We start from the raw sequence: 144,179 nt of genomic DNA, 5'->3' as shown, positions 1-144,179 counted from the left end.
CATTTTCTTTAAACTTTGAAATAGGAAATAAGGAAAATTAGTAAACAGTGAAGCGATGGCATAAGGAGAAGCTGAGGATCACGCGCAGCCCTAGCTGCTACTGCAGCTTACAGCGTGAAGCAGCATTCGCTGTGCCTCAATGGCCCTTGCTGGTGAGGTCAAAATGGCGGGAATAGGAAGGCGAGATTGCAGCTTCAGCATTCGGCAGGCATCTACTGTCCCAGATCATATTGGCCCTCAGTGGTCATCTGCTGTTGAGGTTTGAGCATTATGGATCCAACGGAAGATGAAGATCATCATCACACAGATCTCCATCAAGAATCAGAATAATAGAAAAAGCTTTTGCTTCCCTCATATCTACAATGGGTCCAGAAAAGAACAGACCATCAGTTTCAAAGTTCATTAAGAGAATGGAAGAAATACCATAAATATCTCTCCCTCCAGCACTCCCAAGAAAAGCAGCACTCTCCCTGGCAGAACGAGGATTAGTAGGGCAGTTTACTGGGTTGTGGCCATCACCCAAGACTGTGCAAAAGTGGGTAGAAAGAAACTGGGCTGCATTAATTTATGGGAAGATCTCAATCAAATTTGTGGTAGAGGTTACTATACCTTCCACTTCGAAACCAAAGAGGACCGTGATCTGATATTCAGGAATGGTCCATATTTTATGGATACAAGGGGACTGTATCTGAATAGATGGACACCGGACTTTGATCTAGAAATGGATGTCCCAAATGTTGTCCCAGTATGGGTAAGATTGTCGCATCTTCCCCTCCACTGCTGGGGAGATGATTCAGTTAAAGCTATAGGAAACACAGTCGGGAAATACATAGACAGATGTGAGCCTAAAGAAAACATGCATGCATGCGCTTGAATCTTCATGGAAGTGGATCTAGGGAAAGGTCTACTAGAAGCTATCAAAATAAAAGTAGATCAGTGGATGCATATACAACAGTTGGACTATGAGCAAATCCCCTTCAAATGCAAGGTATGTCATGAATATGGTCATTTTGCAAATAGATGTACAAAAAATAAAGAAAATAAAAGTGAAAAGATTGAGGATCCGGAAAATAAATGGGAACAGGTCAAAGGAAAGAAGATAGCCAACAAACAACCAGTCCAGCACTCCTCTCAACCCACACAATCTGTTGAAGCTTAGATAAAAGTAAACTTAGCTAGTCATAACCCCTTTGATCCACTGCTCCCATCAAATCCCCCATCCCCTGGATCCAAATCTAGATCTAGATCTAGATCTAGAACCCTGTGCTCCCCAACCCCCCAGCGGTCCCCCCTCTTCCCCAGAGATTCAACTCACCTCTCTCCCCCTCCCTCAGTAGGCAGGATATTAACTAGAAAACAAGCTAAAGAAGCATTCCCAAATGCAGAAAACCAAAAAAAGTTGGAAGAAAGACAAATAAAGAAATAAGGGATGAAGTAGCAGCAAAAGAAATGGCCCTAGGAACACAACAACCTATGGATACTTATCTAGGGAAAGTTACAGGAAATATGGAGAAAAGCCAGCATAAGGGGAAAGGATCCATGCACCACCCAACAAGTAAATAATGATAATAGTCTCCTGGAACTACAGAGGAATGGGGACACCTTTTAAGGAAAATGCAACAAGAGACATTTTGACAAAAGAGAACCCAGATATCCTTATGATCCAGGAGACAAAAGTAAACAACCAAGAATCAACAAAACTTAAAAAAAAGTTCAGGCAGTATGAAGGGGATGCAATCCAAGCAACAGGAGCATCAAGAGGCATATGCACAATCTGGAAAAAAGGAATATGGGAATTAATGGGGAAAAAACAGGGCAGTACTAGTATTTAACGGATCTTAGGAGGATCAACACAAAAGAGAAATACAGGGTGATAAATATATATGCCCCCAACCACTATAAGGAGAAAGAACATTGCTAGGCAACAATAAAGGAAGTATTACAAGAAACTCAAGCTGGAAAAATAATTTTAGGAGGAGATTTAAATCTGGTAAGAAGCATAGAGGAAAAGTTTGGAGGAAACTATCAAGAGGATCCATCCAGGAACTCTTTAGAAGAAATGATGGAACAGTATAGCCTTCTTGATATTCCTCCAAATAATGGAAAGTATACCTGGAATAACAAGAGAGTGGGTAAAAGTAACATAAAAGAAAGATTGGGCAGAATCTTGATCCAAGAAAACATAATAGCAATGTACAACTCTATCAAATCCAAAATCATTCACACCACAACTTCTGATCATAAACCGGTTGTAATAGCAATGGGCAAAATGGAAAACTAAGGCCCGCTCTCGTTTAGGTACAGCTCAATCTGGTACAGCAGCACAGAAATCAGCGAATTAGTTAAAGTAGCATGGGCACCAAGAATATCAGGCTCACCACAGTACATATGGGAGACAAAATTAAAAAATGTAAGAACCAAGCTAAATGAATGGGCAAGGTTAAATGAAATAAAAAAAGAAAAGAAAAAAGAGCTACAATAGAAAATGGACAGCATGCAGGTGAAAAAGAATGTAAAGAAGAAAGTAAGCAAGACTACCTAAAAGAGAAAGAAATATTCTAGGAGATATACAGGGAAAACAGGAAAGAGGAGGAAGAGGCCATACTGAAATCTAGAAGCCTCTGGCTCAAGGCAGGGGACAAGAATACATCTTTTTTTCACAACAGTATGAAAATCAGAAGAGCTAGAAACCAGATAGAAAAAATACAAGTGGAAAATCAAGAAATCAAAGGAGCGGAAGAAATAAAAAATGCAGCCCACAAGCACTTCAAAAACTTACTGTCAGCAACGGAGGAAATAGCTGAATATGAAGAAATTTTGCTGCATACAAAGAAGAAAATAAAAAAATAACAAAACAAAGACATGTGCAAGGATCTCACAGAAGAAGAAATTGTGGAGGCCATTTGAGGCCTGCATTCGGACAAAGCGCCTGGGCCAGACGAATTCACAATAGCTTTCTACAAAAATCATTGGCATACAATCAGAAAGGATTTCTTAAGAATGGCAAATAATGTTTAAAAAAAAAATGGGAAGCCACACAAGATCTTCCTATCTTGCTTTGGTTCCAAAGGAAGCAAACCCCTCCACCTTCAATAGGTTCCGACCCATTTCTCTGTGCAATTCCTCGTACAAGATAATAACAAAAATAGTGGAAAATAGAATAAAGAAAGTGTTGCACCTAATTATCTCAGAAAACCAAGGAGGGTTTGTCCCAAACAGACAAATCATTAACAATGTCATAATAGTTCAGGAAGTTGTCCACTCTAGTATCTTAAAGCAAGAAAAAGGTATGATAATCAAACTAAATATGGCAAACGCTTTCGATAGAGTCAGCCGCCCATATCTAATGGTTGTACTTCAGAAACTGGGATTCTCAAAAGAAATAATAGAAGTGATACAAGTATGCATATCCACTCCGTGGATCGCTCCCCTCATCAATGGAAGACCTAGTGAATTTTTTCAAAGCATAAGAGGCCTCAGGCAAGGCTACCCTCTATCACCATTTCTCTATATAATAATGGTAGAAACTCTTAGTAGAGCATTGGAAACTCAGAGGAAAGAAAGAACTATTACAGGACTGAGAATAGCAAAAGGAATAAAAACCATAAATCATTCCTTGTTTGCAGATGATACATTGTTGATGGGAGGAGCATCAACAATAATAGCAAGAAGATTCAAAAAAATAATGGATGCATTTCTACAGGTGTCAGGTGGACTTTTGAACAATACAAAATGCAAGATATATGGGTGGAACATTCCACTGAGAACTATGCAAAGAATTTCCCAAATCATGGAAATCCCAGCACAGGAAAATTGGAATCACTTCCTCTATCTGGGATTACCAATATCAAAAGAGAGCATGAAGGTAGAAATATGGACAAAACAAATTGGGAAAATGCAAGACAGGATAAAGAACTGGGGAATGATGTGGTTAAATATGGCTGGAAGGGTGATATTAATTAAGGCTCTCCTTGTTGCATTACCAATATATCAATATGCTCTAATCATGGCACCAGCAAGTGCCCATAAGCAAAGGGAATTAATACTAAGAAGTTTTCTCTGGCTGGGTGGAAAGCAGGAAAACAAAAAGTTTAGTTTGGTAAGGTGGGAACAAGTAGTGCTACCATATGAACAAGGAGGTCTGTCCATTCGGTTTCCTGGGCTCATGAATGCAGCCCTGGGAATGGAAATTGTTTGGAGACTCATAACAAGTAAAGAGAGCTGGTGGAAAAAAGCCCTCATAAATAAATATCTAAATGGTTCCAAGGAGAAACTGCTGAGTGGAAACATCCCAATAAGACAAAGCACCCAAGTATGGAAGCTAGTCAAAAGAGTCATTCCAATAATGAGAAGTCACATTTCCAAAACTCCAGGTAATGGACAAAAAATATTGATTTGGGAAGACAAAATCATGGGAAAATACCCATTACAGGATCAACCAGAAATGGATGGCATTCAAGAGTGGATGAGAGGGAAAGGCTTTAATACCTTAAATTCAATCTCCTTGTGGAATCAGAAGGAATGGAAAAGGCTAGCAATCCCAGCAAACATGGAAGGACAATGGAACAAAATCAAGTAGCATCTAAAGGGGGTATCACGAATTCATCGTGATGAGGAAGATAATTACCTTTGGGACCCAAGTAATGGGCAATATACAGTCAAAACTGGATATAAAATTCTCCGAGATCAAACCAATCAGCAAGATTGGGAACCATGGAAAATAGCTGCCTAAGATAAAAATCTTCATTTGGACGCTATTAAAAGGAAAGATCCTGATTGGCAAAAACCTTAAAAAAGAGGATTCCAAGGGCCATCAAGATGCCCATTATGCCAACAGGTAGAATAAACCATTCAACACTTATTTCAGGACTGTAAATTCTCAAGAGAATGCTGGGAGCAGCTCTTGAGCCCATTGGAAGTAAATATAGACTATGGTAAACCATTGCTGGAATTTCTCAAAATTATAGAGAAAGCCTACCCATATGCAACAAAGAAGAAATTCACAATTATGAGAATCTGGAAATGCATTCCAATAGTCTTATGCTGGCAAATTTGGCTGACTCGAAACAAGTTCATCTTTAAAAAACAAAATCCTAGAATTGGAAAAACATTATCAAAAACATGGGGATTAACTTCAGAAATATTCAGTGAAAAAGGAACTGCTCCATTGGATTATAGTATCCTTCAACAAGAAGAAAGAGAATGGCTCGGCAAAGCCATAATAGACAACAAAGGTAAAAAGGGACAGAGAAAATAAAGTTCAGGGAAAAACTGGAAACTGGGAATGACTGAAGAAGAAATTGAAAGTTGGAAAAGACTACAAAATAGATATTGTTTGCAATTTGATGGAGCCTCCAAGAATAATCCTGGAAAGGTAGGAGCAGGTAGGATAATTTTTTATCCAAGTGGGAAAAAAATTGTCACATATGAATGGGGATTGGGACAAATTTCAAATAATAATGCCGAAGCTTATAGCTTTCTCATGGGGACAAAAATAATTAGAAAAAGAGGAATCCAAAATCCAATAATCCTGGGAGATTCAACCATCATAATTGAGGCAATGATCCGAACCAAAAGTCCAAGCAACGAGTTTATGAGTAGAATTATCAAAAGAATAAGAAGAAATTTAGAAGACTCTGGTAATGTCACTTTCAAACATATACTGAGGCTTCACAATCAGTAGGCAGATCTCCATGCAAATCAAGCAGTGGAGATGAATGAAGGAAGAGTCCGGGAGAACAATGAAGAATACCACCACTCTGTGCCATAAGATCAAAATGAATTTGAAAAGATTAAAGTATGGGAAAAAAAGGGACAAAGCAAGATAAATCATGGAGAAAATACAAAAAAAAAAACAAAAATAAAGCAAATCAAAAAACACACAGCCCAAAGAAATCTCAGAAAATCATGGACAGGCAGAGGAAAAAGCAAGGAAAAAAGGAAATGCAAATGATCACTGTCAGAAAATGTAATCCAAGTCACAAGGTTCATGAGCAAGCAAAGCACAGCTCAGAAGAAAATCGAGCCAGAGAGGGAAAAAGCACGCAAGTGACAATTCTCAAGTTCAATGCATGGGGGGGTCGTTTCAATTATAAGTATGGAGGCAAGCCTACAGCGTATGAGCATCATAGTTCTAAAAGAGAGCGGATAGGAGAGTGATTTGAGATCTGCTTTGAAGTTTTTATTTTCCTGAGCCCCGTGACTGGCCCTCGACTCTTCATAGCTCTTCTAGCCCAGCTCTCTTGAAGCTCAGTCAATCTCTGGTCAGCAAGAGCAGCTGCTCTCTGCGCATTCCATATTCCCTTCCTCTCGCAGGCATCCACGCAGTCTATAAGGCGCGCTCAGCTACCATCGCTCCCTCTAACCTGCTTAACAGGCTCTCCGCCCTCTGTACCTCGTCCACATGCATATGCACTTCATCTGGCAGCCTATTTATCTCCCAACCCTTTGTTGTTGTTTGACCAGCCTCGGCCTATAAATTCTTGGCTCATCCGCATCTTGTTTCTCTTTGATCAGCCTTTGCCAACCATCATTCAGCTCCCATCGCAGAGTGGTTCAACATCTGCTGCATATTACCTTCCTTTCCAAAATCGCAGGCCCTTTATCATATTATCTCCCTCAGCAGCAATCTCCACAGCTACACAAAAAGTTCAGAACAGAGGCCATCAAATCAGAGAAACGAAGGATCAAGGGAGCGCAGGTAGCTACAACAAAGCAAGGGGAAACAACAGTCAGATTGATGCAGGAGGTAGGATTTTTGTTTTTTTATCTTAATCTCTGTATTAGTCAAAGGTAGTTTGGTCGGTTAGGGTTATTTACTTGTCTATCTTTAATAAACCAGGGATTAATAATTGTCCTGTTATTTTAAGAGGAAAGGAAAAATGTGTCTAAAAGGAAAATCTTGTCATAAAGACAGAACCGAATGCTTAATAGCTATGTAACTGTAAGGTCTACAACTAAAAAGTAACTGTACAGTTTCATTAACTGTAAACAAAAACATATAAATGTAACAGCGAAATCCATGTAGGGGGTTCAGCGCTTCTTGCATTCTAGTAATAATAAGAACAGAGAAAACAATTCCATCCATCTGTGTGTCCTACTTTACTTTCGTTGTGCTTCCTAATTAACGAACATCTGGATAGATAGCATACTGTTCACAGACCATTGCATTTAATTCTTTTTGTCTTTCCTGAGAAGACAGTCTTAACAGTGAGACAAAAGAGCAAATGCCAGAACGAGGGCTTAAATTTCTATTGAAGAAAACAACGTTGAATGAATAGGAGCAACACAAACAAGTTCCAGTACAGGTCAAGCATCCACAGGCCCAACGATAATTTCTATTTTTGAAATTGATTGTCAAACAAATTACCAAAGCAACCACAACATTCTTTCCTGTTCGTGAACATTACAAGCATAGCCGTAAAGCAACAATTGCATTTCCAGGCGTAAAATTCATATTAAGAAGAACAACGGCCTAAGCATATAAATAACATTAAGGTAAATCGAACCCAACGTTCTTTCCTGTAGTTTTTCTTCAAATTACAAAAGCAAATGAATGAAAATATACAGTAGCATTGCAAGACAAAATACGGACAGACATATAAGCCAGTGGACGACAAACCCTAGGTGAGGGTTTTGAACATTGTTTTTATACATAGCAAGTTACAGCCAATAATCACCAGACAGTGGAAGCACAAGACAACAAGACGACCAGAACGCCACCTACGGTCAAGAGTCACATTTGACAAGCATCGAGGGGAGACAAACCCTCATACCCAAAGGCCTATTCTAAAAACAAAACAAAGACTGAAGATAATTCATGTTGGCGGAGCCTACCAGACAAAGACCGAAGTGTTCATTTCCAATACATCCAACCGCAAACCCTAACACCTACAGAGAAGCCAACACATAGGTGTTAGCGCCACATTAATAGAGAAGATGAAACTACAGTGCATGGAAAACAAATAACAGAGGTCACATCTATCTTACCTGAGGGATTTGTAGTGAGAACAGAGGACGAGCCTTCCACCCACGGGTTCCAACCAACTGCTGAGACGAAGGAGCAAACACGTTAGAAACTGAGGAATGAAAACGACAAATTGAATCACGGAGAGAGGAGGCTACCTGCAGTGAACCCGAGGACCGAAGGACGCCATCGTTTCGAGCCCTGAACGCATGCCAACCACTGAGTTGCAAACCAGACCATAACATACCAAACCACAACTCGAAACACGAAGACTTGTTGAGCCAACAACAAAAAAGGCATAGAGAACCACTTACCCAAGTGACGACAGGAACATTCACAACTGCCCAACGAACCAGGGCCAGAGACTACCCACATAGGCATAAAGAAACAAGCACAGAAGTTACACTGTCGGACCAGCAAGCATACCAAGAGGTGCGCCCAGAAATTGCAGCGCAGCTGCATACCCCAATCAGCAGAACCATAACCGAACAAACCCTCGGCAAGCACAAGGAAAATGACTGTATGAGCGACAGAGGAGGAGTTTTGGCAAAGCAAGGAGTGGGAAACGCGACCCGAGGTGAGTACACAGCTTTGATTGCGGAATTAATTGCCACCTATCACTTTCCAGAAATATCCGAGGGTTGGTACTCACACATGAAACCACAGTTGTAATACCTTTACAATCATATAATCACTTATACAATCATTTAATTGTCAATAGTCCGAACAGTGTTGGGCTAGTCCCATCATAGTGGTATCAGAGCAGGTGAAATTGACTGAAGAGATGGAGGTAGGAAGGAGAGGTCATGGAAGAGGTGTTCGGAGGATAGCAGAGGAAGGATTGAGAGAGGAGATCAGGATTCTTACTGCCCGTTTGGAGGCAGTCGAAGCAGGGAGAAGAAGAGACCCTGAGGTAGGCGATGACAGTGAAGAGGAAGCTGAAGCGGCAACAGATGGATCGGATGGCGAGACCCCAGAAGTGAGACTGTTGAGGTCTGTTTTAGTGGCAAGCAGTAAACCCAAACCAGAACTCCCAACCTATGACGGCAGCCTGTCCATAGAGGTTCTATTGGATTGGATCAGTGAGCTGGATAAGTATTTCGAGTGCGAGGAGGTCAGTGAAGACCGCAGAGTTAAGTTCGCTGCGACGAAGTTGAAGGGACACGCAGCCCTGTGGTGGGACAGTGTCCAAACAAAGAGAAGGAGATTGAACAAGTTGCCGATCAAAACCTGGTCAAGGATGGTGGCCAAGTTGAAGGGCAGATTTCTGCCGAAAGATTATCAGATTGCACTACACAGACAAGTGCAGAATCTGAAACAGAAAGGAATGACGGTGAGGGAGTACACTGAGGAGTTCTATCGAGTGAACCTAAGAGCCGGATATACAGAGGATACCTCAGAAAAGATAGCCAGGTACGTAAATGGTTTAAGACTAGAAATTTTAGATGAAATTAGTATTCTGTCTCCAAAGAACATTGAAGAAGCATATCAGAGTGCGATGAAAGCTGAAGAGAAAATTACTAGAAGGCAGAATGCCCGAAGAGGATGAGGAACCGGTAGGGGAAAAGGCTAGTCATATGGCATAGGATGGACTACTAGTAGTAATGAGGAAGGCAGTAGTTCCAGAGCTTCCCGAATAGCGGACAAAGGTGATAATGCAAGAGGTAGTAGGTCACACCAGCGAGGTAGGGGAAATGGCTGAGGTAGAGGAGTTGGTTATCAATGTTACAGGTGTCATAAATGGGGACACAGATCATTTGAGTGTCTAGAGGCAGATCAGGCTGGACAGAGGGGTGTGTATTTTGCACAACCAAAGGAAGCAAAGGCACCTCCCCAAGAAGCAGAGAATGCTCCAGAAACAGGGGAAGCCCTGGTGCTGAACAAGGTGTTGTTAAAACCAGCCAAGGAAGCCACCAAACAAACACAGTGGAAGGCTTTGTTTAGAACAGTTTGTAAGTCACATGGTAAGTGTTGTAAGTTAATTATTGACAGCAGTAGTACAGATAACTTGGTGTCCACAGAGATGGTGGAAAAGTTGGAATTGAGGCGATTGAAACATCCCACCCCTTACAAAGTTTCATGGCTACAGAAAGGCCATCAGTTGCTGGTGGATGAACAGTGCGAGGTGGAGTTTCAAATAGGCAGATATAAGGATAAAGTCATTTGTGACATCATGCCGATGGATGTATGTCACATACTGCTAGGCAGGCCTTGGCAGTATGACAGAAAGGTGGTGCATGATGGATTGACGAACTGTTATAAGTTTGTTAAGGATGGAGTCAAGCATATGCTTGTGCCCATCAAAGAGGAAGGGACAGCATGAACCAGTGAGCCAAGAGCATTGTTGGTTAGTGGAAAACAATTTCTGAGACAAGTTGAGGACAGTGAGCTAGGTTATGCAGTTGTAAAAAGAGAAAAAACAGTGTTGTTGCCTACAGAGGTATCGGATTTACCTCCAAAAATCCAGCAAATGTTACAGGAATTTACAGACATAGCGGTGGATGACTTGCCAGACAAATTACCCCCCAAAAGAAGCATAAGTCACCATATTGACTTCATACTCGGAGCCAGTTTTCCGAACAAGGCGGCATACCAAATGAGCCCCAAGGACAATGAAGAGATTAGGAAGCAGGTGCAGGAACTGCTAGACAAAGGATTGATAAGGAAGAGTTTGAGCCCTTGCGCAATTCCAACGGTTCTCACTCCCAAGAAAGGAGGAGAGTGGCAGATGTGCACAGACTCGAGAGCCATTAACAAAATCACCATCCGATACAGGTTTCCACTTCCACGATGGATGATATGATGGATTGTTTAAGCGGGGCAGCATATTTTTCTAAGATAGACTTGAAGAGCGTGTATCATCAAATCCGGATACGAGAGGGAGACGAGTGGAAGACAGCCTTTAAGACGAATGAGGGACTGTATGAATGGTTGGTCATGCCATTTGGACTGAGCAATGTGCCTAGTACATTTATGCGGTTAATGAATGAGATGTTGAAGGAGTATATCGGCAAATTTGTGATAGTGTACCTGGAAGACATACTATTTTTCAGCAGGACAAGGGAGGAGCACCTTTGACATGTTTGGAAAGTGATGGAAAAATTACAGTAGAACAAACTGTTGATAAATCTGAAGAAGTGTACTTTTCTACAGAAGGAATTGATTTATTTGGGCTTTGTAATAGCAGAAAATGAACTGAAGATGGATCCGGAGAAGATTGCGGTGATAGTTAATTCGCCATCTCCGAAAAAGTTTATTTGAGGTACGTAGCTTTCATGGACTAGTGAGTTTTTACCAGAAATTCATAAGAAATTTTAGAGAAATTCGTGCACCTATGTTGGACACCATTAAAAAGGCCAGTCAGCCTTTTCGATGGATGGATGCAGCGGAGAGAAGTTTCCAGCTACTAAAGAAAAAGATCACAGAGAGGCCGGTCCTGAGACTGCCAGACTTTAGGAAGCTTTTTCAGGTTCGTTGTGATGCTAGCGGTACGGCTATTGGAGCTGTACTTAGCCAGGAGGATAAGCCTGTTGCATTTTTCAGCGAGAAGCTAAATGAAAGAAGACAGAAATATTCGTCTTATGACAAGGAGTTCTATGCTGTTATACAGGCATTAAAACACTAGAGGCATTATTTGCTGGGAAATGAATTTGTGTTGTTTTCAGATAATTCTGCACTACAGTATGTAATGCAACAGCACAAGCTGAACCACAAACATGCCAAATGGGTGGAATATTTGCAGAGTTTCACCTTCATTTTGAAACACATCAGTGGGCAGGCCAAAAAGGTGGCAAATGCGTTGAGTAGGAGGGCCTTACTTCTGCAAGAGAATACTGTGCAAGTGCTGGGTTTTGAGCACTTAAAAGATTTATACCAGACTGATATAGATTTTAAGGAAGCCTATGAGGCATGTCAAAATACGTTGGTGAGAGATAACAGTCCATGGTTGGACTACAACTTGCAAGAGAAACTGTTGTTTAAAGGAGGACAACTATGCATTCCTGACTGCTCGATGAGGGAGAACATTATTCGGGAGAAGCACAGTGGAGGTCTAGCCGGACATTTCGGCATAGACAAGACACTTGAGCAGCTCAGTCATTTCTACTTTTGGCCAAAGATGCGAAGGGATGTACAACGATTTGTGACCAGATGTAAAGTGTGCCAGTTGGCAAAGGGTCACAGTCAAAACACGGGACTGTACACACCGTTACCTGTTCCAGGCAAGCCGTGGGACTCAGTCAGCTTGGACTTTGTCTTGGGTCTACCTAGGACACAGCGATGTTACGACTTGGTGATGGTAGTAGTGGACTCACGTGGCCCACTTGTTTTTCACAGAGATTGTCAGGCTACATGGGTTGCCTAAGTCTATTCTTTCGGACAGGGATGTGAAGTTTACAGGGCACTTTTGGTGTACCTTGTGGAAGAAAATGGATACACAGCTGAGTTACAGCTCTGCTTATCACCCACAAACCGACGGACAAACAGAGGTGGTAAACAGGAGTCTGGGAAACCTGCTACGAAGCTTGATTGGTGAGAATTCACGGATGTGGGATCGAGTGCTTGCACAGGTAGAGTTCGCTTATAACGACTCACCTAATCGCAGCACAGGCTACAATCCATTTCAGATCCTGTACGACATGCATCCTCATGGAGTGCATGAGTTGCGGGATCTTGGACTACAAGAAAGGCGAAGTGCGGATGGAGAATATTTCGCTAACGCGATGAGGGATTTGCATGAGTAGGTGAAAATTAAATTGCAGGACAACAGCCAAAAGTATAAACAGCAAGCAGATTTGAAGAGAAGGGAAGTACAGTTCGACGTAGGAGATGAAGTCCTCGCACATTTGCACAAGGAACGCTTTCCTAAAGGCGCGTACAATAAGCTGAAATATAAGAAGATAGGTCCTTGCAAAGTCCTTCGGAAATTTTCAGTGAATGCCTATGAGATATAGTTGCCACCCGGAATAGGCATTTCGCCTATCTTTAATGTAGCAGACCTGTTCCCTTACACTGCTGACCCAGAAGAAAAAGAAGAAGACAGAACCACGCAACCTACACGGAATACCCAGGAAGGAGGAGAAGCTTGGATGAGACAGATGCCTTACGTTTCACCTCCCGAGATCGAGAGCATTCTCGACACTCAGGTGGCCAAACGAGCTCGGGGGAAGGAGTATCCACAATACCTGGTCAAGTGGAAGAACTGTCCTATTGAGGACAGTTCGTGGCTTGATGCCAGGCAGATTGAGCAGATAGGTTCTTCAGTCGAGGAGCTCATGGACCGGAGTCATGATTTTCTTTTTTCCCGGGAGCCTGATGCAGGAGCATCTAGCTAAGGCACCATGACCGGGTGTTGGTCTCTACCAGGTTGGAAAGTTGAGTTAACATCTTGTTTGTCTTTTATGTTTAGTTTGTCAGAGTAGGAGGTAGGATTTTTGTTTATTATCTTAATCTCTGTATTAGTCAAAGGTAGTTTGGTCGATTAGGGTTATTTACTTGTATGTATTTAATAAACCATGGATTAATAATTGTCTTGTTATTTTAAAAGGAAAGGAAAAATGTGTCGAAAAGGAAAATATTGTCATAAAGGCGGAACCGAATGCTTAATAGCTATGTAATTGTAAGGTCTACAACTGAAAAGTAACTGTACAGTTTCATTAACTGTAAACAAAAACATATAAATGTAACAATGAAAGTCATGTAGGGGGTTCAGCACTTCTTGCATTCTAGTAATAATAATAACAGAGAAAACAATTCAATCCATCTGTGTGTCCTACTTTACTTTCGTTGTGCTTCCTAATTAACGAACATCTAAATAGACAACATACTGTTCACAGACCATTGCATTTAATTCTTTTTGTCTTTCCTGAGAAGACAGTCTTAACAGCGAGACAGAAGAGCAAATGCCAGAATGAGGGCTTAAATTTCTATTGAAGAAAACAACGTTGACTGAATAGGAGAAACACAAACAAGTTCCAGTACGGGTCAAGCATCCACAGCCCAACGATAATTTCTATTTTTGAAATTGACTGTCAAACAAATTACCAAAGCAACCACAGCGTTCTTTCCTGTTCGTGGAAAACATTACAAGCATAGTCGTAAAGCAACAATTGCATTTCCAGGTGTAAAATCCAAATTAAAAAGAACGACGGCCTAAGCATATAAATAACATTCAGGTAAATCGAACCCAACGTTCTTTCCTGTAGTTTTTCTTCAAATTACAAAATAAAATGTATGAAAATATACAGTAGCATTGCAAGACAAAATACGGACAAACATATAAGCCAGTGGACGACAAACTCTAGGTGAGGGTTTTGAAAATTGTTTCTATACATAGCAAGTTACAGCCAATAATCACCAGACATTGGAAGCCCAAGACAACAAGACGACCAGAACGCCACCTACGGCCGAGAGTCACATTTGACAAGCATCGAGGGGAGACAAACCCTCATACCCAGAGGCCTATTCTAAAAACAAAACAAAGACTGAAGATAATTCATGTTGGCGGAGCCTACCGGACAAAGACCGAAGTGTTCATTTCCAATACATCCAACCGCAAACCCTAACACCTACAGAGAAGCCAACACACAGGTGTTAGCGCCACATTAATAGAGAAGACGAAACTACAGTGCATGGAAAACAAATAACAAAGGTCACATCTATCTTACCTGAGGGATTTACAGTGAGAACAGAGGACGAGCCTTCCACCCACGGGTTCCAACCAACTGCTAAAATGAAGGAGCAAACACGTTAGAAACTGAGGAATGAAAACGGCAAATTGAATCATGGAGAGAGGAGGCTACTTGCAGTGAACTCGAGGACCGAAGGACGCCATCATTTTGAGCCCTGAATGCATGCCAACCACTGAGTTGCAAATCGTACCATAACATACCAAACCACAACTCGAAACACGAAGACTTGTTGAGCCAACAACAGAAAAGGCACAGAGAACCACTTACCGAGGCAACAGTAGGAACATTCACAACTGCCCAACAAACCAGGGCTAGAGAATACCCACACAGGCATAAAGAAACAAGCACAGAAGTTACACTGTCGCACCAGCAAGCATACCAAGAGGCGCGCCCAGAAATTGCAGCGCAGCTACATACCCCAATCAGTAGAACCATAACCAAACGAACCCTTGGCAGGCACAAGGAAAATGACTGTATGAGCGACAGAGGAGGAGTTTTGGCAAAGCAAGGAGTAGGAAACGCAATCTGAGGCGAGTACATAGCTTTGATTACGAAATTAATTGCCACCTATCACTTTCCAGAAATATCCGAGGGTTGGTACTCATACATGAAACCACAGTTGTAATACCTTTACAATCATATAATCACTTATACAATCATTTAATTGTCAACAGTCCGAACAATGTTGGGCTGGTCCCATCACAGATGGAGTTTAACCCCATTAAGAAGGCAGCTAGGAACGACTCATGCCCAACATGCAAAGGAAACAAGGCCATGATACATTGGCTGGAGCAGTCCCTCAAAGATTTAAGAAGTGAAATGAGAATGGAGTATAGCTTTCAGAAGCAAAATATGGCAGTGCAACAACATGAGATAAAGGATCTGAAAACCAAGTGCAAGCATCTGGAGGAAGCAATAGAATACTACAAGAGAAACACTATGAGCAGTGAAGGAGAAAACTCAGTCAACAACAACAACAAGATTGAAACAGCCCAAGAATGCTCAGTCAACAAGCCATAAACCCAATGAGAATTTATGTTATGTAAATTTGTTTTCTTAGTAGGTCAATACGTCCAGAAGTATCCCAGAATAGTTAAAAGAATCTATGAAGTTCGGAAATTAAGCACAGGAGAAGGGACTGCGCTCTCGTCTCGTTGCTTAGTATACTATCGCAATATAGCTGAATGTAATAGGAGCTTGCTCCACACACTTTTTTGGTAATATATCATCTAACCGATCTTGTTAAAAAAAAAAAAATATTGTGCATAATTCAAATTTACAGGGTTGTTCTGGTTCTTCCAAGAATACCTGCAAATTGGCAGTTTGGTGCGTAGATGGGGTTTTGTGGTGGCAGCAGAGGCTTCTGAGGTTTTAATTGTCAATTTGGTGTCTGCAGTGTCTTCGAGTGGTAAAAGGTGGTCAAATTGGTTGCACAGAGGTTTGGGGTGTCTGAATCGGTTAATAGAGGTTTGCAGTGAAAATGAGCGAAAAGAGCAAATTGGGGCTTTTTCAGCCTTTTAACCAATAACGGTTAGATTTTGGCGCGAGATTTATTGAATGAACAGTGGGCAGTTTTGGTTTAGGCGGGGAGGTGGTTTTAGGCAATATCGCACCGCTTTTGGATGGAGGGCGATATTTTTTGCGAGCACACGATGTAACCTAGTGCCGCGACGTAGCCAAACAGCGCTCGGCCAAAACCACGAATCTCGCGTGCTCTCGGGCCATTAACTATCGGACAATGAATCCGCATGATATGGTGGTGCGCCGTTGGATTTGGGGATGGGATATCGGAGGGATATCGAGCAGTGAAGTTGCACATACAGAGTCGGGATGTGATTTGGCAAGGGTCGGGATTTAATTACAATGAATTGTAATTATTTAACAGATAATGATGGTTTTTTAAGATAAGCAGCGGGTAAATAAAGGTGGGACCATGTGTTATATAGCGGGGGTTTTTAACTATACACCAAGGCTTGGTGGGTTAAAAGGGTGTTAAGAAATAATAACCTGGGGGGTTTTATAAACCGAGATATTAGGAAAGAACTTAGGATAAAGGGTTTTGTGGGTTTTTAAGGGGAAAATGGAAATTAAGGGGTGGGGGGGAGAGTATTATTGATGGGAATGTGTTTCACACTAGGGAAAAGGGGTTTTGGGAAGGGGGAATAGTTTTTTGAAGGGTAGGGAAATGTGTGAATCATAGGGATCAAAGGTCAAAATGAAGGGAAAGGGTTTTTACAAGTAATGAAAGGATAAGGAGGGGCAATTAATAAAGTAAGTATGTGGGGGATAATGAAATGAGGGGAAATTAGTAAATAAGATTTAGTGAATGTCATTTCTCTTTCACAATTCCTCTTGCACATGAAACATAGGATTAAGCATGATGAATGTGTTTTTGACTTAGCAACCTTGTGCACTTGCAAAACTTCTTCCACCTACCCTTTATTTAACCTAACATTTTCTCTTCATTCATTGGGTAGATTTGAGCTTGCTGACCCTTTATTTCTTTTTCTTTTGATAAGCAAACTAACTAATTCTAACCTTATAACTTCCAATGGCTCAGATTAAACTGTTGAAATCATTTTTATTCTCTACTTAACTATTGATCTGTCAAGATTAAACAGTTTGGCTAGATCTTTATTCTCTATCTATCAATCATGAACTTTAAAGCATGAATGAATCAAGATTAAACTATTTGACCATCATGGATTGTGGCATTTTTGACAAGCTGCACACAATCTTATTTTGCAAGGTAAAGTAAAAAGTAGTTCCATTTGAATTTGCACACTTTCATAATCTATTTTTATCTCTTTTTTGGGGTTCAGATTTTCTACTTTTTTTATCTTTTCTTTCTTTTTGTCCTTTGATTATTCTTTTAGGACATACCCTCTTTACATTTTTTAATTTTAATATGGGAAATCCTTTTGCAGAAAGAAAAAGTATGTACAATATTACAATACTAATCATAGGCAATTCAAAGTTATGAATCCTATTATTATAGGACCCTAACAGGATCGATGATGTGAGAAAACCACTTTTTTATATTTTTCGGTTAATAGGAAATACAGTTTGCAACAATATTATGTTTTCACCTGAGATTCAATTTAAGTTTCAGTTCCATCCTATCATGCTCCTATGTTCTTATCAATTTTCATAGCTTATTTGATTACTTGGAATTCAATGTTATATTGCTCCAACTTCCTTCAATTTTGTTGTGATTACTGTAAATGTCCATATTCACATTAGTAAACCAAAAATGCCTCAGCTTCCACAAACAATGTTGTTTTTAATTGATTTTTATAATTGACTTCATGCCCAATGGTTATTGTCCTCACACTCTTTCACCTGAAAAATCACACGAAACACAGAGTTAACCATTTGTGTTTTTTATCTTATCACAGGAAAAATTTTATGTATATTGAAAGAGCCCTCTCAGATTGGAAGGGCTAACTTCGAATCAAAAGTTGGTTTGAAATAGTTACACTGGGTTGAAGGTTGACATAGCCCAACCTACTCTAGCCTAGTGATCACATTTTGGTGCGTCTGCCGGGAGCTGAAAAGCTCCTTTTCCCGGATTCTTTTTGAGTCTCTTCATTCTGATTCCTGAGGGTAATAGGAGGTTGTGATATTACCCTAGCGACTCCAATCTCAAAAGATCCAGAAGATCAAAGCTTCATGGTGACTCCACTTCTTATAGATCAGTAGCTTGAAGAATTTCCAAGATGAGTTCTATTGTAAGAAGAAATGTGAGGTATGCTCCTATGGATCAATCTCATATCTATGGTTTTCCAAATCCTATGCCTTGTGTTGATTGGTCAACCTATCTTCCCATGTTCAAAGATGAAAATAAAGATGATGCTAGTCTACATTTGGTTAAATTCCATTTACTTGTATGTAGACTGAGGGTTGATTTTCCTGAGGATTATCTGATGAAGATCTTTATGGCTACCCTTAAAGAGAAAGCTAGAATATGGTATGAAGGGTTTCCATCAGGAAGCTTATGTTATCTTAAAGATTTTCATAGAATATCTTTTGGACATTATGGGAAGTCTCATCCTTCATCATCACTATTTCAAGATTGTTGTAATTTTTGGAAAGGTTTCATTCAATATCTCAAAAGTATTAATGACGATGTAGAATGTATGAACGATTAGGAGATGTTAGAGGCACTTTATGAATTTTCTTCCCAAGCTAGTTGTCATGATGATCAAGAAGTTTTCCAACAAGCATATGTCTCTTCTTTAGTTGAAGATGAAATGGATCGGCAATTTGACAATCAAGTCATATTACATGAAATCCATGAAGATTTGTAGCCTTGTCAATCTATATGCAGTCAAAGGTATGAGTCCTTTTCTGAGATTTTATGTCAAGAAGAAACTCCTCAAGATCGGGTTGTTGAAAATATATGCATGAAGATTCTGAACAAAGAGGTAACATGTGATGAAAGTTGTCTACCTAGACAAGAACTTTTTTCTGTTGAAGATCATAATGATGTTGTCTCGGTTAAAGTGCATGAAAGTCCACTTTTAGGTAAACCTTAGTTACATGAAGTGTTGAATATACATGTTTTACCTATTCAATTTGAGGATCATAAAAATAACATGGATGAATTGCATAAAGTTGTTTGTATAGAAGTTGTTAGTGTTCAGACTCAAGATGACATTCCTCAAGCAAAACTACCAAAGATTATATATGATTTGTTTGATAAGCAAAAGATTAGTTTTGATACACACAATATGGATGTCATGTTTGAAGATATTCAAGGATGCATGGATGGTTTTGTTGATTTACATGGAAGGGAAGACAAATATATTATTGTCTTTTTATTTGATGATGTTTTTGGAATTAAAGACATAGGACATCAAAGACTATCAATTATGAACGAATCCAGTCCTTATGGTGTTACTCATCAAGAAAAGGTGATTTTTCATGATTATCAAGATCGTTTGGTAAATCTATTCCAGTCATCAGTGAAGGTGGATTTTTTTTCATTTTATAAGCTCAGGTGATGGATTTAGTTTTTATTCTGAGTTGCCCATAGATGATCCACTATTGATTTTGTTCAGGCACAATCAAGAAGCCCTAGTGTTGAATCAACTCTTTGACTGATTATACTGGAGGTTTCATATTGCTTGAATTAAGCATGTGGATTTACAGATGTTAGAGTAGGGTTATTAGTACATAAATAAGATTGTTGAGCAAGCATTTCCTTTAGATTTAGGTTATATTTTACAGTGGTTAGTTTCAATTTGTACAATAATTTAATATCATATTGCAGTAGTAGTAGTTGATTTCCAGTTGGGTAGCAGTGCACTTTTCAGTTTTCAAATCGGGATTAGCTCAATGGTTAGGGAACTAGTCTGTTGGTTCTTTGCTGCACCACAGGGGTGCAACATCCCCATTAGATCCATTGTTATCCACAATAACTCCTAGAAATAATTTTTAGTTTGATAGTAATTTTAGATAAGGTTTTTCACCATTGCTCTTTGCATCTATTTGCTACTTTTCTGAAAGAGGTTGTTGTGCTTTGCATTTTGAGATTTAAGGAGGAAGAACAAATCCAGTTTAAATTGATTTGGAGAAATTCTCTAAAACCCATTTCTTTCACTCATCATTTTTGTTTAAACTCTAACCATTTCCATTCATTATTAATATTCCAACTCTAGCCGCAGTTACCCATATCCCAACTCTAGCCTCATTTATCCATTTAATATTCCAAATCTAGCCATGTTTTCCCATTCCCCTTTGAAATACTTTATTAAAAACATGTCGCAACCCTTTTTAAAGGGTTGGGACCCGCAAAACATATCGCTATCGGCCCTTCCCTTTTGCAATAAATAGCCACCTGTGTCCCTCCTTTGCTTGTGATTGCAGTATCGCAAGTCCTCCCCGCCAATTGCAATATCACATAAACCCCACACCACTCCCACTGAAATAAACTGGGCTCGCAAGCCACATGTTGGCATTTTGCATAAATCAATATAACAGACGTCTGTATCCCTCCTCCACTTGCAATTGCGATATCGCATATCTTCCCCTCTGATTGCGATATCACAAAGTCCTGTCACCACTCCTCCGCCGATATCGCACGTCCTCCCCGCCGATTACGATATCACATAAAGTTCCATCCCGCTAAACGATTGTGATATGTCTCCCCTCACCTATTGCGATAATTCCTCCCCTACCGATTGTGATATCACAATCAGGGATCGCACAAACATAACTCCATCCTCCGCCGAACTCCCTTTCGACTTGCGATTGTGATGAACTCAAATAGTTATGTTTTATGGTTGTGTGAAATTTCAAGTCCGACATATTGGGAAATGACCACAAATCAGTGTTAACACTCCTTCTTCCTTCCTAATGGTGATATGTGAAGTCTTGGTTTCGGATGCAATATTCTATGTGTCATAATTTATTAAAGTTTCACGTTTGAATAGTCGGTGAAAACTATGGAATTTGGTAATAGGCTCCCCTCCTGTAATGTGATTGCGATAACAACAAGCCCGAATCAACAACCCAGATCAACGAAAATTAAAATATCCATTTTGCTTCTGCTCAGTGGGACAACGAAGGTGTTTTTCGGCATATATCCAGCAGCATGGTCATCAAACAGAATACAGAGAAAAGAGGACAACGAGACACAAAGGACAATGAAGGCACTTTCAAACATGTTTCAAACAAAAAACAACACGCCTACCAGCACGATAAACAATATTGCTTATTTAAAGGCCCAAAAACAACACATCAAAATTCAAAAGGCCGGATGCTCTGAATTTCCACAAATACAGTGCCAACATTACAAACAGTTGCAATTTTTTCCTGAATTATTGTAACAGTTGGATGAATTATGTTTAGATGTGACTCCTATTTGTATTCAAACTCTGTTAAAATAGAAAATTCCTATGAAAACTTTGTTTGTTAGAAGAAAATGAGGAACATGTCTCTAGAACAATGAATCGAATTTGTCCCAGGTAGCAAGATCTGTAAAGAGATATTTTTTTCTATAAATAGATACATTTTTTACTCTGTGAAAGGATGGATCGATGATGTGAGAACACCACTTTTGTATATTTTTCAGTTAATAGGAAATACAGTTTGCAGCAATACTATGTTTTCACCTGGGATTCATTTTTGGTTTCAGTTCCATCCTATCGTGCTCCTATGTTTTAATGAGCTTTCATAGCTTGTTTGATTACTTGGAATTCAATGTTATATTGCTCCAACTTCCTTCAATTTTGTTGTGATTACTGTAAATGTCCATATTCACATTAGTAAACCAAAAATGCCTCGGCTTCCACAAACAGTGTTGTTTGTAATTGATTTTTTTAATTGACTCCATGCCTAATGGTGGTTTTCCTCACACTCTTTCACCTGCAAAATCACACGAAACACAGACTTAGCCATCTGTATTTTTGAGCTTATCATAGGCAAAAATTTAAGTATATTGAGAGAGCCCTCTCATATTGGGAGGTCTAACTTCCAGTCAAAATTTGGTTTGAAATAGTTACACTGGGTTGAAGGTTGACACATCCCAACCTGCTCCAACCCAGTGATAACAATAGCGCTGGACATTGGATGCAGGTTGACTTTGGCAGTGGATTTTAGACTTTCTAGGAAGGAGATGAATCCTGATACTACTTTTGAGGGTGGAGGTGTGAGCCTCTGGATTGCCTTATTGCTGATGCAAGAAGCATATCATTTTATTTTTTGGGTAGAGAAAATTTAGATATGTATGTATGTGTATATTATTGTAAATACTGTATCGAATTGGATTTATAAAGCTCCATAAATAGTGTGATTATTTTCTTGTTGAAGAAAATGTGCATAAGTATGTGTGGTTGTTATTGTAAATACTATAATGAGCTATATTATAAAGCTCCAATACACGGTATGATTTTCATGTTTTCAGTACTGGTCATTGTAAATACTACAATGAATTTTGTTATAAATCTCCATGGGTAGTATGTTTTGTTTTCAACGATTTGTTGGTCGTAAGTGTCATTGAACACTGAGGACGGTGTTCCCCCAAGTGGGAGGGTTTTGTAATAATCCTTGGTTGATTTTCCATGGAAAAGTTATAATACCAAGGTCATGGGACATGTATTCTAAGTTGAATGGTGGGCAAAACATCCTAATGAGTCTCACTTCTGGTTTATTTATGCCTAAGGAAATTGGCAAAGGCTTGGCGAAGGAAAAGAGGTATTAATTGTCATTTCATTTATGAAATAAAATAAAATAGGAGAAATTGAAGGTAAAGAGACACAAATTTCCATGAGAGGGAAATTGAAGGAAAAATGAAGGAAAATGAAGAAATAGAGACCTCAATGATAAAAAGGCTTCTGAGGAACAACTCATGGATTTTGACAGCTTTTGAGTGGAGCTCTCTTTCATTCTCTCATTATCTCATACTCTTGCACACTTAGAGTATTCTTGGAACACTTTGGCATACAGTGGACTTGGAGAAAGAAGGCAAAGGAAATTAGGAAAGCACAAGGGAACAAGTGGATTGCTTTGCAGGTAATAGGTTGCATGTATGATTTATTTGTTGGTTTATGGATGCATGGTATATGCATGCAATTTTTTGGTTATGTGCTATCATTGGCATGTACATTTTCCTAGATTGATAGTGGTTTTAGCCTTGCCTTGCCATTTCCTGGATAACCATGGTGTTGTAGGTTTTTCTCCACTTGATTTTTTTCTAATTGGTGCTTATAATTCCTTATGGTTGTGGGTTGGAACAAACACTTTGGAAGCCCTGAAACAAATTGGGTTGAGCTACTGGTCCTGGAGCCTAGGTTGGGACAAATGTTCTCGAGCCCTTGGTGGGTTGAGTTACTAGTCTTGGGAGCCGGGTTGGACAAATGCTCTAGAGCCCTGGAAGGCTGTGGGTTGAGTAACTAGTTCCCGAAGCCTTGGAAAACATGGGTAGAGATTGATCTAGTTGGTGTTAGTGATGTTTGATCGTGAGGTGAAATCGTTGGTTGAGGGTCGAGGCAGTTGGCCTCTGGAAGCCCTAGTTTGGTTTTGTCTTGGTTCATTCCATGAGATCTCACATTCATGCTTGGAATATGGCGCGAGGGTGTTGGGCTGAAAGAGATATTTAGTTCAACCCAATATATGGTGGGGTGGTACGTGGAAGTCCCTGACTTGGTTGGTATTTTCATATATTAATAAAAGCTATTCTTCTATTGTGATTTATGTATATTTGTAGCGATTATGTTGGTGATATTATAGTTGAGTTTCCATGGTTTATATGTTGGTTATTTGCTCGTTAAATGTTGGTTATATGGTGTATTTTGTCTTTGGCTCTTGACATGTTTGATGAATATATGAATGGTTGATGAATGCATGGACTAAAAAGTGCTATTGTAGCTAACTATAGAGGGTTTAGAGCCTTCTCTGTGATTCTCAGGTGAGAACTATCAATTTGATTCTCAGGTGAGAACTATCAATTTATGGTTTAATATGCATTCATGACCTATAGCTTACATGTTTATCATTTGTTTGATGAAATGTCTAGTGTATTCTAGGCAGTCTAGGTCAAGTTTTTGATTTGTGTTTGAATGTTTAGCCTTGTTGTCATGTCATATATCATTCTGGAAAGTCTCAGGATGTTCTCGGAAGTGGTATGAAGGTTGACCTGGAATTGTGGCTCAGACTCAGGACCGCACCCTCTAAACTGGGCACGTTGGGTCACAACTGCACATAGGCAGTGTTTTACATGCAGTTGGAGGCCTATAACCACATGGAGACCTTAGCATGCATCCGGTTGGGGGTTAAGTTGTGAGAAAATATGCTCCATATCCTAGTTAGTCACCTGGTGTGGTCCTTTGGCCCCATGAGCGTCCTGTAGAACTGAGGGATGTTGTGAGTTGTTAGTTTGTGGTAAGTTTGTAGGCCCCACTTCTTTAACTGGAGCTTGGAGGTTGGGTCATGTCATAGTAATCTCTTTGTTTCATGTTTACCCTAGCAGGATGGTGAAATTAAGTAAATGTGGGAGGGATCGTTACAGTAGCGATAAATGTGAATGCACTCATCCTACCGCCAATATGGAGTCAATTTGGGATATAAAGGGTTGGCTTAGAAAGTTACAAATGTAGTGGATCTCCATCGAATTTCATTGAGTCGAAAGTATGGCCTTCGCTTCAGGGAATGACGTTGATAATCCTTCGAATGAGCAGGTGCATGCATTAAAAGAGGAATTTGAGGAGATAATTATCAGAATTGGGGAGAAAATTCTCTCTGAAGCTTGTTCCCACTTTGATTTGGTCACAAGCCAGCTTGGAAATTTACAAAAGGGTGTGGAAAATATTCAGGCAACCTCTAATGTAATTGTGACTAAGTTGGAAAACTTGGACTTCAAAGTGGATAAATCGGAAGTTAAGGTGGAGTTGGTTTTTTCAATGTCCTGAAGGAGGCCTTTGGTCTAAGTGAGCACGCTGAGCAACAAACAAATTTGGGGGAGGCTACCGTGCAACCCCTCCCTTGCTCAATGAACGTATGGTTCCGCAACAAGAACAAGGACAAAACATGGCAGAAGAATCACTCCAACAAGTGGAAGTAGACAATGCACACGTAGAGGAATACAATTAGACTCATGAGGAAGGTTTTGGGTAGTTTTCTTTCAATGAAAACTTTTCTTCTAATGTTTAAGTTTTACAATATTATGTAGTTTTATTAAGATCAATGAGGTTTTTTGGAAAAGTTATAATAAACATGTAGTTAATCTGGAAAACATATCTCTAAATATCAAAAGATAATGGTCAAAACAATTTTAGAGTACTATAGAAGAATTGATGCCTTTGAATATAATGACACTAACCAAATTCTAATTTGATTAATAAAAAGTTAATTGTTTCTAAAAACACACCACTAAAATAATATATATATATATATAATTAAATATATTATTTATTAAAAATAAAAATTGAAAAAAATAAAATATAAATTATTAAAATAAAATCATATCGATAAAACAAAAAAATAAATAAATATATAATTTTATAATAAAATTAGATTAAGGATAAATTAATTAATTTTTAAGGAATTTAAAATAACAAAATTAAAGAAAAGAATTAGATAAGATTAAGGATGAAATATACCAAGAGAAAAAGGGTGGTGGGGAAGAATAAAGTAAGGAAACAAGAACGAGGTTACCAAAGGACAAGGACATACAAGATGGATATCAATTTATATTTATGTTCTATATAATTGTCATTTGTTAACCTCTTTGCCTTCTCTTTCCCTTTTTTTTTTTTTCCTCCTCTATTTCATCTTTAATCTTATCTAATATGTTCCTTTAATATTGTTATTTTAATTTCCTTAAAATATTACTAACATATTCTTAGTATAATCTCACCATAAAATTATATAACTATCATGTTCCTTTAATATTGTTATTTTAATTTCCTTAAAATATTACTAACGTATTTTTAATATAATCTTACCATAAAATTATCTAACTATCGACCTATTCCCTTTCCACCCCTTCTGCGTCGTTATCATTATTAATCATATGATATGATTCTATTTGAATGACTTGTATTTAATTTTATTTAATTTTTTATTCCTTTCAATCTCTTTCTTTAAAAATTAATTAATTATATATATATATATATATATTTTGTTTGTATATTTTAATTATTTTAGGGTGTAGTTTAATCTATAGAGAAAATAGAATTTTAGATTTACAAAATAATTTCAAGAAAGAATGTGATTTTTTATTGTTTAAAATGCATTTTTAAATGCATAAGTCTCTGCCTTATTTTGGTTAAAATTAATCGTTTATAAATTAGACTATAGTAATTTCATTTAACTAATATTTATTATTAATGTGACTTATCATTATTTAACTTTTAATTTCTTACTATTAATTTAATTTGATCGATATTTAGGCCGATAGGCCTTTCTTTTGAATCTATCGACCTCTGATTTTTGTCTACCTTTTCTGTTTAAGTGTGACATTTGTTCACCATATCATTATGGCATTTGTCCAATTACACTTCCAGATATTTCACCCTCCCTATTCTTGTTACGCGTTTTGTTATCATGGTCTTCTTCCTTGTTGAACATTCCCAACCAAACACGCTCGTATTTCTCGTAAATTTGCGCACCCTATCACCCATTGGGTTGACTAGCTTGTTGTAACGACATTAATGAATAACTTCTCATATCCTCAAATATATCCAACCCTTTGTAGATTCTGACGCCTCATTTATTCCACTGCCTAGTCTCTCCAACCCTCGAACATTCTTTCCCTTCGATCTCGCCAAAACCCAATCCTTGAATTGACCTTCCTCCAACTCTAGCTGTCTTCCGTTCTCTGAGAAACTTGTGACAAAAGGGGTGAATTCTTCAGTCACAGCGCTGCCCACTTCATTGTCTTGATTGTGTTCGGTGGAATAGTCACCCTCTATTGCTTCTCTCTTGAACTTCAACAGAGGCAGGGCTAGATGGAGAAGTATGCTTCTTGCTACAAATGATAGAACTCATTTCAGCGCCCATAGGACAGTACACCAAGCTTAGAACCACGCTGGGACAGTTCATCTCCAACTTTCACAGAGTGGTTGGAGCAACAAACTTCTTGGCATGACCACACAAACCTATCATAACACACAGACCACAATGTGGTTCTCTTCTGCAATATATAAATTAATGATGGGGACTCATGTGCTAATAAACCTAACAGACATCAAGACCCAAAGACGCCGCAATTGATGATGTCATGTTCATCTTATTATTATATTTGTTGGAAGACAATGTTTGAGCATCAAATATTCTTTGAAATGTTGGAATTAATAACAAGGAATCTAAAAGGGCTCTGCCTCAGGTTGTTTCAGATGTTATTTTATATTGACGGAATGTATACAAAACATATAAAACACCACGACCACCTATAATACAATGTTGGCATATTCTAACAAATGGGAGCAAAGCAAGATTCAGATTTTTAACGAAGTTTCCCCTGTCCGTTCGCTTGTATTTAGTCCTATGACATCTTTGTACTTGGTAAGAGGGTCCACATAGATATTATGAGGAAACCCTGTTAATTCCATATACCATACTATATATGCACCCCACTTGCACAACAAGATGCAAGATTTATCAGGGGGACCTCGTGATGCGTATGCTTATCTAAACATCAATAACTTTACTTCGATTCCGCCTGATTTCTTCACAGGACTTACGAGCCTTCAAGTTGTAGCACTAGATGAAAATCCCCTGGCCCCATGGAAATCTCATAGAGCAAGCAGTGGAAAAATACAGGGAGCTCTGTGAATGCAAGAGGAGAGGAGAATTTGTGCAAAGAGAGCATGTCATCAATGGCGTTGAGTTTTATTATCAACCTCCACCCAAGAAAGCCCTATAACAAGATAGTCTACAAAAACCAACAATTCCAATGAAGACATTCAACCTGAGCCACACCTTCCTAGTCCTAATCTTCAGCATCACACTAATCTTCATACCAATAATAATAATTACGATCATAGTGATCACACTAATTCTTATGCAAACTCCAGTATTCCTCTTGGTTTCAATAGACATTGTACTAAATTTTCTAAACTGTGTCATTATGTTCATGATCAGAGGCACAATGTGATGGGTTTGCATATTACACATCCTCTACAATTCACATAGCAAATAAACTATGTAATTCATATAACAATCCCCATCAATTGCATGACCACATTAATATGTTGGCCTCAAACATGAACTTCAAATGCCCTGTGGATTGTTTGATCGACCTACCTCAAATCACCATCAATAAGATCAACTAATCTCTTCCCATGACACATTCAACATTATCAGATCTAAAAATAAACAAAATGCATCAAAGAGGAGTGGATAATCAGGAAGAAGGATGTTCAACTAGTGACCGAAATGAAAACAAAGTTGTGGATCCCTGGTTACTTTTGTTACAACAGAGACATGAGCAGATGAGCTCCTTTTTATTTAGTTTTTTTTTGTCATGGAAGACTACCTGGGCCTGTGGCCCCTACACAAGCTTAATCCAAAGCTTTTGAAGCTCTTTCAACTTACGATCCAGCTACCATGGGCTTTGAATTTTCCTCATACGAATTCTTGGAAGGAAGATTATCAACTTTTTCATTTGCCTCCGTTATAAATTCCAAGATATAGTGCTTCAGGGCTCTGAAGAAAAGTTGATGTGTGCTCTTTGTATTCATCAACAAGCAGGAATTTGCTTCACGATAATCACCACAATTTTTACTAGTATTTTTTTTGGGTTAGTTTGATCTACAGGGATTTGAACCATGGTTTACATAAAATTCATTAGAAGGGCACAGGGATTTTAATTCACTTTACTGCAAGGTTGCAAAGATTGCGTGTGTGCTTTTTGTGATGAGGGGTGTTACACAGTAATTTGTCACCATTGGTCACCGTCCCTGTTACCCCTTTCCCACACTTTGGAGGACTCATTCCGGGACCTGTGAACAGTGACATAACTTGAAAACACTTGCATTATGTTCCCCTAAGTATGGACTTCATATGCCTTGAAGACATCTCCTGCAATATATCCTTGAAAAGTCCCCTTTTTCCATTAGCACGGATCCATAGTGTATCACCCGTGCTAATGAAGGAAATTCTCCAAAGAGGGCGCGCTCATTGGCGCTCTGTCTCAGAGTCTTACCCGCGCCAACCAAGTTTGGAAAAGTTTGTTAACAAACGCACGCCCGAGAGTTTTTTCCTTTCGACTCATGTGGCTTTTCAGGGATAATGCCAATCTCATGGATGTCGAGAATCATCATCCACAATAGCTTTTCGAGGATAATGCTTATCCCATGAATGTATGGATTCATTGTATCTCTTCCTCCTCCTCCATCTATAAAAGCTTGTTCTGGTGCATTTGACAAGCTAGGTTTTGAGTATAGGGAGAATGATACTGTCAGAAGTCTGAGAGAGTGTTGTTGAGTCTTCTTTACATTCATAGTCAAAGAGAGAGAGAGGCTTGTTCCTGATCCCGACAAGCTTTGCAAGACATGTGTAGCTGATCACCCAGCCAAAGGAGGATTTGACGTCAGAACTTCGGTTGTATACTCCTTTGTTGATTATCAATAATAGATGACTATCATTATGGTTCCATTCTTGTTGTTCATTATAATGATGATTGAATTATATCTTTTCTGAACGATATATAATTGCATCTATTGGATTTTATGCTTGTATTCGTATCGTTCTTTGCATGTGCGGGTGTCCATTCACGGAGATCGTGAGGATCGTGACCGGCCGGAGCAAAGGAACGGGAGCGTCAACTCTCCTACAACACTAGCGTTGGAATCCAAGTAGGTTCTCGTAATCCACCTTTAATTTGCAATTAGGAACCTGCATGATAGTATTGTTTGATTGTTGCTAGACCCATATTGGGCTAGTGGGATCGCCTTTGTCCGCAGAGGGGATTTACCTCTCCAACAAGGGGAATTCAAAATTCCCTTTATGTAGGAAGGAAAATCAAAGCATTAAGCAGTTAGACAATGAAGGAGAAGCTTATCATTTGTGGAACTACTTACCAGATGTCTGAATATGAGAATACCTCTTAGAAGTTAGTGAAGTAGGTACTCTGAGGCATTGTTTGGTGATGATGATTGATCCTTAATCTCAATTTCACTATTAGTTTTCCCCACTAAAATGTTTATAGTTTGTGTGAAGAAAGATCACAGGCTATGAGAAAAATGTCAACACGAATGTAAAACGTTAAGAGCAGGAGCTGTTTATGAATTGAGTTGTTATAGCGATGCTCCTGAACCTCATTTGAATTTTCTCTGGATGTTTGTTCAACTATGATAGTGTTATCATATAAGAATAATTGTTATCATTTTGCATTTCAGCTAAAGTCAATTTCTTCATTTCATTGAACTAAGATAGTCATCCTATATTACAGGTCTATTTATATAGAATTATTCAAATAATTTTATATGATAATTCTTTACTGTAAATTAAATGTTTTGATATTGATAATAATAAAAACATAATTTACATTATATGTAGACATTCTAACATTGTGATTATATTACCTTAATCTCAAACAAAATAAATAATGTATAACTTCATCGAAACTTTAAAAACTTTAATATGTGAGGTTCAAAGTATATAATTATTCGAATCTATTTAACATAATTTTTTTTTAAATAAATTAAAAAGAGTTTAATTTTAGAGTTGTGATTTATTTTAATAATTAAAATAGAGGGAGTGGGATCTTTTATGTTCAAGGAGAAAGAACCTTACACTCGAAGCTTTTTGCCACTATCCTTCAGTGAGCTTGTGAGTCTCCTTGTTCACAAGGACTCTAGAGAAGAGCAGGTTGAGCAACTCCTCGAAATAATCAATGGTGGTTACAATGTCTGTTGTCTGGCTACTAATTCATATATGAATGTTGGAAGTTGTTAACGCAATGATTTACTAAAATCTGTAGTGATTTACTAAAATCTATATAAATGTAAACAATTTTCCTTTAAATTTGCACCTATACATATAATTTTTTAATAAGAAACTTTGACTCTTTTTTTTTAACTATAATTTTTAGTAAAGTGTTGAGCTTGTAATCATGATTTATATATTTTTGACCTTTTGACCACATAGGGTAGTTAGGTAGTTAACTTTATGCATTCAAGTTTTTTAATTGTATTTTATAATTATGATATCCCGCAAGATAATTACTTTATTGCTCGATAGGATTAACATGTCATACATGCTTTCTTAAAATTATGATAGCGAATTTCAATGAATCAATCTTTATTAGCATCACGAGAAGCATGAAGTAATATGGGATGGAGGAGAGTTGCGTGTGTTAATCAAATTTAATAAAAAAAAAATATATTTTTTTAGTTACTTTATCATCCAAATTTTATTCATATGGATTCATATTTAAACAATAACCAAAGCATATTTAAAAATGTTATTGTTATACACTTAAATAATAATTATAAATTATGTTAATTAGCTCATTATTATAATAATAATAAAATTGGTAAAGGTTAGTAAAATTTTTTAGAAGAATAATATTTAAATGATTTTTTTAAATATATTTTATATTTATTATAATATAAAACTTAAATTCTATGATGAAGTCACAAAGTGAAGAAAAAAAGAGAGAATGAACAAAGTACATTATTTTAGATAAAATAAAATAATTTATAACACCACCAAACAATAGTTTTATTTTAAATTAAAATGTATGAACATTGAAACAAACATATATATAATTTTTATAGTTTTCAATTAGGGTGTGGGTAATAGTTAGTTTTAATTAAAGTTGGGATCTAATGTATGACTTTTCATCTTCAAAAGTTGACCTTGCTACTTTCGAAAATGCAAAACATATGGCATACATGTTTATAATTGTCTTTCTCATACAACTTTTTCAAATTAAAAAACCTATTTTTCTCTCTTTTCACCTTTTAAGACAATTGCTACTAATTATTAATTTCGCTAAACATTTTATAATCCTCTCAAATTCCAAAATAATTCATGATTTTATATCAAATATTTTATCGGCTATATTTCTTTTTAACCTCTCCTTTCCCATAATTTAATTAATAATGTACATTAATATTCACATCCCTTTATCCCTCCAACGACCAAAAGTCCATTACTTTAATATTTCCTTTATATATTCTTGGTCCCTCTTTGCTTTATCATTTGAGGTTTTTGTTCATAGGAATGGGTGAGGACCGTTAGGGGCTCGACTGCTAAGGCCGCCATTGTGAGCCTGTCGAACTCTCGACCTATGGGAGAGGAAGCGAACGCTCGACTAAAAGGCCGTCATTGCTCTCAATATAAGGAGAGGTATCGAGAGATTGATTGGTATTAGTTGCATTCTCCTAGAGCTGGCGTCAACAAGCTCATGCTAATGCTTGTTAGGACCTGTCGCAAATGTTTCGATCAATGCAAGCAATTGAACCTTCCCCATTCGCATTCATCATTCATCATTACCATAACAAAAATGATGGCGGGAACGATGCGCTCACCATTATGCATGCCAGCGCATCACCACGTAATGGCACAATTCAGAACCAGATTTTAAAACCCTAAATGTCATATTTTCTCTTATGCTTCCTTTGCTTTGTTAATTTTCATAGGGTATTACGAAGGCGGATATCTCCGTGGCCTACGGAGTCATGCTGGTGGATGAAGTGGTACGCCCTACCATCCTGCCTGCCTTATTTTTTTTTATAAAAATTGAATTTTTTTCTTATTTTTAATAAATTTGTTAATTTTAAATTTTATCATTACATTATATTTAAAAAATTTAAAATTTTTATTATTATTAATGAATCATAAAAATGTTTAAAATAAAATATTATATTTATATTATAAAAATAAATAAAAATATCTTATAAACCAAAGTTTACACACATTCTTAATAAACCAAATATTCCATGCATTCTTAATAAAAATAAGGGACGCAGCATGGTAGCAAGTCCTTGCTTTGAGTTGGAAAGCTCAAAAAGTTATGCCTTGAGCTGGAAAGCTCTATAAGTTACTTTGAAGAAAGTTGGAAGTTACTTTTGAGAAACAATATAGTGCAATTTAATGCTTCAAAGGAACAATTCCTCATGTGAGTAAGCAATAGTATAATGAGTTGTTTACCTAATGCTCCTCCTAGCTAATTCATATAGCAAAACCATGATGCAATATCCTAATTCTGCACCAATAGTGGGTGGAGTTGATCTAGCAGTTGGACTAGCATTCGACCTTGCTTCCGTTGTTGGATCTATAATTGTAGTTCGAACTGGTTCAAATGCATTTGTTGGTGGTACCTAAACGAGCTATGGAACCACACGTGGATCATCTGCTACTGAAACATATTAATACAGAATACGACCAGTTATTAGTGGGAACATTACCATCTTATCTTCTTAGAACTACATTGAATTACGTTGATTCTAAGAGACATAAGGATTGTAATAACATTACTAAGACCAATGAGTCTTACACAATCGAGAGAGTGAAATTTGATCGAGCGAAAGTAGCATAGTTGGTTGAAGGAACACTGACGGGAGAGGAGGTAGATGCAGGTGAAGTTGAAGCAATCGAAGTAACAGTTCCAACCGCAGTTTAAGATACCACGGTCAATTTTTATTTAGGCACATACCCAATTTACTGCCCAGGTGACCCAACATCATAATAGACCATTGCAAAAGCAAGGACAAAGGAAAGGGGTAGCATCTAATGTGGAAAAGATAGTAGCAGAAGCTAGGTCCAATAGCACATGCGGAGGCAAATGTAGATTGCGCATTTTCACTTTTATAAGATCTAGTTAGTTAGCTGAGTGAAAGCACCCAGTGAATTAGCTAGTTGAGCAAGTTGCTTACCTTATTGACCCAGAACCCACGATTGTATTTGAACCAATTTCATAATCAATTTGGCCGATGCAAGCATCTTTTCTAGTTATAAAGCCTATTGACCGACCAGAATCACCAATATCTAAGGCAAAATTAGTTCAAGTGAGCCCTTTCCCTTACAACCTTCACCTTACCTCCCATTAGGGAAAAGATTCAAATTCCCTTCATCCCACTATCTATGTTTTGATATATTCCTAACCTATAAAGAATGATGAAAAGACAAAACCTTAATTGGGGTTTGATAAATATCTAACAAGTGCTACTTGCATATATAAAGTCTACCGCATATAAATAAGGGTATCTTAACAGTTTGTTCTGAAAAAACACTTTGAGTAAAAACAAAAAGTAAATAGTATTAATAATAAGCAAAAAAAAAGTAAATAATATTAATAATAAGCAAAACTATTATGAAGGGCACGTGGGCTTGCATGTTGAACAGGTGCACCCTCCGGAAATCGCAAACTAATTCATCACTAATTCATTATGTCGACTTTCAAAGCTAGTAGCATGTTTAGTTACAATGACCTACTTCTAAGGAAGAATGAGGTAAGAATGAGCCTGTTATAGAGCTTGCAGCAGTGCTGCAAAGATAAAGCCGAGATAATGCCAAACTCAGTGAGATAAATCCATTGCGACTGCAGAGCCTGTTGGAAGCCCAAAGCTTGTTGTAGATGTTTTCTTGCCAATAGATTTAAGTTGATTCTATGATTTGATAGTTTGTCATCTTCAAAATCTAACAATATTTTTTTTAAACTATAGCAAGAAATATATTTCATATTAAAATCTGCATTTGGAGCGCAGCAATACAACAAAGTTTACAAAATTGGTTGAATCAACCTAGAACAGACAGTTCTTTTCATTTACCTGATTTTAAAGAAATCCATACTAAATATACTGCATTACTAGCGTATCTAGCGATATGTATCTACCAAAAAATGCCTAATATCTTACAAGATTTTGTATACATTCTATTTCTCAGTATCTAGAGTAGCAGTAAGCTTTTTATGTAAAAGTTGTGCTATTGAATCCCCAAATACGACCTGCTTGCTTGCTTGTTATCTAAGCTCGACCACTGGCTATCGGTTGATTGGCTGGTAATGGGGCTATCGGGACCATATAAAGGACCAGCTATCAGGACCATATGAAGGACCAGTTGTTGATGATGGGCTATCAGCTGGCACTACTGGTTATCTATTGGCGGATATTGGCACTGATAGTAAATGATTGTCCCCAGGGCATTCCCTGAGCCCATCCCACTCGTTCAACCCCCGCTTTATTAATGCCACCGAGTATATAAGGAGCAAGCAATCCACTTCCATTTCCTTTCCAATTGCATAGTCAACCAACTTGTAATTGCAACACATTTGTGTCCCCATTCTCTCATAAGCATCATGAAGAAATATCACGCCATCATGAAGATTGGAAAAGGGGCCTTTGGGACTATGATTCATGTACATTGGCAACTGCATGAGCATGTACAAATTTTAAATGGTTTTTTTTTATCGTTTACATGATTTTATATGGTTTACCAATAAGCACTTTTTGTTCAGGATTTGGGGCCTTCGTATCTTACATATTGGTTGAAGGCATAGCTACACCTGCAATAACTGCTCTCCTCGCTTGGGGATTTAGGAATGGAAATAGAAATTTTGCAGGGTTGGAAGAGAAAGAACTTGAATTCTATCCTGCCTATGCCACGCTTAAAGAACTACCTTTGCCATGCTTAAAGAACTGTCTGCAGGTTCACATGCACATGGCCAATTTTTTGGTTCTTCTGTTCCTCCTGTAAGTTGATTTTTTTTTGTTCCTTTGGTTCCTCTTGCAACAAGTTGTCTGGTTCCTCCCTTAAGTTGTCTTGCTATTCCAACAAATTGTCCTTCAAATCTTGTTAATGTTGTTAATGCAGACCATGGCACCTAGATTGCAAGCTATGGCAGGCGTACAAGACAGAGCCTTCGGCCGACGGACATGTAGAAAGTCGGACATGTAGAAAGCGGTCCCCACCATACCAGTTAAGTAAACACCACCACACCAGTGCATGCACACAGCCATGTGGTGTGTCATGTGTACTGACGAAAGACAAGTGTGCCATGTGTACTGACGATAGACAATGTTTTACGAACCATAATACGAACCAAATATTATGGAAATAACATTTAATGTTTGTTAACTAATGCTAGCATTAGTTTTGGTTTTGAAAATACAAATTCCAAAAACTTATGAACTCCAAAAATTATATGAACAAGATAGCCTATCTAGCCTCTTTGCCTCGGGAAGAGGCCAAATAAGATCATCAAACTATTTGATTGGTCTATCAAATCATTGTATCATTGTGATTCGTCGAACAACTGTATTTTATGAAGACGGATAAAAAACTTTATCTTAAAATGAACACTAACTAATGTTAAAATCTAAAACCGATTACTATAGTCCCATGTCGCAGGTGGCAGGGACTAATAATATGACTATATATATATATATATAGATAGATAGATATATATATATATATATATAGATATATATATATTGTAAAAGTGAATCTCACAATTTAACCTATTCAACTTCTTACCTAAATTGAAAGTTAACAACTATAATGGAAAGTTATTTGAAGAGACATTCATTTTCGATTCCATTTTAAGTGAATCTCACAATTTAACCTATTCAACTTCTTACCTAAATTGAAAGTTAACAACTATAATGGAAAGTTATTTGAAGAGACATTCATTTTCGATTCCATTTTTAGAAACAATTATAGGCACTCATGGATTGTTATCAAAATCTAAATTTATTATAAGTGAATTGTTAGTTATAGAGAAGGATTCATTTTCCATTTCATTTTTAGAAACAATCATAGGTACTAAGGGATTGTTATCAAAATACAAACTTATTATTATATGTGAAATGTTAGTTATATAGGTTATCATATTGTGAAAATATATCATTTTATTTTTCAATTTAATTTTAAAAATAATTATGAAAAGTAAATAAATTAGCAATTGCCTCTAAAGGTGCAAAGATACATTGAAGGAATAGAAAGTTTGGTAAGATCATATTGAAAAACTAAATCAATAAATTTAAAAACTTGTATTTCTAATAGCACAAATATAATATAACATATTATTTATTAAAAAAATAGAAAAAGAAAAACCGAGATATAAAAAATGTATGACTGACACAACTTGTTGTAGCATGTATTGCATTGAGATAAAGTGAATTTAATGAATGAGAGACATCTGTAGTAGATAATGCTAACCTTGTTGCAAAGCAGAATCTAAAGAATCAACCAAGTGTCATAGATGTGTAGCGACTACAAATTTAGTGAGGATGACGACTTTAGTTTTCACTCATGCCAAAGATTCTCTTCAGATAGTATATATTTAATAGTAGATGACTTAATCCTGGATTTATTATGCTCCACTTCTCTCGTACCCCACTCGATTTTGGGTCAGTCAGACGCATCGAGCCTATCCAAAAACATTAGATGTTCCACACCTAGCAGGTTTAGTATCTCATTGCATTGGTGAATATATTGTCTTTGAATATGGTTGTGATTCTTAACTTGATTTATTTACACTAGTTGACATCTACTTGTTCCAAAACTCAAGTAACAAAACAAAAATGGTGGCATTTAAAAAGAGCATTGAATTCATATGACTTCCAAATTGCCAACAACATCACTAGCACGTCCTTTAAATTTGATGAGAGAAAGCATTTTTTTTATTTAAGAAAATTGTTTATAATATTAATTAATGAAAAAATCTCTAACCTAAGCGCTAGGAGGCGAGCCCATTGCTCACAACATATGCATGAGCATAAAGTGTCGAAAAACCTTGCCCCAGTTGTGTCTCACCCGAGTATCTATATTTTCTTTGCCACACGATGCCACCTGTTGTAGCTTATGTTGTGATTTAAGCCTTATTTATAAACTTTATCACAATGTGTGGCTTAAAATCATTAAGGGGGTTCAACCTCAATGAAGCCCTTTATACTTTCTACTGCGCAAAGTCTAAAAGTAATACTTATTCGTTATAATATATCAAAATCGCAAAAGGAACAAGTATAAAGGAAATTACCCATGTGATAAAGTCAAATCGCAATATAATAGTTATATGGAGCAGGTCTTATATATGTGTGTGTGTGTAACGATGCGATTAGATCGTAATTGCAAAAGTGCAGCGGGTAGTTACAAGAACTATTACCACAGGGATCGCCGATTGCGATTCTTGAAAACTGTGCAAAGCTTTGAAAAGGCGGAAAAGGGTATGGTTACATATTTTATATGTGTTTCTATTATAAAATATTATAACATAAATAAGCGCTTAACATGCCGGACCCGAAGCGCAAATATATTATGTTTTAAAGTTTCGTTGGGTCCGCAGTATAATAAAGCCTCCTATATATATAGGTTGGGATCCACCGATTGTGATTTGCGATAGGCGGACCCAATATAACTTATATTATGTTTAATTCTCCCGTCGGGTCCGCGACCATTACGTAATGTTTATATATATATATATCTATATATATATATATATATATATATATATATATATATATATATATATATATATATATATATATGGTTCCGCTAATTGCAATATTGGATGGCCGAACCCGATATTATATACGCCATGTTTTATACTATCATCGGGTCTGCGATATCACAGATTGTTATGATTGGGTTAATACACCACTGAAAGCATTGATTGCGATGAGCGATGGGGTTTTGGAACCCATATGATATATATTATGTTTTATAACTCTGTTACGTTCGTCATGCCGCAGTTTATAAAGGATTGGGTCGATATAACGTTTGATAGTGCCGATTGCGATTTATGATGAAAAGTCAATGGAACATTGGATGGGTGGATCCGATGGATTTATGAAGCGGAGTTAATTCTTTTTCAATTCTGCAGTTACCAAAGGTTTGCGTTAGTTTCGCTGGGTAAAGGGAAGAATCAGTGTTAGAGCCGAATCTGAGGAAAAGGGTGATTGTTCAGGTTTATTTATGTTTTTGTCAATTAGATCATTCCCGACATATATATATGGACCCCTTTCAAAGCTTTTGGTGCAGTTTACATATTTTTTGAGTTTTAATATTGTATATGTAATTAAGTTGAATAATTTCAAAGAGAAAATAGTTTTATAACTGTTATAAACAATTTATTAGTTGTTCCAAGAAATCAATTCCAAAACTGATTTGATAGAAGAAATAAAAGCCCAAAAAGGGAATTGTAAAGGGTTGGTGGTTGGAATTTTGGAGAACCATGCCACTGTATTTATGATAACATCATTGATTAATAAAGCAACCATAAGTTTCCTGGAGTTGTTACATATAGTTTGTAAGTTTCAATATCATGTGTCATGCAATGTTTTCTTCTTTTTAAGTGTAGTAATGAAGCTGCACGGTAATGTTAACTCTGCTATGAATTGCAACATTAATTGGTCAAATGCATGCCTGATCGGGTTTTATGTGATAAAAATAGGATTTGCAGCGGCCAGCCCGCCCTTTCCCCTTCACTCTGCTCACGTTCTCATAACTCCTGCTACCTCCGTTTTCCTCCAAATTTCTCCATAAACCCAGTTTTCCCAGGTCCCCGGACGCGAAGTCTAAACCCACATGACCATATCCATATAGCCGTGCACGGTTACCATAGTTGTCCCTGTCACATCAATCAAAACACGTGCTTTAAACCTTGGTCATCCAATCATTTCCAGCGGGATCTGACGGTATTCGCAGCTCCCGCTCCCGTAACCTGCACGTTTGTTAGTCAGCGGGGAAAGCGGTTTCCCGTGAGTCATGTCCGCCACGCGTCAATACTTGAGTGGTATCCCCCCCCCTGTACGAATACCACTGCCTCCCATAAGCGGTGCGGGGAAACCGCTTACCGCCGTCCCCGCCGATTATCGCCCGCGCTTGTTAGCCGCCCGTCGGCCGTCGAATCTGCCCCCCCACGATCCCAACGACCCTTGTTTGTCCGACCACGTGTCCTCCCGTTACTCCTTATCTAGCGCCATCCACCGTTGATCACTGCGATCCAACGGTTGATGTTTGTCTTCCACCCACTCGTACACCCGCCATGAAGTCTTCGACACCTCTGACTGAGCTGTGCTTCCGAAGGACAATGGCGGCCATCTACCAGTACCCTGTGCATTTATCCTTTAACAACTAAATTCAAAGAGCAGTATGGCCGAAGAAGGAAACAGGACAATATCGAGAAAATCAAGCATTTATCAGTTATGGAGCATGTTTCATACAACGCTCCACCTGTTCAGGAAGGACAACCGAGCACCAGAGAATGTCGAATTCGCTCATTTGAAGTAGCAGATTGTATCAGAGATTCATATCAGACAGTTAATGTGGTTTGTGGTCTATTATGACCCCTACACGCATAGGATAGCAGAGATTTTTGTAATCAACCTCCTATATACCCAGAAACAAGATGTAATGAAGGTTGATGGATATTGTTTTGATGTAAAGTTCAACTTCTGGAGACTGTAACTACTATGATACCTGCAGCGTCTAGTCTTCATTTTCAGCTAATGCAAGCTTCTTTTGTTGTTAATTGCTCACTTTCCACTTCTTCTTTGTTCCAGGCTATGCTTGTTATGCATTTTTCATGTGCTCTTGATGTTTAGCATTCGAGGGGCTATCATCCCACCTCTGTGTTAGAATCTAGTATGTATTATTGAAGGTGTATGCAGGTTTCTGTTTTCTTGGTGCCAAAGAGCTGTCATCCTGTCTGTGCATTTAAAAATAGATTTACAGACCTTCTAACTGGTTGCAGCCGGCCATCACAGGGTCCTGTGCATCTGCTGGTGTGGTCAGTATTCTCCATCTTCACCTGTTCCTCAAACTGTGAGTAATTGGTGGTCTAAAGCCTTGTAGTCTGGGGGTGTTCACCCATGTCTGGGGTTAAGCATAGTAGAAGTGGTTATCTGGCTTGAATATGCATCATTCCTTCCATTCATCCACCATTTTCCAACATTTTAGTTGAGTTTGTAATGTTCCCGAGCATCTTTGATATACAACCTAGGAGAGTTTCTTGGGGTGATCACATTAATTGGCGTCGTTGCTGGGGAGAGGAGATTGAAGCTCAGCTTCCCTGGGAGAACGATGCAGTTCCAGATTTTGATGGTGGACAAGGTTTGGGCGCATCTCTGGTTGTAATAATCTATCTGGCGACTCCACTGAAGGAAGACCAACCTTTGGCGACTCCACATTGAAGTTTTGGCTTATTTTCTGAGACATACTCAAAGAAATCCTTAGAAATCACCAGCTGAACCAGTGCCTGACCCTGAGAGGACTGTCAAATCGAAGAAAGCATCACAAAAAGGGGCATCAGGATCAGGTAAGCCTAAGAAATCTCATTCATCTTTGAAAGATGAAGTCATAGCTAAAGATATACAGCTTGAAGATTTAAAGCTCAGCATTGTTAATAAGGAAATTCCTTCAGAGAGTAATTCAGCCCCTTATGCAGTTAGTTCCCCTTTGAATATCAGTCCAAAGAAAGTTTCCCATACAATCCAAAACATCTCTTTGTCTCTGCCATCCATCACATTACTTCCTACCATTCAATCTACTAGTATCTTTCCACATATCACAATCATGGCAGGCCAGCAAGCACCCACGAAGATAGAAAGAATTGTTGTTGCTAGATATGGACCATTGGTCTTGCCTGTTCCTTTAAATCCCATGCCTGTGGGAGAATATCAGAAATATATGCCTAAGTTCACTGGCACAGAAGGAGTAACAGCTGAAGAACACCTTGAAATTTTTTACAGTTATGCTAATAACTTAGATATAAGTGAAAACGATGTGTGGATGAGAGTTTTTGTCCACAGCCTTAATGGAGAGGCCAAAAAGTGGTTCAAAGAACTAGCTGCTAGATCTATTGCTGATATTGAAGCCTTAGATGATGCATTTTTGAAGCACTGGGGAGATAAAAAGGATTTTCTATATTACCATACTGAGTTTGGTAACCTGAAAAGGGAAAATGGGGAATCATTGCCTGATTTTAATAAAAGATTCAATCGTATGTATAGTAAGATACCGGCTGAGGTAAAGCCTACCCCCACCTCTGCAAAATCACTTATGCCAATGCTTTTGACTCTAATTTATGCCTGTTATTGAGAGAAAGGAGATGTGCTACTCTGGCAGACATGCAGGATGCAGCCCTAGAAGTAGAGTCTAACATTATGGCTGCAGAAAAGCTCAAAAGTCAAGCTGATAGAAAGAGGCAAAGAGGTCAGGTTTCTACTTCCTCTGCATCATCTTTAGAGCCTAAATTAGACAAAATGACTAAGATGATAGAGTCATTGGCTGCTGAAATATCTAAGCTGAAGGTTGAGCAGAATTCAGGAAAGACAAGGCAGCAGAACACATTTGCTCCAAGAAATCCTAATCCATTCAGAAGAGCAAATGAGCAATTACAAATAATCCAGAGGGGAAAAGAACCAAATGAATAATACAAAGTTAAAGCTCCCTTCCAAAATGTAGTCATGGAGGAGGAACAGTTTGAAGATGAGGATGAAATTCACTGCATGGAAGATAAAGGCAGTGTTGCATTTTTTACATTGGCTGCGTATGAAGAATCATTGCTGCAGGAACAAGACAGTCAGGAGTGGGACAGAGAGGCTGTTCTACAACTGAGGATCAGCAAAGATATAATCTGAGGTCAAATGCAAAAAGTGTCAAGGAGAATCCTGCCCAAAGAGATGTTGTCCAAACAGAGTTACAGAATATCAGGTAGATAAGACCAACAACTGATCCAGTTATTCTCAAAGCTCCAGTTCAGGAGGTAAAAGGTTCTGATAAGTTATCTTCTTCTTTCAGCTTTGAGTTAGAAGTCTAGAAATTAAAAATATATGTGCCTCTGTAGAGTTGGTAAAGAGTGAAGTATTTAGAAAGCCTATCCTTGAGGCCCTTGAGCTGGAAACCACACAAACCTCCACTGACTCTGTCAATTTGCAAGATGACAAGCCTGTCATTGTGCTTAGCCCCATGATTGAACCTGCTGATAATAATTCTCCATCTTTTTATGTCTCCTTGACCATTCACGACAAAATCCTCCACAACTGCTTGCTAGATACAGCGGCAAGCCACAATTTGATGCCTAAAGCTGTCATGGAAGAGTTAGGCCTTAATATCACTAGACCGTATCATGATTTATTCTCTTTTGATTCAAGGAAAGTGAAATGCCTGGGATTAATCAAAGACTTGGCCATTACCTTAACTCAGCTGCCCATGAAGAGTATGATGATGGATATTGTGGTAGCAGATATGCCTCCCAAGTTTGGCATGCTGTTGTCCAGAGGGTGGATTAAGAGACTACGTGGGACATTACAGAATGATCTATCTTATGCCACTGTCCCAGTTTTTGGAGGGGAAAGCAGGAGATTGTACAGAGAAGCACAATTGGCATACATCATTAGTGATGAGAAGAATCCTACTAATCACCCCATATATGCTGTGGACACTGATTTTGGAGCATGTATTCTCCAAATAGAAGAATCCCAGAAGGCCTCATTGCAGATCAGAAAACCAATAGCTCAGGCCGAAGAAGAGCAAGGATGTCAGGTTTGGGAGATGTTCTTTGATGGAGCATGTTCCAGGGAGACTACAGGAGCAGGGGTGGTGCTGATATCTCCAAAACAAGAAAGCATTCAGCTGTCTTTTAAGCTGGTTTTTCAAGTCACAAACAATATAGCAGAATATGAGGCTCTGTTGTTGGGCCTTAATGCAGCAAAAGACAGAGGAATCAAGAATCTGAAGGTATTTGGAGATGCTGATTTGATCATTCAGCAAGTGAATAAAACATTTCAAGCAAAGCACCCAAGGCTGAAAGCATACAGAGATGAGGTATGGAGAATCAGAGATTCTTTTGATTATTTTTGTATTTCATATATTCCTAGAGCCCAAAATCAGCTTGCTGATTCCCTTGCTATTTCTGCTAGTCTATTTATCCCTCCAATGCCTCCCAGACTAGTTTATGAAGTCCAAATGAAGTACAGACCATCCTTGCCTAATAATGTCCAGCATTGGAAAGTTTTTGAAGATGATGATGAGATAAATAGGTTTTTGCAAGTCATTGATGAATTTTCTAAAATGCAAATTGATCAAGAAAATGTAGCCTTGGAAGGAAACCCCCAGTCCCAGCTTAGAAATAAAATTGGCAAAAATAGCATTTTCCAGCTTCCTAGTAATCATATTCCAAAGGGTTTAATTCCTCTAGAAAGACTGTTTGACCAAAATGATGTGCCTTACAAGGCTGCCCAAAAAGAAGATCAATCTGCAGTCTATAAGCATGATATAGGAATTCCAGGTCAGCATAGATACATAAATTTATCGCGGAAGACACCTGTGGAGCGATCCGGCACGATGGCAAGCAACGGTTTCGAACCCTCGCCACTCACTCGCATTCGCCAGGTATTATCGAGCTGCAGATTTCGATACTTCACGCATTGGGGCCAGAACTTGAGAGTCTGCGGGTCGGATCATGTGCTGGGAGCGTGGGAAATGAAGCAGGGACAACAAAGAACGCCCTGGATTCAGGCTGCGGAGTTTCTTTTCTGGCATGCAACCCTCCCCATGCCGTATGATCTCTCATGCCATTACAGTTACTCTCTCGTCGCCGACCAGCAATTTCTCAGGGCGGATTCAGGCGAAAGCTATTCCCTCGCACTCCCTCAAAGACTCCCGGACGAAGCCTCCGTCGAAAGTCACGATTTCAGGCGGGTTAAAGAAAATGTAAAGGCCCAGAACGTGGACGGGTTGGGATCTACAGATTCTCTACCTGTTTCGATCGCTGCAATCAAAGAAGGGGGACTGCATGATGCAGATCTGCCCCCTCTCTCAACGGATTGGCTCAAACAGTATAGATCTGGGCCGGATCTATTTGATCTGACCAATTCTCGAGAACAGCTAGAACCCAGGAAGCAGATAGGTGGCAATATGCATAGATCGAGCAGAGGGTTTGCAGACATCGACATGCAAATGGAAGAACGACCCACTAAGAGGTCAGATCTGGAAGATTGTTCACAGTCAGAGCACATGCGGTTCAGCAGCGACACTGGCTTAGGCGGATCAGGAACCCAGCAGAAACCCAGGCCACAGGTAACAATAACACGTTTTCAGATTTTCATTAAAACCCCAGAGGGGAAATCTTGTTTAGTGTGGGTTCATGCAGAAAGCACCATCATGCAGCTGAAACAGCAAATTCGGGCATTGACGGGATGTCCTGTTCAGATCCAGCATCTGGTCAGTGGTAGGTGGTCCCTCCAGGATAATAGAACCCTGGAAAGCTATGAGATTGGTCCAGAAACAACCATTGTTTTAAACCTCAGGCTGAGAGGAGGGGCTCTGTCCCAGGGACAGCAAAGCTCCTCAGGAGGGGACAAGGGGAAAAAGACAGCATCTCAGCAACAACCCAAGGGAGGTTCCTCCTACAAAAACATTCTTCAGGGTAACAAAGATACAGGGTCCTCTCCAGATCAAGGCAGATATACACCTAGGCCATACATAGTAGATCAGTTAGGGCAAACCCCAGCCCTAAACTTTGATTCTACAGGGCTTGATGATTTCGTTAAGTCCTATGAAACGCAGGCCCTAATCTGCCGTTTTAACAGTTTCTGGCCAAAACCAATGGATCTATTTCATTGGATTTTCACCACTTGGACCATGGAATGTGATATACATTTATGCTCCAAGGGGTTTTTTATAGTTAGATTCGCATCCTCGGAAGTCAGAGATACAATCATTAGAGATGGGCCTTGGTTCTGGGGAACATCGGGGCTGTTCATGACCCCATGGTTCCCAGATTTCGATCCAAACAACATGACTGTATCCAAAGTGCCGGTTTGGGTCCGTCTATATAACCTTCCCCTTCACTTTTGGAGTGAACGAGTCTTGGAAGGAATTGGGAACAACATAGGGAAATATATCAAAACAGATCTGGAGAGGATTGATGAAAGGGTATACACTTTTGCACGCATTTGTGTGGAAGTAGATCTAAGCAAAGGGCTGCCAGACAACATAAGGCTGATCTACAAACAACAAAATTGGCTGCAAGCACTAGACTATGAAAATACTGCTTTCAGATGCAGGCTCTGCAGGCAGACAGGACACTTGCAAAGCACATGTCCAGAAGCCAAGAAAGCAAACAGTAAAAAGAAGTAGAAAAGGAAGCAGAGGAAAGGATGGCAATTTCCCCCCCCTAACTCAGATGATGAAGAATCAGAAGCAGAAGAGGAAGACACCCCCGCAGAGAATGCAGAGGTATCCCAAGAAATGGAGACTCAGAAGGAAACTACATCAGATAACAAGACTTCACAGCTCCACCCAAAATAGGCAGAGAAGGCAAGCGAGGATCAAAGCATGGGAGGGATCAAACGGCATCACCACTCAGATACTTCAGACTCAGACAAAGAAACAGCCTCACAGAAAGCAGAAACACAGTTAGTCATAGCTTCGATCGAGCCCACTCAAGGAGAGTGGCGCAAGGTCGAAAAGAAAAAGGGGAGAAAAACTTGAAGTGTGAGTTTTTACTCACTGCCGGAACTCAGTTTTTTGCCTCTTTCTTCTTTCTCCTCTCTCTTCCTTTCTTCTTCTTCTTTATGCACGTTAGCTTTTTAACGTTGCGTGGGGTGCGAAAGCACTCGAGCCCAAATGGGCAGCTTATGGAAATGCTTCAATGCATCTGCTAGTGTAACTTTTCATTTTTTAAATAAAAGGTTACCGTTTTTTCCCCTGGAAAAAAGATACATAAATTTATCCACTCATCTGTCTACTGACCAGAGTGTTGAATATTGCAATTTAATGAAGCAATTTGCTGACGTGTTTGCCTGGGAGTATAGTGACCTGAAAACGTATGATAAGAAGATAATCCAGCATAAGATCCCTCTGGAGAAAGACACCATTCCTTTCAAGCAGAAGCTGAGACCAATAAATCCGATGCTTCTTCCTCTGATTGAAAAAGAAATTAAAAAGTTGTTGGCTGCCAAAATCATAGTCCCTCTCAGATATTCTAAATGGGTAGCAAATTTGGTGGTAGTGAGGAAGAAAAGTGGAGAAATCAGATTGTGTGTTGATTTCAGAAACTTAAACAAATGCTCTAAGAAAGACAATTATCCTCTACCAAAGATGGAGCATTTGTTGCAAAAAGTCTCGGGAGCCAAAGTGATGTCTTTCCTGGATGGATTTTCAGGGTTTAATCAGATCGTTGTGCATCCAGATGATCAAGAAAAGACTGCATTTACCACTCCTTGGGGCACTTTTATGTATGCCAAGATGCCTTTTGGATTGATGAATGCTGGAGCAACCTTTCAGAGAGCTATGGATATAGGATTTGTAGGAGAGAAGGATAAATTTGTCCTTATTTACCTTGATAACATAAAAGTATACTCCAACAGCCATCAAAATCATTTGCAGCATTTGAAAAAAGTGTTTCTGAAGTGCAGAAGGTTTGGGATTTCAGTCAATCCTAAAAAGTCACAATTTGCTTTAGAAGAAGGCAAGCTGTTCGGACATATTCTTTCTGCTGCAGGTGTCCGGATTGATCCAAAAAGAGTAAAAGCAATACAGACCTTGTCTGTCCCGAGATCAAAAAAGGACATACAGTCTTTTCTGGGCAAAATTAATTTTGTGAGGAGGTTTATACCAAATTTTGCAGAACTTATGAAGCATATTACCTCCATGTTGAAGAAAGGATCAGAGGTCAGATGGACTGATGCAGCAAGGGGATCTTTTGAGTCCATTAAAAAAGCTATTATGGAGGCTACCACTTTAATAAGCCCAGATTACAGCAAGGAGTTTCATGTATTTTCATTTGCCTCTGAAGATACCATTGCAACAGTTTTATTGCAAGTAGATGAAGAAGGTTCAGAGCATCCAGTGGCATTTTTCAGCAAAAACTTGAGGGATGCTGAGCTGAGATATGACATTATTGAAAAACAAGCATATGCCCTGATCAAATCCTTGAAAGCTTTCAGAGTTTATATCTTTCATTCCAAGATAATTGCATATGTACCCTCTACTGCAATAAAAGATGTCTTAACACAACCTGATGCTGATAGAAGAAGGGCTAAATGGATTGCAAAGCTAATTGAATTTAATATAGAATTAAAGCCCACCAAGCTGGTCAGAGGTCAGGGTCTTGCCAGGTTGTTAGCTGAAGAAAATTGCAGATCATTGGATATAGGTTTCATGTGCACAATTGGAGAAATTGGTCAGACATATGAAGAAGAGGAGGCAGCTGAACCAGAGAGAAAGCAGTCAGTGGAAGAAAATCTAGCTTCTTGTGATTGGTATTCTCCAATAATTAATTTCTTGCTGAAGCTAGAAATCCCTTCAGTATTTACTCAATGTCAAGCCAGAACTATCAAGCTTAGGGCGGCAAAATATTGTATCTATGAAAATCTGCTCTATTGGAGGGATCCATCTGGAATGGTTTTGAGGTGTCTGGACAAAGAACAGTCAATAGAAGTCATGCAGCAATTTCATTCCAGCATGTGTGGAGGGCACCATTATTGGAAGACTACAGCCCATAAAATTCTTAGAGCTGGATATTACTGGCCCTCCTTATTTTCTGATGTATTTTTATTTGTTAAATCTTGTGACAGGTGCCAAAGATTTGAAGGAAAACAGCAGTTGAAGTCCCTGCCCCTAAAACCAATATAGGCAAAAGGACCTTTTCAGCAATGGGGCTTGGATTTTATTGGAGAAATCAATCCACATTCCAGTGGCCAGCACAGATGGATATTAGTAGCTACTGATTATTTCACTAAGTGGATTGAAGCAGTCCCTACCAGGAAGGCTGATCATAATGTGGTCATGAAGTTTTTAACAGAGAATATCTTTAGCAGATTTGGTTGTCCACATAAATTAGTCACAGAAAATGCAGCAGCGTTCAGGGCAAAATAATTGATGGAAATGTGTGATTCAATGGGTATTAAACTTTTTCATTCCACCTCATATTATCCTCAAGGGAATGGTCTGGTAGAATCCTCTAACAAAAGCCTGATAAGGATAATTAAGAAGCTGTTGGAAGACAATAAAAAGAATTGGGATTCCAAGCTCAAGTATGCACTGTAGGCTGACAGAGTAACCATTAAGAAATCCACAGGGAATTCTCCTTTCAAGCTGGTATATGGCACTAAGGTTGTATTCCCAATTCAGTTAACTCTCCCTGTGGCAAAATTCCTTCAAGAAGAGCAGAATGAGGAAGAAGACATGGCAAAGAGGATCACTGATTTAGCAGAAGTACATTAGATTATAGAACAGCTGGTTGAAAAGGCTGCAGCACATCAGAAAAAGATCAAAGATTCTTTTGACAGGAAGACAAAAACAGATAATTTTCAAGTTGGAGACTTGGTCCCTAAATGGGATTCACTAAAGAAAAGAAAGGCAACCATGGAAAATTTGATGCTTTCTGGACAGGGCCTTTCATCATTTCTCATATTCAAGGGAACAACACCTTCATACTAAAAAGTATGGGAGGAGAGGCAGTTTTTGATGGCCCAGTTAATGGGCATTTTCTGAAAAATTATGTTGTTTAAGGTATTTGGCCTTAAAAGTTGTAAATATTTTTTTTTTATCAGTTTTGTATAGGCAAAGTAGACTCCATGCCCAATGGAACACTAGGAATTTTGGCTAATTTGTTTTCAATTGGAAAGTCATTGATCTGCAAGTTCTTGAGACATCACAGGGAGGATCTCATCCCCAAAAGGAGCCAGTGTTAGCTCTGCTATGAATTGCAACATTAATTGGTCAAATGCATGCCTGATCGGGTTTTATGTGATAAAAATAGGATTTGCAGCGGCCAGCCCGCCCTTTCCCCTTCACTATGCTCACGTTCTCCTAACTCCTGCTACCTCCGTTTTCCTCCAAATTTCTCCATAAACCCAGTTTTCCCAGGTCCCCGGGCGCGAAGTCTAAACCCACATGACCTTATCCATATAGCCGCGCGCAGTTACCATATATGTCCCTGTCACATCAATCAAAACACGTGCTTTAAACCTTGGCCGTCCGATCATTTCCAGAGGGATCTGACGGTATTCACAGCTCCCGCTCCCGTAACCTGCACGTTTGTTAGTCAGCGGGGAAAGTGGTTTCCCGTGAGTCGTTTATGCCACACATCTACGCTTGAGTGGTATCGTGCCCCCCCTGTACGAATACCACTGCCTCCCATAAGCGGTGCGGGGAACCGCTTACCACTGTCCCCGTCGATTATCGCCCGCACTTGTCAGCCGCCCGTCAGCCGTCGGATCTGCCCGCCCACGATCCGAGGGCCCTCGTTTGTCCAACCACGTGTCCTTCCGATACTCCTTATCTAGTGCCCTCCGCCGTTGATCACTGCGGTCCAATGGTTGATGTTTGACTTCTGCCCACTCATACACCCGCCATGAAGTCTTCGACACCTCTGACTGAGCTGTGCTTCCGAAGGACAATGGCAGCCATCTACCAGTACCCTGTGCATTTATCCTTCAACAACTGAATTCAAAGAGCAGTATGACCGAAGAAGGAAACAGGACAATATCGAGCAAATCAAGCATTTATCAGTTATGGAGCATGTTTCATACAATGCTCCACCTGTTCAGGAAGGACAACCGAGCACCAGAGAATGTCGAATTCGCTCATTTGAAGCAACAGATTGTATCAGAGATTCATATCAGACAGTTAATGTGGTTGGTGGTCTATTATGACCCCTACATGCATAGGATAACAGAGATTTTGTAATCAACCTCCATATATACCCAGAAACAAGATGTAATGAAGGTTGATGGATATTGTTTTGATGTAAAGTTCAACTTCTGGAGATTGTAACTACTGTGATACCTGCAGCGTCTGGTCTTTATTTTCAGCTAATGCAAGCTTCTTTTGTTGTTAATTGCTCACTTTCCACTTCTTCTTTTTTCCAGGTTGTGCTTGTTATGCATTTTTCATGTGCTCTTGATGTTTAGCATTAGAGGGGCTCTCATCCCACCTCTGTGTTAGAATCTAGTATGTATTATTGAAGGTGTATGCAGGTTTCTGTTTTCTTGGTGCCAGAGAGCTGTCATCCTGTCTGTGCATTTAAAAATAGATTTACAGACCTTTTAACTAGTTGCAGCCGGCCATCACAGGGTCCTGTGCATCTGCTGGTGTGGTCAGTATTCACCATCTTCACCTGTTCCTCAAACTGTGAATAATTGGTGGTATAAAGCCTTGTAGTCTGGGGGTGTTCACCCATTTCTGGGGTTAAGCATAGTAGAAGTGGTTATCTGGCTTGAATATGCATCATTCCTTCCATTCATCCACCATTTTCCATCATTTTTGTTGAGTTTGTAATGTTCCCGAGCATCTCTGATATACAACCTAGGAGAGTTTCTTGGGGTGATAATAGGTAAAACCCCTTAAAGACCGCTCCTATACTTAAAGTCCTCATTTCCTTTCTAAGTTATAGATAGTAGTTTCTGTGAAATACCAGCATATTGTCTATGATTTATTCCTCGTGATCATAATTCCTCTAAGTTACAGATAATAGTTCCTGTGAGAAATCAACATATTGTCTTTAACTTCCCTTTCAAACTTTCCTCATTCATCATTTATATTTAGCAGCAAATGGCATTCTGAGAAGTTCTGATCATACATGTATTAAGAGTCTAAGGCCAAGTTTTCCAAGTCCTTCATTTGGTAATCTAATAAACAATAAGTGACAGTAAATAATCTTTATTAATGTCTTAAGCACAATTTCCCTACAGCCAGGAAATTGGTTTCTTAAGGAACAACATTAATTGGCGTCGTTGCCGGGGAGAGAAGACAAGAAGGTTTTTCCCTGGGTTTTCAATATTTTCCTCTGGTTGTTCAGTGAGGAGGAAATATTTGGCTATTTGAATAAAAGCAATAAAAGGAAACTCCATTGTAACAAAGACCACAATCTGCAAAGTAATAGAATAAGAATACTTTTCCATAAGATTCATTAAGTTTGAAGCTGATCCTTGAGAGTGACAAGTTTCAGCAGTTGGTTGTATATGCACACCTGTGATTTTCACTTACCACATTGATTGGTGACTCCAGTGGACTTTGAATTTTCCTTTTCTGGGTTTTAATGGCTCTCCCTACTTCTTAGTTCATAAGTTTGATCCATTTTATTTTACTGGGATCACTGGCTATCCCCATGATATGCCTACATTTTCTATATGGAATGAGTATCTTCCAAGATTCGGTAGAAATGAATATGAAGATCCAGCTCAGCATCTCCAAGAGTTTCATGAATGTATGGAGCGACAGGGAATCTTTCATGAAGATGTTAAGATGAAATTGTTTATGTTTTCTTTGGATCAAGAAGCCAGGACTTGGTTCATGTCTCTGCATTTTGCAAGCATTTCATCTTTGAAAGATTTCCATTCAGTATTCAATTCTTCTTGTAGAATTTATTATCCACACAAGTTTTTTTTTTAAGGTTGTTGTGAATATTATCATGCTAAATAAACTTCAAAAGCTCATGATGATCCTGTTGAAGAAAATAATGATCTTGATGAAAATATATCAAGCATTCAGAGTTATGAGCAAGTCTCTGAAAGCGAAGAACTATCATTTTCTCGAAATGATGTAGAAAATTCTTCAATAACCTTTCAAGCAGATCAAGAGAGTATTCAGATAGAGGAAAGTTCAAGCATGCATCAAGAAATTCTGCTTAGCAGTCGAGAGGAGGAAGAAATAATTAAGTTGCAAATAAATCCCCAGAGTTCTTACTTGGTTAAATTTGATGATCCTCCTATTTATAATGAAAGTGGTTTAAATGGGGAGCGGGATGAAGCTCTTCAAGTTTATCAGTTGGGTGTTGAACCTATAGGAAGAAACCAACAAGTGGAATGTGTTGGACAGCAATATATTGAGCCCTCTATCATAGAAAAAGAGGCTATCTCATGTAAAAAGGAAGCTGATAGAGAGATTGTATATCAGTGCATTGAAGAACACAATGATGCCTATGGATCAGAGGTAAATAATCTATTTGAAGTTGATCATATGTTGTATAATAATGTGAAAAAATTCCTTTTCCTTCTTGAAGTTGCTATTACAAGTTATTTTCAATCAAAGCTTAGAGATGAAGAGTGGAGGCATGGAAGTGACATAGATCATTTTCTTAAAGATATTGTTGATTTTTCTGCTGAACATATTACCCCAACAGAAGGTTTAATTAGGCAGGGACCTTCACATATAGAGAATTTCTTTGTTGGCGCTGATCAAGAACATGTTTTTTCTCATAATTTTGAAGATCCTGTGGCAGATTACATGGAGGAATTTATCAGCAGTATACACATATCTTTTGGTGGATATACTTCTAATTTTGGTTGTGAGCTGCTTTTATGCATAATTTATTTTTTGTTCAGGATGAATGGCATTTTCAAGATTCACTAGCAAAATGGTTCTGGATTAAGCACTCAAATGCTAATCTGGTATCATTGGAAGATTGACTTCACCTGATTGAGGCCAATCATGTACATATGTAGGAACTTGTACATAAATAAGCTTATGTGTTGAGCATTTGGTTTCAAGTTGCAGTTCTTCGGTTTAATGATTAGTTGATGATAAGGGTGACTTTCCCAGTTGGAAACTGGTTTGCAAAGGTGTTAGACTTCTAGATTGTTAGGTTTCAGTTGTCAGATTTCAGGGTTTTAACAGTGTTGGACTCCATGCCTGACTAAGGCTACTGATCTACGATTCCCAATATTTTGTTATCAGAGTGCGAGCATCTAATCGTTGCAGATATTGGTGTGGGTTCACTGTACAGATTTTCACACAGTTAAGACTTGGCGAAGCAAAATATGATTCCATGCCCAATGGATAAGGCACTGATCTGCGGTTCTTAGTGCTTCCGGGACAAAAGCACTATCCCTAAGTGGAGCCAGATGTTGTAGCTTATGTTGTGATTTAAGCCTTGTTTATAAATTTTATCACAATGTGTGGCTTAAAATCATTAAGGGGGTTCAACCTCAATGAAGCCCTTTATACTGTCTACCCCGCAAAGTCTAAAAGTAATACTTATTCGTTATAATATATCAAAATCGCAAAAGGAACAAGTATAAAGGAAATGACCCATGTGATAAAGTCAAATCACAATATAATAGTTATATGGAGCAGGTATTATATATGTGTGTGTGTGTGTGTGTGTTAACGATGTGATTAGATCGCAATCGCAAAAGTGCAGGGCAGTTACATGAACTATTACCACAGGAATTTCCAATTGCCGATTGCGATTCTTGAAAACTGTGCAAAGCTTTGAAAAGGCGGAAAATGGTATGGTTACATATTTTATATGTGTTTCTATTATAAAAGATTATAACATAAATAAGCGCTTAACACGCCGGACCCGAAGCACAAATATATTATGTTTTAAAGTTTCGTCGGGTCCGCAGTATAACAAAGCCTCCTATATATATATATAGGTTGGGATCCATCGATTGCGATTTGCGATAGGCGCACCCGATATAACTTATATTATGTTTAATTCTCCCGTCAGGTCTGCGACCATTGCATAATGTTTATATATATATATCTATATATAGATATTGGTTCCGCCAATTACGATATTGGATGGCCGGACCCGATATTATATACGCCATTTTTTATACTATCGTCGAGTCCGCCATATCACAAATTTTTATGATTGGGTTAATACACCACTGAAAGTGCCGATTGCAATGAGCGATGGGGCTTCGGACCCGATATGATATATATTATGTTTTATAACTTCGTTACGTCCGTCATACCGTAGTTTATAAAGGATTGGGTCGATATAACGATTGATAGCACCGATTGTGATTTATGACGAAAAGTCAATGGAACATTGGATGGGCGGATCTGATGGATTTATGAAGCGGAGTTAATTCTTTTTCAATTCCGCAGTTACCAAAGGTTTGCATTAGTTTCGCTAGGTAAAGGGAAGAATCAGTGTTAAAGCCGAATCCGAGGAAAAGTGTGATTTTTTAGGTTTATTTATGTTTTTATCAATCAGATCATTCCATATATATATATATATATATATATATATGGACCCCTGTTGGAACTGATTTGATAGAAGAAATAAAAGCCTGAAAATGGAATTGTAAAGGGTTGGTGGTTGGAATTTTGGAGAACCGGGCCACTGTATTTCTGATAACATCATTGATTAATAAAACAACCAGAAGTTTCCTGGAGTTGTTACATATAATTTGTAAGTTTCACTATCATGTGTCATGCGATGTTTTCTTCTTTTTAAGTGTAGTAATGAAGCTGCACGGTAAAACCCCTTAAAGAGCACTCCTATACTTAAAGTCCTCATTTCCTTTCTAAGTTATAGATAGTAGTTTTTGCGAAAGACCAGCATATTGTCTATGATTTATTCCTCATGATCATAATTCCTCTAAGTTACAAATAATAGTTCCTGTGAGAGATCAACACATTGTCTTTAACTTCCCTTTCAAACTTTCCTCATTCATCATTTATATTTAGCAGCAAATGGCATTCTGAGAAGTTTTGATCAAACATGTATTAAGAGTCTAAGGCCAAGTTTTCCCAAGTCCTTCATTTGGCAATCTAATAAACAATAAGTGACAGTAAATAATCTTTATTAATGTCTTAAGCACAATTTCCCTACAGCCAGGAAATTTGTTCCTTAAGGAACAACATTAATTGGCGTCGTTGTCGGGGAGAGAAGACAATAAGGTTTTTCTGTGGGTTTTCAATATTTTCCTCTGGTTATTTAGTGAGGAGGAAATATTTGGTTGTTTGACTAAAAGCAATAAAAGGGGACTCCATTGTAACAAAGACCATAGTCTGCAAAGTAATAGAATAAGAATACTTTTCCATAAGATTCATTAAGTTGGAAGTTGATCCTTGAGAGTGACAAGTTTCAGCAGTTGGTTGTATATGCACACCTGTGATTTTCACTTACCACATTGATTGGTGACTCTACTGGACTTTGAATTTTTCTTTTCTGGGTTTTAATGGCTCTCCCTGCATTCTTAGTCCATAAATTTGATCCATTTGATTTTACTGGGATCACTGGCTATCCCCATGATATGCCTGCATTTTCTGTATGGAATGAGTATCTTCCAAGATTTGGTAGAAATGAATATGAAGATCCAGCTCAGCATCTCCAAGAGTTTCATGAATGCATGGAGCAGCAGGGCATCTTTCATGAAGATGTTAAGATGAAACTGTTTATGTTTTCTTTGGATCAAGAAGCCAGGACTTGGTTCAGGTCTCTGCCTTTTGCAAGCATTTCATCTTTGAAAGATTTCCATTCAATATTCAATTCTTCTTGTAGAATTTATTATCCACACAAGTTTTTTTTTTAAGTTGTTGTGAATATTATCATGCTAAAGAAACTTTAAAAGCTCATGATGATCCTGTTGAAGAAAATAATGATCTTGATGAAAATATATCAAGCATTCAGAGTTATGAGCAAGTCTCTGAAAGCGAAGAACTATCATTTTCTCAAAATGATGTAGAAAATTCTTCAATAACCTTTCAAGCAGATCAAGAGAGTATTCAGATAGAGGAAAGTTCAAGCATGCATCAATAATTTCTGCTCAACAGTAGAGAGGAGGAAGAAATAATTAAGTTGCAAATAAATCCCCAGAGTTCTTACTTGGTTAAATTTGATGATCCTCCTATTTATAATGAAAGTGGTTTAAATGGGGAACGGGATGAAGCTCTTCAAGTTTATCAGTTGGGTGTTGAACCTATAGGAAGAAACCAACAAGTGGAATGTGGTGGACAGCAATATATTGAGCCCTCTATCATAGAAAAAGAGGTTATCTCATGTAAAAAGGAAGTTGATAGAGAGATTGTATATCAATGCATTGAAGAACACAATGATGCCTATAGATCAGAGGTAAATAATCTATTTGAAGTTGATCATATGTCGTATAATAATGTGAAAAAATACCTTTTCCTTCCTGAAGTTACTATTACAAGTTATTTTCAATCAAAACTAAGAGATGAAGAGTGGAGGCATGGAAGTGACATAGATCATTTTTTTAAAGATATTTTTGATTTTTCTGCTGAACATATTACCCCAACAGAGGGTTTAATTAGGTAGGGACCTTCACATATAGAGAATTTCTTTGTTGGGGCTGATCAAGAACATGTTTTTTCTCATACTTTTGAAGATCCTATGGCAAATTACATGGAGGAATTTATCAGTAGTCTACACATATCTTTTGGTGGATATACTTCTAATTTTGGTTGTGAGCTGCTTTTATGCATAATTTATTTTTTGTTCAGGATGAATGGAATTTTCAAGATTCACTAGCAGAATGGTTCTGGATTAAGCACTCAAATGCTAATCTGGTATCATTGGAAGATTGACTTCACCTGATTGAGGTCAGTCATGTACATATGTAGGAACTTGTACATAAATAAGCTTATGTGTTGAGCATTTGGTTTCAAGTTGCAGTTCTTTGGTTTAATGATTAGTTGATGAATAAGGGTGACTTTCCCAGTTGGAAACTGGTTTGCAAAGGTGTCAGACTTCTAGATCATCAGGTTTCAGTTGTCAGATTTCAGGGTTTTCACAGTGTTGGACTCCATGCCCGACTAAGGCTACTGATCTACGATTCCCAATATTTTGTTATCAGAGTGTGAGCATCTAATCATTGCAGATATTGGTGTGGGTTCACTGTATAGATTTTCACAAAGTTAAGACTTGGCGAAGCAATATATGATTCCATGCCCAATGGATAAGGCATTGATCTGCGGTTCTTAGTGCTTCCAAGACAAAAGCACTATCCCCATGTGGAGCCAGATGTTGTAACTTATGTTGTGATTTAAGCCTTATTTATAAATTTTATCACAATGTGTGGCTTAAAATCATTAAGGGGGTTCAACCTCAATGAAGCCCTTTATACTTTCTACTCTGCAAAGTCTAAAAGTAATACTTATTCGTTATAATATATCAAAATCACAAAAGGAACAAGTATAAAGGAAATGACCCATGTCATAAAGTCAAATCGCAATATAATAGTTATATGGAGCGGGTCTTATATATGTGTGTGTGTGTGTGTGTGTGTTTAACGATGTGATTAGATCGCAATCCCAAAATTGCAGCGGGCAGTTACATGAACTATTACGACAGGAATTACCGATCCCCGGTCGCGATTCTTGAAAACTATGCAAATCTTTGAAAAGGCGGAAAAGGGTATGGTTGCATATTTTATATGTGTTTCTATTATAAAAGATCATAGCATAAATAAGCGCTTAACATGCCGGACCCGAAGCGCAAATATATTATGTTTTAAAGTTTCCTTGTGTCCGCAGTATAACAAAGCCTCCTATATATATAGTTTGGGATCCGTCGATTGTGATTTGCGATAGGCGGACCTGATATAACTTATATTATGTTTAATTCTCCTGTCGGGTCCGTGACCATTGCATAATGTTTATATATATATATATATATATATATATATATATGGTTCCGCCGATTGCGATATTGGATGGCAGGACCCGAAATTATATACGCCATGTTTTATACTATCATCGGGTCCGCCATATCACATATTGTTATGATTGGGTTAATACACCACTGAAAGCGCCGATCAGATCATTCCTGACATATATATATGGACCCTTTTCAAATCTTTTGGCATTGTTTACATATTTTCTGAGTTTTAATATTGTATATGTAATTAAGTTGAATAATTTTCAAAGAGAGATCAAAGAGATATAGAACAGTTGGTGAAGGAGCGCGTTGTTAAGGCGCTCCCTATGCAAAGGTCACCGGTTCTAGTCTCGCCGATACCAAAAAATCCAGCATGGTTTCCGCTGGTGCGGCTCAGGCCGGGTGCGATCCCCGAGTGATTTTGACGGCTTAGATGCCCCTGAGTCATGGCCTCTCAGCCACAGGGTAAGAGTGATTTTCAGGATTCACCCACTTATCAACAAAAAAAAAAAAGAATAATTTCAAAGAGAGAATAGTTTTATAACTGTTATAAACAGCTTATTAGTTGTTCCAAGAAATCAGTTCCAAAACTGATTTGATAGAATAAATAAAAGCTCGAAAAAGGAATTGTAAAGGGTTGGTGGTTTTTGGAGAACCATGCCACTGTATTTCTGATAACATCATTGATTAATAAAATAACCAGAAGTTTCCAGGAGTTGTTACATATAATTTGTAAGTTTCACTATCATGTGTCATGCAATGTTTTCTTCTTTTTAAGTGTAGTAATGAAGCTGCAGGGTAAAACCCCTTAAAGAGCACTCCTATACTTAAAGTCCTCATTTCCTTTCTAAGTTATAGATAGTAGTTTCTGTGAAAGACCAGCATATTTCCTATGATTTATTCCTCATGATCATAATTCCTCTAAGTTACAAATAATAGTTCCTATGAGAGATTAGCATATTGTCTTTAACTTCCCTTTCAAAATTTCCTCATTCATCATTTATATTTAGTAGCAAATGGCATTCTGAGAAGTTATGATCATACATGTATTAAGAGTCTAAGGCCAAGTTTTCCAAGTCCTTCATTTGGTAATCTAATAAACAATAAGTGACAGTAAATAATCTTTATTAGTGTCTTAAGCACAATTTCCCTACAACCAGGAAATTGGTTTCTTAAGGAACAACACCACCAGTCCCAAATTTCTACTAGGGCTTGCTATCAATCTCCGTTGAGTTCCCAGATCCCAACTACTCGTTCCCCAGCCCGCACAATGGTTCCTTGTGCAAGATTCCACTAGTCTAGTCGACACTACTTCAGGAATGAGGCTAATGTTCTTATTACAAGAAAACCACAAAAAATGTTGGATTACGAAGAACAACCTTCTACTTTAGTGGTTGCTTACTTACTAATGGAAATTTGTTGTTGCAACATTTGGTTATGCACAAATTAAGATGGCCGATGGAAAATTACACAGGTAAATAACTAAATGACCATAAATTTATACAATTCCTTATTTAATTCTTTAAGTATGAGAAAATCATTGGTTTATTATGTTGTCATGTTGGGGAGGACAAATTGTGAAGACAAAATGGATCAATTTTCATATCTTTTCTTTTACAAGTCGGGTCAATACAACTCAGAGAAAAACTTCAGAGAGTTAGACAAAAAAATGATCAGGTAGAGATTGCTCAGGGAGGTTGGAGCCACTCTTGAGTTTCTAAACAATGATTACAAATATCACTGGCTTTCCCATGTCCAATGCTTCTCTTCTCGACGAAAGCAATATTGCAGTAGAATCCATGTTGATTCGAGTAAGCACCCTTGATATGAATGTCGTAAAGGTTGTTTTGAAGGAGTTTGATTACAATAATTCAAAGGATGTCTGCGGGGTTCTAGTCTAGTATCCTGGAATTGAAGGGGAAGTTTGGGATTACTTTGATTTAGTTAGGAAATGCACATGCCAATGGTCTTAAGGTTTTCATTGCCACATATATTGCCTTTGATGATATCAAAGTCTACATGGGAGTTTAAAGCATATATGGTTATTGGATCTGCTCAAAGGTTTGGGGTTCTAATGGCATTTGGAGGGCCTCATGCTGCTTTTATGGATACTTCACAAGAATGTAAGATAATCATGCCTGGGAGGATTATAGGAGTGCATGTGGATTCAAATGATAAGCCAGCTCTTCAGATCTAGTGTGTGAGACCGCTTCTATAACCACCCCTCCCACACTTACCCAATTTCACTGGCCTGCTAGGGTAAACATGAGACAAAAAGTTATTATGAAATGAACCAACCTCTGTGTTCCAATTAAGGAAGTCAAGCCTACAAATTAACCACAAACTGACGATTCACAACAACCCTTAGGGCTATAGGACGCTTACGAGCCAAAGGACAACCCTAGGTGACCAAAACCTGACCTGAGGCTCCTTTTCATTGACCTAGACCCCCAATTGCATGCATGACAACTTTGTGAGGTTGAAGGCCTCCAACCGCATGCACAACATTGCTTGAGTGCAGTTGTGACCCAAATTGTCCATTTCAAAGGTTGTGGTCCTGAGATCTGAGCCACAATTCCAATTTAGCCTCCACACCACTTCCCAAAACTTCCTAAAACTTATAAGGATCATAATGACATGATAACAAGGCTAAACATACAAACTTGATTCATAAAATTGACCTAGACTGACCAGAACAAACTAGGCATTTCATCAAACATTTGGAAAACATGTAAGCTACATGTCATGAATGCATATCTGATCATAAAGGTATGAGATTTATCTGAGAATCATCAAGAAGGCCCTATGCCCTCTCCACATAGTTGTAATAACATTTTTTAGTCCATACATTCATCAACTGATCAATAACTAAATAATTCATGACAAGATCCATAGATGATACACATCATATAATCAACATATAAATAGAAAATAACCAACATGTAAACCATGGAAACTCAGTCATAATATCGCCAACATAATCGCTACAAGTATATGTGAATCACAATAGAAGAATAACACTTATTAACATATGAAAATACCAACCAAATCAAGGACGTCCACATACCACTCAACCATAGATTGAGGTGTACCAAATCTCCTTTTTAGCCAATCACCCCCACGCCATATTCCAAGCATGAATGTGGAATCTCATGGAATAAACCAAACAAAACCAAACCAGGGCTTCCAGAGGCCAAACCACCTCAAACTTGATTCCACCTCACAATCAAACCTGACTAACACCGATCTACCTGACTAACACCAACTATATCAGCCTGTAACCAAGTTTTCCAGGGCCCCAGGAACTAGTAACTCAACCCACAACCTTCCAATGCTCTAGAGCATTTGTCCAACCCAACTCTAGGGACTAATAACTTAGCCCACCAAGGGCTCTAGGGCATTTGTCCCAAGCTAGGCTCCAAGACTAGTAACTCAACCCAAGTTTTTCCAGGGCTTTTAGAGCGTTTGTTCCAACCCATAACCATAAGGAATTATGAGCACCAATTAGAAAAAAATCAAGTGGAAAAAACCCCCAACACCATGGCTATCCAGGAAATGGCAAGGCAAGGCTAAAACCACTATCAATCCAGGAAATCCTTCATGCCAATGATAACACATAACCAAAGAACCACATGAATATAGCATGCATCCATAAATCAGCAAGGAAATCAAACATGCAACTTGTTACCTGTAAAGTAATCCAACTGTAGTCGATGATCCACCTGGTCCCTTGCGCTTTCCTTTGCCTTCTTTCTCCAAATCCAAGTGAAATTAGAATGCTCCAAGCATGCTCTAAGTGTACAAAAGTATGTGAGAACCAAAAAATGTGAATTGATCCTCAGAATCCTTTTTATTATTGAGGCCTCTATTTTCTTCAGTTTCCTTCAATTTTCCTTCAACTTTCCTCACATGCAAATTTGTGACCCTTCATCTCCCTTTTTCTCATATTTCCCTTTATTTCATAAATGAAATGTCAATTATTTCCAGTTTGCCTTTGCCAATACCTTTTCCAATTTCCATAGCCATTTATTAATCACCACTGATACCCATTACTATGTTTTTCCCAACATTCAGCTTGGAATACGTGTCCCATGACCTTGGTCTTATTTTTATTTACATAGGAAATCAACTAGGGGTTTTAAAAAACCCCTCCCCCTTGGGGGAACATTGTCCTCGGTGTTCAATGACACTTATAAACAAACAAAACACATGCTTCCCATGGAGCTTTATAACACAACTCGATGCAACATTTACATCATATCATACTACTGAGACCATGACCATCATACCATGAACACCATACCACTTATTGGAGCTTTATAACACAACTCGATATGGTATATATATATATATATATATCTATATATATATATATATATATATATATATGACCAAAAAACAACATCAAATACATATACCAAAATACATCCACTCAACCAATGAATAGAGAAGGATACATAGCCTGCATTTGATCAGCCATCTCCCATGTAGCTTCATCGGGGCCAAAGTGCTTCCACTACACTTTAACTTGCTCAATTGCTCGATTCCGGAGCATGAGCATCCTTTGCTGCAAAATGCACTGAGGTTCCGGCTGGAATTCTCCTTCTGGTTCCACTTGTAATACAGACCAATCAATCACATGATCAACATCTTTCACATATATTTTAAGCAATGCCACATGAAAAACATCATGGACTTTCATTGTCGAAGGCAGGGAAATTCGGTAGGCCACTAGTCCAATCCTCTCAAGGATCTCAAAAGGCTTGCAAGACCAAGGTGCCATCTTGGCACATGATCTAATCCTCAAGGAGCTCCTCTTGGGCTTGATGTGCAAGTACACATGTTCCCTAACTTGAAACTCCTTAAATACTTTATGATGATTTGAATAACTCTTCTGTATTTCCTGTGCTGCCTTTATATTATTCTTGATAACCTACATTTCTTATTCCATCTCTGCCGGCATGTTTGGTCCAATCAATACCATGTTCACTGGATCACTCCAACTTATGGGAGTATTACAACTCCGCCCATAAAGTGCCCCAAATAGACTCATCTTCAAAGACTCCTGATACTCGTTATTATATGAAAATTCTACCAGTGGAAGATACTCTTCCCTCTTCCTCTATTGATGCATGACATACATTCCCAAGAAGTCCTCCAGAATCTTGTTGAATCTCTCTATCTTTCCATCTGTTTGTGAATGATAAGATGTATTAAAAGCCAAATATGTCCCCAAACCTGCAAACAACTCTTTCCAAAACCTCGAAGTGAACTTAGCATCTCTATCTAACACAATATTATTAAGAATACCATGCAACCTCACTATCTTCCTGATGAAAATTTGTGCTATGTCACTAGCTCAGTTCATAACTTAACTGCAATGAAATGAGCTATCTTGGTCAACCTGTCAACCAAAACCATAATAGAATCATGCAGCTTCTATGTCCTCGGTAAACCTCTAATGAAGTCCATGGAAATGACCTCCCATTTCTACTATGGAATCAGAATTGACTGGAACAAACCACCTGGATGCTTATACTCTACTTTTACCTGCTGGCAATCCAAAGATTTTGCAAAACACTCAACCACCTCTTTCTTCAAGTTCAGCCAGTCATAGAATTTCTTATCTGTTGTCAATTTCTTTTGATATCTTATGTGACCTGAATATGGCTTGACATGAGATTTCCTCAAGATAAACTTCTTGAGCTCGTTTTTCTCCGACACATAGATCTTGTCCCTAAGTCTTACCAAGCCATTAGTCGTGAGATGATAATCCACATCCTGGTCACCTATACCCTGCTGCTGTAACTTGTGCTTAAGTTGTTGGTACATGTCATCTTGATGTCCTGTTTGTAAGACCCTCTCTTGAAATTTTTCCCCATATGAACTCATAGATGCAATGTGATTTACCTGCACTCTTCTGCTAAGAGAATCTACAACCTTGTTGTCTTTACCATTAGAAAACTTGAGCTCGAAGTCAACTCACTAATCATGGCCAACTGCCTAACTTGCCTCACATTTAGATTAGGTTGGTCAAATAAGTACCTCAACCCACTGTGATCACTCATCAATATGAACCTCCTGCCAAGAAGATAGTGTCTCCACATCTTCAAGGCATGGATGATAGTTGCCAACTCAAGATTGTGGGTCACATAGTTATATTTGTGCTCATTCAATTTCCTTGACCCATAGCATACCGCTTGTCCGTCCTACATCATGGACCCACCAAGTCGCCTCTTGCAAGCATTTGCACAAACCACAAACTCTTTTTCATGATCTACAATCTTCAAGATCAAAACATTTGTAAGCAACTTCTTTAACTACTCAAAACTAGCTTCACATTCCTTTGTCCATTCAAACTTCTTTCCTTTTCATTGCAAGGATGTAATAGGATAAACAATTTGTGAGAAGTTCCTGACGAACCTTATGTACTAACCTACTAACCCCATGAATGATCTGACCTCATCCACACATTCTTAGGAGTTTCCCACTCCATGATAGCTATGATCTTTTTTGGGTCCACAGCTATACCTTCCTTGGAAACAACATGTCCCAAATAATGTACCTCTGTCTGAAATAAACTGTACTTACTAAGATTGGCATACAACTGATGCTCTCTCAACAATTTTAACATTGTTGCTAAGTGTCATGCATTCTCTTCCTCATTCTTCGAGTATATCAATATTTCATCAACGAATACTATCACAAAGTTGCCCGGATAAGGACACAACACATTATTCATCAAACACATGAAAGTAGTTGGAGCATTAGTCAAACCAAAAGGAACCACAAAAACTCATAATTCCCATACCTGGTCCAGAAGGTAATCTTGTAGATGTCCTCTTTTTTTATGCATACCTTATGATATCTTGATCTCAAATCAATCTTTGAGAACATTGTTGCTTCCTTCAACTGATCAAATAAATCATCGATCATTGGAAAAAAATATATGTTCTTGATCGTCACCTTGTTCAACTACCTGTAATCAATACACAAATTGAGAGTACCTTCCTTCTTCAAGAACAATATTGGTGCACCCTAAGGTGACACACTTTGCCTAATGTATCCCTTATCAAGCATTTCCTTAAGCTACAACTTCAATTCTACCAACTTTGGAGTCCTCGTCAAGTAAGGTGCCTTTGATGTTGGTGATGCTCCTGACATCAACTCAATAGAAAATTCCACTTCCCTATGAGGCGGTAAATCTGAGATGTTTGCTGCAAATACATCCTAAAATTATTACAAAACCGGATACCTCTTCAAGGCTTTGACATCCTCAACATCCTTCCCTTTGTCACTATAAATATCAACTACAAATAATACATATCCTTTGCTGCTACTACGCTTTTCCTGCATAGTTGTAACCATTCTCACTGATCTAGGCTTCTTCTTACCCTACAATATTCTCTTCCATCCGTCATCATCCAAGTACTCAATAGCCTTATCATAGAAATCTACCTTAGTCTCGTGAATGTACAACCAATCCATACCCAAAAACATACTATGTGATCCCAATGGAAGAACATTTAGATGCGTTGATGTAGACATACTGTTCAACTCAAATGCACAAGATCTTACCGAATGATGAACTCTTTTCTTAGTATCTGTAGCCAACTGCACTAACCAAGACTCTGCATGCACTTATTTATTCAAGAAACACTTATCCACCAGGTCAGGATTGATATAACTATAGTTAGATCCATGGTCAATTAAAATAGAAACTACTTGATCACAAAGCTTACCTTCCATCTAGATAATATATGTCAAATAATCAGCCTACCTATTATCCAATATTGCATAAATCCACGGAATACTTTGTCCAACATCCCCAAATGTTTGTGCCTCCTAAGCATTGTATATGTAAGGTATTCCACCCTGATGTTGTGGACAATATCTCCTATAGTGATACTTGCCACAATTCTAACACTGCAAAGGATTCATACCATCACCCTTGTTTTGCTCCTTAGACTAAAATCCATGTCCTCTATCCATTGCATTCAATTTCTAGTATGGTGATAAATTCTCCTTGTCATATGTATCCTGAGGTTTTCCTCTCTTCTTAGCCCACTTTCCTTTATTCTTCTCATTACCTTTCCAATCCTGCTTAGACTTAGTCTTGCACTTTGATTGCTCATAACAACGCTTCAACTTTCTGATGGATTCTTCCAACGATCTAGGCTCATCAAACTCAATCCCGTATTTGAATGATACTAACAACCCATTGATGAATATCTTAATCTTTGCTTTCTCCTCCTTAAGATAAGGGACATATCTCAATAACTCCGTTATCACTCAGGTTGTTCCCTTTGACTCCCAAGGGAATACGGTCGAGGTAACCACAAAACAATCTTTGGACTGCAGGTTCTAGCCCACCTGCAATCAGAGAGGGCTCTCTCTTTATAATTTAGCTTTGTTGATGATGATTTTAGGCTAGTTATTGAGTTCAAGGGGTTTTGTTTGAGTTTTGGTGGGAAGGATGAAACTTTCAAGTAGAGAGGAAATGCATAGTATGATAGGTTCAAACCATTGGGCGTGGAGTCATGGAGTAGGACTGTTGGTGCGTTTTCTTGGTCACTAGAGGAATATGGAGCAAGATAGATGCACATGAAACAACTTTCAAGCTAAATGGAGATGGATTGAAGGCTAAGGAATGAGAGGCAATTAAGAATCTCTCTTTTAGCTTAACAGAGGGAAGGTGAATGAGCTCTATCTAGGAGCAGTAAAGAATCCCTAGATAACTGTCAAACATGGGTGAATTAGGAGAAATATGAGCCAAAGGGAATTCATATTCATTACCAATTCAGAGGAAAACATAAAGAAACAGCAGAAATTGAGCATAGAGTGCAATCAAGCAATTTCTAAACTAATCTTTTAATCTGCTATTTAGATTGGCAACATATGTATGATATGAGCATATATCAACGGAAAACAGAGGTAGAAATCACTTACTGAGTCGTGTTGCAGCACAAGAATTCCTTATTCATTATTTAAAACATTAATAACACAACAGACAGTCCATCCTCCAAGATTTTCAGCAGTCTTTGATTAATGAAAACATCAATATACAGAGCAAGTCTCTCTTGGAGCAAATCAACCAACCAACCCCAAATACGTTCTGTGGGGAGGTATATATACAAAAACAAGATACAAAAATATCTAGATGATGAGTTAATAGCTCATAACTTCTTCGCCAACTCTTAAGGGATAGTAGCTGAAAGAGTAAATGTTGTAGTAAACATGAATATAACAGTTGTTCATTCTGTCAGAGAAAATTGACTTTTGAGTCCAATTGAGTCAGCTGGGCTACGCTTTAAAAATCTGCGGTCTTTTGGGCTTGCCGTCCATCTCTTTGCTTTGTCACTGCTCTAACCTGCTCGGCCTGTTCCTTAACTGCTCTGTCCGGTGCTTTCGTGCCTCATTTGGCTGACTCATAGCTGACCGAGATTTTAAATAACAAAAAGGGGCAAAAACTGAAATTACCTGGGCACAATGGCCAGCATTGCCTGCCACCAATCCTCGGGAGGTAACTAATGCTTTTGTATTTTAATGAGTCTTTCGTCGGCCTCTGTATACCTATAATAATTGGGTGGCATCCCAAACAAATGATTAATTTCAGGTTCAATAAAAAATAAGTTTTCCAACTTATCATAGAGATTCTGCCCAGAAGGTGGCCCTGGCTCTGTTGTAGATCCTGAGGATGCAGTAAGTTGATTTATGACATAGTTGTTCACTCTGGTGACATATTGCTCACGTGTTAACAGCCTTCCAGTACTGGTCAGCAAGCTGGGCAAACCTTTGCTTTGTAATGCTGCAAGTTTCCACTTGAAATCATCTATGTCCCTTTGCATCTCTTGACACTTTCTTTCTAGTGTCTGTACAAAACCTCTCAGAGTCAGCACCTTCTTTGCTGTGAGTATGGCCTCCATCCTATTCATAATTTGCATGGCTGCCAGCTCTTCCTAAGTTTGATGGTTCAAAAAATTAATCATTATGTTAGCCTGTTCAGGCATGGTTCCCAGCGCTGCCCTGGCTCTCTGATTTTCAAACTGAGCCAGGCCAATTAGATCTATTTGTTCATGTATGGCCTGAATTGACCACCACTAGTCAGTGATTGATTGATTAATCTTGGCCCATAGAATCTTCTTTATTTCAGCTAGTGTCTTGTCCAAAGTTAGCCCCTCCTCCAAGGCCTTTATTTTGTCCTTCAGGGCCTTAATTTCCCTTGTCTGCTCAGCCACTGTCATTTTGGACTTATCATATTTTCCTTCTAGGTTGGCCAACTTTTCCTTGGCCTCTTTTATCTCTGTTGCTTGAAACTCTAGCTCCTTGACAGCTTTTGTCAATTCATCCATGCTCATGCTAGACTCAGGAGCTGTTGTTGTTGTCGCTGTAGCATCTGTAGCTGGTGTAGTTCCTGGAGTGATTGGAGGGGTCACTACTACTTGTGTAGGAGGAACAGTAACAACAGGTGGAACCGTTTGAGGTGGCTGGGAGGTCGACTCTCCCTGCTTTCTTTGTAGTGCTTTCTCCAATTCTCCCTCCATCTCAATTATTCTCTGGTTCATTTGCATTAACAGGTCCATTGAATCCTCGGCTTCTTTCTCTCGAACCAGTTCTCCTGTTTGTGGGTGCATAGTCGAGGTGAGCTTCATTTGCTTTTTCAGAGCAGCAATATCGTCCTCCTTTTTCTTCATTAGGGCCTTGATGGCTTTGGGGTTCTTAGGATCATGCCCTAGGTCCACAATAATGTCCTCCAATGTTTTAATTCTGTTGTCTTTGGCTGTGGAGGACATTCTTTCCAAATCAAGCTGAATATTTGTATTCTTTAAAGATTCCTTCAACTCATGAGCCAGCATGGCCTTATCTGCCAGCGTGGCATAGACCATTTCCCCTGTTTGCTTATGTAACTCTATTTGATCCATGGGATGAATGTCCTTGGCCAGGACCTCTAATCTTGTTTTGACATAGTCTACAGCTGACTGTGGCTGCTGAACCTTGGGCTTGAAGTGGGCGAGAATCATCCTTTCTTCTTTAATGTCGTATGCTGCCATCAATCTTTCCTGATTGGCAGGTGTTGCTTTAAGAAATTGGTCATACAATTGTACTCTTAATAGCTCATTTTGAGCCTTAATTTCTTTAAAGGTGGCTTTGATGCTAGCTGGCTTCTTACTTTGCTGTGTAGAGGAAGATACCTCCATGCCATGTTGTCTGTCTTGCTCTTGCTGGAAAGAGATTGTAGCTGTTTGCTAACTGCCTTCTCTATCTCTCCTTGGACTTCCAAGGATTTCTTCACTGACTTCCTCCTCAATTGGAGAGTCAACCTTTTGCCTCTTGGCTTCGGGCTGTTGTGTAGACCCACTAGCAAGTGTGGAGTCTTCTCGGTCTCGTTTTATGCCTCTTTCCTCATGGGCAGGAGTCTGTAAAAGAGGCACTTGTGGTGCCTCGGTTTGCTGTGGAGGAGCCTGTCCTTGAGATTGTTCCATTGAAGTGGCAGGTTGTTCTGTGACCACTCCTTGTTCTGTATCCATTGGCTCTTTTCCTTTAGCTGTACCTATTGCTGATGTAGATGCTCCTTGGGTAGCTTGTGAAGCTGCAGCAGTGGATGTGCCTTCTCCGACTTGGTGCGGTAGTTTGAAAGTTACCTGGTCAGCAGAATCCAAGTCAAGAGTTTTTTCTAAATCTTTGACATTTCTTTCCATAATTTCTTCTTGGGTCAATTCCTCAACTAATGTGTCTTGCAGCCACTCATCTTGGTTGGCATATTGTTCAATTTGTGGTAATTTACAATGGTCATAGGCCATCAGCCTGTATTTAACTCTTCTGGCACTGATAAAACCCTCCGGGTCATAAGGGACCCACCAGAAGCTCCTCTTTAACTTGTATTTGTCCCTCAGTATTTGATCAGCATCTTGCCAACCTTCTTTCTTGTTCATAATGAAGGGGCCTAGATGGTCTTTGAATTTCAGATGAGCTTTCTTCTTGGCACTATGAAAATGAGTAAGATCAGCATTGATGAGCTGCCTATAGTACTCCAATGCAAACAGTCTCATTGGTACATATCTTGGGAGCCTGTAAGGACAGAGCTCACAACCATAGATCCTAATGACAGTGTGATTTTGGTAGAGATACCAATCACCTATTTTGCAACTCTTAGACAGCTGCAAGGTCTTCTGTATGTCATATGACAATCTAGGAGGAGGGGGCCTTTTTAGAAGACAAGAGACTCGGTATACAAAATGGTCAATGAACTCACAGTAGGAAAATGGAGAGTTTTGAACCTCATGGAAAACTGATGACCAAAAGATGACAGACCTTCTTTCCCCCTTAGAATCCAGCTTTTTAATGGGGCACTGGAAGCATTCAAACTGGTAATACATGAACAAATGATAGATATATGATGAATATTTAAAGACTCCCTCCCTATCCAGCTTCACTAGCTGATCATGTATTTTGTTGGCTATGAACTTGGCATAATTGTACTTGACAGCAGGGGGTTGTCCTGGGCTGTATGCAGACAGCAGGACCAGCACTGTTTCATCAATGTGCTCACTTGTTTTAAAACCCAGCACAGAGGAAATCATATCTATAAGCAGCTTGCCCACCTCATTGAAATTGTGATATAAGAAAGGGGGTGGGCCTGTAGGCTGGCAGTCTGCCCTCATGAATGTCTTGGTAATTCTTGCAATTTCAGAGCTGGAAAGCTTGGCGCCTTCATCCAGCAAATAGTTCATGGAGAAAGGAACCAATAGCTGAGTCTGTTTGAAATCGAGCATCTGGTTGATGGAGTCAGGAGTAATATGAAAAAGTATGCTCCCAGATGGAGACTTGACAGCTCTCTGATTAGGTTCATAGTTCTCAGCACATAAATGGATGACCTCAGGAAAAACATTAACAGATGGAAGGAAATAATAAGGCAAATTGGACTCCCATATGCCATAGATGTCACATTTGTTTATAAAGTTGTCTCTTAGTTGGCAGAAGGTCTTCAAGTGATTTCTGTCCCCAACTAGATCTTGAATGAGGTAATCCTTATCAGCCAGAGGCATGGCTTCAAGTTCTTTGTTTGGTGGATTCATAGGAGTGACACTGAGAGCTGTTGGAGTGGCCATTATAAAACTTTTTGATGTTATATTTGGAAAGAAGTTTTTCAGCAGTAACAGGTTGCTAACAACTGACTCTGAGGATTTGCAAAGGAGTTGCAAAATGAGTTCAAGTGAGGGAATGGCCTTCAATATCTATAATTATGATGAAAAGGAAAACTTTGCAAATTTCGGATAAGGCTTTGGTTCCTTTGGCAAATTCTTTGGATAACAGACTGGGAGGGCAAATTTTTGCAAGGGAACGGGGAGTATTACAGTGAAATTGCAGAGGTTTATGAGTGGAATGCGGTAAAAAAGAACAATGTCGAACTGTTATGAAATTTTTTGCCGGGAATTGAGCTCGAAAATGAGTTTCCAAAGGTAATTTCGCTAACAAGCGCGGGTTGGCAGGGTTTTTCTTGAGGTAGGGACTTAGCAGTGGATTTAGGTAGAATCTAGGTAGGGCAGAGTCCTTAATTTGGGAATTTGCAGGCTTGAAAACATGTAAAATGGAGAAAAATGGGAAGAACAGGGGCGAAGGGGCAGAGCAGGGAAAATACCTGGTTAAACTGGCGCCGAGGGCAGCTGGACTGGTCCAATGGCGACTGGTGAAGACGGATTTCGAAGGTGGTTCCAGCTCAATTGGTCGAATTTTGAATTTTGGAGGTAGACGGACGCAAATGGCAGTAACAGCTCTCCACCACGTCCAATGAAAATGACTAACAAACGGTTGAAAAACGCGTGTTTTTATAAAAAATTGACATATTCGCGCTTTTGGCGCTTTTCCGTGATGACGTCATCGGTGGGTCTCGGGTACGGATAGGTGACATGGGCGCTGACTAGGATGAAGACGTGGCGGTGATACGGCGACGGGACAGGGAGACGAGCAGATGAGCTCGCAGTGACGTGGAACAGCGGCAGGGATGCGGGGGTGACGTCACGAGGACGTGGCGGTGACATCACAGGAGGGGGAGCGGTATCCGGTTTTCCCTGCACCACCTTTCGGCACAGGCGGTATTGGGGAAGGGGCCTCCGAACACGCCGGGAGGCCGACACATGGCGGGGGTACGGCAGGGAAACCGCCCATCCCCGGGACGTTAACCTCCGGCGGATCGGGGGCTCAAAACGACCGCCCACCGCTGGATCTGAAGTCTTGGGCATCGGACGGCTGGTGGGACGATCGGGATATCGTGCAATTAGGCGCGAGACCCGCCCGATTTATAAAATATGACTATGCCGCGGGGATCAAAAACTTTGGTAAATGCGGGCTTCTAGGTTATGCACCGGCAACGTTTAAAATAAAGGTTTAAACGCTGAATCATTAATAATGAGCGTTGAGAAAGGGTTAGGTTTATATACAAAAAGGGAAGACCATGGTTATTATTTTAACCAGATGTTAAAACAACCCCGGGTCAGAACGCAGAAGGGTTAATAGCAGTCCCCGATGGACTATTATTTCCCTAAACTGTCTATAGGTAGCTATAATGCTATATGGTGGGATTTTGATATTTTTTGGGACTTTATATAGTTTTTTGTAACAATAGGGATGGGAAAACTTATTTAGGGAGCTATATAATAGTATTAGAAGTTAATATGAGTTTGCGAAATGGAAATGTAAGGGGAATGATGCCAAGTTTATGATCTGAAACTTAGATATGAGATTTAAATGGGATATGGTGGAATGATTTTACACAAGAAATGTGGCTTCTGTTCATTTGAGAAAGCCAAAACTTGACTTGATATTTTACAAGAATAAAGTGATAACAGGACTTACTGGGAAGATCTCAAAGTCCTCAAGGGGGTGTTAGTAAGAAATTTCGAGGGGAGTGAAGGGGAATTAGACATGCTTCCAAACTTTGCCATCATTACACAGCATTGGTACTTCTGCCACTGATGAGATGAGCTTTCTTTGTCAAGGCCAAAATTGAAGATGATCTTGCTTCTACAACCCCAGGCTACCTACCCAGCTTAATACACCTAACATTTTTTCTTCCTTTTGAATGGGTGCACTTAGACTTGCAAACCCTGATTATCCTATTTTCTTTTGGCTGCCCTCCTATCTAAATCAACACTTATCTCTTCCAAGGACCCAGATTAAGCAGTTGGGCTCCTTCATTTCTCTGCCTATATACTCTTCTGCCAAGCTTGCACTATTTTGGACAGGTATTCTTTCTCCAGTCTAAAACAAGCAATTTAAACCTAAGGAAACCAAGATTAAGTTGTTTGGCCTTCCCTTCATTTGAGAAATCTTTCAAAAATGGAACTTTTGCAGCATGGAAAAGATGAACATTTTTGGCACTTCCACTGTCAATCATGAAATATGAAACCTATTGCAATAGGAGGCTAACAGTGGCTCCACTTGGGGATGGATTTTCCTTATGAAAAGTCAAGAACAGCAGGTCAGATTGCCTTAACCTTCAACTGTTTGCTGTACTCTGAACACTTCCCTTCGCTGGCTGCTTTATTTATACACATGATAGCAGACTTGAAGAGCTTAGGGCCTTCACTTCCGGCTTCAACTGTAGCAGGCTTGCCATCCAAACAAAATCCTACCTACTTACACTAATCAGCCTTTTGTTTGCTGGTTAGGTAAAATGAAACAGCCAGTGCAACCACCTAAGCAATTGTAGAAAGAAATGAATTGCTTGACTGACAGTTGGTGAAATCAGAAACCTTATTCGGTCATGTGCCCCCATAATCAAGATTGTGACATATAAAGACCATTGTCGATATTCTTGGCCCTTATAGAGAAAACATGTTAAAGATTTTGAGCTGAGAAGATCCTCCATGTAATGTGCTACCGGATCCACGAAAGCATTATGTGGGATAGTTTCTTCTGGGCCTTCTTGGTCTGATGGAACAACTATATCCTCAGTAACAAGCCCTGCAACCAATACTTCAACCTTTGTCTTGAAAGCAAGATTATCCTCAATCCATAAGTCAGAAGGTAGTACAATTTCCTCATGACTCAGAGAAGAAAGATTTTGGAGGAATTCTTTAGGATTGCCAAAATCACATGACTAAATTTGAGAATGCACAAGTTAAATTTCATTTTCATGCTCTTCAACAATTAAATCAAGAAAATACATTTTGATTTGAGGTTGTTGTATTGCTTTGACTTTTAACAACACCAATCTCAAAAAATCTTCATCAAGCTCATATTCGGATAACAGCTTCCTGAATTTATCTAAAGCTCGAGCTATTGCAAGATTTTCCACACACACGGTCATCCTGTCTGACTATTAGTTCTTTGAATATGAACTATTCGGTTGTAGAATTGTTTGGAAAGCTTGAAGCTCTAGATCCTATTTCTCTTTCGGGTTCGCTCCTCCAGTGGAGCCTTGTCTGAAAAGATGATGTGGAGTCGCCAGGTGGATGATTTATCTTTTGGTGTGCCTGATCCCTGTCCACCATCACAGATCAGATCTAAACATGAAAAGGTTGGATTTTCCTAAAAAGTCCCCAGTGGAGTCGCCATTATGTTATCACTCAGGTTGTTCCCTTTGACTCCCAAGGGAATACGGCCGAGGTAACCACAAACCAATCTTTGGACTGCAGGTTCTAGCCCACCTGCAATCAGAGTGGGCTCTCCCTTTATAATTTAGCTTTGTTGATGACGATTTTAGGCTAGTTATTGAGTTCAAGGGGTTTTGTTTGAGTTTTGGTGGGAAGGATGAAACTTTCAAGTAGAGAGGAAATGCATAGTATGATAGGTTCAAATCATTGGGCGTGGAGTCATGAAGTAGGACTACTGGTGCGTTTTCTTGGTCACAAGAGGAATATGGAGCAAGATAGATGCACATGAAACAACTTTTAAGCTAAATGGAGGTGGATTGAAGGCTAAGGAATGAGAGGCAATTAAGAATCTCTCTTTCAACTTAACAGAGGGAAGGTGAATGAGCTCTATCTAGGAGCAGTAAAGAATCCCTAGATAACTGTCAAACATGGGTGAATTAGGAGAAATATGAGCCAAAGGGAATTCATATTCATTACCAATTCAGAGGAAAACATAAAGAAACAGCAGAAATTGAGCATAGAGTGCAATCAAGCAATTTCTAAGCTAATATTTTAATCTGCTATTTAGATTGGCGACATATGTATGATATGAGCATATATCAACGGAAAACAGAGGTAGAAATCACTTATTGAGTCGTGTTGCAGCACAAGAATTCCATATTCATTCTTTAAAACATTAATAACACAGCAGACAGTCCATCCTCCAAGCTTTTCAGCAGTCTTTGATTAATGAAAACATCAAGTATACAGAGCGAGTCTCTCTTGGAGCAAATCAACCAACCAACCCCAAATACGTTCTGTGGGGAGGTATATATACAAAAACAAGATACAAAAATATCTAGATGATGAGTTAATAGCTCATAACTTCTTCGCCAACTCTTAAGGGATAGTAGCTGAAAGAGTAAATGTTGTAGTAAACATGAATATAACAGTTGTTCATTCTGTCAGAGAAAATTGACTTTTGAGTCCAATTGAGTCGGCTGGGCTGCGCTTTAAAAATCTACGGTCTTTTGGGCTTGCCGTCCATATCTTTGCTTTGTCACTGCTCTAACCTGCTCGGCCTGTTCCTTAACTGCTCTGTCCGGTGCTTTCGTGCCTCATTTGGCTGACTCATAGCTGACCGAGATTTTAAATAACAAAAAGGGGCAAAAACTGAAATTACCTGGGCACAATGGCCAGCATTGCCTGCCACCAATCCTCGGGAGGTAACTGATGCTTTTGTATTTTGATGAGTGTTTCATCGGCCTCTGTATACCTATAATAATTGGGTGGCATCCCAAACAAATGATTAATTTCATGTTCAATAAAAAATAAGTTTTCCAACTTATCATAGAGATTCTGCCCAGAAGGTGGCCCTGGCTCTGCTGTAGAGCCTGAGGATGCAGTAAGTTGATTTGTGACATAGTTGTTCACTCTGGTGACATATTGCTCACGTGTTAACAGCCTTCCAGTACTGGTCAGCAAGCTGGGAAAACCTTTGCTTTGTAATGCTGCAAGTTTCCACTTGAAATCATCTATGTCCCTTTACATCTCTTGACACTTTCTTTCTAGTGTCTGTACAAAACCTCTCAGAGTCAGCACCTTCTTTGCTGTGAGTATGGCCTCCGTCCTATTCATAATTTGCATGGCTGCCAGCTCTTCCTTAGTTTGATGGTTCAAAAAATTAATCATTCTGTTGGCCTGTTCAGGCATGGTTCCCAATGTTGCCCTAGCTCTCTGATTTTCAAACTGAGCCAGGCCAATTAGATCTATTTGTTCATGTATGGCCTGAATTGACCGCCACTGGTCAGTGATTGATTGATTAATCTTGGCCCATAGAATCTTCTTTATTTCAGCTAGTGTCTTGTCCAAAGTTAGCCCCTCCTCCAAGGCCTTTATTTTGTCCTTCAGGGCCTTAATTTCCCTTGTCTGCTCAGCCACTATCATTTTGGACTTATCATATTTTCCTTCTAGGTTGGCCAACTTTTCCTTGGCCTCTTTTATCTCTGTTGCTTGAAGCTCTAGCTCCTTGACAGCTTTTGTCAATTCATCCATGCTCATGCTAGACTCAGGAGCTGTTGTTGTTGCCATTGTAGCATCTGTAGCTGGTGAAGTTGCTGGAGTGATTGGAGGGGTCACTGCTGCTTGTGTAGGAGGAACAGTAACAACAGTTGGAACCGTTTGAGGTGGCTGGGAGGTCGACTCTCCCTGCTTGCTTTGTAGTGCTTTCTCCAATTCGCCCTCCATCTCAATTATTCTCTGGTTCATTTGCATTAACAGGTCCATTAAATCCTCGGCTTCTTTCTCTCAAACCAGTTCTCCTGTTTGTGGGTGCATAGTCGAGGTGAGCTTCATTTGCTTTTTCAGAGCAACAATATTGTCCTCCTTTTTCTTCATTAGGGCCTTGATGGCTTTGGGGTTCTTAGGATCATGCCCTAGGTCCACAATAATGTCCTCCAATGTTTTAATTCTGTTGTCTTTGGCCGTGGAGGACATTCTTTCCAAATCAAGCTGAATATTTGTATTCTTTAAAGATTCCTTCAACTCATGAGCCAGCGTGGCCTTATCTGCCAGGGTGGCATAGACCATTTCCCCTGTTTGCTTATGTAACTCTATTTGATCCATGGGGTGAATGTCCTTGGCCAGGACCTCTAATCTTGTTTTGACATAGTCTGCAATTGATTGTGGCTGCTGAACCTTGGGCTTGAAGTGGGTGAGAATCATCCTTTCTTCTTTAATGTCGTATGCTGCCATCAATCTTTCCTGCTTGGCAGGTGTTGCTTTAAGAAATTGGTCATACAATTGTACTCTTAATAGCTCATTTTGAGCCTTAATTTCTTTAAAGGTGGCTTTGATGCTAGCTGGCTTCTTACTTTTCTGTGTAGAGGAAGATACCTCCATGCCATGCTGTCTGTCTTGCTCTTGCTGGAAAGAGCTTGTAGCTGTTTGTTGACTGCCTTCTCTGTCTCTCCTTGGACTTCCAAGGATTTCATCACTGACTTCCTCCTCAATTGGAGAGTCAACCTTTTGCCTCTTGGCTTCGGGCTGTTGTGTAGACCCACTAGCAGGTGTGGAGTCTTCTCGGTCTCGTTTTCTGCCTCTTTCCTCATGGGCAGGAGTCTGTAAATCAGGCACTTGTGGTGCCTCGGTTTGCTGTGGAGGAGCCTGTCCTTGAGATTGTTCCATTGAAGTGGCAGGATGTTCTGTGACCACTCCTTGTTTTGTATCCATTGGCTCTTTTCCTTTAGTTGTACCTGTTGCTGATGTAGATGCTCCTTGGGCAGCTTGTGAAGCTGCAGCAGTGGATGTGCCTTCTCCGACTTGGTGCGGTAGTTTGAAAGTTACCTGGTCAGCAGAATCCAAGTCAAGAGTTTTTTCTAAATCTTTGACATTTCTTTCCATAATTTCATCTTGGGTCAATTCCTCAACTAATGTGTCTTGCAGCCACTCATCTTGGTTGGCATATTGTTCAATTTGTGGTAATTTACAATGGTCATAGGCCATCAGCCTGTATTTAACTCTTCTGGCACTGATAAAACCCTCCGGGTCATAAGGGACCCACCAGAAGCTCCTCTTTAACTTGTATTTGTCCCTCAGTATTTGATCAGCATCTTGCCAACCTTCTTTCTTGTTCATAATGAAGGGGCCTAGATGGTCTTTGAATTTCAGATGAGCTTTCTTCTTGGCACTATGAAAATGAGTAAGATCAACATTGATGAGCTGCGTTAGTACTCCAATGCAAACAGTCTCATTGGTACATATCTTGGGAGCCTGTAAGGACAGAGCTCACAGCCATAAATCCTAATGACAGTGTGATTTTGGTAGAGATACCAACCACCTATTTTGTAACTCTTAGACAACTGCAAGGTCTTCTGTATGTCATATGACAATCTAGGAGGAGGGGACCTTTTTAGAAGAGAAGAGACTGGGTACACAAACTGGTCAATGAACTCACAGTAGGAAAATGGAGAGTTTTGAACCTCATGGAAAACTGATGACCAAAAGATGATAGACCTTCTTTCCCCCTTAGAATCCAACTTTTTAATGAGGCACTGGAAGCATTCAGACTGGTAATACATGAACAAATGATAGATATATGATGAATATTTAAAGACTCCCTCCCTATCCAGCTTCACTAGCTGATCATGTATTTTGTTGGCTATGAACTTGGCATAATTGTACTTGACAGCAGGGGGCTGTCCTGGGCTGTATGCAGACAGCAGGACCAACATTGTTTCATCAATGTGCTCACTTGTTTTAAAACCCAGCACAGAGGAAATCATATCTATAAGCAGCTTGCCCACCTCATTGAAATTGTGATATAAGAAAGGGGGTGGGCCTGTAGGCTAGCAGTCTGCCCTCATGAATGTCTTGGTAATTCTTGCAATTTCAGAGTTGGAAAGCTTGGCGCCTTCATCCAGCAAATAGTTCATGGAGAAAGGAAAGAATAGTTGAGTCTATTTGAAATCGAGCATCTGGTTGATGGAGTCAAGATTAATATGAAAAAGTATGCTCCCAGATGGAGACTTGACAGCTCTCTGATTAGGTTCATAATTCTCAGCACATAAATGGATGACCTCAGGAAAAACATTAACAGATGGAAGGAAATAATAAGGAAAATTGGACTCCCATATGCCATAGATGTCACACTTGTTTATAAAGATGTCTCTTAGTTGGTAGAAGGTCTTCAAGTGATTTTTGTCCCCAACTAGATCTTGAATGAGGTAATCCTTATCAGCCAGAGGCATGGCTTCAAGTTCTTTGTTTGGTGGATTCATAGGAGTGACACTAAGAGCTGTTGGAGTGGCCATTATAAAACTTTTTGATGTTATATTTGGAAAGAAGTTTTACAGCAGTAACAGGTTGCTGACAACTGACTCTGAGGATTTGCAAAGGAGTTGCAAAATGAGTTCAAGTGAGGGAATGGCCTTCAATATCTGTAATTATGATGAAAAGGAAAACTTTGCAGATTTCGGATAAGGCTTTGGTTCCTTTGGCAAATTCTTTGGATAAGAGACCGGGAGGGAAAATTTTTGCAAGGGAACGGGGAGTATTACAGTGAAATTGCAGAGGTTTATGAGTGGAATGCAGTAAAAGAGAACAATGCCGAACTGTTATGAAATTTTTTGCCGGGAATCGAGCTCGAAAATGAGTTTCCAAAGGTAAATTCACCAACAGGCGCGGGTTGGCAGGGTTTTTCCTGAGGTAGGGGCTTAGCAGTGGATTTAGGTAGAATTTAGGTAGGGCAGAGTCCTTAATTTGGGAATTTGCAGGCTTGAAAACATGTAAAATGGAGAAAAATGGGAAGAACAGGGGCGAAGGGGCAGAGCAGGGCAAATACCTGGTTAAACTGGCGCCGAGGGCAGCTGGACTGGTCCAATGGCGACTGGTGAAGACGGATTTCAGAGGTGGTTCCAGCTCAATTGGTTGAATTTTGAATTTTGGAGGTAGACAGACGCAAACGGCAGCAGCATCTCTTCACCGCGTCCAATGCAAATGACTAACAAATAGTTGAAAAACGCGTGTTTTTATAAAAATTTGACATATTCGCGCTTTTGGCGCTTTTCCGTGATGACGTCATCGACGGGTCCCGGGTACAGACAAGTGACGTGGACGCTGACTAGGATGAAGACGTGGCGGTGACACGGCGGCGGGACAGGGAGACGAGCGGATGAGCTGGCAGTGACGTGGAGCAGCGGCAGGGATGCGGGGGTGACGTCACGAGGACGTGGCGGTGACATCACAGGAGGGGGAGCGGTATCCGGTTTTCCCCGCACCACCTTTCGGCACAGGCGGTATTGGGGAAGGGGCCTCCGAACACGCCGGGAGGCCGACACGTGGCGGGGGTACGGCAGGGAAACCGCCCATCCCCCGGACGTTAACCTCCGGTGGATCGGGGGCTCAAAACGACCGCCCACCGTTGGATCTGAAGTCTTGGGCATCGAACGGCTGGCGGGACGATCGGGGTGTCGTGCAATTAGGCGCGGGACCCGCCCGATTTATAAAATATGACTATGCCGCGGGGATCAAAAACTTTGGTAAATGCGGGTTTCTGGGTTATGCGCCGACAACGTTTAAAATAAACGTTTAAACGCTGAATCATTAATAATGAGCGCTGAGAAAGGGTTAGGTTTACATACGAAAAGGGAAGACCATGGTTATTATTTTAACCAGATGTTAAAACAACCCCGGGTCAGAACGCGGAAGGGTTAATAGCAGTCCCCGATGGACTATTATTTCCCTAAAATGTCTATACATAGCTATAATGCTATATGGTGGGATTTTAATATTTTTTGGGACTTTATATAGTTTTTTGTAACAATAGGGATGGGAAAACTTATTTAGGGAGCTATATAATAGTATTAGACGTTAATATGAGTTTGCGAAATGGAAATGTAAGGGGAATGATGCCAAGTTTATGATCTGAAACTTAGATATGAGATTTAAATGGGATATGGGGGAATGATTTTACACAAGAAATGTGGCTTCTGTTTATTTGAGAAAGCCAAAACTTGACTTGATATTTTGCATGAATAAAGTGATAACAGGACTTACTGGGAAGATCTCAAAGTGCTCAAGGGGGTGTTAGTAAGAAATTTCGAGGGGGAGTGAAGGGGAATTAGACATGCTTCCAAACTTTGCCATCATTACACAACATTGGTACTTCTGCCACTGATGAGATGAGCTTTCTTTGTCAAGGCCAAAACTGAAGATGATCTTGCTTCTGCAACCCCAGGCTACCTACCCAGCTTAATAAACCTAACATTTTTTCTTCCTTTTGGATGGGTGCACTTAGACTTGCAAACCCTGGTTATCCTCTTTTCTTTTGGCTGCCCTCCTATCTAAATCAACACTTTTCTCTTCCAAGGACCCATATTAAGCAGTTGGGCTCCTTCATTTCTCTGCCTATCTACTCTTCTGCCAAGCTTGCACTGTTTTGGACAGGTGTTCTTTCTCTAGTCTAAAACAAGCAATTTAAACCTAAGGAAACCAAGATTAAGCTGTTTGGCCTTCCCTTCATTTGAGAAATCTTTCAAAAATGGAACTTTTGCAGCATGGAAAAGATGAACATTTTTGGCACTTCCACTGTCAATCATGAAATATGAAACCTATTGCAATAGGAGGCTAACAAACTCCAAGAAGCTGTTAGTATACTCCTCATCGGTCATAGATCCCATCTTCAACTCATAGAACTCCTTTTCCCTATCATCATAGTATCTTTCATATAGATACTTCTTCCTAAAAAGTCTCTTGAACTCACTCCAAGTCAGATCCTCTTCTCGAATTCCTCTAACATTCTTGACATCTTCCGACCAAATGTCTGAATTTCCTTTAAGACTTAAGGTAGCTTTCCTGACTTTCATATTTTCTAAATATTAATGGAATATGAAAAAAGTATTCATCCCAAGCAATGAAGCTTCTACATCTTGTGACTTCTTCATTTCTCCATCAAATGTAGTAGGATTTTATTTCTTGACCTCCTCTGGAAAGAATTGCTTCTCACTTATCCTATTGTTGGCTTGTTGGGGCCTGACCTAGGTTCGGAGTTAATTAGCCAAACAAATCACGGTACTACTGGCCCTTTCGGCAACAGTCTGCGGAGCGCGGACTAAGGTCTCACCTGAAGTAGTATGGGAGGGTGTTAGAACCAGGTTTCCGCACCCTTGAGATGTCTGAGAGGTTCGACTGGTCCCTCGGTTTGTCCCTGCAAGCAGGTCACTCCGCACACTTCCCTATCCCTCATGCCCTGATACACTTCCTTCGCGCAGCCCTAACTAAGGACTGTGGAGCTTCTGTGTTGCTAGAGCCACGCTTTGTGCTATTACTCGCGGTCTTACTTATCTTCTTATACCAGTTAATTACCTTTGCATACTTTTATGTTATAATTAGTTAATACAAAACATTCAAATAATTTCGTGCAACATATAAATAGTATAGTTGCAAATTATACCCAATCATATATTGAAACAGGAAAAGATGCACATAAATATGGTAAACTTTCTCTTTATTGATTCTTCCAATAGTTACAGACTTGACCTGCCCTGCGCACTCAGCTACAGGGGTCCACGCACTCAGCTGCGGACTACTAGGCCTTTGCGCACTCAGCTGTAGAGCCTTCTCCTACTCTAAAACCCACAGACACACTTTACACTGTTACCCAATGACTCAGACTTCTCTTGGTCCTCTATTACATCTTCTCTATTAGTTCTCTTATACACTTAGAGCCTCACTCTATTTATACAATCCCATGGTCTGCGGACCATGGGTAGGTCTATCCAATCGACATTACATTACCAAAACTAGGGCGGACAACCCTATGACTCTATTATAATTTCGCGCTCCACCCTCACAATTCGCAGAGCTTTTACAAAAATATGCGGTCAAAACTTGGGCTTTAAGCCCCAAAACTTGCCTTGGGGGGATTCCATGCCCAACAGGCCCCCACACAAACATCATGACTTGCCCTCGAGTCACTTTGTCGGCACGGAGATTTTTGCGTGGAGTCCTTCCAATTCTACTCAAACTACAGCAAGGTCGGCAGCGCGCCGAGCTGCTGCCTGCTGGATCTGTTGCATGCATTGTCCCGAGACCGCGGTGTCAGAAGTGCTTCTCTGCATCTATTTCTATATCCCCTGCATGTGTTTATAGTCCTGCGCCTCTTTCCAGATCCTTGGAGCGCAAACACTGTGCTTCTGTTGGCTAGTCAAACAGTAGGGCCACCCGTGTAGGGCTTTAATCGGTTACCATTCACTTTGCCTGGGAAAGATTTGTCATTTAGTTTGACTAGCTATACCGTGCCTCCATCTATGACCTCCTTAACAACGTATGGTCCCAGCCAATGCATTCTGAACTTTCCCGGGAATTTATCAAACTTACTATCATACAGCAGCACTAAATCATTTACCTTGAAAGTGCACAATTTAATATGGCGATCGTGTGAGGCATTCTCACGATGCTTTTTCACCTGCTGCTGAAAACTAGCTAGGAACTGTTCCTCCTCAAGTTCTTCCAACTACGCGAGCCTTTCTTCCAGGACTTCGCGGTCCGTCATACCTGTGAGCGCTGCTATGCGCAGACCATGTACAATATACTCCATTGGCATGACAACTTCGATGCCATAAACCAACTGGAAAGGTGTTTGTCCCGTCAGTTTCTTGTGCGTTTTCCTATAAGCCCATAGTACTGTAGGTACGTGCAGGTCCCAAATGCTCTACTACACGTTGCAGACTTTGGTTAGCGCAATCTCCAATATTTTGTTGAATGCTTCCACTGTCCCATTGGCTTATGGGTGATATGGTGTGCTTTTCTGATGATACATCTAGAACTCTTATGTTAGCGCGATGATGGTTTCATTCAGGAAATGTGTACCGCGATCACTCATTAAGATTTTTGGACAACCAAATCAAGTCAACATGTGTTCAAACAAAAACTTCGCATTTGTGGCGGCCATGCAGTCTCTGACCGGCTGCGCTTCCGCCCAATGAGTCAGGTACTCTGTCACAGTGATAATGTATTGCGTGCCCATTTTTCCCAGAGGTTGGATAGGGCCTACAAAGTCGATTGCCCACTTTTCGAAGGGTTGTAGCATTATTTGTGGATTCAAAGGCATCTCATTCTGCCACGATGGTTTACCTGTCCTTTAACATATATCACAAGACTTACAGTGTGCTTTTGAATCCTGATGAAGGGTTGGCCACCACAACCCTGCGCAGAGAATCTTTTGCACAGTCGCTCGTCCTACATAGTGTCCTCCTGCAGCACCCCCATGCGCTTCCGCAAGGATCTAACTTCGTTCAAATTTAGGTACGTACCTTCGCAGTATCTCATCATTGCCCGTTATGTATAGGTTCCCCGCGATGACAGAAAAATCAGTCGCGCGCACCACCAGTTCCTTCTTCTGCTGGACGGAGTATTCCTTTGGTGCAATTCCCGTTGTCAAAAAGTGGATTATTTCTTCAAAGTGTCCATCCACTACGCGCACAGCAAAGAGTTGTGCATCAGGTAATCCTTCCTCCAAACTAGTAGGTTCCTCTCTCGTCCCAATACGTGACAAGCGATCTGGTCCCACGTTTAGGCGTCTAGGCTTTACCATGACCTCAAAGTCATATTCTTGGAACAATAGGAGCCACCTACATATGCGCCCCCCCAACACAGGCTTGTTGACCAAGTATTTTAGCGTGAAATGGTCGGTATACATCTTGAAGTGTCCCCCTAGCAAATAGTGGCGGTATTTTTGGAGCGCGTACACCATAGCCAACCCCTTGCGTTCGATTGTGGAATAGTTCTTTTTTGCTTTAGACAACCTATGACTTGCATACGTGATAGGGTGATCCAAGCCCTCTCCACCTTCTTGTGTTAGCACCGCTCCCAGTGCTATACATGATGCGTCAACATGGACATGAAACTCCATGTCCCATTTTGGGAAGACCGGGATTAGGGCGGAGGCCAATTTGTCTTTTAGTACATCTAAGCTCTTCATGCAATCATCATTCCAACAAAACTTGACATCCTTTTTCAACAGCTTCTCCATTGGCGCGGTGATCTGGGCATAGCTTTTGATGAACTTCCTGTAATACCTCGTATGTCCCAAGGTAGTGCGCAGTTGTTTAACACTTTGTGGTGCTTCCAAATTCAGAATTACTGCAATCTTCACAGGGTCTACCATTAGTCCCTGTTTGCAGACCACATGTCCCAGCAGGTTCCCAAAGGGAACAAGGAACGTACGCTTTTTGAGGTTTAGCACGATTTGGTGTCATTGACAAGTATCCAACATCAAGCGTAAGCTCGCTACATGGTGCTTAACCAATCCAAATACAATCTAGTCATCCAGATAGAACTCGAGGAATTTGTGGATATATTCTTTGAATGTTGCAACAACTATGCGTGAAAAAATGGTTGGCGCGTTCTTTAACCCAAACGGCATAACGGTGTATTGAAATCAGCCCCACTCAGTCGCAAAGGCGGTCTTGCTCCTGTCTTCCAGTGCGATTTTTATCTGGTGGTTCCCTGAGAACCCATCAGTAAAAGAATATGCTTCTTGCCTGATGACATTTTCCAATACTTCATCTGTGAACAGAGTTGGGAATGGGTTGTGTACACAAGCATCATTCAATTTCTTGAGGTCCATGCATATTCTTATCTCACCCTTCTACTTCTTCTCCTGCACTACCATAGGGCTTACCCAGTCAGATTCTTCCACTGGCTCAATGATTCCAGTTGCAAGCATTTTGTCTAGTTCTACACGGACCTTTTCCTTGTACTTCGGATTCAAGCGGTAAGGCCTCTGCTTAACCGGCTTCGCGTCGGGTTTTAGGGTGATCTTCATCATCCCTAAATTGCCAATGATCCCCTTTAAGTCTGTGATCTTGGTCAGGAATAAGTCTTGGTACTCATGGAGTAACTCAACGACCTTATCCACCGTGGCGTCATCCCAGTAGCCATCGAGCGTTGCATACTTCGGTTCGACCTCCGTACCAACGTTTACCTGCTTTGTCTTTACTGGCGTGGTTATGTCAGGGTCTTCAATCAATGGCCCTTGAACCTCGCGATAGCCCTCAGTTTTTGGAATGTTAACTTGTCACGGATCTTCGGCGTCATCTTCAATATTTACGTTGTAACACTCCAGCGCGTAGCTCAGCTAGGTTGCCCAATCCGGCTGAAGTACTTCCATTGGTTCTTGGGGTATTTTAAAGATAGCTACTTTTACTTCTTGTATCGAATCATCAACAGTATCCCACCAACGATCCTCAAATGTGAAGGTTAACAAGAATCCTTCACGCAAGATATCCCATTTGTTCATGTGATGGCGGAGCTCCGTCTCTATATACCAATTCATGGGTATAATATCTAGGGTATGACAGAACAGGTGCACCCACTCAGGTTGTGGCTCTTCCCCATAGACCTTTGTCCATTTTTCGAGGTGTGCACATGGATCATCCTATCCGTCATACTTGTCTTTTAATTGCATCTGAGGCTTCCCAAACTGCATGCGCATCATCCTTCTGCATTCTCGCCAATCCTCAAAACTTCGTTGGTGTGTACCCCACCATCTTGCAGGCGTAGCCTGCAGTACCCATTGCAAAGTGTCGAAATGATGTTGTTCCGGTACTTCTCTTTCAAATTTGTTCAGGAAGTCATCTACCTCACTTAACCCATCATACTTAGGCAGATCTCTTACCTATGTCGCTACGCAACACAACGATCTCATCATCATGTTACAGTTGAGCATGGTTACCTCGTGTAACTGGTTCTGCCATTGTTTTATCCCCTCGTCAGAATTTGATGTGCAGGAGCTTTCGCTCTCCCAAGAGATTTGGCCATCCACGGTTGGATTTACCCAGTCTTGCTCCCGTGCGGTTATCTTGTAGACGCAGTCCAGATTGTCGTTGTTGTCGTAGTCGCGCACTGGCTCCGTGTAGCGCGATCCTTCTGCAGGGTCTAAGGGTACCACTACGCATAGTGATTTTTTCTCAAAGATCATCTTGCGCTTCTTCAGATTTATCATTCCATTCATGTCAGTGGCCCAATCTATTCCCAATAGCGCAGGGTAGGGATTACTGTCATCAACAATCTCTATTACTTCGAAATATGCTAGCGCGCTTTCTCCTTCAACATCTATTGTGATTCCTTGCAATCTCCCCATAAGTAGCATCTTTTGCTGGTTCGCCATTCGCAGTTGGATAGGAAACCATTGCAACGCAGGCCTGCCCATGCGCTCCCATGTCCGTTTTGGCAAGATGTTCGTGTCTAATCCTAGATCCAAAATCACTTGGTCCATCTCATATTCCCCAATCTGTGCGGTCAATATCATCTCTCTTCATGTTCGCGTCGTGTGCTTCCCAAGCTTCCGGACTACACGCGATTCTCCTGGCGCGGTCCCAATGCATCTAGTTATGAGTTCTTGCAGCCCCTTTACAACCTTGATGTCATGCAGCAGCTTCATGCATGTCTCCAAAAACATAGTGAGCATTGATGGGTCCATTTCTGGCTCCATTCCCTGAAGTGGAGGCATCAGCCAAGCTCCTCTTAGCTTCCATGAAAGTCTCCTTAGCCCGCTCCAAATCAAATTCTAGTTCCTTCGTTGGAGCCTTGTGGACCCAAGTACTTTCTTGTGAAGTAGGAAAATGTTCCCTCTGCAGACAGAGGCAACCCCTCTAGCCCTAGAGTGGGTCTAGTCACAACAAAACAAAACAACAATTAATTTCCTTAAATATTCATCGTTGGAGGCCTACCTCAAAACCGGTGTTTGGTGAAGCTTCCATTGCGCCGCTCCAGCTTCCGTTTCCTTCTCCTTAATGAGGAATCAACCTGAAACACCACAATAAAACAACAGAGCACGTAACCGAGAACAACAATGATCTATTTACTTATAAATTCAAGGAATCATAAGCTATCAAGTAAATTGTACACAAGATATAGGAAATCGTTATTGATTGAATTAAAATAAATCAAGAACAACGCTTACAACCAAGCCTTAACTTCACAAGCCTTCTTAGAGGGTCTAGTCGGTGTGTTCCTTCAAGCATTCACTCTCAAGAATGGGTCTCCCAAATGGATAATATCTCTCTCTCACTCACAAACTCTAATGCAAGGCTAAGGCACTCCACAACCTCTTACCAAACTATCAGCAATTCCACACTTGTCAAACTCACACCAAAGCTATCTAATCTACTTCAATCCAACTAGCAACCAGTAACTAGGAACTAGCTAATCAAAGCAATGGTGAGTGCTTTTATAGGAGGAGGAGCCTCCATAAAACAAGCGAGAGGGAGCTTATACTCAAGGTAGGTTTCATAAAAGGTGGAACTACCATCCCAGAGGAGGAAAGGCGAACCAATCTGACCCAACAACCAGTTCTAAAATCACCCAGAAGACTGACTGTTTGAACTAATTCACCAAATCTAGATCGTCACAGGTCATAAACTAGGGCTTAGCGACGACATCGCAAGGGAGCAATGCGTTTGGACCAATCGTCACAATAAACATCTGGAAGACTTGCGTCGAGCCCTAAAATTTGACTGTCGCAGGAAACACATGTACACCTCTGACGACATCGCAATGATACAATTCATGACAGGGAACCGTCGCACTTTTTAAGGGTTTACTTGCGACAATGCAGAAACTTAGGCAAAGAGGGTTAATCTTCAGCATTAGAGAGAAATTGCTTAATCTTCTTTCATGAATGGGAAGATATGGACATGTTTATCTGATGTATGACAAAGCGAAGGGACTTAGATGAGGTCAGTGAAAAATTACTGTGTAACATATGCCCCCTAAAGCATTAAGCCCGAGAGAGTGGGAAGGGTGAAATGCTTTACGAAATCATAACCGAACTGGAACACCACCACGAAGAACCTGCAGGCACAAGTACAACTAATATCTCTGATAGTGAAATACATGTAGTCTAGGTATGGGCGCAGCCATCCAAAAGACATATGAAACTTGGTATGTGGTATGGATGCAGCTACCCAGTTGATAAGACCATATATGATGATAAAGGTATGGTCGCAACCATCCATGAAGACTTAGGTATGGTCACAGCCATCAAACAAAGAGTCATGTATGTAATCATGAACCAATCCACACAGCCCAAACATATGCAATCTTTGTCCGAGGTCTTGAAACCCTAACTGATCATAGTACAAGTTCTAGCATGCGAACAGATGTGCTGAAGTCGAGCATGATAGAAAATCGCTTGATTACCAGTCAATGATGGAAATCGTTAACAAGCACGAGAGAGACCACCAATAATGCCAATGGTTCTCAAGGTACTACCAGTACAATCCACTAAGTGTGAAAAGTGATCTGAAGTCGAACACTCGTGGAATCACCCAATCGAAGACCAATGATGAAAGTTCATTGTCAGGTGCGAAGAACTTGCCATTGAGGCATGCAAGCTCCAAGGTACCGAAAGGAATATCTAGATCGACTTCCTGGATAATGAGCTGATTTTGACAGGAGACGATTCATCGCAGGAGGGCCATAATGTTTCCCCCATCAACAACACGAGACAAGGAACAAGTGGTAGATGGTGAAACAGAGCATCAGAGGAGGAGGTAAGGGTGTGAACTGCAGAAGGATTATACTCTTGAACATATCGGCGACACGACTCTGGAATGCGACAACATTTTGGTACCAAGGGATCGGAGGTCTGACGGAGACAACATGGATCAGATGGAATGAGGCAAAATGGCAACCCAAAACCCCGGAAGGCCAATGACGATGTGAGGATATCCCAACCCGATGAGAGGCAAAATTGTCGATGTTCAAGAGTGACTAACTTTCGTAGGTAACCAACGACGACTTTCAAATTTTCCCCCACCATTGCTAGCGAGTACCCCATTTATTTTTGAAAAAACAAGCTTGAAGGGGATAGCATATGCTTGTAATATAAGTTCGATCTTCAGATGAATCCAACCTAGTGATATTTTAACGAGCCCTAGGGAGGAGAGGCTTGAGTCTCATCATAGTGACGAGTCCAATGTCGTCAGAGTTTAACGAGTCTAACATAGGTAAAACTCGGAGTCTTTTTCATGTTTAGGGAATTTGAAAAAGACACAGAAAAGAAAACTCCAGGGTGGTCCTTTTTTGTAAATTTGTGTCCCTCAAGCCCGAAAAAAGTAGAAACCAATACTTGAGAGAACCGCTTGACCGTTACGATCAAGGAGTACTTTTCGTAATTTGTGTTCCCGATCTGAAAAAAGTAAAAAAGCGATCGGAGACAAGATGTTTTGTAACCAAAATCGAACTTGAAACGACAAAAGCCCGACCATCTTTTCGTATTTATACGGTCGGAAAAGAGTTGAAAGTGGACCGCCTTTTTATTCCATTTAACGAGTAAAAAAGGAAAACTCGGCAATCTTTTCATCTTTTATAAGTCGGAAAAGAGCTTAAAGAAGACTTGTAGAAAATTTCACAATATGGACCAAGCATGTATCAATCATTAAATGTATCCATCGTCCCTGTTTCTGCACAGAAAAACAAAGTATAAGATCCATTCGACAAAAATGCACTATAAATTTGAAAAATTAGGTCAAAAACCTTAAAACCATAGCTAAAACCCAAAACATGTTGCAAAACCCCAAGCCCTATAGTTTAAAACCCTAAAATTTTTGGAAAAAATCTATATAAAGGCCTATGGTAAATCATTTTTACATTGTGTTTTGAGTTTTTAACCTTTGGTAACTTTTCAACTACATACCTGTGTGATTTTTGGAACTCAATTCCGTCACTTGTGGTCGACCATTTCGCGCGAGACTTTCACCAAGTAAGTACATCAATCCCTTCTCTGCATTTTGATTGTTTTGAAGTCAAATTTCATGCATTTTAGGTGGTTTTTGGTGATTTTTTTGTTTCACAACCGCGCCTCGGTCGTCGCAGAAGTCCCTCACGAGTTAGCGACGATTGAGGATTTCACACACACCACAAACAGAATCGTCGCGGGAAACAGGTGTACTACTACGACGATCCGACAAAAAATGAACTACGAAATCAAGTCGTCGTTGTTGTTTTAAAAACAGTTGCGACGATGCCGCGAAATATGAATTTTTCATTTTGGCAGCATTTTGAACGGTCAAAACAATTCTAATTGATGTTATTGGTTTATGCAGGGTGTGATAATGGTGTACGTGTGGCAAGAGCGAACTCATGACGTTGATGATGAAAGAGCACTCAATGATCCTCAATGCAGAAGAGCCCTGCGAAACTGCGGGCTACTGAAATTTTTCCTCACACCACTCCTTCAGGCACAGCTAGACTTGCTCGAGTTCTTGATTCGCTCGTGGAACCCGATGGAGGGCAAGTTTGTTATTCAGGGTCAGGAGATTGAGTTCGATGTGACCGACATATATTTCCTGATAGGCTTATCTCGCTGAGGTGAGAAACCCCGCATGGAAGGCATGCGGGTTGGCGGAGAGACTCTTGATATGCTGATTGCACGAGTGTGCCCGGGGGCACACAAATCAGCCACCAGTGGGAAACTGCAGATCCCAATAGTGGAGGATTTGACACTTCATGTCTTACTATTCATGATTATGAGAGCAGCAGGCTCTCAGGCACAACACGAGGCAACTAAGACCCAACTGCGGTTGGCTCTAGATTGCCTTAACCCGACCATGTATGACTGGGCTGAGGCAGTGTCTCTGAACATGAAGAGACAACTGACCAAATGCCGACGCGGAGAGACCAAACAGTTTGGATATGGGTCCATCCTGATACCACTCATGCTGGAGCGGGTACCATCACTTCAGTTGCAGGACATGGACCTGTACGTGCCAGGACCGCGAGAGACTCATATCACCAGGTGGGAAAATGTGATGCCACGAGGAGGTGGCGGCCGGCCAATCTCATGGGGAGTGCTCTTCCGGGAGTGGCTGGATCGGCAGACGGTTATTGTTGAGGATTGGCCCTATGCGGGCATAGACTTCCGAGGAGATCTTGACATGCTGCTCCCACCTGGCGAGCAATGGGAGGAGAGATGTAACACACCTGGTTAACCACCACAATGTTTACATGTTTTTGTTTTTTATAATGTTTTTGGATTTTTAAATGTATATGTCTTAATCATCATGTTCATTTCATTTACAGATGTGGGACTTGAGAGGCCTGTGGGTCTTGCTCCTACAACATGGAGGGAGGACAACAGAGAGTTGGCTCTGCCATGCCCAGGCGGTGATGCAGAGGAGGAGATTGCCCAGAACCTTGAGGGCCTGACCGAGGGGATCCCAGATTACAGGGGGTTCGAGGAGGTCCCGTGAGAGTACCAGAGACACACTGCTGGTGTATCACCTAGGATCCACAGACTCCTGAGACGAGTAGTGCGGGCGGTGGTCTGCTATAGGGAGCAGAACCCACCACAGTAGATGCCTAGGTTTCTTTTTCTGCTATTTTTGAGAGACATGTGTCTCAGATGTATCACGAACACATACTCTATTTTTTGACATACACACTATTTTTGAGCGCCTCAGTGCGCCACACGATATATATATATATATATGGTTTATTACTGTGTCTAAATGCTTGCATACAATTTTTGATTATAAATTGCGTAAATGTCTGTCTAATACATGATTTGCCAATGCATCAATTAATGTGTTTAATCTTCTTGGAATGTGTTGATATGTGATAAAATCAAAATTTCTTTCCAATAATCTAACACACAAATACAACCTTAAAATTTGAGGGTTTCTGACGGAATAATGCCCGTTAAGTTGGAGAACAACAAGTTGAGAATCCAGATTCACAACCAACGCACGAATATCTAGGTTAACATTGTTTGTGGTACAACCTAGACAAACACCTTGGAGGTCTACTAACTCACCATGAGGATCGTAGATCACCCATGCTACGGAGGAAAGATTCCGGGTACTACGGCAGGCACCATCAGCGAAACTAATGTAAGGTGCACCAGACATCTGCACAAGAAGTAAAAAGACACAATAAGCAGCGATAATGCCTACACACCAAGCCACACATGCACACACACTAAAAACACACGTATGTACACAGCAGATGCACAAAGTTCATGCATAATATTTTTTGAGATAAAGCCCATTCTGGGGCTTATCTAGAGGGTTCCCTTCATAATCAATCAGCTCATAGGCCCCTTTTTGCAAAATGCGTTTCACAATATAAGGCCCATGCCACATAGGCTCGAATTTTCCTGCCCCCAGCTTATCATTCGCTTGATTGTAGAGCAGGACTAAGTCTCCCTCAATGAAAGAACGAGGGGTAACAATTTGATCGAAGTGAGTTTTGACTCTCTTCTTCTGTGTTTCAATGACTAAAGCAGCTAGTCGAGGGGTCTCGTCTAGTCGCTCTAGATAAAGAAGGCATTCTTCTATCGGAGTAGTATTCGGGAGAAATTCGACAGCTAATTTAAGAGAAGGAATCTTGAATTCAATCGGAAGGGTAGCCTCCAGACCGTAAACAAGCTAAAACAGGGTGAATTCGGTGGCATTCTTCATGGAAGTACGGTAGGCCCATAAGGCAGAAAACAACATCAAATGCCAGTTAGACTTGTGCATGCCAATGGTACGTTGAAGCATCGTGACCAACACCTTGTTGACGGCTTCTACTTGGCCATTGGCCTGAGGATAATACGGCGTCGAACTATCATGACGCAAGCCTAGTTGGGTTGTTAAATCAGTCATCATATGACCACGGAAATGAGAACCATGATTAGTTTCAATAGCATGAGGGACTCTAATTCGAGAAATTACATGATTGAATAAAAACTGAACCGTTGTCTTACCGTCATTAGATAATGTAGGCATCACCTCGGCCCATTTTGTAAAATAATCAACGACAACGATGATATACCCATGCCCCTCGGCCAAGCGAAGGTTACAGGTCATATAATCTATGCCTCATTTGGCAAAAGGGCCGACGGTAATGACAGGGTGTAAAGGAGAGGGAGGTGCACGCATCTTCCATTGGTATATTTGACATGAATGACGAGAACGGACGGTAAGAATGCAGTCCTTAAAAATAGATGGCAAAAAATAACCAACGTGGAGGATATTTTAGGCAGTAGCATAACTGGACATATGACCACCACAGGCGCCAGAGTGGCAATCATTCAAGACTCGTTCGGCTTCCTCAAATGTCAAACAATGGTAGAGAGTAGAATCAACACCGAGACGGTATAGGGTGTCCCTGATAATGCGATAAGGCTGAAAATGATGGCGAATACATCGCCGAGCATCCTTGGACAAATCAAGACGAAAGGAGGACATCTGGAGGTAGACAATAATATCCCCGTACCAGGGATCAAGGGTGTTGATCAAGAAAAGAGTATCATCTGGAATGCGATCCTCTAACCGAGAGGGTGTGGTAGCGGATGGTAACGAGCAAAACAATTCAGTGAAGACAAGGGATTTCTTAGACTTGGTTGTAGTAAACTCCAAATCAAACTCTTGAAGGATAACAATCCATTTTGAGTATTTGCCCCCATGCAATTGGCGCAATAAGATGTACGTCATCAGGTTGAAATTAGAAATCACAGTCATCGTGCGCAAAAAAATATAGTGACAGAATTGTTGGATAGCATGAACAGCTGCCAAAGCGAGCTTCTCGACATAAGCATATCGAGTTTCCATGTCGAGTAAATTGCGACTGAGATAATAGACAACATGTTCAGTACCATCATCATCGTCTTGAACCAAGACCATGCCAATTGTGCTATCGGCGGCGGCCAGATAAAGAGTATAGTCGCAGTGATAATCAGGTGGACGCAATAAAGGAGCAGAGACAAGGAGTGCCTTGAGTTGCTCGAATGACTCTTGTGTAGCGGCATCCCAAACAAAGGAGGTGTCACGCTTCAATAACCGCATATAGCCTTTAGCAATTTCAGCGTAGTTCAGAATAAAACAATGTAAAAAATTTTCTTTACCCTACAAACTCTACAACTGCTGCAAAGAAGCAGGAGGAGGGAGATTCAGAATGGCTTCAACCTTGAGGGGATCCAAACGGATGCCCTCCTTGGAGACGACAAACCCAAGAAGTCTGTCGGATTTGACGTAGAAGACACATTTATGCGGATTAAGACGGATACTGTAGTGTCAACAATGCAGAAAAATTTCACGGAGGTGATTTGGATGTCATGGCTCTTTGCTAAATGAGCCGGAAGGTCATCCGGGTAAGGCCGCACAATGTGACGAATGTCATGAAACGCATAGGACATTGCGCATTGGAAGGTAGCACCGGCATTTTTGAGACTGAAAGGGAGCTTCTTATAGGCAAAGGTACCCCACGGGTAGATGAAGGTGGTTTTGTGTTGATCCGTAGGCGATATATTGATCTGGTTGTAACCAGAAAAGCCGTCCATAAACGAATAAATTTCACTCCCAGCACAATCGTCAATGAGCTGGTCAATGAAAGGCGTAGGATAATTATCTTTGGGACAAGCACGATTAATGTCGCGGTAGTCAACACAAACCCTAATAGTGCCCTGCTTCTTGGTCACAGGGACAATATTAGAGACCCAATCAGTGAGCGGGATAGGGTAAATAAACCCAACTTTAAGAAGTTTTTCAACTTCGCCTTTAATAGCTGCAGCCTTTCGCGGGTGCACGAGGTGTAAACGCTGTCGAATAGGTTTGGCACCAGGATACGTAGGGATCTCATGCACCACGATACTAGGATCAATTCTGGGCATCTCTTCATATGACCAAGCAAAAACGTCACGAAATTCTCTGAAAAGATCAGTATAAAGTTGAATCTCCTCTGGAGTACAGGTTACTCCAATGTGTATATTCTCGACAATCCCTGGTTTGACAGAGATGTCGATAGGGATCGTTTGCGTAATGTTCCCCATATTGCCTTCAGAGAAAACTTCATGGACTTGAATAGGCATCTGAAGGGGTTGGGAGGGGACACAAGAAGCAAACTGCTCAAGACAAGTAGTCATGGCCCCATGGCTAGGGAGAAATGAGGAGCGATGGTGATGATCAAACCAAGGAGGCTCCTCAAAAGACATAGTCTCGATAATTGCTTCATCAGAAGGAAAGATTTCCTGTAATGGATCCGAAGAAGTGCTATCTCCGAGCCAAGGGGATTGTACATACGCGTCGAGAGCCCTGCTCAAAGGAGCAGGCTCAGAAGATGAAGCCGATGCAGAAACAATTTCGACATAGTTGAGCTCGGCAGGACTCAACGGCATGACATCGCCCCAAGATTCTACCTGATCAACAGGAGGGAGGACCCAAGGATCAGAATGGATAGAAATCATATTGATGGGAGCGACGTTGGGAGGTGGGAGTGAAAAAACACCCATAAGGGCAGGATCTTTAAAAAGTCTGACACCCACACTCTCAAACGGAAAAAAGGTATGCTCCACAAAAGGCATGTTGCCATCGGAAGAAGAAGAAGCGAAGAAGGACAATTGGTCGACCGTGACAATTTTCCCTTGATGGGGAAAACGAAGGACACGAAATAGAGATGAAGCCATAGCTCGCATGGCATATGTCCAGCTTTGACCTAAGAGGAGGTTGTAAGTCAAATTTGCATCGACAACTTCGACCTCAACTTCAACTGTCTTCCCTTCTAGAGTAATAGGCAAACGCGGGAGGATACCGAAAGGATGGGAATCTCTTCCATCGAAGGCTTCCAAGGTATTCGGAGACTGACTCAACGTCGGGGAACCGATAGCCTTCCAACAAGCAACATACATGATGCAAGTGGAGGCGCCCTCATCAATAACGGTGCGATGAATATTCTTAGAGTTAATGATGACTTGAATGAGGAAAGCAATCTGATGAGGCAATCTCGGTACATGATTATCAAGATCAAAAGTGATCAAATCCGAATCAGCCGGGTCAATGCCACCAATGGCTGATAGCAGAGACTTCCTCTGGGAGGGACAACTCTGGAGGACTTCCAACGCGGACATAGCCGAAGGGGCTTGGGCTAGGTCCTCAACAATGCTATAGTGTTGCGCGGCACAAGCGTTAGGGTTGTAAGAAGACTTTCGGAGCACTCCCTTGGGAGGAGGTCGAATGACTAACTCGGCACTAGGCCGCTCGATATGGAGGGGACCAGTACTGGACGAAGGAACACTGGAGGGGATTTCAGTTTCCTTCCCAGCGGGTGGAGGATATTCTTTTGATCAAGTACTGATATGGATGGGAATCGTCCCAGCCATAAAGACTTGAGAGCCGAAAGTGGAAGAAGATTGAGGTTGATCAGCCACCATTTGAGTCTGTTGTGAGGGAAAAGGCTCTTTGAGCACAGCAGGAGTCCCAGGGGTGCCTTTAAGCAAATGACTAACCTCAGACCGTCTAGGACAGTCTTTAGTATAGTGATCCTCGTCGCAAATGAGACAAGGGTACTTAGGTTTGCGCTTGGCACCTTCCTCGGCCGGAGGCTTAGGAGGATCCTGCTTTGGTTGATCGGCTTTATTCTTCCCTTTACCCTTTTTCTTACCTTTCAAAGTTTTATCTACCGCAGTGGACTGGACGGCATTAACTTCGGAAGTTTTACCAGGATTGGATGGGGCCTGAGAAGCATTTTCAGTTGGAGCAACAGATTTTTGCTTCGCAGGGTTCGCAGAAGACTTTCTGGAGGATGAATTAACGGAACCAATGACACCATCAACAGATGGCGTTGATGGAGCTTTGGAAGTTCTGGGTCGCGGAGCATCAGGAAAATAATCATATAGCGTACCAAACTAGGAATAAACCAAGTCAAGATACTGAGCACGCGCAATAGCCTGCTCTTCAGTAACACATGCCCCCATAGCAATATCCCGGGCTATCGGATTGACGAACAAGGTTGTAAACCAGTCAGTCAGAAGCTGATGAGGGATCCAGAACTTAATCAGACGACGACGCCTCCTCCATTCATGAATATGATCAGAGATATGCGTGGTCATGTCCTGTTTCAAAGATGTTAGGAGGTGTGTGCCCGTTTCATAACGAATCGGAAACTGAAAATGAGTTAGAAATGCCATAGCAAGCGAGTTAAAGTCCTGGAAAGTTCCATGAGCTAGCTCAATATACCATTTTGCGGCAGAGCCAGTGAGAGTCCGTTGGAACAGATGGAGCCAGATAGAATCATCAAGCCATGAATTAGATGAACACCATAGGTGATAGGTCATGACATGAGCTTGAGGATCTTCTCCAGATTTACCGTCGAATTTGGGACAATCACCGGGAATCTTAGTCGGAACTGGTGGCCAATATGGATTATGAAGAATGGGATCATTTGTCAGCTTGGACACATCAGGCAGTTCCAAAGTCACCAAGAAAGGTAATTGAGGATTGAAGGACATCTGAGGCCGCGGATAAGAAATGGCATTAGAGTTCCATCCAGCCCTTGTTGCCCCCATTGATTTTGCCCGATCGGATTTTTCCCGTAAGGGTTTTGTCCATAGGGATTATAAGTATAACCGTATGGTTGACCCAGGTTTTGACCACCAGCAGCCCATTGATTACCAACCTAAATAACAGGAGCAGCATACAGCTACTGAAAATTTTGATAAGGATTGACCTGTGGCTGTTGATAATTTTGATACGAGGTAGTTTGAGGCTGCCCTTGGGGCTGCTGAAGGTTTTGAAGACCATATTGCGGCTGAGCTCCAAATTGTGCCTGGGGTCCAAGCTACATTTGATAAGCAGGTTGGTTTTGAAATCCAACTTTAGTTTGGAGACCAGGTTGGGTCTGGAGTCCAGACTGGGTCTGGAGTCCAAACTGGGTCTAAGAAACCGGGTGGAGCTTGAGAAACAACGAGCGTTTGAGTGCCCGGTTGAACGGGACCAAACGGATGTCCTTGTGGAAACTGAGGCTGACCCATCTGGCTAGAAGGTTGGCCTAGTTGAGACTGAGGTTGACCCATTTGTCCAAAAGGTTGAGCTTGTTAGGTAATGGGTTGACCTTGCAGAACCGAAGGCTGGCCTAATTGACCAGAGGGTTGAGCTGGCTAAACAGTAGGTTGGCCTTGTTGGATTTGAGGTTGGCCTACTTGTCCAGAGGGTTGACCAAGCTAGATAGTAGGTTGGCCTTGCTGGATTTGAGGCTGACCTACTTGTCCAGAGGGGTGACCTTGCTGGGCACCAGATTGGCCTTGTTGGATGTAAGGCTGACCCGGTTGACCAGAAGGCTGCCCAAAGTAAGTAAAAGAGGAACCGGTGAAGGCCGAAGGTTGTCCCTATAAGGGTTGTCCTTGTGGGCCAGCAGGTTGCCCTGGATAAGGTTTCCCTTGATACGGCTGCCCGTAAGATGGCTGACCTTGATAGGGTGGACCTTGAAAAGCCGAAGGCTGTGCTTGGCCACCATGATAACCAGTACGGCCCCAAGCAATAGATAACGGAACTAAAACCTCAACCGCAGGCTGAGATGGGATGGATCTAGGATGATAAATATGAGCTCCTCGAGAATCATAATAATGAAACGGATTCTGCGGATCCGGATTCTGAAAAGCATGCATGTACTGGTCATACATCCACCCTGCTGGAATGGAACCGGAAGAAGGTGGAACACTACTGGTGGGATTAACAACTCTAGATGTCGATGCTGAAGGACCACCACTAGTAGGACCAATTGAAGGTCCGGCAACAGTGGTCACCACTGAGGATACAATGACAGCACTAACAGTGGGAGCTGAAGAAGCCACACAAACAGTAGGTATAGTCGGGACAGATGTGACAGTCACATTGTGAATCTGGGGTATAAAAGGTTCTGAGGTCGGAGCTACAGTACGAGACCACATAGAACTCGTAGGGGGAGACCTGGAACTCATGATATCAGCCAAAGCATGGTAGCGTAAAGGAAATGTGATACCAAGAGGGGTAACACGGAAGGGTGAAGTTTCCGTAGGTATAGGGATTTCACCACTTGCCATAAAGGTTTCTTCACCAGAGATGGGGTTCGTCTCATCCATGTTAGAAGAAGACATCGGGACCAAAACACCAGGAGGAGTAACGGGGAAGTCCTCTTCGGAAGGCTCCCAAATAGGGTTCCAATTGATATCGTACAACTCCTCTTCTGGGGCACGAGAGTTAAGTGGTTGAATACTCGGAATAATAGGAAGGGTATCACTAACAGCCGGTACCTCAGAAGCGACAGAAGATGCAGAGCCTTGGTCACTTGGTACGGGAGACGGGATCGGTGATTCCGCCAAGATGATTTAACTCAAAAGTCCTAGGAAAATATAAATGAGCAGGGAAAACAATCCTATGCAAACTGAAACACAGTCAAGATTTAACAAGGAAAATGTGAACGTGGTCGAATAAATTTTATGACACAGGAACAAAACTTGACCTTTTCATTTTTAAAGAGTCGAGAAAAGGACAAAAGATGACTCTAGTCGCCTTCGAATATTTAATGAGCCTGAAAGGACAAGTGCTCAGATGATCCTTTTCTTTTAGGGAGTCGAAAAGGAATGAAAGTGACTACTCTGGAGAACTAGGCAAAAGGTTTACCAGACAAACCGTAAAACTGCATATACACCTTGGTGATCAAATGAAAGAGAAATGACCAAGGACTTTCTGTACGGCAGTCAATCTTCCCAAATGTTGTGTTCGGTGCGTTACGGTTCGTAAGGTAGCAGACACGGCTTCCTATGGATGTAGGATGATAACCTAGTGGGATCTCCTTATATATACTCGACGGTACAGGTAGCACGAGTCCGTACTAGCAGCTATTGAGTCACAGAAGGAGGAATCACCCAACCTTAAGTGGAAACAACAGTGACTAGGTTTAACGACGTCGAAGCACGTCTCTAGCCTAGACCTCAAATGTGCGTTAAGTTCCAATGCATTGTTAACTTCATTCAGTTGATTTTAGAGTTGATCTTGAATTAGGTTTCGGTTTTCAGGCCCTACCGTATGTATGTCAAAAATCCCTAGGATGCAACTAGAATGAGTAAAGCATCAATCGTTTCGATGAATACCTACTTAAAGAAAGGTAGAGAGTTCATTCCCAAGCAATCACAAAACCAAGACAAGCGAATGCAAGCGCTAAGAAACATAATGCATCAACACACTAATCCTACAGTGCATTGATACTACTAATGAAAGATTTAAAGTTCGCTTTTCAATTTCTCAAAACATGAAAATTTGTAATGCACATGTACTTCTACTAAATGAATGCAATCTCTTGATTATTTTTTTTGAACTTAAAGAGACAAACAAGCAAGTGTAAACCTAATTGATCCAAACAATTATGATCTATGCTTAGTAGTGAAGAAATCGATTCAATAGTCAACACTAAAAATCAACCAACAAGAAAACAAGCAGCAAAAAGCCTCAAGCAAATCAATAGGATGGTTGCGGACGAACCTTGGATAGATAAGTAACCCAGGCAAACAGTTTGAAACACTTCAAAGAGCTAGGTCACGGGGTCTAAAACACAAGACTCACTCAAATGCAATCAAAACAAGCTGATGGGAGACAAAAAACAGTAGGGGGTAAGCAAGACTGATGGTTTCAGGAGGCAAAGTTGTAAAAAAAAACAACTTGCACAAGAATTGTCGCGAGCCTATAACAAGCAACTTGTGACGATAAGCCAATCATCACAAGTGTAGAGACAGCAACTGAGCGACGTCGTCACAGGGGTACACCTATCTTTTGCGACAGTCCGATTTCAGGAATAGTCGCGACTATACGATAGGTAATCAGCGACGCACAGATTTACTAAAGAGGACAGGGCAACGTTGTCGCAGCTGTTAAGCTATCTTCAGCGACGAGTTTAAAAAAGGGAAAAGACAAGTGACAACACCCGAAAAACACCAGGCTATTCTTCCAAACAGTAAGGGGAATTCCCAGATTGACCCAGGTAATCCAAAAACTGAAGGTGCAACCCCAAAAGTCAAGAGACACTTAAATCAAAAGACAAACCAAGAGTAAACAAAAATAAAACATACAAAGGATTCCCCAGCGGAGTCGCCAACTTGTGCAGTAGGAAAGTGTTCCCTTTGCAGACAGAGGTAACCCCTCTAGCCCTAGAGTGGGTCTAGTCACAACACAACAAAACTACAATTGATTTCCTTAAATAGTCATCGTTGGAGGCCTACCTCAAAACCAGTGTTTGGTGAAGCTTCCGTTGCGCCCCTCCAGCTTCTGTTTCCTTGTCCTTAATGAGCAATTGACCTGAAACACCACAAGAAAACAACAGATCACATAACCGAGAACAACAATGATCTATTCACTTATAAAGTCAAGGAATCATAAGCTATCAAGTAAATTGTACACAAGATATAGGAAATCATTATTGATTGTATTAAAATAAATCAAGAGCAATGCTTACAACCAAGCCTTGACGTCGCAAGCCTTCTCAAAGGGTCCAACCGGTATGTTCCTTCAAGCATTCACTCTCAAGAATGGGTCTCCCAAATGGATAATATCTCTCTCTCACTCACAAACTCTAATGCAAGGCTAAGGCACTCCATAACCTCTTACCAAACTATCAGCAATTTCACACTTGTCAAACTCACACCAAAGCTATCTAATCTGCTTCAATCCAATTAGCAACCAGTAACTAGGAACCAACTAATCATAGCAATGGTGAGTGCTTTTATAGGAGGAGGAGCCTCCATAAAACGAGGGAGAGGGAGCTTATCCTCAAGGGAGGTTTCATAAAAGGTGGAACTACCATCCCAGAGGAGGAAAGGCAAACCAATCTGACCCAACAACCAATTCTAGAATCACCCAGAAGGCCGACTGTTTGAACTAATTTGCCAAATCTGGATCGTTGCAGGTCATACAGTAGGGCTTAGCGACGACATCGCAAGGGAGCAATGCGTTCAGACCAATCATCGTAATAAACATTTGGAAGACTAGTGCTGAACCCTAAAATTCGACCGTCGCAGGAAACACGTGTACACCTGCGACGACGTCACAACGATACAGTTCATGACAGGGAACCGTCAAACTTTTTAAGGGTTTACTTGCGATGATGTAGAAACTTAGGTAAAGAGGGTTAATATTCAGCATTAGAGATCACTTTCTTAATCTTCTTTCATGAGTGGGAATATATGGACATTTTTATCTGATGTATGACACAGTGGAGGGAATGAGATGAGGTCAGTGACAAATTACTGTGTAACATTTCTTCAGTTTGCTTGCCTTTGTCATCCTGTGTCGTAATTCCACTCCGAAGCACAATATTTACATTAGGGTCTTCCTTGCGTGGCTAAAACCTCATCATTTGCAGGTTCTGAGTCGGGGGAGGTTGGAGTGCTCCTTTATCGCTCAACCTCGCTATCAGTGTGGGACAGTCCTCCGTCTCATGATCAAACAACGTACAATACAAGCATGATGGTCACGTTGGGTTCGTACAATCGCAGGCATAATGCCTTGGCCCTCCGCAATTGTAACATATCAGCTGTCTACGACCTCTTCCTGGTCCCCCTCCACCTCCACCTCGACCTCGTCCGCGCCCCTGAAATTCGGTGCGCGCCATTCCTGCGTTTTAATTGAGGGGTCGTGTTTTAGCCTAAACTCTGTAGGTAGGAGTTCAATCCATCATCAGCTCATAACTTCTACAGGTGCACTCATCATGTCCTACTAATCTACATAAAATTACAGAACAACTTCTATGAATTATATGTATACTTCTATAATAGATGGCAGTTATCTGTAGCATGCTTTCTCCAATCTGACAAATCACGCAACACAGTGCAAGCACCGCACTTGGTCCTGCTTGTGCCTCCGGTCTTAGTGGCATTGGTCCTCCTCCCGCAAGGTAATTCGCGAACATCGGGCAGTGGTCCTTGTCGTGCCCCTGGCCCTTGGATTTTACGCACCATACCTCATCGCGCATCTCTAGGTGGGTTGCCATGTCTTGTTTCAAACTCTGCATCTCCAGGAACAGTTTTTCAACTGCGCGTGAATATGCTGAACTCCCAGGTTAGGATATTGTATCGGGGTATCGTGTAATCTCATCGCGACCTCCAAGGCCTAGGCCTAAGTGTTTAGCCTCTGTTGCGACAGCGCGTTCCATAGATGCGGTGTTAATGATGCTACAAACCATTCACGGTGTTACCCATCTGTTAATGTCATGTTCGCTTCGCAAATTGTGCACTTCAGTCTTTAATCCAACTCCCATGGGGTTTTGCATGGTAGCATTGTGATTTCCTTGAACCCAATGATTGACTATGCCTCTGACTTCGCATGCTAAATTTTTTGTTTAGTGCCACTTGGACATTTGCAATCCCCGCATTCGGATTGTCATTGGAATTCTTAATGTACCAGGTCAGCGCGCAATCCTACAGAGCGCTGACCAACATTGCCTTCTTTATATTGTCATCTATGACACCTTGTGCTTCCCATACATCTTTTATCACGAACCAAAATTGGTCTGGATCTTCATTCCCTACTCCCTTAAACACTGGTAGCTTTATCGTGCTTACCATACTGCTTCGTGGTGGTGGCGGGGGTGGTATGGATGAAGGCGGGGGTGAAGACAGTGAAACTGGTGGTGGCGTGGGTGGGGGTGGTATGCGCGGAATTCTTTGTCTTCTCAGATTGATCGCACTTCTTGGCAAGACCTTCACGAGCTCTTCTTCGCCCCTTCACAGAGGTGAAATCAAGGGGCTAGTTTCTAGTTTTGTACTACCCTCGTTTCTGTAGATTCTCCCACTTCGCGTAGCCCAAACATCAATTTATTCGCATAACCCTCTTTTCACACAATAGCATTTTAACCCAAGTGTTTAATGATTTAACGTACTTACCTCGCGGTCCTTTGAGGAAGCGTCGTTCTGCCTCGTTATAACTGACTGAAGTATCTACCACGAATTCGGTGATGAATCCTCCTATGATTCGATCGAGCCAGTGATCGATAGCGCGCGCGATCTTATCTTCTGATGCTTCCAGTCTGCACACCAATTTTGGAGTCCACACAATCGATTTGTCAAGTTTACACCTTTCTTGGCTATCTGCTAGCTTCGTGATCCACTCGTACAACTCAGTGGGGAATGATGCAAAGAAAATTGCGTGGATCTCTGTATATAAGTAGCAGTCTAACAACTCTTCCTTTGATAGCTGCGGATTCCTGTTTTCCTGCGCCGCGAACTCGTGAATCTTCCTGTCCAACCAATCTTTAATTCCTTTCTTTGTCGGATTCCAGTGATACGACATCAGACATCTCTATGCAGATCCCAGTCCCGGCAATGGAACCATTTGTTGGCTTACTGGGGCATGACCCAGGTTTGGAGTTAATTAGCCAAACAAATCCCAGTACTACTGGCCCTTTCGGCAATAGTCCGCAAAGTGCGGATTGAGGTCTCACCCAAAGTAGTATGGGAGGGTGCTAGAACTAGGTTTCTGCACCCTTGAGATGTCTGAAAGGTTTGACTGGTCCCACAGTTTATCCCTGCGCACGGATCACTCTGCGCACTTCCCTATCCCTCACACCCTGATACAATGCCTTCCCACAGCCCTAACCAGGGACTGTGGAGCTTTCACACTACTAAAGCCATGCTCTGTGCTATTACCCGCGATATTACTTATCTTCTTATACCAGGTAGTTACCTTCACGTACTTTTATGTTATAATTAGTTATACAAAACATTTAAATAAGTTCGCGCAGCATATAAATAGTATACTTGCAAATTATACCCAATCATATATTAAAACAGGAAAAGATGCACAGAAATATGGTAAACTTTCTCTTTATTGATTCTTCCAACGGTTACAGACTCGACCTACCCTGCGCACTCAACCACAGGGGTCCATGCACTTAGCTGCGAACTACTAGGCCTCTGCACACTCAGCTGCAGAGCCTTCTCCTACTCTATGACCCACAAACACACTTTACACTGTTACCCAATCACTCAGAATTCTCTTGCTCCTCTATTACATCTTCTCTATTAGTTCTCTTATACACTTAGAGCCTCACTCTATTTATACAATCCCATGGTCTGTGGACCATGGGTCACTCTATCTAGCTAACATTACATTATAAAAACTAGGGCGGACAACCTTGTGGCTCTATTATAATTCCGCGCCCCATGCCTGCAATTCGCGAAGATTTTACAAAAAGATTTGGTCAAAACTTGGGCTTTAAGCCCCAAAACCTGCCTTGGGGGGATTCCATGCCCAACACCTATACAAATGGTGGTGGTGATGATGATGATGTCTCTCTGAACCATAACTAGAATATAACCCACGGTCATTACCCCTCATGTTAAGTGTATCCAAGAACATACCATCTCTAATTGTGTCATCCCTATCAAACTTGTATCCTGATTTAGACCCACTGCCATATGCCCCATTAGTCCTTTCCTCTTATCCATGACTGATCCTAAGTGGTCCATGTCTCTAAAAATCTGATAGACTATGAAGGATGACTGCATTAACTTCCGCTTGCTTTTCCTGTGTCCTAACAAGTCTTTCCTATGACTGAATGATCCTATCATTATCCACCTTACAACTTCTGATCTTTGCTTTCAAAATTCTCAATGTATGTGCTATGTCAGGGGAGTACTCATCATGATGTTTTTCATCTGATCTATATGGATAATCACGTGAACTACAATCCACCATTTTGCTAGTCATCTTGATCTTCTTATTCCTGCAAACATACCATGCTAGATAACCAAATATAAGCATAATCAACATACCTTAGTGAAGTTAAGGGGAGGTTATATCGTCTGTAAAATCAATCCAGATTAGCACAACATATGTATATATAATAAAATCAACGTATCAATTATCTCAACATCAACATGAGGATGACACAAGACCACAACAGTGACCATCACAATGCATGCATAACAAACACATAGGCAACTAACATGCATACATGACAAACACATTCTGCCCATCCAGTCCAAGTGTTGAACCTGAGAGCTCTAATACCAATTTGTGGTATCAGATATCACCCAAAGAGAACGAAAACCCACTTTGACACCAATCTGTAACCACCCTGACCACACTTACCCAATTTCACCAACCTACTAGGGTAAACATGAGATGAAGAGTTACTATGACATGACCCGACCTCCAAGTTCCAATTAAGGAAATGGGGCCTACAAACTGACAACTCACAACAACCTTCAGGGCTATAGGACACTCACAGGCCAAGCACTGTGAAAATTTCATCTATCACAACAACTGGAAATTATTTTCCTAATTGTTAATTTATTTAACAATTTATCTGCTACGACAAATATAAAATAATTCACACTATGATTTTCACCAATAAACTGTAGAAGAAAAATAGTGTTGGAAACTAAGAAAATACTAACACACACACATACAATAATTAACACATTTATTGACCGTTGATCAAGTCGTTTTTCATGTCTCTGTTGAGGAAACTGATTCTTCGACCTTCTGGAAGACTTTCTAGGCTTATGGAAGCTTAATTGATTTTTCCTCCAGCTAAATCGAATTACTCTTTTGAAGCAACTGCACAGTCCTCTGTGTTGCCTCACTGTGAATAACTCGACCTCTAGTTACTGCCTCTACGGATCTGGAAAAATTCCTCTAAATCATTGTCCATGCCTCTCATTGTCTCTGTTTCCTTCTCAAGTTCTCTGACAACTGTTGTTGCTCTCTGGAAATCAAACTGCTAAGGAAATCGAACTCCATAAGTGTATTCTCCATCTACCCATCAACTTCTTCTTATAATCCTTTATTGGAGCACCAACGACCAAGATTAGAACTAAATCAAGGGCCCAGATTAATTCCTTGTCAATCTGTGAGAGTTTCTAGAGAATTCTCACCTTATCTAAATTAATATTGATTAATTAACTGTATTATGTAAGTTTAGAGTTAGGAAATATTAAAAAATGGGCTAATAATATAATTGAGTCATCTCTAGGTGGAATTTCTAGAAACGATTTATGGGTTTTGGAGATCTCATGTGTTTTAGCTTCTCCACAAAGTTTCGAGACTATAAAACCTTCGATGCTACAAAAAATTAATAAGAACCACCCCAGGTTACCAAACCCTTAGTTAAGGATCCTTTTCATTGACCTATACCCCCAACCGCATAAATTAAAAGACTTGGGTATGATTGAAGGTCTCCAATTGCAGGCACAACACTGCTTGAGTGTGGTTGTGGCCCTAATTGTCTAGCTCAGAGAGTACGGTCCTGTGATCTGAGCCACAATTCCAGGTCAACCTCCAAACCATTGCCCAGAAATTCTTGAAACTTCTCAGGATCATAGATGACATGAAAACAAGGCTAAACATACAAACTTGAGTCATAAACTTGACCTAGACTAACTAGAACACACTAGGCATTTCGTCAAACACATGGAAAACATGTAAGCTACAGGTCATGGATACATATATGATGATAAAGGTCTGAGATTTATCTAAGAAGTACTAAGAAGGCCATATGCCCTCTCCACATAGCTGCAATAACATTTGTTAGTCCATACATTCATCAACTAATCAATACCTAAACAATTCATGACAAGATCCATAGATGATACACATCATATAATCAACAAATAATAAGAAAATAACTAGCATATAAACCATGGAAACTCAGCCATAATATCGCCAACATAATCGCTACAAGTATACATTAATCACAATAGAATAATAACTCTCATTAATATATGAAAATACCAACCAAGTTAGGGACTTCCATGTACCACTTGACCATAGATTGGATTGAATAAAATCTCTCTTTCAACCAATCACCCCCACGCCATATTCCAAGCATGAATGTAGTATCTCATGGAATAAACCAAACAAAACCATACTAGGGCTTCCAGAGGCCAAACCACCCCAACCCTTAACTTGTGATTCCACCTCACGGTCAAACATCACTAACACCAACTAAATCGGTTTCTACCCAAGTTGTGGAGGGCTCCAGGAACTAGTAACTCAAACCATAGCCTTCTAGGGCTCCAGAGTGTTTGTCTAACCAGAATCTAAGGACTAGTAACTCAAACCACCAAGGGCTCTAAAGCGTTTCTCCCAACCTAGGCTCTAGGATTAGTAACTCAACCCAAGTTGTTCCAGGGCTTCCATAGCATTTGTTCCAACCCACTACCATAAGCAATTATGAGCACCAATAAGAAAACAACCAAGTGGAAAAAACCCACAACACCATGGCTATCTAGGAAATGGCAAGGCAAGGCTAAAACCACTGTCAATCCAGACAATCCTCCATGTCAATGACAACACATAACCAGAAAATCACATGCATATACCATGCATCCATAAATCAACAAGGAAATCACATATGCAACTTGTTACCTGCAAAGCAATCTAGTTGTAGTCATTGATCCACCTGTTCCCTTGCACTTTCCTGCTTTCCTTTGCCTTCTTTCTCCAAATCCATGTGAAACTAGAATGCTCCAAGCATGCTCCAAGAATGCTCCAAGTGTGCAAAGGTATGAGAGAATGAGAGAATGAATGAGAGAACCAAAAATTGAACTATCCAAAAGCCATGAACTGATCCTCATAAACCTTTTTATTATTGAGTCCTCTATTTTCTTCATTTTTCCTCACATGCAAATCTGTGACCCTTCATATCCATTTTCTCCTATTTTCCTTTATTTCATAAATAAAATGCCAATTATTGCCACTTTGCCTTTACCAATGCTTTTGCCAATTTCCATAGTCATTTATTAATCACCAATGATACCCATCACTATGTTTTTCCCAACATTCATGTTGGAATACATGTCCCATGACCTTGGTCTTATTTTATTTACATAGGAAATCAACTAGGGGTTGTTACAACTTCCTGACTACCTTCTTTAGGCATACTTGGAAAGTTTTGTGCTGACCGGGTCAGAGATGTTGGCAGTGAGGTTGATGGTTTTCACTATTCAGAGTGCCAAGCATTGTTGGCAGTGAGGCTGATGTATTACATTGTTAAGAGTGTCACGTGGTAAAAAATGGTTTGATAGAGGGAGCTGAAAATGGATGGATCCTATTAGCGGGGATGAACAATGTCCGCCCAACCCAAACTTGTAGAGAGACACCTTCAATGTATAAATAGTATATGCATATGCTAGAATAACATGTGGGAACAAAACCATTATGACTATCTCAAACTGTTTGAAAAAACATCATTAATATTATAAAGAGTATTAAGACATCAATGAAGTAAAATTACCATCAATACATTAAAAGATGTTGAGACATTTAACAAAAGTATAATATAATTATGCTTATTTTTAACATAAATTTATTTTTTAAAATTATTCTTCAAGTGAAGTGAAAGACGCTATACAATTTGAATGGAAAAGATATGTCAAGAAATATATATGAAAGGCGCTTTACAAGTTCAATGGAAAATACATGTCAATTTATATATATATATATATATATATAAAGTTAATTTGGCGCATCCCATGTGTTTGGGAGGTATAAAATCCTCCCCACCCAAATTCAATTCCTACAAGTGACATGATGGATGTTTACAACATTGACACCATAGAATATGTTTACAAGAATTTTTATTTTCTTATACATATCTATTTTTAAATAATCATTTCATTTTATAAAAATATATAACTAATAAGAAATCTGAATTAATATAATTTTACTTTTAAGTTTTAAATTTTTAATAAAATCAAATATATTTCATTTTATCTTTAAAAATTTATTTATAAATTAAATAATCAACTTGATTATTACTATAGTAATAACATAATTTTATTATCCATGATAGTAGCATTCAATTTTTCCTTTGACTGCTTATTAGTTTGCTATGACAAAATATTTATGTCACTTATCCATAGTTTGACATTGGAAATTCAATTTTTGTTATTTTTTATTATTATTTAAATTTATTTATTTATAAGATGATTGGTTGAGATGGGTCTTTAACTTCCATTTCTATTAGTTACTAATTTTTTTGTTTTTTCATTTAACTTTTGGAATTTTATTTTTTTCCTTTTTCTATTATTTCTATTTTCATGAATTATAGTTTTTTTTCTCCATATTTTGAATTTAAAATGACTTAGTGTTATATTAAAAATATATTTCAATAAATTTAATTAAAAAATTATATATATTAATAAAAAATAAAACACATAAATATATATATATATATATATATATATATATTAAAGTATATATATGTTAATATAATCAATATTAGTTAATCAACATTCAACAATATAGTATTTTATTAGTTGTTTTATTTTGGTTGAAATCTTGATGCCTTTTTTAATTTAATTAAACTATATTTACACTGATGGACATGTACTAGCTACTATATAACTTTTGTTTTTATATAAATATTACAAATATGTTAATATAAAATAACTTTGTTTGATTATATATGTATTATTTAAGTGTTATTAGTTGAGTTTTTTTTTTAAACATCTTCTCACTTAACCATTTTTAAATAAAATTAGGCAATGAACACTCACCATATTTCTTTGGTGAGAATATATTAGCAATTGGCCCAAAAGGTGCAAAGAGAGGCTCGTAGGAATATTAAATTGGAATTGTTGAATTGGAAAAGTTGTACTTTGTTTTGAAATAATAATTGTTGTATTAGACTTAGGTTGTTTAGTGTATTTGTGTTAAATTGGTAATACACAATTAAAATAATAATTAAAACATTGAGATGATGAAAGTTGACTTAGATATAATTTATCACATATTTTACCAATGAAAGGTTTAAAACCATTGTGAAGAAATATTGATTTTCTAGAATGGACAATTTCTACTAAGAGGGAACCGTAGGTACATATTATTTTTGCCTCATTTTAGGTTATTAAACTTTTTTTGCCTATGTTTGGTATGGTGCCATTCAATGTTTTATTCTCATTTTCATTTGTATTCCTTATTATTGGTGATTATCTCATTTAGGAATTTATCTATAATTTTTGTAAATCAAGACAATGTATTATTACTCTGCATCAAGTTGAACTCGGCCCAAAGGATGACAAATTAGAAGAATCCTACTATTGTTGTATATTGGTTGCTTCAATAGTAGGTTTTGGATGACATTGTTTGCTTAAAGAGATCTCTGCTTAATGTACCACAACGAGTTGCCATAAGTTATATCATAGTGCATAGTAATCTACATATGCATTTGTGGAGTAACTCAGAAACAATACATTGCCCCATCTCCATGGAGTCCCATAGTTTGTCTATACATATCAAACAGTCGTGGTGCCATATGCCCACTTTTCTTAGTAATGAGAAATGAGATCTTCTTGTCACCTACAATATAAGATGTGACAACTATTCAAAGGATGGTTCTTATATTACCAACAATGGAAACTTTTATAATTCTATATCATCTAATGGACCCGCATATGCATGGAGCTTTAGTATGAACTCTCTAGTATGGTATTCACCTAATGTTTTACACTACCAACAAAATAATTTGCCACTTAAAAGGTAAGTGGAACAGATTTCCACTCATAAGCATAGACAACCTTATTGTTTACAATTATGAATAGGCAACACTAATGGGCATCATTTGGAAATCATCTACCTAGGTTTGATCTTTTCATCATTATTTAATAGTAAACCAAAAAACATAACTTGTAACCCAAAAAAAAAAAACAAATTAAATATTTTTAGGATTCAACCAAAATAATCTAGCCCATAACCCATTTTTTTAATCCAAATTAAATACTTTTGAAAGATCCTTACCACAAATCAAAGAGTGTTTTTTTATCGGAGTCGAGATTTGAAAAATATTTGATTTATTAGAAGAGTATCTCATTACAAACATTTGTTCCTTCCAATTTTTAAGCAATAAAATAAGACATTAAGCGAAAAAATAAATAAATAAATAAAAATAAAAATAAATAAATAAAAATAAATAAATAAATTTAAAAAACAAATAAATAAATAAAATTAATTAATTAATTAATAATAAAATAAAATAAAATATAAATATAAATAAATAAAAATAAATAATAATAATAATAATAATAATAATAAATAAATTCTACCATAAAAACATGTGAGTAAACCCGTGTTGTTCCATGTGAATTGCAAGGTTTCACCAATGTTAGTGCCCCCATTAAACGAACAATACGAGTACCTTGATCATCCTTCACGTTCGCTTCCCCACTCTCACATCGTAAGCCATGGCTGACTCAGTCCTCTTGTGGCTTGTCCTTCACCTTCGCTTCCCCACTCTGACATCCCTCTAGAGATCTCCCCTTTATGATGATTATGCTTGTGCTCATGATTCACGCTATTACTTTTCTCCATAGGTATCAGGATTGAGACCCGACAACATCCTTATTTACCTCTTATTCTTGTTTTGTTCCTTATGCAAAGACTTAAATTATGATGGGAAGTAACTAATAGAAAATATATTATTTACCTAAGTATCAAATATTTTTAAAGATTTTAATTTTGAATGATTTTCTTGCAAAACTTAAGAATAAAAAATCACTACACTTATTTAAAAATCATGCACGAATATAACAACAATATCTAGAAATAATAACATAAAATATATGAGATAATTATCTATATTGAAATATTTATTTTTACAATGTTAAATATTATAATAAAATATATTTATTTAAATATAATTTTGAAATATTCAATAAATTAAAAAAATAAAAAATCTTAAAATACATATTATTAAAAAAATCATTAAAAAATAAAAATTAATTTTAAATTTCGAAATATTTAATAAATTAAAAAATAAAATAATCCTAAAATTCATATTATTTTTTTTTTTTTTACAAGAACGGTTATGGGATTTCATTAACTGATTGGCAAAGAGCCACAAATTCGGTTACAAAAAGAGAGGCAGATTTCTGCATGTCTCTCCAGCAAGATGAACATAGCACCTACGCTTATCAGGCTCCTCTTTTTACATTTTATATAGTGGACTTTTGCTGCTGATTTCCCGAGCTTAAAAATACAAACAAACTGTTTCAATAATATGCAGTAAAACATGGCTCTTTAGGGGATTGGGTCCCAAAAGATTTCATTATCTCTAAGAATAGTTCCGGCAACTAACTGGACTGCCTTGTTTGCCTCAATGTCTGCTTCTTTGTTATTTGTTCTCAAAACATGAAAGTATTTCAATTTCAAGGACTTTGCCATGCCTTTAATCCTTGTAATTATCCTTGCGAGCTGCAGGTCCACTGGATTAGAATTGGTCGCCACTGCTTTGATGATAACCTGGGAATCCCCAAAGACATTTGCCTCCTTGAGGCCCAGCTCTTTGAGAAGTTTGATTCCTTGAAAAAGGGCCATCACTTCAGCTTGTATGCTTGAGGAATGGCCTAATCCCCAGGCAAATCTGTGTGGAGATGTTTCATCTGGTTTTATGATGAGCCCTCCAGCTCCAGCAATTCCTGGATTTCCTTTGGCTGCCCCATCAAAGAAGAGAGAGGGAAGTGTTTTTTTGGATAGCTAAGATAGAAAATCTTCTTCATTTTTCTTGATTTGTCAGTCTTTGAGAGAAGTAGATGTGCTTTTCGGTTTTTGAAATTTGAAATTGAGGGTAACTCCCAAATCAATGTCCTGCTGGCTTAGATTTGTATCATCTCCTTTGTCTCCTAGCCACTCAACTAGCTGACATTTCACTGAATTGGCAACTATTCTGAAGTCCTGTTCCTTATTTCGGAATATCCTTCTATTCCTTTCCAGCCAGACTTGCCAGCTGATGAATTTAGGCAGAGCACTCCAAGCTACCCTGACTATTTTATTTTTTGGATTTGGGCCTGGATATCTGGCCATCCAGCCCGCAAACAGGTCCGGAACAGAGGAAGGGAAGATGAAATTATAATTCCATGAACCAAGAAGCTCCTGCCAGATGAAAACTGTGAATTTGCACTCTATCATGAGGTGAAGGGCGGATTCCAAGCTTTCCTTGCAAAGCGAGCATCTTGAAGGTCCAGAGATGCCCCTTTTCTGTAGCCTGTCGTCAGTTAGAATCTTTTGGTGGCAAAGAAGCCAGCAGAAGTGATCGACTTTTGGAATTGAAGGGAGTTTCCAAATGCCTACCCAGGGAGCTAGATTGGGAGGCACGTGAGGCCGCTCCAGGCACTTAGCGTAGCCCTGAGCCACCATGTAACCTGCCAAATTCGAGCCCCAACCTCTCACGTCCTGTCTGCGTGCATGAATTGGAGCCAGCCCGTGCATCATCGTGGTGAACATTGCCAGTTCTGTTTGTAAGGCGGGTGGAACTGGGAGCTGTTTCCAGCCCGTCCAAATGTCACCATTCCAGTTCGAGAGGTCCCATAGCGTGCTGATGCTAGCCTCTGTCATCCATCGTTTCAGCTCTGTCATGGATCCCGAGTCTGCCAGCGGGGGTCTATTTAGTATTCTGTCATTCCACAGGTTAATGCGTTTCCCATTTCCTGGAATCCAAAAGGAATGGTTTCTTATCAGTGAGCCAATTTTGCTGTTGATCATGCTGAAAGGAGTTCTGAATTGATTTTTGGGCTGATCCAGGCATCTAAGTCTCGATCCTCTGAAGTATTTCCTCCACAGTGCAAATTGGACCCAACCTGGATTTGGAGCTATGATTTTCCAGATCAATTTGGCTCCCATGGCTAAGTTTTGGACACTGAGGTCTTTGAAGTTCAGTCCTCCCTCCTGAATCGGTCTGGTGACAATTTCCCAGTTGACTAGGGGAATCCTCTTCTCATTTTGTTTACCTCCTTTCCAGAAAATTTTTCTTATTAGCTCCTCCATCTTTTTAATGATTCCCACAGGCGCCAAGAGAACAGAGAAATTGAATAGCGGAAGGCTGCTAAGCACTGCTTTAATGAGCACTGATTTTCCGGCAATGTTGAGCCAGGAGGATCCCCAGGCCTGCATTTTTGCTTTAAATTTGTCTATCTGGGGATACCAGTCTTTTCTCAAGGCCCTCTTGTGAAAGATGGGCAGCCCAAGATATTTAAATGAGGACCAAGATGTAGAGGCTGCAAAGCCTAGACATCTGGCAATGGAGCTTGCAGTTGAAGCAGGTATATTCCAACAGTAGATATGGCATTTGCCATTATTTAATACGTTGCCCGAAGCCTTACAATAGTCTTCCAGCACTTCTTTAAATTTAATTGCTGAATGAGGAGTTGCAGCCCCCAGCAGCAAGGTATCATCAGCAAAGAGGGCGTGGTTGATGCTCTTTACCCCTCTTGCAATGCACAGGCTAGCGATGTCTTGATCTTGCTATTTTTTTTCTAAATAGAAGCTGAGGACAGAAGCCTGTAGCACGAATAGGAGGGGTGAGAGGGGACACCCCTGCCTTAGCCCTCTAGAGGCTTTGAAAAACTCAGCAGCCCTACCGTTCACCAGGGGGGCAATCCAAGGTTCCGAAATACAGGCTCTAATCCACTTGATGAAATTTTGACCGAACCCCAGTTTGTGCAACACATCAAATAAAAAACTATGTCTAACACGATCAAAAGCATTTGCTAGATCTAGTTTAATAACCATACCTTTTTCCTTTCGGTGAAGGCTGGAATGAATCGCCTCTTGGACCAGAACGAAGTTGTCCACAAGCTGCCTGCCATGAATAAATCCACCTTGGTTCTCCGGGATGATTTTGGGGAGAATTTTCTTCAACCTGTTAGCTATCACTTTGGTTATCACTTTGTACCCAATATTGCATAAGGAGATTGGGCGAAATCTGCTGAAAGAGTTTTCCCCTTTTTCTTTAGGGATGAGGGCGAGAAAAGTTGAATTTGTGCAACCTCCAATTTTATGACATTCTTGGGATTTTTGGATCATTTTGAAGAACTCCTTCTCAACAATCTGCCAACAGGTCTGGAGAAATCTAGGAGTAAATCCGTCCAGTCCCGGGGCTTTATCGGGGTCCATTGCGAAGAGGGCCTCCCTGACTTCATTTTGGGTGATTTTGTCTTCAAGTGCCTGGTTCATTCTGGAAGTGATAAGGCTGGGGACAGCGTCCAGCAGAATATCGTTTTGACCAGCCTCTATGTCTTCCCTATACAGCTTCTCAAAATGCTTTGAGGTTGCCTTTTTGATGCTGGAAAAATCCTTCAGGGTGCAATTATCTTCTTTTATCTCAGAGATGGAATTGCGGCCTTTCCTGGCTTGGGCTTGTTTATGGAAAAAGGAGGAGTTTCTGTCGCCAGATTTGAGCCAAAGACTCCTGGACTTGAGCCTCCAGTATTCTTCTTCTGCCAGACAGGCCTTGTGGAAATTTTGCTGAAGCTGGGCCTCCTTTTCCAATTCATCTTTAGTAATTTCAGCTGCTTCTAGATGGAGATGCTGATTTTCTAGAGCGCTTTGAATTTTTTTCCTTTCAGCAGCAGGGTTGGGCAAGGTCTTAGCCCAATTTTTCAACATGGCTTTTACCCTTCTAAGTTTTTCCTCCCAAACAAAAAAAGCGGAGCCCTTGACTGGATCTTTCCAGCAGTCTCTGACCTTTTCCATGAAGTCTGCCTCTTTGGTCCAGAGTGAGCTGAATCTGAAAGGTATAGGCCCCAGATCCTTGGGGGTCAGCAGCTCTAGACTAATGGGCTTGTGGTCTGAAACACTGCTGTGAAGAATGCGCATTCTAGCCTCTAATCCAAGAAGTAGGAAGGAACTTTGAACCAAAAATCTATCAAGTCTTGCCGCTATGTAACCCGGACCAACTCTCTTATTTGACCAAGTGAACTTACCAGTAATCGGCTTAATGTCTATCAGATCCCAATCCTAAATGAGGTCCTCTGCTAATTCTCTTGCCGGATCCCTGACGATACTGCCTCCTCTTTTTTCTAATGAGAGGAGGGTGAGGTTGAGATCTCCTGCTATGATTATATTTTCCAGATTCTCTAGATCTGCCAGGCTTTTTATGGAGTCCCAGCATGTTTTTTTCTCACCTTCATTGTTAGGAGCATATACATTGAACATGCAAATAATTTCCTTAGATTCTAAATGTTGCACTTTTAAAAAAATCCAATGAGTATTCAGGGACTCAGAGATTAATGAGAACTTATTAGGATTCCAGAGTGACCCAAGTCCTCCCGAAGCTCCACAGGCAGAGGTTGCATGCGCTCCGTCTTTATTCCAAAATTTTTTGCTTGTTTGGAGGAAAGCGGAATCCTCCAATTTAGTCTCCTGGATGAGAAGGATGTCCGGGGCTTCCAGTCTTATTAAACTGTTCATTGCTTCTTCCTTGGCTTTGGTGCCCATTCCCCTACAATTCCAGGAGACTATCTTCATCATTTATTTTTGCTGGAGTGGGCTCCTTTGGAACCCTGGGCTTGATTCCTCGTCGTCTTCGGGGTTTTTGCCAGTAGTTTCTCGAGTGTTGGTTGACTGCCCTGAAGTTTGTCTTTATAGGTTTCTTGCTCTCTTTTTTCCTTTGCAGACTTGCATCCTCTTGTGGATCTTCTGGGAGATGATTGCGAGTCTCCTATTTCTCCTTCTTCCTCTGATTCCTCTGATTCTTGTGTTTCCTCCTCCTCTTCTGAAATCTTCCCTTTGGATCTCTCTGTTGCGCTTTTGGATGAGGGGGAGGCTTTAGATGGAGTAACCTCCTTTGGAATTCCTGCCTCCTGAGAGATCATGATTGCCGATCCAAGGATCTCGAATTTATTTCCTTGGTTTTCCGTGGGGGGTTTCTGAGCAGGACCCGACTGTGGAGCTTTGGCATTCACGTTTGCATTCTTCTTGTGCGAGGTTTTGGAGCGCTTTGCCTGGTTCCATCCCTCATCCTTCCCTTTTTCTTCCACACCATTGGACGGACAATCTCTGGCGAAATGTCCATAGACATGGCACTTTCGGCATTTAAACGACAGCTGCTCATAATCCAGTTTCTGTATATGAGTCCAGGGGCCTACGATTATTTTGATGGCTTCTGGTAGTCCAATCTCCAGATCTACCTCCACGCAAATTCTGGCGCAGTCGTACTGATCTTTGCTGTTCGCCTTGTCTATAAATTTTCCAAGGGTATTCCCTATGTGCTTCAGAGAATCCCAATTCCAACAGTGTACTGGGAGGTTGGGGAGTCTCACCCACACCGGGACAGCTGTAGGCACATCCACCGCCGGATCGAAGTCTGGCGTCCATTTATTCAAATACAGGCCTTGGGGCCCCATGAAGTAAGGGCCATTCCGGAAGATGAGATCTTTGTCCTCTTTTGCAGTAAACTCGAACAAAAAGTATCCTCTCCCGAGGAAGAATGAGGTTACCTTGCCTTTAATCAAAGGTGCCCAGTTCCTGGCAACCCAGTTCTCTGTGGTTTTCGGGGAAGGCCAGAGACCTGTAAACTGGCCAACAAGGGCACGATCTGCCAGAGATAGAGCTACTTGGATCGGTCCTTCTGGCGGAAGGGCGATCTCAGGGATATCCTCTAGCTTCTTCACAAACTTTGCAGCTTCCGTGATCTTCTTCTTTGGCAAAGAGGCCAGCAAAGTTTTGAACGCCTCAGCGGCAGAGGGCGGAGGAGGGGAGGGAGGCCCCTGTGGGGGAGTCTGCGCCTCCATGCCGATCAAGATTAGGAGCCCCGGCCAGGGCAAGCGGCCACGGCCAATAGCAGATGGACGCGCGATCGATCCTCAAAAACGGATCAGAGCAGCGGGGCGGAGTTAATCAACTTAAAATTCATATTATTAAAAAAACCATTAAAAACAAAAAAAAATAGAAATTGATTTTACAATTTGAGTAGAAATAAAAAAGTTATTCATGAAATAGATCATAGATGATAAAAACACTACCTATGATATACCGCTCCTACCTAAAATTTCACTATGATAAAGTAATCTTTACATTGAACACTGCAATTAAACCCAACGAAATATGAAAGAGATTTTAAAAGAAAAAAGAAAAAAAAACAAAAACAAAGTTAAACGGAGAGGATCTTAAAAAATATTTAAAATTATTTTTTGTTTTCTCTTTTTACATAATTCTAATTTTTTATTTCTCATTAAAATTTTCAAATACAACTATTTATATAAATTTTTTCAAATAAAACTATCTATATAACTTTGTGTTTAATATTAATAAAAAATATTTCTACTATTTTTTCTTAATGAATTATAGTTACTATTTATATAATTTTTGTGTTGAATATATTAATTATCATTCTTTTATGGCTATAATTTTTTCCCATTCATTTAATTTTTTAATTACTATTTCGTTAATTATGGTATATATAATGATGTTAAAATATTTATAATATTATTTAAAATATATATTATATTATTTTAATTTTTAAATAGGTAGAAGAATAAAATTGTAATATTAAAAATATTTAGATTTAAATAATATAAAATAGTATTTATTAAAATTAAGAAGAGTGATTAGAAATTTTTTATATTTTTGTTAAATTATTTAGAAAAATATATCACTAGATTTTTTTAAATCTTTTTCAACATTTAAAAATGATAACAATTTTTAACTCACATAAATTTTCAAATCCTTTTTCATACTTAAAAATAATAGAATACATTTTTTTCAATTCCCTTTTAGTACTGAAAATAATAACATTTTTAAGATAATTAGAGTTCTACATTATAATGCCATAGAAATTATAATTTTTTTTTTCAATTATCTTTCCACACTTAAAAATGATTAGCATAATACACATTCTTTAAATTGCTTTTCAACAATTAAAAAAATCAAATATGTCTACTCTTTGTTGGAGCATTTTGTTCATTGTGCCATGGAGGAGGAGGCAACATTTAGAGCCCTGGTGCTGGCTCAAAAACCTCAGGGTTCTTCTTCTCCCCCCAAAAAATTTGTGAAGAAATTAATCGCAATCATTGTGGTGGATCTCTCTCCTTTGGATCCATGCAAGAGAGCCTTGGCTCTCTTAGAAAAAGCCTTGGTCTAAAAGCTTATCAGATTGTGGCCGAATCCAAAAGAAGTTGAATCTTGGATCGTCGAACAATGGGCCCCCAAGCTACAAGGTCAGGTAACTTTCTTTACAGTTAGAAGAGGCTTCTATGTCTTTTTGTATCCCAATAAAATCGAAAGAAAATTGATTTTAGATCAATTTTGTATTTCATGGGGTCTAAAGGCCTCTTTATCACTCCATGGATTCTTGATTTCAATCCACATTATCAGATCATTGTCGTGTCAGTGTGAGTTCGACTACCACACCTCCCTCTTCATCTTTTGGGGCTTGATGCACTAAAATACATTTGGAACAAGTTGGACCACTATTTGGATAAAGAAGAACCAAAAGGAGGTCAATTTTCTTATGCCCACATATGTGTTAAGGTAAACCTCAATGAAGGTTTACCAGAGGCCCTAAAGATAAATCTAGGAGAATGGAGCCATATTCAGGAATTAAACTATGAGCGGATTCCTTTCAAATGCCGCATTTTTCATTCTCATGGACACTTTGCCAAAAGTTGCCACTAGAAGAAAAAATATGAGCATGCGCACGCCTCTATTTCTAAAGAGGTGAGTTTCCAACCAGCAAAAAAGCGAAGGAATCAACATAACAAGGTTGTACCCTTAAAGAATTATGTTGAAGTAGATCCAATACCAGAACCTTCCTTTAGCAAAAACTCTTTTGAGGCTCTTCAAGATCCATAACAAGAAGAGGGTTCCCCTATGGATGAATCCCTAAATGAGGATCAAGGAAATATAAAAGTGTCGGTGGAAAATTAAGAACAAACCCCTCCATGGGTCGAACCTCCTGATCTAGAGTCAAATTTTGCAGAAATAGCATTGGAATTAGCTCTCACAGAGATGAAGGGATCTACCCCAAAGTTTTATAAGGAATTTATGGCAATTAGAGAAACTCATGCAAAATCACGCACGGGGAACAACGCTAAAAAATACCTCTACTCAAATATAGTGGAACCACCTCTCACAAGAGGCGGGAAATCTAATAAAGAAAAGCGAGAACACAAAATATATTCTAACTTGGCTTCAGGATCCCAACTCCACATGGACTCTCTGCTCCAAAAGCCTCCTAAATAACTCAATGTATTGTTTTTGCATTCTCTTATGCTTGCAATTCGTAAAAAAATATTATTGTAAACATGTAAAAGGTCTCACTTGTAGCACCTGTGGAAAATTTTGGGATCCCTCTCCCATGAATTTAGTAATTATCTCAATGGAAGATTGCATAGAAAAATGGCTATGTATTGAACTCCCCATGTATTTGCCATGGCCCGGCACAAATTTAATAAATTCACTTCTCATTTTTGTCCAAAAAAAAAAACGATTGGGATCTTACATCATGATGGAAGATTGTTAAGAAACAAAGTTACATCATAGAAAATCACCCTGCAAATTCATGATAAATCTGAATACATTGTTTTTCAACCAATGAAGTCACATAGCAAAAAACGGTATATATTTCTGGTCATAAACGTGGGTATCAAATTTTGTTTGAAATTGTAAAAACGTCAAAGTTTGAAATTTGACAAACATTCAAATTCCACAACTATGTCTTATACTTAATGTTTGCATTGCATTGAGGTGTTGATTTGGATTTCACTATTCTTCAATGTTGTTGACATGACTTAATAGAATCCTAATTCTTTACGGATATATATATGGAGTGAATACAATACATTCAATCAAGGTTAATGAATTTTTTATCTATAGCCTCAACACCATTGCCATACCCAAGCAACATCTCGTTTTCTCCTTACAAGAACCCAAATATTTAGCAACATCTTGGAGATTGGGACTGGTTTAATTAGTTTTTACCAGAAATTAGTTCTGGTTTTATAGCTTCCTCCATTTCGTTTTTTCTTCCTTGCCATTCATGGCATCCAATGACCGAGAATCAATTCTCTCATTAGAAGACATTAATTGGTCTTTGTTTCGTAAGGTTAATAACACATATGATGTTTGCTAACTATTTATATTGCATATTTATAGGGCATGGAAGAACTGAAACAACTCTTACTTAGATGCTATCTAGAGAAAAAAGGAGCGAGCACCAGCATAGAAATGGAGAGGCCGCTCCAGGAGGACAGGTTCTTCATCACTGACACTCAATTCCAACACCAAAATTCCAGAGACCAGAGTTGGTGATGGGTTTTTCTTTCATATTGCTTGTAGAGAACGAGAGAAAGCGTGCAAAGGCAACTGTGTGAAACTTTAAGCAGAATACTCTAACACACATGTTTAGCCATCAATCCTAAAGGACATGTTGACAATATTTGTCATTGGTGTCAAAGCTTTGAATATTGGATATGACAAAGAGGATATCTCTATTTGACATGGATTGGAGAGCTTGTGAACCAAATGGTTACAAGGAGAGTCAATGTTGGGGTTGCCCTCACTTGAGCTCTTTTGAAGGTCCAAGAGGTTCTATGAAGAGGGGCTTGCAATTTGGTCACTAAACATAGTGGACCATGCAAACATTTTGAAAATGAGAGTCCTGAACATTTTGGCAATAGGCAAAATGAATAACAGGGAACAAGCTCCTCGAGTCATTAAAAAGATCTTGAAGCAATTTATTCGTCAAATGGAATGGGCTACCTTGTCGGTTGGACCATTTTGTAATTTAGGCCTAGATTCCTTTGCGTTTAGTTTTCTAATGTTTCTAGAAGAAAATTCTCAATGCAACTTTCATATGCTACAAAAGGTTTCCATACATCAGAAAATGTGGCCTTTATCATGTTTATTAAACTTCAACAAAAATAGGAAGTCAAACATTTTACAGGACCTTGATTCCCTATGTGTCATTCCTAGTGGTTTCTAGCTGAATGCTACCAAAATAAATATTGAATTTTATGCACAAGTTTGTCGGCCTTGTCTAACTCAAGTTAGTCGCTATCTAAGACGTGTATGTTCATAAAACGCTCAAACAAGTTGGAATCAAGTATCCTTAAACAATGCATGATTCTTGTTGTGGAGCAGGGATGGTGCAAAATGCTACTAGGGTTTATCAAGGCAAAAGAAAATTCTTTGGAGCGGCCGCCAGGTCTTTATCGCAGGTGGGCTTGCAGGATGAACCAGGAACTCCAGGTCTAAGGCAGGTTCGACTGACTGGCAAAGACTCGGAAAAGCGCTACCTATTTTGGCTCTGTATCCAAGAGGCCAGAGATGCAAGTCTGCAATGGTTGGAGGGGTCGCAGAGGGCTCCCGAGTGCTATGGGTTGTGGTCGTGGTTGGCGTCTCTGCGGTGGGCGACTTCATCTAATAGTTCCACTCATCTATCCCCTGTTGCCTGCAATGTGGGGTTTTTGAACTGTGCGGCGACCTCTGCTTGAAGTTCGACTCGAAGAGAAATTAACATCAACTCGAATGAAACTCGGGGGGCTCTCTGTTGGACTGCGGACGCAGGTGTGGGCGTAAGAAAACTGTTTCTATCTCCCTGGTCTCTTGTATTTTTAGGAATTAAGCTCCTCACTTTGCACTTCTTTTAGTGCCCTCTTTTGGCTCTGCCGGCCCGAGAGACGTTTTTTGTTTTCGCTTTGCCGGTCTGGGCACCAGGTCTTGCTTTCTCCCAAACCATTTGGCCCCCTGTGGCTCACATACCCCCTCTCGGCGTTTAGTTTTTGGGAAAACAGGGGGAGAATGGCTCCCAGAACTTGGGTTTGCCCTGTCGGTTTCAAATTTTTATAAAATCCCCTGTAGAGCGTTCATTTTTAATTTGGGTAAATTTAGTAGATGGTGTGCAACAACTGAAACTCAGTATAATGCAACAGGCTGGATACCCTGTTCAAATGCAAAATCTGATTTTCGAAGGCAGAGCATTACAGGACAATAGGGGTTTGCAGGATTACCACATCCAACCAGCATCCTCCATAACTCTCAATCTGAGATTAAGGGGCGATGTGAGATCAGCCAAAACTTCAAATGCAGGAAGCGGCTATGGGAGCAGTACTTTGAAAAACTCAAAAGCCAATATGAAGCAAATGAATGGAGGACCCTCGTTCAAGGACATCCTGCAAGGGAAGAGAACAACAACATAACCAGAAAAATGGGTTGGTACATCCCTTAGCCCTTACATTGTGGAGCTCCTAAACTCAATCCCAGAATTTACCATAGATAATTTAGAAACAAATGAGCATTATGTTGCTTTTGAATCACACGCAATTATTTGTCATTTTAATTGTTTTTGGCCAAAACCTGTGGAGTTATTGTGATGCAGGAAAGTGTTCCCTCTGCAGACACAGGCAACCCCTCTAGCCCTAGAGTGGGTCTAGTCACAAGCAAGGACAGATCAACAATAGCATTCCTTAAATAGTCATAGTTGGAGGCCTACCTCAACCGGTGGTCGATGGAGTTCCGTTGTGCTGCTCCAACTTTCGCTTCCTTCTCCTCAATGAGTGATCAACCTGAAACAGTGCAAAGGAAATACAACAAAGCACGTAACCGGAAAACAACAATGATCTATTTACTCACAAAGTCAAGAAGTCATGAGCTATCAAATAAATTACATACAAGACATAGGAAAACATCATTGATTGTATTAATAATGAAATAAGAGCAAGCTTACAACCAAAGTCTTGACGTCGCAAGCCTTCTCAGAGGGATCCAGCCAACATGTTCCTCAAGCATTCACTCTTTGAAGATGGATCTCCCAACATACAAGTCTCTCTCTCTCACTCACAAGTTTTACATAAAGTCAAGGGCACTTCACAACCTTCCACAAGCTATCAACACTCTCACACTTGTCACACTCACACCAGCTATCTATCAAGACACTAACAGTACTGCTCAATCCAAGAATTTACCAACTAGCCAATTATCCAACTAGCAAAGCATAGCAATGGTGAGAGTTTAAATAGGAGAAGGAGTCTCCATCAAAGGTAGAAGAGAGAGCTTATCCCCAAGGAAGGTAGCACAATTGATGGAACTGCCATACCAGAGAAGGAAGGGCGACACAAACTTTGCCAACAACCAGGTCTGGAGACATCCAGAAGGCCGACTATTGGAACGAATTCGCCCAATCTGGATCATCGCGAGTGTATAACAGATCCTTAGTGCTGACATCGTTAGTGAGCAATGTAGCCAGTGAGATCATCGCTAAAGATAATAAGTATCCTCGTGCCGGAGCATGAAATCGGTCTGTCGCAGGAATCAGATGTACTTCCGCGCTGGAAGCACGGCTGGACTATTTACAAGTGTTGTTCATCGCATGTATTAAGCCCAGAGTCGCGATGAGGCAGAAAACTTTAGGAAAAGTGGGTCACTTGGCAGCACAAGAGAGAATTTGTTCAATATGAGCATGTTTGACTTGGACACATGACACAGTAAAAGGACTGGAGTGAAGGCAGTGACAAATTACTGTGTAACAGATGCCCCCTAAAGTATGAAGCCCGAGAGACTGGGAGGGGTGAAATGCTTTACAAAACTGACTGAGCCGGAACACCATCTGGAAGAACCTGCGTGCAAGTACAATTGATATCTTTTCTAGTGAAATACATGTAGTCTAGGCATGGGTACAACCATCCGAAGACATACGAACTAGGTCTGTGGTATGGACACAGCCATCCAGCTAATAAGACCATGATAATGATTAAGGTATGGTCACAGCCATCCATGAAGACTCACGTATGGTCGCAGCCATCCATCAATGAGTCATGTAATCACAAACAAATCCACGCAGCCCGAACATGTGTAATCTGAGTTCGGGGTCTTGAACCCATCCGATCATAGTACAAATTCTAGCATGCGAATAGATGTGCCGAGGTCGAGCATGATAGAAAGTCGCTTGATTACCGATCAATGAGTAAAATCGTTAACAAGCATGAGAGAAACCACCAATAATGCCAATGGTTCTCAAGGTACTATCTAGTACAATCCACGAAGTGTGAAGAAGGAGCTGAAGTCAAACACTCGTGGAATCACCCAATCGACGACCAATGATGAAAGTCAACCGTCAGGTGCGAAGAACTTGTCATTGAGGCATGCAAGCTCTAAGGTACCAAAGGGGATCTCTAGATCAATCTCCTGGATAATGAGCTGATGTTGACAGGAGATGACCCATCGCAGGAGAGCCATAATGTTTCCCCCATCAACGACACGAGATAAGGAACAAGCGATAGATGGTGAAACAAAGTATCAGAGGAGGAGGCAAGGGTGTAAACTGCAGAAGGAATATACTCTTGAACATGTCGGTGACACGACTCCGGAGGGTGGCAGCATTCAGGTACCAAGGGACCAGAGGCTCGATGGAGACAGCATGGATCGGATGGAATGAGGCGAAATAACAGCCCAAACCCGCGGAAGGCCAAATGACGATGTATGGATATCCCAACCTGACAAGAAGCAAAAGTTTAGATGTTCAAGAGTGACTAGCTGCCAATGATGATTTCCAAATTTTCCCCCACCATTGCTAGCGAGTACCCCAATTATTTTTGAAAAGCTCGAGTCTCGTCATGGTGATGAGTCCAATGTCATCAAGGTTTAACGAGTCTGACATAGGTAAAACTCAGAGTCTTTTTCATGTTTAAAGAGTTTGAAAAAGACACGGAAAAGAAAACTCCAGGGGGATCCTTTTTCGTAGATTTGTGTCTCTCGAGCTTGAAAAAGTATAAAACGATACTCGAAAGAACCGCTTGACCATTACGATCAAGGAGTACTTTTCGTGATTAGTGACCTCGACCTGAAAAAGTAGAAAAGCGATTGACGTCACGTCGTTTCGTAACCAATAACGAACCCGAAACGACAAAGGCCCGGCAATCTTTTCGTGTTTACACGGTCGGAAAAGAGCTTAAAGCCGACCGCCTCTTATTTCTTTTAACAAGTCAAGAGGAATAACTCGGCTATCTTTTCATCTTTTAAGTCGGAAAAGAGCGTTAAAGAAGACTTTACGGATCAAGTGTACACGAAGCATGACATAACTCCACTACCTGTAGCTCTGCACAAAACACGTCAAACGTAAACCCATTCGACATAAAATGATCAATATATGCGGAAACATAGTTAAAAAGCCAAAACTTTAATTAACCATGTGATAAAAATGAGGAAAAAACCCACATTTTAAAATATAATTTTTTAATTTTCAAAAATTACTATAAAAGGGGGGGTAATCCATTTATTTTTACCATTTGCACTGTTCATTTTACCTTGGAGTGTTTTGGAGCACCAACCTGAGCAAAGTTGGTGAGCTGATTTCGGCCTCATTCGTCCACAGTTCATCCTGAAACTTCTACCAGGTAAGTAGACTTCTTCCTGCACTTCATTTCAGTAGCTTTTTAATGCATTTTAGTGTTAGACATGTAAGTTTAGACGGATTTTTGAGTCGGAGTCCGCCGCTCGGTCATCGCGGGTATGTCGCTCGGGTCCGCGATGACCAAGCACGATTTACACGTAATGTTTTCCGATCATCACGAGAATATGATGTATTCTCACGATGACCGCAAGAAAAATGAACTATCAACTTTGCACCATCGCAACTGTTTTAAAAACAGTCGCAATGATGACACAAAATTATTTTTTTGTGCAAATTATGGATTGAAATTTGTAAACGAAGTTCTAATTGATTTATTCTCGTCATGTAGGGAATCATGGCATTTGTTTGGCAGGAACGAACCCACGATGATAACAATGTGGAAGCTTTTGCTGATGTTGGGTGCCAAAATGCTTTACATGCATGCAGATTGCTAAAATTCTTCCTCACTATGCACCTTTGGGCCTAACCCGATTTATTAGAGCTGATAATCCATGCCTGGAATCCGACAGATGAAAACTTCATAATCCGAGGCCGAGACATTGAGTTCGATGCCACAGACATATATTTCTTGACCGGATTGTCCCGTCACGGTGAGAGGCCAATTCTAGAGGGGCAGTGACCCGGGGGCGAGTCTCTAGAGACGCTGATAGCACGAGTGTGCCCATGGGCACGCAAGACAAAGAGCGGGAAGGTGGCAATCCCGACAATGGAACATGTGGTTCTTCGTGTAGTGCTATTTATGGTGAAGAGGGCAACGAGCTCCCAAGCCCAACACGAGGCATCAAAGACCCATCTCTAGTTGGCTCTCGAATGCTTCAATCCGAAAGTGACGACCAATATGAAGAGACAATTTACCAACTGTCGTCGAGGAGAGACGAAACAGTTTGGCTACGGGTCCATCTTGATCTCGGTCATGCTGGAGTAGGTGCCATCGTTGCAGTTACAGGATATGGACCTGGACGTGCCCAGACCACGGGAGACCAGGATCACCCGGTGGGCACACATTATGCCATGAGGAGGTGGTGGTCGTCCAGTGTCATGGGGGACACTGTTTCGTGAGTGGTTGAAGCACCAGATGATCTTCATTGAGGATTGGCCATACGCTAGTATGGACTTTCGCGGAGACCCTGACATGCAACTGCCCCCTGGCGAGCAGTGGGATGATGGCGGTAAAGCACTCAATCATATTTTTGTATTTTATCTTTTATGATGTTTTTTTGATATTTTCCATGTATATGTCCTAATGATGGACTCTATGGTTTTTTGCAGATGTGGGACCAGTGAGGCCTATAGGACTGGCTCCAGAGGCACGGAGGGATCCACAGGGCATTAGAGAGCTAGCCTTGGCTCCTCCAACCAGCGATTCTATAGAGACAGTGGCCCAGAATCTCGAGGGTCTGACGACGGGGATCCCTGATTACATGGGGATTGAGGAGGTCCCCATAGAGTTCCAGATTCATACAGTAGGGGTGATACCCAGGGTGCACCACCTGTTGAGGCAATTGGCATGAGCGGTGGTGTGCTATAGGGAGCATAACCCACCGCAGTAGACGCCTAGGTTTTATTTCCTGTTGATTTTTTGAGAGACATGTGTCTCAGATGTACGAAGAACACATACTCTATTTGGACATATACACTTATTTTTTGAGCACCTCGGTGCGCCACACGAGATATATATATATGTATATATATATATATATATATATATATATATTCCTATGGTTCATTATTGTGTTTTGCATGCTTCTTATATGCTGTTTTGATTACATGTTACGCAAATGTCTGTCTAATACATGGTTTGCTAATGCATCGGTCAACGTGTTTAATCTTCGTGGAATGTGTTGATATGTAATAAATCAAAATTCCTTTCTAACAATTTAACACGTAAATATAACCTTAAAATCAAATGGTCTCTGACAGTATAACGCCCATTACGCTGGTGGACAACAAGATGAGAATCCAGATTCACAACCAATGTACGAATACCGAGATTGATAGCCTCAGTGAGTAACTCAACAACAGCACTATATTCAGCGACATTGTTTGTGGTACAACCCAGACAAACACTTTGAAGGTCTACTAATTCACCGTGAGGATCGTAGATCACCCATGCGCAGAAGAAATATTGTGGGTACTGCGGCAAGCACCATCAGTGAAACCAACGTAAGGTGTACCAGACATCTGCACAGGAAGAAAAAGACACAATAAGCGGCAATTATGCCTACACACCAAGCCAAACATGAAAACACACACACAACACACCTACTGAAAACACACGTATGTACAAATCAGAGTGCATGAAGTTCACGCATAATATTTTTTCAGATAAAGCCCATTTTGGGGCTTATCTAAAGGGTTCCCTTCATAATCAATCAGCTCATAGGCCCCTTTTTGAAAAACTCTCTTTACAATATAAAGCTCGTGCCACATGGGCTCGAATTTGCCTGCCCCCAGCTTATCATTTGCTTGATCATAGAGCAGGACTAAATCTCCTTCAACGAAAGAACGAGGATGAACAATATGATCAAAGTGAGTTTTCACTCTCTTCTTCTGTGCTTCAATAGCTAGAGAGGCTAGTCGACGAGTCTCGTCCAGCCGCTCTAGGTAGAGAAGACGTTCTTCTACCGGAGTAGTGTTGGGGAGTAATTCGACAGCTAATTTCAAAGAAGGGATCTCACACTCAATCGGAAGGGTAGCCTCCAGCCCGTAAACCAATTGGAACGGGGTGAACCCAGTGGCATCCTTCACTGAAGTTCGGTAGGCCCATAAGGTGGAGAACAACATCAAGTGCCAGTTGGACTTGTGCATGCCAATGGTGCGTTGAAGCATCATAACTAGAACCTTGTTGATGGCTTCTACTTGGCCATTGGCCTGAGGATAGTATGGTGTCGAGCTATCATGTCGCAAGCCTAGCTGGGTTGTTAAGTCATCATATGATTACGAAAAAGTTTGTTGTGATCAGTGACGATAGCCTGAGGGACTCCGAAACGTGAAATAACATGATTAAATAAAAATTGCGTCGTTGTGTGACCATCTTCAGATAGTGTAGGCATCGCCTCGACCCATTTTGCGAAATAATCAACGGCAACGATGATATACCCATGCCCCCGGCCGAGTGAGGGTTACAGGTCATATAATCAATGCCCCATTTGGCAAAAGAGCCGACGGTAACGACAAGGTGCAATGGAGCGGGAGGTGCACGCATCTTTCGTTGGTAGATATGGCATTCATGACAAGAGAGGACAACAAGAATGCAATCCCTGAAGATGGAGGGCCAAAAGTAACCAGCACGGAGGATCTTCTGACCAGTAGCATATCCGGGCATGTGACCACCACAAGTGCCAGAATGGCAGTCATTTAGAACTCATTCAGCTTCCTCGAATGTTAAGCATCAGCGGAGAATAGAGTCGGGGTCGAGACGGTATAGGGTGTCTGCAATAATGCGATAAGGTTGAGAATGATGGTGAATCTGTCGTCGAGCATCCTTAGAAAAATCGGGACGAAAAGAGGACGTCTGAAGATAGATAATGATATCCCCATACCAAGGATCGAGGGTGCTGATTAAGAACATAGTTTCATTCGGAATATGGTCCTCTAACCGAGAGGGCGCAGTAACAGATGGCAGAGAGCAAAGCAACTCAGCAAAGATGAGGGACTTCTTAGACTTGGCGGTGGTGAACTCCAAGTCTAACTCTTGGAGGATGACAATCCACTTCGAGTACTTGCCCCCCAGTAACTGACGGGACAGGATGAACATCATCGGGTTGCAATCAGAAACCACCGTCGTGGTGCGCAATAAGATATAATGGCAGAAGCGTTGGACGGCACAAACGATGGCCAATGCCAACTTCTCGACATAGGCATATTGAGTTTCCGTATCTAGTAAATTGTGGCTGAGATAGTAAATGACATGCTTAGTGTCATCATCATCATCTTGAACTAGAACCATGCCAATAGTGGTATCGGCAGCGGCCAAATACAGAGTGTAGTCACAGTGATAATCAGGAGGACGCAACAACGGAGCAGAAACAAGGAGAGCCTTGAGGTGCTCGAAGGACTCTTGTGCAGCGGCATCCCAAAGAAAAGGGGTATCTCACTTCAATAACCGCGTATAACCTTTGGCCACTTCGGCATAGTTCGGAATGAATCGTCATAAAAAATTTGCTTTACCCTGCAAACTCTGCAATTGTTGCAAAGAAGCAGGGGGAGGGAGATTTAGGATGGCTTCGACTTTAAGGGGATCCAGACGGATACCCTCTCGAGAGACGATGAACCCGAGAAGTCTGCCTGACTCAACACAGAAGACACACTTATGAGGATTAAGCCGGATACGATAGTGTCGACAGCGGAGGAAAATTTCGCGAAGGTGAGCTGGATGGTCTTGGCGTTTTGCTGAATGAGCTGGCAGATCATCCAGGTAAGGCTGCACAATGTGTCGAATATCATGGAATGCATAAGACATTGCGCATTGGAAGGTGGCACCGGCATTTTTTAAACCGAAAGGGAGCTTTTTGTAAGCGAAAGTGCCCCACGGACAGATAAAGGTGATCTTGTGTTGATCTGCAAGCGCAATATTAATCTAGTTATAACTAGAAAAGCTATCCATGAATGAGTACATTTCACTCCCGGCACACTCATCAATGAGCTGGTCAATGAAGGGTGTAGGGTAGTTATCTTTGGGACAGGCCCGATTAATATCACGATAATCAACACATACCCTGATAGTGCCCTGTTTTTTAGTCACAGGGACAATATTAGAGACCCAATCTGTGAGTGGGATGGGGTAAATAAAACCAACCTTAAGAAGCTTTTCAACTTCCGCTTTAATAGCCGCAGCCTTTCAGGGGTGCACGGGGCGTAAACATTGTCGAACAGGCTTAGCACCTGGATATGTAGGTATCTCATGCACCACGATGCTAGGATCGATGCCGGGCATCTCTTCATAAGACCAAGCAAACACATCACGAAATTTGCGAAAAAGATCAGTATAAAGTTGAATCTCCTCCGGAGTACAAGTTACTCCGACATGGATATGCTCGACAATCCCTGGTTTAACAGAGATGTCGATTGGTTGAGTTTGCGTGATGTTTCCCATGTTCCCTTCAGAAGACACTTGATGAACTTGAATGGGTGTTTGAAGGGGTTGGGATGGGAGACAAGGAGCAAACCGCTCGAGACAGGTAAGCGTTTCCCAGTGGGCTGGAAGAAACGAGGAACGATGGTGATGATCAAACCAAGGGGGTTCCTCGAAAGACATGGTCTCAATAATCTCTTCATCAGAAGGAAAAATTTCCTTTAAAGGGTCTGAAGAAGCACCATCTCCAAGCCAAGGGGAATGAGCATACGAGTTGAGAGCTCTTCTCAAAGGAGCAGATTCAGAGGGTGGAGCTGTTGCAGAAATGATTTCGACGTAGTTGAGCTCGGCAGGACTCAACGGCATCTCATTGCCCCAGGATTCTATCTAACCGATTGGGGGGAAGAACCCAAGGATCAGAGCGAACAAAAATCATATTAATGGGAGCGATGTTGGGAGGTGGGAGTGAAAAAACACCCATAAGGGCAAGATCTTTAAAGAGTCCAGCTCCCACACTCTCACATGGAACGGAGGTATGCTCCACAAAAGGCACGTTGCCATCGAAAGAGGAGGAGGCGAAGAAGGATAGCTGGTCTACTGTGATGATCTTCCCCTGATGAGGAAAACGAATGACACGAAATAGAGATGAAGCCACGGCTCGCATGGCATATGTCCAGCTTCGTCCCAAAAGGAGGTTGTAAGTTAGATTGGCATCAACGACTTCAACCTCCACTTCGACCGTCTTCCCTTCCAAAGTAATAGGCAAGCGTTGGAGTATACCATAAGGGCGAGACTCTCTCCCATCAAAGGCTTCCAAGGTCGTAGGAGACTGGCTCAAAGTCGGAGAACCGATAGCCTTCCAACAAGCAACAGACATTATGCAAGTAGAAGCACCTTCATTAATGACGGTACGATGAATCGTTTTAGAATTGATGATGACCTGAATAAGGAAGGAAATTTGGTGAGGCAGTCTTGGTATATGACTGTCTAGGTCAAAAGTGATCAAATCCGAGTCGGCTGGGTCAATGCCACCAATAGCTGATAGCAAGGACTTCCTCTGAGAGGGGCAGCTCTGGAGAACTTCTAAAGTGGACATAGTTGACGGAGCCTGGGCTAAGTCCTCAACGATGCTATAGTGTTGAGCAGCACAAGCATTAGGGTTGTAAGAAGACTTCCGGAGTACACCTTTAGGAGGGGGTCGGATGGTCGTTTCAGTGCTAGGTCTCTCAATATGGAGGGGACCAGAACTGGACAGAGGAGCAATAGAGGGGACCTCAGGCTCTTTCCTGGCAGGCGACGGATACTCTTTTGCCCGAGTACTAATGTGGACGGGAATTGTCCCAGCCATAAACACCTGAGAACTGAAGGGAGAAGAGGATTGGGATGGATCATCCACCATTGCGTTTGCTGCAAGGGAAAGGGTTCTTTGAGCACGACAGGAGTCCCAGGGGCACCTTTCAACAAACGACTAACTTCAAACTACCTCGGGTAGTCTTTGGTATAGTGATCCTTGTCACAGATAAGGAAAGGATACTTAGGCTTGCCTTTGGCACCTTCCTCTGGTGGAGGTTTAGGGGAATCTTGCTTCGGTTGTTCAGCTTTATTCTTTCCTTTTCCCTTCTTCTTTCCTTTCGAGGCTTTATCTGTCGTGGTGGACTGGACGGCGTTAACCTCAGAAGTATTACCAGAATTTGATATAGCCTGAGAAGTATTTTCATTCGAAGCATTCGACTTTTGCTTCCCAGGGTTCGCGGAAGATTTCTTAGAGGATGGATTAATAGAACCAATGACGTCGTCAATAGATGGTGTTGGCGGGGCTTTGGAAGTTTCAGGTCTCGGGGCATCAGGCAAATAATCATATAGTGTACCGGATTGGGAGTAAACCAAGTCTAGGTACTGCGCGCGCAATAGCCTGCTCTTTAGTTACACACGCCCCCATAGCAATGTCCCGCACTATCGGACCGACAAATGAGGTCGTGAACCAGTCGATCAGAAGCTGGTCGGGAATCCAAAACTTAATCAAACGGCGACACCACCTCCATTCATGGATATGATCGGAGATATGTGTAGCCATTGTTTGTTTTAAGGATGTCAGGAGATGTGTGCCCGTCTCATATCGAATCGGCAACTGAAAATGAGTTAAAAATGCCATAGCCAACGAGTTAAAGTCCTGAAAAGATCCGCGAGCTAACTCAATATACCATTTAGCAGTAAAGCCAGTGAGGTTTCGTTGAAAAAGGCAGAGCCGGATTGAATCATCAATCCACGAATTTGACGAACACCATAGATGATAAGTCATAACGTGGGCTTGGGGATCTTCTCTAGCTTTACCATCAAACTTGGGACAATCACCCGGAATCTTAGTTGGAACTAGCGGCCAATACGAATTATGAAGAATAGGATCATTTGTCAGTTTTGACACATCCGGTAATTCCAATGTTGCTAAAAAGGGTAATTGAGGGTCAAAGGACATCTGAGGCTGTGGGTAGGAGGTAGCACCAGAGTTCCAGCTGACTGCTTGTTGCCCCCATTGATTTTGTTCGGACGGATTTGGCCCGGAAGGGTTTTGTCCGTAGGGATTTTGTCCATAGGGGTTGTAGCTGTAACTGGACGGTTGACCTTGGATCTGCCCCCCAACATTCCACTGATTACCAACTTGGCTTGCAGGAGCAACATATGGTTGTTGCTAATTCTGATAAGGACTCACCTGCAGTTGTTGATAATTTTGGTATGAGGCAAATTGGGTTTGCCCTTGGGATTGCTAGAAACCATAAGGCGGCTAGGCTCCAAACTGAGCCTGGGAGCCAGGCTGCGTTTGATAAGCAGGTTGAGATTGAGATCCAACCTGCATTTGAGGACCGGATTAGGTCTGGAGCCCAGACTAGGACTGAAAACCGGGTGGAGCTTGAGAAGCAACAATCATTTGAGTGCCCAGTTGAGCAGGCCCAGACGGATGTCCTTGAGAGAACTGAGGCTGAGCCGTCTGGCCAGAAGGTTGACCTAGTTGAGATTGAGATTGACCCAGTTGCCCAGACGGTTGAGCGTGTTAGGTATTGGGTTGTCCTTGCACAACTGAGGGCTGTCCTGATTGACCGAATGGCTGAGTAGACTGGACAGTTGGTTGGCCTGGTTGGATTTGAGGCTGATCAATTTGTCCAGATGGTTGACTAGACTGGACAGTGGGTTGGCATTGCTGAATGTAAGGTTGGCCAACTTGCCCAGAAGGGTAGCCTTGCTGGACACCAAGTTGGCCTTGTTGTATGTAAGGTTGTCCCAGATTACCAGAAGACTGCCCGAAATAGGTAAAAGCTGAACCTCTAGAGGCCGAAGGTTGTCCCTGGAAGGGTTGTCCTTGTCGGCCTCCAGGTTTCCGTGGATAAGGTTGTCCGTAATACGGTTGTCCATTAGAGGGCTGCGCGTAAGATGACTGAACTTGATAGGGTGGTCCCTGAAAATTGCCAGGGGGTACTTGGCCACCATGATAAGGGGTGGTACCCCAAGCAACGGACAACGGAACTGAGACCTCAACCGTAGGTTGAGATGGAAAAGGTCCGGGGTAATAAATAGGGGCTCCTCGAGAATCGTAATAATGAAACGGATCTTGGGGGTCCAGATTCTTAAGAGCTTGTAAATATTGATCGTATGCCCCCCTTGCTGGAATGGAACCAGAAGAAGGTGGGGCATTTAGTGTAGGATCAACAACTTTGGATGTAGATGCCGATGGGCCACTATTTGTAGATCCGGACGAAGGTCCAGCAATAGTGGTCACAACTGAGGATGCAGTGACGGCACTAACAACAGGGGCTGAAGAAGCCACACAAACAGTTGGAATAGTCGGGACTGAGGTGACAGACACATTGTGAATTTGAGGGGTAAAAGGCTCCGAAGTCGGAGTGACGGTACGAGACCACATGGAACTCGTAAGGGGAGTTCTAGAACCCATAACATCCCTCAAAGCCTTATAGCGTAAAGGCAGCGTGACACTGAGAGGGGTGACCAAGGATTCATCGCTCGTCACCAAGGATTCCTCACTCGTGACGGGGGATGTATCATCCATGTCAGAAGAAGACATTGGGACCGAGACACTAGGAGGAGTAACGGGAATATCTTCTTTGGAAGGCTCCCAAACGGGGTTCCAATGGATAGCGTAAGACTCGTCATCTGGAGCACGAGAGTTAATCGGTTGGATACTCGGAATAACCGGGAGAGTATCACTAACAATCGGTGCCTCAGGAGCAACAGAAGATAGAGACCCTTGGTCACTTGGAATGGGAGACGGGATCAGTGATTCCGCCAGGGTGATTCAATTCAAAAATCCTAGGAAAACTAACGAGAAAGAACCCTACACAAGCTAAAACGCAAACAAGATCTAACAGGGTAAATGTGAACATGGCCGAATAAATTTTAAGACACAGGAACAGAACTTGACCTTTTCATCTTTAGAGAGTTGAGAAAAGGACAAAAAGATGACTCTAGTCGCCTTCGAATATTTAATGAGCCTGAAGTGACAAGTGTTGAGATGGACCTCTTCTTTTAGGGAGTCCGAAAAGGAACGAAAGTGACTACTCTGGAGAACTAGGCAAAAGGTTTACCAAACAACCCATAAAACTGCATATACACCTTGGCAGTCATATGAAAACCAAGGACTTTCTGTACGGCAGTCAATCTTCCCGAATGTTGTGTTCGGTGCGTTACGGTTTGCAAGGCGATAGACACGACTTCCTAAGGATAAAGGATGATAACCTAGTGGGGTCTCCCAACATATACTCGATGGTACATGGGAGCACAATTCCGTACTAGACCGCTATTGAGTCACAGAAGGAGGAATCACCCAACCTTGAGTGCAAACAATAGTGACTAGGTTTAACGACGCCAGAGCATGTCTCTAGCCTAGACCTATAAATAGTGTGCGTTATGTTCCAATGCGTTGTTAGGTTTATTCAGTTCATTTTAGAGTTGATCTTGAATTATGTTTCAATTTTCAGGCCTTATCGTATGTATACAACAAATCCTATGATGCAGCTAGAATGAATGAAATATCATTTTTCTTCAATGAACACCTACCTACGGGAGGGTAGAGAGATCATTCCCAAACCAAGATAAACAAAGACAGTCACTCAGTGCATACAGACACCAATTTCTAAAGTGCTCGAATACTACTAATGAGAGATTTAATCATTCGCTTTCCAATATGCAAACTTGAAATGCAAATTCACTTTCACTTTCGTGTACTAGATAAATGCAATCTTTTTTATTTTGATGTCTTTAAATCTAGAAGAAACAAATAAGCAAACAAGCAAGTGTGTAAAAAACGGGTTGATCCAAACAATTGTGATCTATGTTCGGTAGTGAAAAGAAATCGAATCAATACCAAGGATTGGTTCAATAACAGTCACTAAACAATCAACCAAAAACGAGCAATGGGGAAGGCTTAATCAAACCAACAAGAAAGCTGTAAACGAACCTTGAGCAAACCAGCAACCAAGCCAATTGATTCAAGAAACTTGAAATAATGAACTAGGTCACATAGGCGAAAATGCAAGATTCCTTCAACAAAGCCAAAGAAAGAGTGCCTTAACCATAAATAGTGAAAAACAAGCTACCGAGCAAGCGAAAAAGCAAGGGACCGGCAGGACTTATGGACTCAAGAGGTAGAATTGAAAAAATCAATTCTACAGCAATCAGCGCGGGACGTACACAAGCAACTAGCACTGATAAAGAACTAACCGCAGCAACAGAGCGATGTCGTCGCAGAAGTACACGACTTTTCCGCGATGGACGGATTTACAGAGTCGTCGCGACTGTGAGACGTTATTAAGCAACGCATAGGATCTTACAAAAGGGTGAGCGCGATGACAGCGCGACTGTTAAATTTTTATCCGTGACGATGTTCAAAACAAAGACAGGCGAACAAAAACTCCCAAACCAAAGCCAATCAATACTTCAATCTAATAGAGGTATTTCCCAGACCAACCCAGGAAACTCAAAAGACTGATAGTTAATCCCCAAACTTCAAGAGAGACCAAATCAAAATCAAAACAAGAGCAAACAAGAGAAGAACATAGGATAGACTCCCTAGTGGAGTCGCCAATTTGTGATGCAAGAAAGTGTTCCCTTTGTGGACAGAGGCAACCCCTCTAGCCCTAGAGTAGGTCTAGTCAGAAACAAGGACAGATCAACAATAGCTTTCCTTAAACAATCATAGTTGGAGGCCTACCTCAACCGGTGGTCGATGGAGTTCCGTTGCGCTACTCCAGCTTTCACTTCCTTCTCCTCAATGAGTGATCAACCTGAAACAATGCAAAGGAAATACAAAAAAGCACGTAACCAGAAAACAACAATGATCTATTTACTCACAAAGTCAAGAAGTCATGAGCTATCAATTAAATTACATACAAGATATAGAAAAACATCATTGATTGTATTAATAATGAAATAAGAGAAAGCTTACAACCAAAGTCTTGACGTCGCAAGCCTTCTCAGAGGGATCCAGCCATCATGTTCCTCAAGCATTCACTCTTTGAAGATAGATCTCCCAACATACAAGTCTCTCTCTCTCACTCACAAGTTTTACATAAAGTCAAGGGCACTTCACAACCTTCCACAAGCTATCAACACTCTCACACTTGTCACACTCACACCAGTTATCTATCAAGACACTAACAGTACTGCTCAATCCAAGAATTTACCAACTAGCCAACTATCCAACTAGCAGAGCATAGCAATGGTGAGAGTTTAAATAGGAGGAGTCTCCATGAAAGGTGGAAGAGAGAGCTTATCCCCAAGGAAGGTAGCACAATTGATGGAACTACCATACCAGAGAAGGAAGGGCGACACAACCTATGCCAACAACCAGGTCTGGAGACATCCAGAAGGCCGACTGTTGGAACGAATTCGCCCAATCTGGATCATCGCGAGTGTATAACAGATCCTTAGCGCTGACATCGCTAGTGAGCAATGTAGTCAATCAGATCATCGCTAAAGATAATAAGTATCCTCGCGTTGGAGCATGAAATCAGTCCGTCGTGGGAATCAGATGTACTTCTGCGCTGGAAGTGCGGCCGGACTATTTACAAGCATTGTTCATCACGTGTATTACGCCTAGAGTCGCGAAGAGGCAGAAAACTTTAGGAAAAGTGAGCCACTTGGCAACACAAGAGAGAATTTGTTCAATATGAGCATGTTTGACTTGGACACATGACACAGTAGAAGGACTGGAGTGAAGGCAGTGACAAATTACTGTGTAATAGTTATTTCATTGGATTTTGACCAACTGGTCTCTAGAATGTGAAATTCACCTATGTTTAAAGGGGTTTTTTATTGTAATTTTCCTTCAACAGAGGCCTGGGACAATATTATACAGGAGGGTCCATGGTTATGAGGCTCAAAGGGCCTTTTTATAGCACCATGGTTCCCTACCTTTGATGTAAACACCATGGTGATCACCAGAATGCCGGTTTGGATCCGACTACACAACCTCCCCCTCCATTTCTGGGAGGAGTGAGCACTTAAAGGAATCGGGAAAATCATTGGGAAATATATAAAAACTGATAACCAAAGATTGGAAGAAAGGATCTACACACATTCCCAAACATGTGTGCAAGTAGATCTCAGCAAGGGATTACCGGACTGCATTCAGCTGATCCATAAGAAGATGAATTGGACTCAGACACTAGACTATGAGAACACAACTTTCAGATGTGAAATCTGCAAACAAACAGGACATCTACAAAATATGTGCCCTGAAGGCAAGAAAGACACTGACAGAAAGAAGAAGAATGGGAAGCAGCCCAAAGGATGGAATTTCCCTCCACCCCACTAGGCAGAGGAGGAACCTACTCAAACCAGGAACAGCCAGACAACACAAGTCCCAAAAAACTAAGGGGTAATCCCTCAGGACCTCAATGAAATGCAGGAAAACCAGGAACAAACAACAAATAATCGAGAAGATATGGAAACAATTGGGTATAAACGTACCCATTCAACAGACAACTCAGACTCAGACAAGGATAATGTAAGACCCTATCAACTTGCACTTGTCTCTGATACGCCATCCCAAGGGGAATGGCGCAGGGTGGAAAAAAAGAAGGGGAGAAAAGCCTAGCTTTTCTCCTTATTATATATTAGTTTTACTTTTTCATATTTCTGCTTATCATCAGTCATTGACTCAATGATGCTTGGTTCTCAGTAAAATGTAATAGGTAATTTTGTTTTAACTAATAAAATTACGCTTTTTTCCTTGGAAAAAAAACACGCTCAAACAAGTATAAATTAAAATAATGCCTTCCCCATCTTGATGACTGAACTTGGTCAAGCATATATAATGAATTCAGACTTGATGGAGATAAAGAGGTTCACATCTTGTGAACCTAAGTAGCTAAGAAGACAAGTTTAAAGATTTCTTCTATGGTCATATTCTGAGATTTCGACCTTGATTACAATCATACTTCTGTGGATTTTCATGTCTCTATGGAGCATCATTCTCTTGGATTTTCGTGGCATTTTTGCAATAGATATTTCCACATTCTTTGGAGCATACCTTGGCACTTCGAGTAGACTTTTCACCCTTCTTTGGAGCAACAAACCTCAGCTAGAGAAACAGACCCCAAGTTACAGAGCTCAGATTAAAGATTACAACTTCTACTGTTGCCTTGATTACAACCTGAAATGTGGACAACTCAGATCACACTTTGATTGCAGCTCGGATTGTGGACAATCTCAGATCTTACCAGACTATGGATAGCTCGGATCACACCTTTATTACAGCTTGGACTATGGACAAAAGATTCGAACTATGGTTAATTCTATTTTCAGACCTGACACTTAGACTTTATATTAAGTAGTTTTTGGACCAAGTGCTGACCTTGATCAATGATCACAATTGTTGAGAGCACATTTGAAGGACATGGAGCTAGCCTCGTTACCTTACTTGAAGCAATTACAGACTTGAAGCTAGTTTGTTGTTTTGTATTGGAAACATTCTTGAAAACAATTTTGGAGCAACCACTCGAGATCTTGAGGGAGTCTTTTGAATATTTTTGTTAAGTGGCCTTGTATTGAGCAGACATAGAATTTGGATGAAAATACTGAAGAATCTTAAAGCGGGAATTTTGAGTAGACTATTGAAGAATTTTGAGTAGTTCTTCTAAAGAACTCTTGAAGACTTGTTGGAGCACTCCTGAAGAATTGTTGGAGCAACATTGAAGACTGGTTGGAGCAGATTTGGAATGGTTGGAGCTTCTCTCTGGTGGACTTTGAATAATCTTGTAGCATACCACATACATGAAGAGCCTTGGAGACACTTTATATGAATCTCGAAGGCTTTCTAGAGTTGATTTTGAATTGAACCATACCTTGAAGTATCTTGGAGGCAATTTCTAGCAGCTCTAAAGGAATTTGTGAAGTCGATCTTGGAGTAGCATGTGAAGCATTGTTGGAACAATATTGAAGACATTCTTGAAGCATTGTTGGAGAGATATTTCAAGTATTTTTGAAGAATCTTTTGGAAGACTTGAAGCAACTATTGGTATTTGAGCTCGTTAAAATTAAAATAAGAAAGAAATGCACAAGAATTGGAAATTGAATCACACAATAAGAAACAAAAAAAAATTACGTGGTAAAACCCTGATAGTTCACAAGGAAACCTCCACGTGGCAAGCGATAGGAATTCTTATTGCTGCAGGTCAAAAATGACCATTTTGTTACGTAACTTCTTATAGTTACAAAACTGACTGAATGGTAACTCATTTTTACTAATTACATCAATACATTCAATGATAATTTGTTGTCATTTCTAACAATATCCACCTTGACAACAATTTTCCTAATCCCTTGCTCATGCCCATTCATCATCTCTTCTGCAAGCCAAGAGAAGCCAAACAACATCACAACTTTTGTAACAAAAATGGCTTCATGAACATGTCTACACGGTTCTCTTATGTATGGACATTCTTGAGAGATGCCTTGCCACCATCGATCACATGTCTTAAAATATGGTACCTTACATCAATGTGCTTAGTCTTGTTCTGATAAGCTGGATTTGTAGCCAAATGAATAGCATTCCGACTGTCATAGAATACATTCACTTTCTCCTGTGTTCTTCCAATCTCATCAAGTAGACCGTTCGACCAGATTATCTCTTTATAGGCATATGAAACAACGATATACTCTACTTTAGTAGTGGACAAAGCAATAGTTTCTTGAAGCTTTGACATCCAACTAATTTCTCCACCTGTAAGAGTAAAAAAATATCCTGTAGTAGATATCCTCTTGTCCAAATCACCTGCATAATCAACATCAAAATATCCGCAGACTGAACCTTCACTACCATTAAAGATGATACAATGGTCACTTGTGCCTCTCAAATACTAAAGCACCCATTTCACTACTCACCAATGTTCTTCTCCTGGATTTTCCATGAATCTAATGACAACTCCAACTGCATGTGAAATGTCAGGTATTGTAGATACCATCACATACATTAAGTTGCCTACTACATTTTCATATGGTACATGAGACATATACTTCTTTTCTTCATCAGTTCTAAGACTCAAACCCTAGACAACTTAAAATGGGAAGTTAATGGAACATTTACAGGTTTCACATTGTTCATCCCGAACTTTTCAAGTATTTTCTCCACATACTTTTGTTGTGATAACCAAAGCTTTCCATTTTTCCTGTCTCTGTGTATCTCCAT

This window comes from Pinus tabuliformis, chromosome 5_2 (genome assembly GCF_031772625.1).
Source record: "Pinus tabuliformis cultivar Carrire ecotype Pingquan chromosome 5_2, CPIR1, whole genome shotgun sequence".
Taxonomy (NCBI): domain Eukaryota; kingdom Viridiplantae; phylum Streptophyta; class Pinopsida; order Pinales; family Pinaceae; genus Pinus; species Pinus tabuliformis.
Note: the sequence above shows the minus strand (reverse complement) of the source record.